Genomic DNA, 144,179 nt, shown 5'->3' on the forward strand with positions numbered 1-144,179 from the left:
AGGGTCCGCTATGATTATGCAACTGTGGGAAACCACAAACGGCTTGTGGCAGAGTCAGGCGTGGGGTGGGGGAGGATGAGTAGGAGATCAACTGTAGATACGTGTGTTCAAGGTGTAAATGCTTACATAGCACGCACTCAAGGGATAGAGAGAGAGAAAGAGAGAGAGAGAGAGAGAATCAGTTCAATGTATATGAAGATTTTAAAAATAATTACACGGATTTTTTTTCCTAACCATGAAGACATTAACTTATTTTCCTTTTATTTTTCCTTTATTTATCTGATTGTTTTGCAATTCTCTAGAGAGACACGCAATCTTCACCACGCTTATGCTTTTATTTCACCATTACGCATGTAATTCCTTGTAAATATTCCAACTCACCAATTGGTTCAAACGCAAACATGGTTCCTACTTAATGATAAAAACTGCTTGAAATCTAAGCACATGGGGGTGAATGTCTATGCATTAAAAATAAATAAACAAAATAAAACAGTAATCCTCGAAAGATGATAGCAATAAAAGATTTATCCTGTTACTTTTAAGCGAAGGTAACAGGATAAATTCGGACAGCTAGCGAGTGTAGCCAAACATCAAGTCTCATTACTGTTAAATCTTTCATATGGAAGTTGCCAACACATATTAAGCTGATCAACACCTTTGTCTTATCGTCTTTTCGAAAACTAACAGCTTCAGTGCTTTGAAGAGGACATTTTTTCTTCAATTTACGTGCTTTTTATTGTCCTTTCTAATAAAAAGAGTTGATGCGACACCTCCAGGGAGTTCAGAGACTCATCAAGGGAGAGTATGCCAACAGCATCGAACGATTGAACCCTTCCAACTACTAACTGCGCTTAAACTTGCTTAACTTTTTGCGTGCGCCTTTAGTAGCAGAGGCTCTATCAATCGACCCACCTTATATTCTATAAAAAAGTATTTTGATTATATTAGAAGAATAAAATCGAATAATTTTCAGATAATCACATAACTAATGCATGTAAAAGAGAGGCATACGTTCTTTAAAGTTTATATTTAGAAGATAATAGTAATAGAGCTGAAGGTCAAATATATATGACCTACAGCAAATGAAGAAATGAATTTATCTATTATTGTGGTATTAAGTGTGATATTACAAAAGATTTCTTTGATTGTTTGGGATGAATTCACATCTGTTGAAGCGGTCGACAGAACAATGTGGATTATCAGAAAATACGATCGAAAAATGGATGGAATAACTTTTATTTGCCGGAGATTTGCCATAGCGACAATTTCTTAATGCCTGCCTTAATAAATTGTCACTATGAGATGATATAGAGAAGTTTTCTCTCAAAAGCAATATGCGTATTCATCGACATGGCGACTCTTATGTGCTTTCCTTCTCCTCAAAATTGTTAAAAATTGGAAGTACAGCAAAGAGACCGGAAAATTATATTAACACACATATATATTGGGAACATTGTCTGAAATGCAGAGAAACTGTTGCGCAGTGTCTACTCTCTATTGAGAGAAAATTTGGTTTAGGGAGAGCTATCCAAGCACTTCAATAATAATAATTGTTATTACGTGGTCTCCAGGGAGTTCAAAGACTCATCGAGGGAGGGCATCTACTCTACAACTCTGTGTCCACCACTCACTCATTCCGCCAAGTACACCAACGCCGTCTACCGCCGACTACCACCACTTTCACAAACATCCATGCCCACAGTGGAATTCGAACTCGCAGCCTTTTGGCTGGAGAGCGGATATGCTGACCACTCGGCCAACCAGGTCGGCAATAATGAAGGAGTTTGTTCTGAATAAGGTTAATGGATCTGTTATTGTTTACATTCAGTAGATACTTCTGTGGATGTAGATGATGCAGTTCATTTTTCCATGGAATTCTTAAATTCGTTTAATCTACCTGGATTACCTGGTCATGGAATTAAATTTAAAATAGGTGTTCCTATTATGTTACGCAGACATCTACACTCCCCCAATCTTTGCAAAGGAACTAGGCGTCAAGTAAAATCGTTGAAACCGATTATAATAGAAGCTGTATTCACAGGTCCTGAGATCGGAGAAATTGTCTTCATTCCTCAGATACCCCTTATTCCTTCAGACTATCCATTAGTATTCAAACGGTTACAATTCTAAATTTACATATCTGAAAGCACCAAATACTCGAGTAAATACCCTGAAGTGAACCCCTGGCAGTATAAGTTCACCTCGGCGAAGCGGAAGGTCTCAGCTAGTTATGTCAAAAAGGGGGAGAGGATAAATCACTGAGGTAGTGAAAACGAACTATTAGGAAAGACAGACAGAATCATTTATCAACCCTTTTTGAATACCATGATTAGTTGTCGTTGTGTAGTGCAACGAACGCATTTAGCTAAACACATAAAATGCATATTTTCATTATATTGTTGTAATAAACAGTTTCAAAGGAAGGTGCCACAGGTTTGACAATCATTATAATAATTGATTTTGAAGGAATATTTTACAATAAAACCCTATTTTACAGAAAGAGATGCATCTTTTTAGCTTACCGTCTTATTTGTTATACTACTAATGCAGTAACATTTTGGTTCCTGATATAAAGGGCGGGGTGGCCAAGACGGGAACGGAATAGCAATAAGAATGGGATATTGATAAGAACATAAAGAATAAATTTTCAAGAACGTGTCGAAACACATTCTTCGGACAGGAATTTTCCTTGACCTAAACTTCAATTACGCACTCTGAATCAATAATCAAGACAAAATAAATGCAAGCATGGATTAAAATGGAAAACACCAACTTAAATGTAAAAGGTGACTTGTTATTTGAGGAAGTACATGTTTGCTGGAGGACGAGGAAATTATTTTAAGGAATAAATTTAAGAAAACAGAAGTTACTAGAAAGTCCGATATGAAAATCTGATCCCCCCCCCCTTCATTTCTTGCCTAAATGAATCAATAATGAATTTGATTTTCGACCATCTCTTAAATTAGATGGTATGCAAATAAATAGATGATGCAATCGATGTGTGTGTGTGTGTGTGTGTGTGTGTGCTCTCCTTCATCCCTGATGAAGGGATGCTCCCCTTAGAAAATTACTATGGCCTTCATTCATTCACAAAACGAAGTTTAATATTTTTCTAGCTTCAAACAATAACCTCACAAAAAAGTACTTAGTAGAGATTGCAACTATCGAAAAGAACCGTTTTTAGCACCCCCTCACACGGTGGTTATTTATTAAAAGAGGGGATTTCAAATTCAAATTAGTTTTCTGGTCGTATCAATCATTAAGATGATTGATTAACACAAGAAATGTTTAGCAGGTGCTGAATTAAAATTAATGTTATTTAAAAAATTGATTAAACCTTTTTTTGTACAAAATAATTATAACTAAAAGTAAATAGGAAGTTTGATTCTCGAGAAAAGCGAATAGTACAAAGCTGAAATGAGAATTCCTAAAATTGTACAATAATTGGAATTGGAATTCACAGAAGTAGTTTGATAGTCTGAACTGGAATTACTAGAACTAGTTGGAATTTCTAAACAAGTTATGTGTAGAGTTTAAATTCGTAATAATAGCTAAGTGGAAAAATTGGGATTTGCCACAGTGTAATCGGTTTTTTTTTGATGGGAAAGAATAATGGGGGAAAGTGAAGAACTGAAAATGTATATAGAAACATGAAAATAGCAAGGATATAATGCAATAGAACGTTATATCGTGTAATAATTCTATCCACTCAGCCAACTAGACCTGCCTGGTTGACAAAGTACATAGCATACCCGTTATCCAACCAACACATTGTGTGTTCGAATGCTGTCTTGGACTCTGTGCTCCATAAAGTGGCACAACTCCTTCCTTATTCCAATATGTTATACTTTTTATCATATTGGTACTGCGATGTGCAGTCTTTGCAACACTTGCAATATGCCCTCTAAACTTCAGTCTGCTATGAAAGTACAACACCATCAATTTAGTATACACAGCCTTATATTTTTGCAATCTAAAATGCGACACCTTGCACTTATTAATATTAAAACTACACCCCCACTTCTTTGTTCAAGTCAAAAGTCTATTCGAATCTTTGTGAAGGAAATTAACATCATCAGTGCTACTTATATTTCTCCCCAACTTTATACCACAAACAAACAACTGAAGATGCCAATCTCCGATCCTTCTAACCAATATGCTATCTATCTATTCCCATCCTCTGCAGCCTGAACACCAAACTATCATGTGGTAATCTATCAAGCACTATACAAAGTCCAAGAATATCACTGTGTACGAATCTCCCTCATCTAACACACCGGTACCTTATCAAAAAATGCAAATAAATTGCTACAACAAGACCCGTCCTTTACGAGTTCATGCTCACCATCATAAAGAATCCCTTGTCCATCAACCCAATCTTGTATTCTATTCTTAACCAATCTCTCCAACACGTCGACTATAACTGCAGTTATACAGACTGGCCTATAATTGCAAACTTCTGTCCTAACGCCATAGATTTATTACTGATTCTAGCGTTTTCGAAAACGGAAAACCATTTTTAACAGATCAATTTTGATAGGATTCAACACAGTGTATATATATACACTCTCTGTACAAAAAGAAAGCGAACTTTTCGAAAATAGAAGAAACTAGTGGCGCCACCAGTTTTATCTTTTTTGTTGTCGAGAGCGGCAATCTTCGTTAGTGTTGTGTCAACTGTTTATGACATCTGTTTCATTAGAAGCCGAGTTATAGTGCCAAGATTGACAGTGTGTTCCGACGAACGGTCGGTCGTCACGATATTCATGCCGTACGCGACGAATTCTCGCTATTTATCGCTTCAAAACTTCGAGATAAAACTCACCATTGACCGTTTGCCCAGGCGGAATTAATTCTTTGTGGATAATGCCCTTGGAATCGTAGAAACAAATTAGCATTGTCTTTACTTTTGGCTTCTCAAAGCAACTTTTTTTCGGATGCCCCTCTTCTGGAGGTTTCCACTCAGTACTCTGGCTTTGTTTTGGGCTCATACTCAAAACACCACGTTTCGTCACCAGTAACGATCGTTTCAAGGAAGTTTGAGTTCTTACGAGCGGTTTTAAGGAGGTCCTTGCAGTGTTTAATTCGATACATTTTTTGGTCGTCGGTCAACTTATGGGGAACAAATCGTGAATTCAATTTACGAAGGCCCAAACTCGGTGAAAATGTTGTGCACAGTTGATATTGAAATCCCCAATTTATCTTCAATCAATCTCACTGACGATTTCGGGTTTTCGTTGATGAAATCACATCACGCAGTTTTTGGATGTTAACTTCGCTGAGTCCAGTTTTTGGACTGCCTGGCTTTTCGTCATCCTCAAGCGTCTCACGACCACTTTGAAATCAGTTAAACCACTCGCAAACTCGAGAACGGCTAAGCATTCATCACCCTATGCTTTTTGAAGCATTTCATGCGTTTCGGTAAAACTTTAACCAAGTTTAACACAAAGGTCAATCGCAGCTCTCTGTTTGAAACTCATTATATATATATAAAATAGAAATTAGCCAGCCGTTTACAATTTTGCAGCAAGAGCAGGCTAAATGCTTGCCTACAGAATGTTGTGTCTACTGCAGTCTATCTAAAGTGAAACGGTGAACGGTTTTTATGCAAAGAAACGAATTTTCGTACAAAACGGAAAACAGTTAACTAGTTATCCAGTCATATGGTACGTATTTCAGTAGGCTACTGACAGTAGCGCAGTGCGGACTATTATTTCGTCTCTGTGTCGTGTTGTGTAATAATTTCTTGTGGGTATAAAATAGAAATGGAATCAAAAATTAAAAAAAAGTTATCCGGCGCACAAAATCGTAAGCGTCATGATGCGAAAGAAGCAGATATTAAGAAACAAACTGGGGCTCTTAATAAATTTGTTAAAATATTAAAATATTCTGATGCAGATTGTAACGAACTCGATACATCAGAAATCAGAGTTGAAGAACCGTGCACATCATCCGGTTTTCATGAAAATACTATAGCGACTATTGAACAAGATAGCAAGACGCATGATCCTATCTGTTTTTTGAGAAGATTTAGTTGTAGTTGATCGCGAAACTAACATATCGTTAGTCTCTGTAAATTTAGAAGATCCAGGTGAATGGGGAAATATTGATGAAAAATTACGAGTTGTTTTAATTGAAATGGGGCCTGTTCAAAAGAAAAATATAATATATCCCAGAGATACATATGGTCGTAAATTTGGCGACACGTATTATAATAGATAAATGGAAAACGGGGAGATCGTGCCAAGAACATGGCTCATTTATTCCGAAACTTTAAATTCTGTTTTTTGCTTTTGTTGCAAACGTTTCGCACCTACTGAATCAAGTAGTCTTGTAGAAGGTTATAACGATTGGAGAAATGTAAGTACAACTTTACATAGACATGAGACTAGTTTAACTCACAGGAAAAATTTCTTAAAATGGAAGGAACTTGATAAAAATTAAAAAAAAAAAACTACTATAGATTTCAGACTCAAAGCATGTATGAAATGGAAAAAAAAACATTGGTCGAGTGTTTTAGAACGCTTGATTGAAATTATAAAATTCCACGGTAGCCAAAATTTAGCTTTTAGCGGATCATTTGATAAATTATACGAAAGGAATAACGGCAATTTTTTAAAATTCGTTGAACTGTTTGCGAAGTTTGATCCCGTTATGGAAAATCATGTTGAAAGGGCCCTACAACGAAACAATAGAGTACACTGTTTCAGTAAAGACAATCAAAATGAAATATTGGAAACTTTAAGTAACGCAATCAGGGATACAATTTTATTATCAATTCGAAAATCTAAATATTATTCCATAATTTTAGACTGCACACCTGATGCAAGTAAAACAGAACAAATGACCATTATTATTATTATTCGCTTTGTTTCCTGTGACAATGGAATTGTTAAGATCAGGGAAAACGTTTTTGGGTTTGCAGATATATCAGATTCCACAGGACGTGGTTTATGTGCAACAATAATGGAACAACTGGAAAAATGGAACATTACCATTGGAAACATGCGAGATCAAGAATATGACAATGGGGAAAAATATTGAAAGGAAAATATTGAAAAAAATATGAAAGAAAAAAAATATTGTCTCCAAAACTGGCTTTTGAACAAAAATCCTTGAGCTTTTTACGTGCCATGTGCTGCTCATACTCTAAATTTAACCATTAACGATGCAGCCAAAGTGAATGCAGATACAATTAGTTTCTTTGTAATTATTCAAGAAATATACAATTTCTTTTCATTCTCTTACAAACGTTGGGCAATCCTTTTAAAGATCGTAAAAAAAATTAACATTGAAACAGCCATCAAAAACGCCATGGGAAAGTAAAATTAATGCAATCCGCCCTCTACGATATCAGTTAGGAGAAATTTATGATGCACTTTTTGAAATTTTAAATAATGAAAATTTTAATAAAGAAACTCAGCATGAAGCACAAACATTATGTGCTAAAATAAAGAACTACAAATTCGTTTGCTCTCTTATAGCTTGGCATGATTTACTTAACTCTGTGAATAAAATAAACCCTGTGAGTAAAATGCTTCAAGACAAAAATATGAACATTACACTTGAAAAAGGGATTTTTATCCCCTTAATTTTAATTAAGGTCACCAGAAAAATAGCCGTTTGGCTTTTCATCTTAGTAACATTACTCTTGCTTTAGAATCTATCGAAAACTTAAAAATATTCTTACAAGAGTATCAGTCAGATACTCCTGTAAGAATTGTAAAAATTTTAAAGGATTTCTAAAAACGGCAAAAGAACTGAGAGAAGAGGTGGATGGAGAACAAGAATTTAAAACTGGTGCGGAAGTTCGACTAAAGAAAACACGACAATTTGACTACAAGCATCATGACGAAACGCCACAATCGCCAGAAGATGAATTTAGAGTGAATGTGTTTTATACACTTCTAGACGTTGCAATGTGTTCGTTAATAGAACGTTTTGAACAACTAAAAATATATTACGATAATTTCAATTTCTTGTATAGATTACTACAAATTAATAACGAAGATTTACGAAAAAATTGTGACGATTTAGAGATTCTCTTGAAGAACGGCGACAATAAAGACGTAAATACAATAGAACTGTATGACGAGTTATGTGCTTTCCGGGATATTTTTCGGAAGGATAATTTAAATATTCAAAACCCTTTCAATATTTTTAATTTTATTGTGTCCAATAATTTACCTTTCCCTAACTTTTCAATTGCTTTAAAAATACTATTAATCTTACCTGTTAGTGTGGCGAGCGGCGAATGTTCCTTTTCCAAGTTGAAATTGATTAAAACCTACTTAAGAACAAGTATGTCACAAAAAAAAAAGCTTGCTATTTTGGCGTTAATAGCTATTGAAAATGATATATGTGCGGAATTAGACGTTAAGACCATTATTTCTAATTTTGTGAATATGAAATAAAAAAACCTAAAATTTTAATTTAAAAAATTCCAAGTTTATTTATGTAATTTAATTTATTTTCTGTTATTATAAGTATGTTAATATAAGTGTTCAAAAAATACTCTTTACAGAATACTGTAAAGATGTTATTTTTGAATACTTATATTAAATGTTCAAATTATTTCTGAATTCTTTTCTTATTTTCTCATCTATCTTGAGTTTCTTTTATTTTCCTTAAAGATAGTTCCACTTATAAAAATTATAAAAAATGTTTACAAGTTACTAAGAATTTAGTAACTTGTAAAATGCAAGAATTTTTTAAACTTTAGTTCAAATAAATTTTAATTTTAATTAAAATTCATTTTAATTTTGTTAGCGATTCGGGTCGGTGAGAAGGCTATAATCTTGTATCATTATATTCAACGATTAAAGTGAAGTGGCTTATCAAAATATGTTTTAACTTTTGAGAATTTTTTGAATATTCGGGTTTTTAACGATTATCCTGCCTAGTCAACACCCCTGTTCGTTACATTTAGCGAACCAACGTGTGGCTGTTCTGTCAAAATTTATTTAAGAAATTTCAAATAATTAAAATTTTTATTATCGTAAAAGAACCACACACGCCCGGATCGTTACAGGGGCGCATAGATAGAAATTGCATGCGGGCGGCAAATATTCTAACGCCGGCACTGTATACATTATCTGTACAAAAATTGTACAGATCAGATAATACAATTAAAAAATAAATTTTCTGTAATAGCAACTCTACTGTGTTAGGCACATAATTCTCTGTTGGGACTAATTTGAAAAGTGTAACATTCAATAAAGGACATATCCATAAAACTATACTTAATACATGTGTTAGTCCAATATTTTATATAGTCAGTATGCTAGTTTCCAGTTTTCATGAACATGCCCACCTGAAACCTTTGATCAAGGTTGGAAACAAGTTATTATTCTTGTCATAAGGTGAAGCATGTACCTTGCCAAGGTTAACCATCTAAAGTACTTTTTAAACTTGCAGATTTATCATTTATTCAGAGAAATCCTTCAATTTAGAGAGCCTTTGGAATAACAACATTCAAATGTAACGATTCACCCTAAGGGAATCAACAACTTGTACCTTATACTATCACCACCACACACACACACAAAAAAAAGATAAAAAAAGTAAGAAACAGGAAATACTTTACATTAGACGAAGTGTTATTTTTCTGTCACTCAAATAATGAGGGAAACATCATTAATTATGTCCAGTACCTCTACCTACTGGACACGAAGTTGTTGGCCATGAGGCTGTTAGAAAGTTGATAATGAAACAGAATTTCAAACTACATACGGCTCTCGCTAAGGGTGAGCTAGACTTTATGACTCAGCGAATGAAAATAATCTCATATCCTTTTGAATTGAATCTTCCTAAATCAATGTTTTCTAAATGATAATTTACACATTTCAGAGATATAAGGCACCTCTAAATTTTTAATGGAAATGAGTCAAACTATGGTTGTCAATGAAATTGTAGAGTGATGAGAAGTTTCTGGTGTTGAATTAACCTTCGACAGAAGTTGCTCAACATCACTTGTAAAATCTATGAACTCTTTCCAAGAGTGTATAATCACTTACTATTATGGTAGTGCATTAATGAGATCAGATAAGTACTTTATAATCTTACGTGTTTTGGATGATCTAATGGTGAGAGTATGTTGATTTAACATTATTTCTGTTAAGGACAATAAACACATGTCTTAGGAATGAAGTCATTAACCTAAATATGAGGTCCGGTTATTTTGAGAAAAAATGATTATGCTTATCTTCTCCTGACCCCTCTTCGAGACCTATCATGTTTTATTAGTATCCAAATTCAACGTACTAATAAATCGGTTAGCATGATCAGTGTTTTAATAAAGACTTTACTGACACTACTTTGTTGTATCCTGTGAGGTTTTTGTTCAAATAGTTTGACAAATTGATCCGTTGATGTGAAGAAAAATGTTAAGCATGTAATGATAAGGTTTTATAATTACACATTATCTGATCTTTCGACTAAATTTGAGTACAATCGTTCTGATATTGCTTAAGTGATCTGAACACCAACTCAATCCGACTAAAATAAAGAGTAATTGTGTGAGAATCCTCTTTTCTGCATAACACCTACCCTCAGCCTCATTGTTCGACTGCTATCAAATTTGTAGAAGTTTCCTATGATGTCGGAAATATTCTGATGATTTCCTTGCCCTTGACCAAAACAGAGGAAACGGAAATGTAGATGTGGAAAAAGTAGAAAATAAAATATTGCAAACACCTATCAAGGTCTCACTGTTTCACTTGTTAATCTATTTCATATAGCAATAAATTATATCTAATAAAAAAAACCTTATATCTAAAAAAAATGAATTTTGAAAAGCAAAAACTTATCATGAAGAACCCACTAGACTATACGAGACCAAATGGGGAGCTCTTCTTAGTGAAGGCTTCCGTTTCTCATTGCTAAATACTTCCCCATTATCAGACTATTTACTGACGACAATCGTATAAGTAAAATAACTGTCATATACTTTACTTATAATTCTATAAAAACTGATACAGTATCACCGGCTGTAGTCTGGTATATTTTATTTTTCCTCTTGAATTTCTCTGATTTTTTAGCAAAAATATTTGCACATTTTTAACATGCGATCCACGATATATAGGGTGATCAAAATTAAAGTAGCCCTGTTTGAGGCTTTGTGTAGCATCATCCAGTAATCCAAATGCTGCGACATTTTGTAGGAATACATTGTACGCCATGCGGAAGAGACATCTGAGGGGGATAAAAAGGAGTACCAAAATTCACCACAAGTGGGGGTTGTAAACACATCAAATGCATGGAATTTGAATATCGCGCAACTCGGCAAGTGCCAGGACGGTTTAAAAAGAAGGCCACGATATTTTCTCATTCATTCTGGTTGTTTATACCGTCCTCCATGATGGCACTGACCTTGTACCAACCTGCTTTGCTGATGAAGCTGTACTACCTAAACAATTGCAATGCTGTTGCTGCACTCAGCGAATTTCGTTGCCTGAACAAATGTCGATTAGGTCCACTATCTTCACGTGCTCTGCGATGAATGGTTAGTCGTTTAGGGCAAAAAAAAAACAAAAATAAATAAAACGGGATACTTTGGAGTTAGATCTCGCGACTGACATTCGCTTTAGCATTCCTTGTTCGAGTGGATTTGGACGCTACTAGGCCGTGATGATTTTGTGAGGGGATCAATTTCACTTTCACCTGACTGTAGCTGTGAATACCCACGATTGTCAGTTATGAGTTACACAAAACGCATGCAATCCAACAAATTCCTTTATACTTCTTCAAAGTTACTGTCTGGTGCAGGTTTACAACTTCCTTTATCATTGGACCATTCTCCTTTTGAGGGCATTCGCCAGTCTGATCCTGTCACTTGCTCAGAGGCATCGCGATATGATATACTTGTGCCACCGCGGCAGCAGCGATAGTGGATGGATGGATTCAGTCATTTTCATGCAAGTTGAGGCCCCCCCTAGACGCATCAATCGCTCCGTGCATGAAGTTTTTCGAGAATATTTCACGGAAACCAGAATGATCAGCCGTGAGTTTCCCACAACATGACCTCCTCATTTATCTGATCTGATCCTCTGTGACTTCTGGCTCTGGGGATTTCTCAATGACAGGGTTCATGGAGATCATCCTGATTGTCAGAACTGAATGACAGCGTAACGCAGCAATCAGTCCCGATTGCTGCGTTCTGCTGTTGAACACGCTGTGCAAAGGATGCTTTTTGTGGCATACCAGGGAGGCAGAATATTGAATAGTACAGCCAATAAAAGCATAATCGCAGTGAATAAAAATTTGTAATTTATGCTTGTGTCGCTTTTCTCCTTCTTACACACACACGCACGCACGCACGCAGAAAAATGACTACAAGTTCTTTATATTTGTATGAAACTATGACACTAAAAAGTTTGTGATTTTTGTCATGAAGAGCAATGCTATTATGATTTAAATTTAACGAATATTTATCATTAAATAATAATATTATATATAATATAATAATATAATATAATAATATAATAAAGGCTGAAACTAGTTGTATCATTTTCATTAAAACTTCATATTTTATCTCGGTTTAATGCATTAAATATTTATTCTTTAAAATATACCATTACAACCGAATAGAAAGCTCAGGAATACACACACACACACACACACGTATATATATATCAATAAAGGTTCGAAACCGGTCTGGGTAGTGGCCCCTTGCCTTTAATACAAAGCATCATACATCTCCTCCAGGAGATGTGCTTTGCATTAAGGGTAAATATTAAGATTAGTGATCAGAGCTTATTCTATTTTTACCATGAGTTGCATTGGTCTTGCACTACGTGCAGGATCAGCTAGACTTGCAACATTGCAGGCGCAAACTTGACTTGTTTGTCTGTTTGCTTACTTGGGAAATAAAGTAAAACCAGGTGTAAAATAGCTTGGTATTTTTAACATTTATTATACCCAAGGTAAAATACTTTCTACATTTATATTTGCTCCAGAGATTTTTATTTAATAAGGTTAAAACACCTTATGGTAACTTGTTCTGGTAAAATATTTATGAGCTCTGTATTACTAAAATCTTGGTATGGATTAATACCCTTGGAGGATAACGGATGGTAATGCTGTAGCCAATGAATTCTGTTACCCTCCTGCCATGATCAGAGCCTTAATAGCTCAATAACCTTATCCCTACACGACGGATAACACTACTGATAACCCTACACTGCAGATAACGGGGAAGATGAAAAGCATTCTTGCTTCGCCCCCCACCCATAATATATTGCAGTATATATATACATCTCTTAGTGAGATGTGCTTTACCCAACTTTACTATGAGTTGCACCACCTCTAGACTTGAACTACGTTCAGGCGCAAACTAATCTGTTTGATTAGGAGTAAAATAAGTAAGTTTATAAAATTACTTAGTAAACCTAATATACAATATATATTTATTATATAATAAATGTTAAAGATACCAAGCTATTTTAAACCTGGTTTTACTCCATTTCCCAAGTAAGCAAACAGACAAGTAAGTCAACTGGTATATCTAGTATCACCAAACATGATGGATGATTCCTCTTGAACTGAATGTTTATTTTTCAATATACCAGGTCCAACCGAAGAGGAAATATTGCTTTGTTCTTGTCCTATTTCCTCTTCGGTTGGACCTGTTTTTACCATGAGTTGCCTTGGTCTTGCACTACGTGCAGGATCAGCTAGACTTGCAACATTTGCAGGCGCAAACTTGACTTACTTGTCTTGAACTGAATGTTTATTTTTCAATATACCAGGTCCAACCGAAGAGGAAATAGGACAAGAACAAAGCAATATTTCCTCTTCGGTTGGACCTGGTATATTGAAAAATAAACATTCAGTTCAAGACAAGTAAGTCAAGTTTGCGCCTGCAAACTTGACTTACTTGTCAAGTCAAGTCAAGTCAAGTTTGCAGGCGCAAACTTGACTTACTTGTCAAGTTTCAAATGTTGCAAGTCTAGCTGATCCTGCACGTAGTGCAAGACCAAGGCAACTCATGGTAAAAATAGAATAAGCTCTGATCACTAATCTTAATATTTACCCGTAATGCAAAGCACATCTCCTGGAGGAGATGTATGATGCTTTGTATTAAAGGCAATGGGCCACTTAAATATACCTTTATTGAGGTGTATTTAAGTAAAGACCTCTCTAAAAATTAGGACGATCCCTAGACCACTCCATAGTGGCCGAAAGACCGTCCAACTCAGCGTTGTTCCACTCAGTGACAGGCTCACCCCATCACCGAGAAGAACTTCTCAGCGTTGGCTCTACCAGATGGCAGACTCACCCCACCACCAGCCAGAGCCATAATCTCGGCGGTGGCCCTACTCAGAGACAGGCAAAAACCGATCCCCAAGCAGAGCCTCTCAAAGCCAGCCCCAATCATTTCCGACCGCTATCGAGGTCTCATCACTGGGAGCCATGCTAGAAATACCAAGATTTTAGATTCCTTATATATTCCTTATAAGGACTGGCTTAAAGGGGCGAAGCAAGAATGCTTTTCATCTTCCCCGTTATCTGCAGTGTAGGGTTATCAGTAGTGTTATCCGTTGTTTCAACGGATAACATAACCGGTTTCAACCTTTTTGAGGTCTCCTCGGTGAGTATCTATACTTGCACCACATTTAGACTTGAACTACGTTTAGGCGCAAACTTATCTGTTTGCTTACTTGAGATTAGGAGTAAAATAACTAAGTTTATAAAATTACTTAGTAACCCTAACATACATTATTAAAAGTAAAAAAACTAATTTTTATCTTTATTTTCTCCAGAGATTTTTATTAAAAATAAAAACACCTTGTTATAACTTGTATAGATAAAGTTGATAATGCTCTGTATTACTAAAACCTTGGTATGGGGTATTTTTTTTTTTTTTTTTTTTTAGAGTGACGTGAAAAAAAAGTCCTTTTTAGGACTTCCAGGGTAACAAATGGCAATGCTATAGCCAGTGAAGTTTTAACTGAGGCTCGGCTATTGCCGTTCCCCAGCCATGACTAGAGCTTTTTAGCTCAACAACACTCCATCCACACAGATTATCTTCATTCAGATGACGGGATAAAGAGTCAAGGACTCAGTCCATCGCCCAGTTCTTTTAAGAACTTTAAGAACCTTGGTATGGTATTTGAGGTTTTACTATACTATATTTATTTAGGGTCTAACTACTCACTGAGGAGTCCTCAAAAAAAAGGTTGAAATCGGTCTGGGTAGTGACCCCACCCATAACATAACATAACATAATGTATATGCAGTATACATCTCTTAGTGAGATGTGCTTTACATTATGGAAAATACTAAGAATAGTGATCAGAGCTTTACCCACCTTTAATATGAGTTGCACCACCTTTAGACTTGAACTACGTTCAGGCGCAAACTTATTATCTGTTTGCTTACTTGGGATTAGGAGTAAAATAACTAAGTTTATAAAATTACTTAGTAACCCTAATATAATATATATATAGGAAAGATTGGTGGTGCAGCTCAGTCCGAGAAGAGAAATCTGATCATGTATGGATATCTCAGTATTACTAAAGGTAAGGGGTGTATTCAGGATCGTTTTCAGCCCATTGCCAGTGAGTTATTTGTTTAGATGATTGAGTTATATCATCCAACGTTGATCCTTGCAATACCTTTTTAAATTATTTATCAGTTCTTAGTTGGTAGATAATTTATAGTTCTTTATATATATATATATATTAATATATAACTTTCTATTTATATTTCTTACATTTCAGTTGTTTTAATTTCTATTTTATTTTTATTTGTAGAAATGAATATGAATGAGAAATTTAGAAAATTAGAAATTGAAACGTGGTTCGTTAGTGATGTATAATAAAGTCAATAGGAAAGTAACCCCAACATTAAAAAAAATATATTACGATTAGAACAGATAAAAACAAGAAAATGAGTCCAATAGAATGAAGGAAAAATCTTTTTCTTCAGATACAGTTAAAAGAAAGTAAACAGGTCAATGAAACTTATATTGAGCGTGCATAAATAGTTTGTTTTTATTATTGTTATTATCATAATTTCCTTTCCATGAAAAGTCTACATTGTCTTCTCCTGTTGAGACATGTCGAGAAAATTCATGTTGAGACACGCCAACATACAGACAGTTTGGCAGTAGTTGCTCAAGGCAATAGAAACGAAGTCAATTTTCGAAACCCGCTTTTCTTTCTTTAAAAGTAATAGGAGAAAAATATGTGCGTTTCAAAATTAATTTAATTTCAAAAAACTACAAAAAATTGCTTTAACCTCAACGGAACACTTTAAACAGGTTCTTTTTAAAATAAGAAATAAATAGTTTAATTTTAAGGGACTTTCAAAAGATGACTCTTCGATGGATTTTCCAACTATTCCTTATTTAATTCATCTGCTTGTCGACAGCTATTCGACAGATTATCGACAGCTATCGACACAGGGATGACCAGTTTCACGGAAAAGATCGAAATCTTGTAATAAACTGTTCGAAATTCCAAGATTGAAACAACCGAAATATTATTTCTGTTCACCAGCACAGATGACAGCGAGGAAAGTCCACGCTCAGTCTGTTTACCCAAGCTGTAACATCACTTCCTCTGATACAGTCAGTAAAGCGTACCTTCCTCTCCTCGGAGACAGAGTTACGTAAGGCGTGCATGTTGACGTCCTTCAAACTGACAAGGCCATTTCTTAAGAACCTATGCCTCAAAGCTATTTTTTTTCTTTGTTTTTCATTTAGGACGTAACTGTCCTATTAACGTTGTAGACAGTGAGTGAGGAGGGCACTTTTTAGTTGCAGCGCGACTTGATCAGCGTCTCACAACTCCTCTTGCTGCTGGAAAGAGGAGACTGGCGGAGGTACTAATACGACAGATCATCTCCGAGTATCACTTTTGTTTTCAGTCTGTGCTGCAACACTCATCAGAGATTACAACTTATTGCCAGAGTGTTTTATAGAACTGTAAGTACTCGGTCATTTATTTATTTTGATATTGAATCAGATTTAACAGTAATGATACTGCGGGTCATAATACACCATAACAACAACCCTGTAAATTCTTGTGATTAATTACTCTACGATCGCTAATGGTTTATGTTATTTTCAATGAATCAAAGAAGGAAATCTATGCTGTCTTTTATCATTAAAAGAAAGTTTGTAAACTGAAAAATCTTCATTAGATGCAGCTACGCATGACAGAGATGCTATACACTGTTGATCATATACATCTATATGAAATGAGCTGTTTTAATGTGTTTATTACATTTTCGTTATGCAATAATGATTAATAAATATACAGTGCGTAAACATCGATTCTCAGAACTGTACATCAAGAGCTAGTTTGATTTAATTGTCATGGTAACTGTACGTTTTGTGTGACACAAAAGGATACGAAATATACAATTTCTGTTTCTTTTTATTTTGTATTTAATTCATATAAAATAAGAATACAACTAATTCTAAGCGATAACATTCAATATCAGAAAAATATAAAGTAAAATCAGATTTCAATAGTAGAAGCGTATAAAATTTATTTTCTGCGAAAAACCAAATTCATATGTAACAACATTGAATATATTAACAACCTGAAGCCGCTCCACAGTAGCAATCACGTATGTCGTCTGTGGCGTAGCCAGAAGATGATTTAGCCATACTTATGTTTCTCTTGCATTAGTGTTCACTCGTTTATTTTGTACTACTTAGAGTGTGTACGGGAAAAACTCCTACGCGAGTGGAGGGAGCGATGACTGATTGGATATCGCCTTCAAACAGACGGGTAGTTGTTGCAGTTTCCGGCGTCTGTAAACTGAGTCACCGTAACATTTAGGACGCGAAGAATCTTTCAAAGTATTTTTAAATTTAAAATGAGTTAGTCGGGCTAATTTCTTCTCAGGTTTTTCATCTCACAAAATGGCATTTAGAGACTTAGTTTCATTATACATACTTGCTGTATGAAGAGAAAGCATATGGTATATCAGAATGACTTTCTGCAACCAATCGACATGGGGGAAAAATAAAACAAAAACAAATTCAGCTGGTATCAAGAGTATCAACCTGAAATCTAACAAACTCTCTTTTGTATACGAAAAGCAACTAAAATAAAACACACTAAAAGATTAATCGCTAAATAAAAACTAAAACAAAATTAAAAACATAAAAAAATTAAAACATCTAAAGTAAACTTAATTAGTGCTGTTGGGAGCGAACCCACGTTTATACTTAACACAAAAATCATATGCATTTAGTATTATGTGAAATATCAAGATGTCTGCGAACAGAATTGCTGCTTATGTTATATCTTTACTACTTCTTGGAGAAGGTAACTTAATTTTAGGGGTTGAGTTTTGAAGAAATGTATGAAGTGATACTGTTCCTACATGAATTATATATATTAAAATTTTTTCCGGTGTCAGAGTAAACTGCTTAAAACAGTAAGAATGTTAGTCTGTTAATTGTAAATACTGTCAATTAGATAAAGATCTCAAAGTAATTTTGTAAAAACTTTCTTCTTAAGGTGCCGTCTTCTATCGAAAGTAAGCGACCCTCTTGGCGAACAAACTACGTTCTTGCGTTGATCTGATCAGTTCTATGCTGCTCTTTCCTGTCTACGTCTTGATGTTGTCCAATCAAGATATTCGTTTTCTTACTCTAGCTCCTTTGCCATCAATTCTTCCTACCAAAGTGGTTTGTAGATGCTGATATTTGCCGTTTCTCATGATGTTTTTCGTTTCTTGATTGTTCGTATGAGATCTTTGGCTTTGCCAATAGATTTTAAGACATCATCATCGGTTACTTTTTCTGTCCATGATATCTTTAACATTCAACTATATAGCCACATCTCAAAGGCTTCGATTTTCTTGATGGTTGCTGCCTTCAATGTCCATGTTTCAACTCTATAGAACAAAATGGACCAGACGTAACACTTCAGCATTCGGCATTGCAAAATAATGTTCTCATTCTCATGAAAGACTGTCGCGCAACTTCAACTCTTGTATTTATATCTATTTCGGGATCTCACCTTTCATTAAGCCAGCAACCAAGATATTTATATTTTGACACTTGACCGATAGTTTTCCCATTGTGTGTCAGTTTCATTGATGATGCTGAAGAGGTTGGATGTTTGCTGATGACCATGTATTTCGTCTTGTCGATGCTTATATTTATTCCCATTCTTTAGCTTTCTATGTATATTCTGTCAATTAGTTTTTGGAGATCCATGATATTATCTGTAATTAGCACAGTGTCATCTGCATATCGTAGGTTGTGAACAATCTTTCCATTTATTGTGATTCCTGATTCCTTCTGGACATTTTTCCAAAGCCGTTTTAAAGATTACCTCTGAGTATATGTTGAACAAGAGTGGTGAGAGCACACATCCTTGTCTCACTCTTCTTTTGATGTTAATATCACTGGTGGTAATGTTATCTAATTGAATGGTAGCTGATTGGTTCCAATACAGATTTCTTATTATTCTTATGTCTTTTTCGTCTAACCCTATTCGTTGAAGGACTTCTATTAAGTTAGTGTGTTTGGCCTTGTAGAAAGCTTTTTCAAAATCTATGAAACACATAAAGACAGCTTTCTGTTTTACTATGCATTTTTGTATGAATATTTGGGCAAGAAAAGGGAATCTCTAGTACCAAAACCATTCCGATATCCAAACTGTCTTTCACTCCGAGTTTCTTCACTTTTTCTATAGATAGATTCTGAATTATTTTCAAAAATATTTTTAATGTTTGGCTCATTAGACTAATAAGTTGGAAGTCGCCACAAGATTTCACTTTGGGTTTCTTTGGGACAGTAATAAATGTAGATTTGAGCCAATGTCGAAGAAATTTGCCACTTTCATATATTTTATTGAACAGTTTTTCAAGAAGTCTGGGTTCAATCTGGTTGTATTAATTTTAAAAATTCTGTTTGCATACCATCTGGTCCACTGGCTTTTCCTATTTTACTTGATCTTATAGAATTCTTTATTTCACATTTCAGAATTGCTGGGCCTAGAATGTTATCTTTTATATTTATAGGCTTCTGTCTAGTATCATTGAAGAGTTCTGTTACATGCTTTACCCAAATCTGTACTTTATTCTCTTCTTCTAGAACTATTTTTCCTCTTTCGTCTCTTAGAGACACTACTTGCTTTTATCTGAATTTTCTGGAAATTTCGTTGATTTTCTTATACAGATTGAAATAGTCATGTTTCTTCTAAACAGATCAATCTCGGTATATAAATTTTTCATCCAATTTTCCTTTGCTTCTTTTATTTTCTTCTTGATGATGGTATGTGTTTCTGTATATTTGGCTAGGCCTTTGTTTTTTGTAAGAATCGATCTTTAAAAATTCTCACCTAATCAAACTATAGTATGCATCTTCCAAGAATCAAATGAACGAATGCTTAAAAGCTAATATCGAAAAACAAATGCGACAAATATCCATTAAAAAAAAAAACTTTTTCTCTTTTCAGGATGCGTTTCACCATTATAACTTCGATTCTCATTTACGAGAATTTTCGGCAGTTTTCTCGAGTTAGTCGATCTTTCCCAGGAAAGTTGGGTGTTTTGCATCATAAACTCACACTATTTCAGACAGTAATATATAGTGCATCCCGCGGATAGATACTTTTGAAAATCATTAACAGCCTTGGATCAACTGTAACTGCTAAGCATGGTGGTGGCCTGCCTTTTGCTCAAGTTTTCCAAAACTTTAGTTGGGGATGAACGACCTCCTACTCCCTTTGGGGAGAGGAAAGAAAAGGCTTTAATGGATGTATCCATTTCATTTATTTTTATAATTACCTAATACTAAATATTACTGAATACCAAATTTCACCAACTTACAGATCTGTTATATACGTGCGGAAGGACACATCAAGAGATTCTGATGGGTGTGGTGCAGTTGCAAATGTTACAACGAACCCTCCCTCGTATTGTATATGGTTTAATTAAAATTCTTAACTAAAACTTATTCATTAAATTTTGAAAGTATAAATATTTTAAGGCCCCTTCCCCTTTAAGAGCTTTAAATTGAGAAACAAGAAAATTGCCAAGAAAATTATTTAGTTCCGAGGTACTTATTCATTTTAGTATTTCCTTCCTGTCTTATTTAATATATTACTATTTCCACAGTTTCTGTGGATTTTATTTTGTTTTAAGGATTCATCATCATCATCGTCATCAATAATAACTTGATACTTTATAAAAATATTTTTGAATTATTCAATGAGTTCACTGTTCAATTGACGGTAATTTGAATAACACAAATTATTCAGTTTGTATTATTCAATTTAGTTATTTAAAAAGCCACTAATCTGTAGGCCAAGCAACAATATACAACTGTCCCTGTCAATTGTCAACCCATCCTTCTGGTATCATGACCTGTTTTCACAAATGAAGCTCAGGCGTCGATGAGAGAATTCCGATGTAAAAAGATATCCAAGTTGGAAGTAAATACTAACTAGGTCCACTAGATGGTCGATGACCTTCATTTGTCTGTGAAACAACGGTCTGCTCATTGGAGACCTGAAGTAGTGAACACCATGTTTTGTCTTCAGAGCAGGGAATCCTTCTCTCTTTCTTTTTTTTTCTTCCTCTATCTATTTCTTTCTTCTCTCTATTCTCCGTGAAGAATATTCTTGAAAGGGATGTCAAAGAGGATTAGCGACCTAAAACTGTCATGCTATGCACAGACTGTTCTAACTCGTCAACAATGAGCCAGCAATATTACAGATTTGCTAGTCCATAATCCACATACGTTCCATTTGTTTCCGAAAGAAACATGTAGCCAGCAATGATAGTGTCACAGCCAACATCAGTAGTGACGTACACCTCAATTAGCGACATCTAGACTAGATTATTTTCTAGTTGATGGAATCCCAAATGGCAACTATAACAGCCATAGCCCACTTTCACTCCAAATTACAAGCTGCATGATTCCTATCGCCAAACCCTCGCCTTTATGAGCTCCGACATTTATCAGAGAATGCCTCTGCTTGTTCTTAACCTACTCTAATTTTAAATTTCTTTGCCCTGTTCAAAAATATTCATCTGTTGTTTTTATTATCCATTCCATTCCGAAAATCACTCTAACCTCCTCACCTTCCTATCCATGAAGCACGAATTCTTTGTAATAAAACTATCCAAATAGTGAAGTCATCTTCCTAAGTTACCTTAATGTTCACAACTCCAACTGGCGCCCCTTTTCTTGCACCACTAACCAAACTAGACGGGACGAAAATATATTTGCGATAAGCAACGACCAAACGCAAATAATCTGCCAACCGGAATATACCTGACAACCTTTTCACTCTCCAGTACCCTTGATCTTTCCTTAACCTGTTCTCTTTGCAGATTTTGGAGGTCATCTCTTCTAGTTAACTCAGATCACAATTTTGTTTTCTCTCTCTCATGGAAATCCTTCCCTTCAGCCACTCCCAAACTGGTTTCCTTTGGCAACATCAAGTAGGATGACCTCCAGAACGTCTACTCTTCCTTTCCGTGGTCAGACCACTTCATCTACTGCTCTGATCAACACGTGCTCTGAACGAGATTACAATCCTTAACAGCAAGGTCTTCGTTTATCAGTCTCCCTCCCTAATTTCCAAGCCATAGTTCGAATCCAAAAATGGTTTCGTAAGGGTCAAAAGTATGGGAAACCTGACTTAGAGATAGAATAAAATCTCGAATTTCGATTAGGGATCGTAATAAAAACATAGAATACCTTGGTAACTAATCAGGAGGACCAAGAACTACTTCTTTAGTAGCACTCGGTCGTGCAATAACCAGTCAACAAACTAACCTTGCCTGATGGTATGAAGTGAATCAAACTTCTTTAATTATAATTATAATCTGTTTCATTGATTTCAATGAACTAACCACATTTGAGTCCCGATTGGTTTATTCTCGACCTCATCTCTTCTATCCTGGGACAGTATTGAGACTCTGATGGATACGTTATTTTTCTTGTAATATGCAATGGTTCTCATCATCTTTTGGACTTAACCCTGAAATTCTGAAGATTCATGATTTGAAGATTTTCAACAGTTGACAACCAAAGAAAGTTTCCATGGCGATCGTGACGTCACGTTGAATTTAGCCAACTTGCGAATTACTAACAAAGCCTCTTACAACTAAATGAAAATCGTTATCCAACTGTTGTTTCTTTTTAGTGAAAGGATATACTTTTGGTTACAATGAATAGCATACGGACAATGGAATGTTAAGGAGGATCATACATTTTGTCTGCTATTCACTTCTGACTGGTAAACAAAGACGCAACACAGCAAACCGGCCATTGCTGTTTAGGATTGAAGCGATCAAATTATGTTACTATCCTGAAAATTATCAAATTCAGGTGTTTGATATGTTTTCAGTCAGCAAGGTAGTTCCTTTGCAAAACCACTGAATGTGAAAAAGCCTTCTTTTTTTTTTAGGAGAGATCGTATTACAATAATTTTTATAAAATGTGAGCAGTAAATGGTTCTCCTCCCTTTAGCAAGCAACCAACCACATGACATTAAATCTTGATAAAATGTGACCACTATACGTTTTAAATGTATTTTGAAAGGCTAAATCGCTTCATTCAATAAGTTGAATCTCCCCCATCCCCAAATGTATAATAATAATTAATCTTAAAACAATTGCAGAAATTGTGTGTGTGTGTGTGTGGGTGGGTGGGTGGGTGTGTGGGTGTGTGGGGTGTGGGGGTGGGTGGGTGGGTGTGTTAATTTAACAACTAATTTGGTAAAAGAAATAAATGTATTGAGACTGCGGTAGTAAATATTTAACTATACTGTAAAGCCCACTTGACTAGTCTTATTACTAGATCCATTACTAAAATTTGATCAACAGATTCCAAGTTGAGTATCATTGTTGCTCTATATTTATTTATTTCTATCTATATTTTATCTATATTTATTACGCTATATTTATTCTTTCTATTTCTGTTTTTCGATTTATTCAATATTTTGCATAAATTTTTTTTATTTGATGTAGAGTTAATTCTACACCTCTAGAAGTTTGTAATATACATTTATAACAATTATTTTTTTAAAAACTAATAAGTTGCCTATAAAAAATGAGTCCTAACTCTTTTGGTGTTAATGAATAACCGACGGAGTTGATTCTGTTAGCTTAACCATCTCTTTGGTCGTACCATTGTTTTGAACAAAGGCCAAAGGTACTAAGGTTATGAACTAGGGTATTATGTCCATAAATTGCGTGGCCAGAGTTTACAGGAGGAAAATCCAGCTATCTCCTATGAGAACGGAGTACACCCCCCTTCGGGGTGGAAATTCGAACTCTCTCTCTCTCTGTCCAGCTAAGATTTACAGATAAATAACTTCAATAAAGCAATTAAAAGCTTCAACAAATATTGGATTTCAAGCCAGATACACTACTTATAGATAACTGGGACAGCACCGAACTTTAACTGGGTCAGTATTATCAGCAGTACTTCAATGACGTTTACTTTAACTGGTTTTTAAGAATTTGAAGGTTATCACTGGTTCCATTAGCATTTCCTGTCTGACGTACTCGCACAGGTTACTGTTTACTTCATATATATCCCAAAGAAGACAGACGGCTATAGTTTTAAAACGATATAATAGAATATCCCTTATGCGGAATAGGAAATCTCCTCTGAGAAGAACTCGTTATGGTTTATGCATATTTTTCTTTTGGTTCTGGAGATTTGCCAACATGGTTTTTACATTGTTTTTACTTCAGCCTGGAAATTTGCCAGAATTTAACGGATGTCTGTGCTTTCAACAAATTAACGACGAGTCGGTGGTGGAATATACCAGTTATAACAAGGCAATTGTATTCATCCCCAAATTCGTCTTACATTTACACAATTGACTATTTTTCTTTTTATGCCATTATAATGTCGTTAATGCTTAAACTCACTTGGAAAATCCAAGAAAAAAAGTCTAGCGTGAAAATAACTATTTCAGATTAACGTGATGTTATTTTTTTTTAAAAATCTTGTTGAAAGTTTACATTACACTAAAATAATCATAAAAAACATTCAACTGTTTTGTAGGTCATAAAATTAATAGCAAGTATTTATAAGTCTTAAAGCAGATTATCTTCAAGGCATTTGTGTAATTCTGTCTGCGATTAAACCAACAATAGAGTGCATTTTGGATATTAAATCAAAATCTCTAGAGGTGTTTCTTTAGGCATTCATCATAGAAAATTGTCTTTAGAGATGTCTCTTAAAATTTAATTATAGAAAATTATCAAATGCAATATTTTTGATAGAAATCATACGATGTTTACAGAAAATCAAGATGAAAAAAAAAACCAGTTTGTAATGGATATAAAAGAACATCAAGAAACTCCTCGTTAGCGACAGACTTAGATCGTAAAGATTGTATGTTGTCTAGGACGTGAAGAACATTATAATGAACATTATATGACACCAACTAACATTATAATTAGTTAGTTGGTGTCATATAGAGGTGGTCGGATTTTTCTGCTAAAAAAACTAGGATTTCTCGAGAATCTTATTGCATCACTCTTGAATAAAAAAGCTATGGATTTTAACAAATACGAACATATTTCGTCAGAAGGGTAGAACAAGAATAAAATACAGCCTGCTTGGCCTCAGTACAATATCATTACGTTTAATCTTTCGGGAATTTTAGATTTATGTCATTAGTTTTGAGAGTATAGAAAGAATGATAAAAATCAAGGATCACAGAAGAAGTTAAGTTCAGAATATGTAACATTCTTAACCAATCAGTTTATCAATTAATTTGCAAGGCATTGGTAAATCTGCCGTTGAACTCTTGCTTCACAGCTTCTAAAAATATAAAGCGCAAGAAAGAAAGGGAAAAAGTAAACGAATGAAATAGCAAAATGTGCAATACAAAGAAATTATGAAAACGATGATCTTAAGCTAAATGAAGCCATTCCCCAAGCTAAGTGCCTACAGTAGGGCTGTTCTCAAATATTATATTATTGATACTGACTAACTGATAATTGCTGTCTAGATTGTGAGTGTTGATATTAGCAATCCCTTAAAAAGTTTATAGAATCAGTAGAGTTGGATTACATTCAGTTCGTTAATTTGAATCTTATCTGCTAAAATTTGATTATTAAAGTAAGTACAGATTGTACTTGAGGTATCAAATTACCAAGAGGACAAACATGATCATTGACACAAGAGAGAAGATAACCAAGAAATCTTTAAGTAAAATACTCCACAAGTATACTTGGAGGCCAAGTCTTACCTTGTTCGGAGAACAATGTTAACAAAATGGGAAACTTTCGTCCTAAACGAGTGTGGCAGTTATTACATTAAGTTACTATGCAGTTAAAACAATAACCGATACAAAGTAATTGAAATTCTTAGTTTTAATCAGAATGGATCATTCGTACTTGATCTGATAACCTTTACTACAACACAGGGATCGTATGACATACTAGAAGGGAAAACTCAGCATGGATACCATAAACAAACTCAGCAGTGCAGTTAGAGAACTGAGTAACTAGCCCTATGGAGTCAAACACTATATTTATTCTAAACATGTAGCCATCAACGTGGTCACAAAGCCTCACATGTTTTGATGAAATCGCTAATTCAGGCTTCAGCAAGCAAGGTATCGTTTCCCTAGGTCATAAAGGTCATCTAACAACTAGTTGGCATTCTCAGAAACTAGAAAGATATCCATTTGTCAGCAGGAATGCTCGTACCATTCCCCTTTTGTTGAAACAAGTCATATCTGTCAATTTGGCATTGCGTTATTCATTTATATTTGAAACGTTTGAATAGAAAGTCATCAAAAGGGCATTTATTAAACTAAAAAATTGATTAGACATGCGGATGATGTTTGCATAGCTTGGTTTGTGAACTCTCAACAACATTGTCATACATACACTATGCAGTCGAAGTCAAACTAGAGAGATATCTTCCATCTTTCTTCTTCATCTTTTCCATCCTACAATAGGCTGTGTCCTCTAGTTAAGTGGTTTAGAGTCATTTCACATACATGGATTATTTCTGCAGATGTGTGTTTATGAGACTACTTCACTGTTTTGAGAGCAGACAATTCAGAGCCACAGAAGAAGAACTCCTCACCTCTGTATTCGACTTATCATCAGATCTCTCAGGACAGATATTATGCATTTCTAGAGATTTCTAAAGAAAGAGCTGGATTTTGAACATGTGGAAATCGCTGTTGTAGAGAATGAGTACAATCTCAGATGGGTAGACAAGATATTAGGATAAATAAATAAATAACATAACAGATACAAATACATAGACAAGAACAACAAATATGAAAGTATAGTCACTCCACTATGCATAATACCTGCGAGTTCATATCCGAACTTTCAAGACAGACATTATACTCTCAGGAATCTTTTTAAGTCTTTTTTTTTTTTTTTTTTGTTCAATAGAGGAAATGTATCTAGCATGAAGATACATCCACAAAAGATTAAATTACACTCTGAGATCTTTCGTATCTAATATGTACAATTTGTCAAGATGGAATTCGCTCAGTGGTTGGATTTTCTTCACAACAAGATAGCAGCATATTTTCATTTGCTTAGTAAAAGATGAAAATCCAAGGAAGGTAGCCGAGTTTATATGCACTTCCATCCAACGCAATAAAAATCTCAAAGTGGTGGGTTTGCAAACAAGTATGGTCATTTTTAATTAAATGCCTCAACCAAAATGTATATTGACATGAAGGCATAAGGTTCACTTGATCAACAACAACAACAACAACAATAATAATAATATTTCTTTCTTTTATTCTTTTCTCTCAAACTGTGCTGAGTTTCTCTTTTTTTCCGTATTAAATGTATGGCATTCTTTATGTCTGCCTTCTTAACTAGGAAATCATTTTTCAATACAATTTTAACTTAATAACTCAAATGCTGTTCACGTAATTAATTCTGCATACTCGTTTTTAAATGTCAAAGCATCAGGTTCTTAATTACGCTCGTGCTTTTGTTACCCTTTTTGTGTGGAGTGTTTTTAGGGTCATTGCAATGGCAAATGTTGAGCCACTTTCCAAGATAAAATTTACAACTCATCAACGAATGTTGCAAAATGATGTAAATGGCACCAGCGAATGGCGTGATTTCAATGACTGTTTGTGTTTAAGTGAAGGCCACGAACCTGTTGAAGATCATGTCGGGATTGGACGTCCTTTTCATCATAAAACAATTAAATAAACATGAATAACTCTTCATATAATTAAATCATATGAATCATAATTTCACACAATTTCAAAGTTCTATTCTTCATAATTTTTTTCTTTCCCAAAAATAATTACGATGTACAATTTATGTGAGTTATATAGATTGCAATCATTTAGTACAATAGTCACAAGAAACTCAATACGATTTGATTTTTTTTCTCTATGATTGCAGAAATCTATATAGGGACTTTTCATCTGAAGGTGAGATGTCAATGTTTTTCATTCCACACAAGAAGCCCACTGGAAGAACAACACACACCAGTTAACAGATTTATATACAAATACAAACACACTCACAAAGTCTTATTGCTGTATTCATTCGCTACTCTTTTCTTTAAATCGAAAGCCAAGTCCAGTTCATCAGTACGACTTTTATTATCTTTGATCCTGGGCACTTGGGTTTTAACTATAGTTTCGTGAATCAATCGCCTATGTTGTGATTCTTTCCTGTGGTGGAACTAGTATTTGATTTTGATTCAGATGTCCTCCATTATAATTTCAATCTATTTTTTTTTTATTATTATAAAGACTGCATATCATACACAGAGCTCTAACTACGCAGAAATGAATTTCGACTTCTAAATGCTCTAATTTAGCTCTGCTGACACATTCCTGAATGCTAACAATGGCAAGTTCTTTCCTAATATCCCCATTTTTAATGTGATACTACCATTGATACCATCTGTTTATTTCCTCAGAAATCTCATATCAGAGATCTCGAGTTATTTTCAGCTGCCTGAATAAAAGTCGACTTTGATTAATTTCATAGGATATTTCAGGACAGCTCTGTATCAGCCATAATCATTCAGTCACCGAGTAAGAATGAAGATTCCTTCATATACTGTAATAGAAGCACTAACACGTGTTACGTTAAACATCATGCAACCTCGTGCACCTTCATGTGCTGAAGAGTGTCGACCTTGAACTGACTCAATGCAGTTGAACGGTACACACACACACACACACACACACACACACACACACACACACACACACACACACACACACACACACCACTCTCTAACAAAAGATGTTTGCTTAAGTAAACCGTGGGTAATGGGACAACGTGGATGTCACTTTTGTATTCATCTCATTCACTCATGTCAAAACTGTGTACTTTTGCCTAAAGGCAATTTCAGTAAAGTACAGTGATGTAAAGAGAACGGGAACTAATTTTGAAGGACACTGCAGAGGTTACATTTTTGCAATTGAAAAAACAAACAACAAAAAAAAAACAATTTACTTTAAAATCCTACAATGCTGTTAATGTGTCTTCGACGAATTGACGTCAGCATACCGAAATGTCTGAAGAGTTAATCAACATCGACCGTTGTACGTGCTGCGACAAATAACTGTCTACAGCCTGTTTAAATTAAGAATTTAACATTTTTTTCGCCAGTGAGATAATCAAACTAAAACGATCATTATGATTTAAAATTACTGAGTTTGAAACAACTTTTATGGTGTGAAAATTGATGAGTTTAGTGATGGGAGAAAAACATTTCATTAAACTGGGTTCGATGAAATATTTTGTTCGTTTTCTTCTTTTTCATTCAAGATATGTGCTGTAAGCCTTTTGGCATCTAAAGGGCTATACTTTCATTCTCTTTGGTTCTTATATCTCTCTACCCCCCCTCCCCCCAAGTTTATATTTCATTGCTTCCTTTGATAGTCTTCCATTTATCATTCGCTGTACATCATCTTCTCTCCAATTCTTTTACCGTTCTTTTATTTCAGATATTTTAATTCATTTATTATTTCATCATTTCCTATTCCATCCTTTCTTGAGTGTCTTTAACTATAGACGCATAAGGATGGATCTACTTTATTTGATACTGTATCTAATTCATTCATCGTTTCTTGTAGTTCTCTTTTGTTGCTTGCCATTACTATAATATCATCAGCATATCGTAAATGATTTAGACTTTTTTAACCATTGATATTAATTCCTTTGACACTTCAATCTAATCCACGGGCATATTATAATATTGCTTTGAATAATTTGGATGAAATACTATCTACTTAACGTATTCAATATTCCTTTATTTACTGGTTTCTGTGTTCATACATAAGGATACTAGATGTTACATTTCAATATATTTTGTTTATTACTATATTTCATTGCTCTTAGATTTGCTGCTATTTATCTGAGTCGAAGACATTTTTATATTCTATAAAACCTAAATACCATGCAAGTTGTATTGCATTTTTCTCTTGATTGATTCAATATCAGTAGATTGTCGACTGTGCTAAATCCCTTTCTGAATCCAGCTGTATTCATTGGGCTGAACTCCCTCCATTAAGTTCGAGATTCTGTTTGTTATTATTTATATATACTTGTGACAGACTTACATGTCAGTAACTTTCTATTTTTTTTTTTACTTTCTTTGATAGTAGGATGATAACATTGGTCCAGTTGTTTGGCATATCTTTCGCTTTTAAGGTATTGATTAAACAGATTTGTTTAGTTCTTGTGTTAAAATTTTTCCTGCTACTGTTGTTTCATCATTTCAATAGTGATTCCTTCTTCTGGCATTTTATTATTTTTCATATATTTCATTTCATGTTCAATTTCTAGAACGTATTTCTAGAATGTTTTCTTCTTCTACTTCCATCTATTCAATCTTTTGGCTTCCACAGTGTTTATGATGTTATATAGTTCTGAAAAATACTGTCTGGTCCTTTTGGTATGTTACTTTTTAAATCTTTTTTTATTTAATAATAATAGTATTAATATTATTACACTTTTTCCTTATCCGGAGAGACTTTCGTAATACTTTCATATTTTTGTTGTTATCTATTATTTCCTCGATCATTTCACATTTCTTTTCTTGTTATCGTGTTTAATATTTTTTATTAATTGAGTTATGTAATTTCTATAAATAAATTCTACTGCAATTTTTTCCTTCTCTAATTAGATTTTTTATTTCCTATAATATAATAGATTTTTTTCTCCAAGAAGTCTATTTTTAATCGTTTTTACCTTTTGCAATCTTACGTACGTTTTCTATCATAATTATATTAAGCTTTTCCTGTATCTTATCACCTTGATAGATTTCTGTTTTCATTCATATTATCTACTTCATTGCATAATTTTTTTCCAGTTTCCTCTTGGTATAAATTTATGTTGGCTAATATGTATCACTATGATCATTACATATTTCGTTTTATTATGTTTCATCCTGTAATTTTTTTTCTTCTGTTGTTAACCACTCCGTGATCACTTCTTATTCCTATTTGTTTGATGGCTAAACTTTAGTTAAATATTCTTACATAAGATGATGACAAAAATGAAATAAATAATAATAATCACTTTCATTCTCTATTTGTCCATTTTGATTAATCCACAGTATTTGAAGTTCATCTTTAATTTTAGAGATTACAAACACTATTGTGTAAGCTGTATCGGACACTGTTGTCATAAAATTCTTCTTCTTCTATGTACGAGTATTCTCTCATAACTTGGTCAAAGATTTTTCATAATCTATAAATACCAAGTAGGTCTCTAAAGAAATTCCAATCTTTTTTTTCTTTGATTTTTTTAGTGTTAATACATTATCGATGCCACTTAGACTGTTCCTAAATCCAGCATGTTCCTCTAAATTAAAAAAAAAAAAAAACTATCAGTAACAGTAGCAAGTCTTTTATTTAAAATCTTATTATACGATTTTATGCAGCATTCAAGACGCTAATAATGCGAAAATTACCTTCTAATTAAAAAACAATTAATTTTCTTTATTGAATAAGATAATACAATGTATTAGCCGCTAATAGAGAAAATTATTCAATAGAGAAAACTGATTATTTTTTTAATTAGCATGTAATTTTCGCATGAACTTTTATCTCCTTTCTTAAAATCTGATATTATTTTAGCCTTTTCTGTTCTTGTGGTGTAATGCAGATAATCTGACACATATTTAACATATTCAGAAATCTTACTTTAAAACGCCATATATAAATAACTCTGATGTTCCATCTGTTCTTCCTTCTGCTTTTAATGTTTTTTGAAAACCCTAAAATTGCTGATACATCTTTCTTACGAATGCTTTACCAATTTACAACATATGTTTTGACGAAACTGTAAATTGTTTTGAATATTACTAATACGCCTCTTCGAACAGCTTTCCTTATAATATTTTTTATAATACTTTTACTTTTGTAAACATCTAGTGGATCTGGTATTCGATTTTGCGAGTGTAGCTTGTATTTCGTGTTTCTGCTATTGTTGCTATTTCATTTTCAAATTTTTAGTTCTTTTCCCCCCTCTTATAAACAGAAGAACATTTTGGGTTGTTTGTTTTATTGATTAGCTTATAGTTTATTTATTCTTCGTTCATGTCAGATGAGACAGGAATTCGATATGAGGCAAAGCTTTCTAATACTGTCTTCTTGGAGTATATAAGTTTCGTACAAACTACAAGACAGAGAGAGAGAGAGAGAGAGATCATCTTATCTAGAGATTTAGATGTTTGCAAAACTTAGGCTGGTAAAAATAAATGTTCCTTTTCAGGAAATAATAAGGCACGATTGTACTCTACTGCAATAACAAAATCATCAGCATCCCACTGAATATTCTAGATCAGAGTTTAGAACTGTAGAAGTTGATATTGTGGTGATTTACTAGTGTCCAAGCTTTATCAAATGCGAAAGAGTAGTTCAGTGTGCTGTTATCACCATATTCAAATGTCCTGCCATTTTATAACGGCTCTCGAATGCCACCTGTTATTCTTTGAGGAAAAAAACTAAGCATGATTTCAAATTGTTGCCCATTTCCTCGGAAATGGTGTATCATTTGTGTTATGTGCTCTTATCTTATTTTCTGAATCACCACACCCTCGTATAATGAATATCTTTTTCAATGCACATATTCGAAACGTTTTTGGAGGCCACAGAGTACTACACATACCATCTGTTGCATTCACCTTGCTCTCTTTCGAGAAGGCTTCCGTTTTGAAAAGAAGCAGGTATCCCCGGTGGGAAAATCTGTGAGGCATATTATTCTATAAATCAGACCATATCTGAGGACGTCTGTTGTCAATTGGAGCATTAAATTATTGGTAATGTTTTAGCTACCATAATTCGAAAATAGCGTTACTCAGAGAGTGCTATACGTTATAAAGTTTATTACAGCGTCCTATAAATTAGGACGACTATACTAAAACTGACAAAGTATAAAATAATACAGAGTAGACTGATGGCATATTTCAAGGTAGTTTCGAAGTATAATCATTAAAAAAATGAAACACACACACACACACACACACACACACACACACACACACACACACACACACACACACACACACACACACACACACACACACACCACTTTTGCTGAAACAGCCTCTATAGGAGGCTGTTTCTAAATTTGTCTTCGATTTCCTAATCTAATATGTAAAGTATCTATTTTCCACTTCAAGAGGAAAAGGTCCGATATTTTTACATCTTCTGGCGAGGTCAAACTTTCTTCACTTTTTTTTTTTTTACAGAACGCATATCCTGAAGATCGTGCATGTGTGTGCGTGCGTGGTAATTAATGAAGAAATGGGTTCTATCGCTGTTGAAGTTATTGCCTCTCTAATAAACCCAACATCCAGTGCAATTTATTTAACCCCAATTCAGCGAACCAGTTATCGAAACGCAGTCCGAAAATCTTTGCATAGAGGAAAATTCTTGGCCTTACTTTAGGTCACGGTAAAGCTCCAGTAACCTACTAACTTAATACAGAAACCATTATATTTTAAGTACTCAGTAATTAGGATTTGTAGAAGGAAAAATGCTTTTAAGTGGAATGACATTATTGTCTTTGAAGTAAAAGTGATCAGTATTATCACGACATTTTTTCCTGTTCATTTTTCATTTCTGACGCAGGTAAAAATGTAACCATTTTTAAAGTATTATCATCACAAGTTCTCCTAATATGCGAATAATTAGACTTTCTTTGAGAGTTGGCATGTCTTAAACAGTCGACTTGTTAATTCGCATTGCGAATTAATCAAGAAGAGTTAACAATTTGACTCTGTTGAACCAAGTGAACGTCTCAGAGTCAACCCTTTCCTAAATCTCAGAGTTAACTTGTTAACACGTATCCAACAATCAGTTTGTTAACACATCTCAACATATTCACGTGCACAAGTTAACAAGTTCAAACAGAGGTAACAGAGTTTATCTGAAAAGTGGGATTTTTAACCCTCAAAACAGGGAAACACCATAAGAACTCACGCAATTAACATATAAAGTTAATTGCGTGAATAAAGTTGCCTCATCCAATTAGTTGGTTCAGTTGTAATTCATAATTATAATACCTAAGAATATGTATTCTTGATATTAGTCATATAATTTAAGATGGTCCAAAGGAGATTGTTAGTGTCGTTTAGATTTGGTGTAATTTATTACCCAATTGTTTATGGAAGTTAGTTATCGCCTTTACTTTATTCGAGGGGAAAATCTAAGTTATTTGTGACGCCTTGAAGGACTGAAGAATCGTATTATTCAAGTTGTGCAAGACTTCAAGAAGAGAAGTCTCATCTTTTTTTAGAGATTGGAATATTTTGAAAGTTGGGAATCTTGGCAAATTTCTTCAATATCTAGTGATCGCAACGAGAATTTACAGTGTAATAAGGAAATGTGTATAAAGCAATCATTTTATGCCTCTATAAGAGTAGTTTCAGTGATGCGTTTAGTGCAAAAGCTAAGATCAGAAAACGGAAAGAATAATCCACTCAGGGATTATTAACTGCCTGGCTGAGTAGAGAGAATTTCCATTATCCCAATTAAAGACCTATGGTAAGAATTTGGCCTGCAACGTACGTTTAGATGTTTTGAAAGTGGCAAAGGTTGTAGATGAAGTTTATCGCCTTGTGTGAGACACTAGCTCCACACACGAAAGGTCACAAGACCTATAGCACACTAGAGTCATCTGTAGACAAGAGGAAACTCTTCATGTTTTGCTTGAACAGCTGAGGGTGGTTGTAATCTTTGGGGAAGGCAAAGTGGGGGAGACTGTTTCAAAGGACAGAAGTAGATGGAATAAAAGAGGAAGTAGTGAAGTTGGTTCGGTGAGTTTCAAGATGGATTGTAGAAGAGTGTTGGTTAGCAGTGGCTCTTGTTTTAATCATTTTGGAGGAAAGTGTAGAAATAATAGTGGCCAATTCAGCAGATCATTCTTCATGAATTTATCTGTAGAAGAGGCACAAGACAGAAACTGAACGTCTTTGAGAGGGGGGGTGAAGTGATTGAAGTGGGTATGTGAAAGAGATCATTAATTAGACGGATTTCCCTCTTCTGGATAGAATCGAGCAATCTTAGAGAGGATTTTGGTGCACCACCCCAAATATGGGAGCAATATTCCATGGCAGGCCAGAGTTGGGCTTCGTATACAGTTAGCAGCTGTGAAGATGTGAAGTAGTGTCTAGTGCGTAAAAGTATACCAAGTTGTTTGTCGGCTGCAGAAGCTACAGTTGAAATGTGGTTGTGCCAGGAGAGATCGGAGGTGCAGGTCAGTCGAAGAAGAGAAATCTGATCGTGTTTGGATCTCAGCATTACTGAAGGTAAGGGATGCGAGCTCTTCTTGCGAGAGATCACACAGAATTGATTTTTGGAGGCGTTGAAGTTTACAAGGTTGTACCAGCTCCACTGAGATATAGCAAGGAGTCTGAGTTCGGTCCATCGTCTTGATAGATCTTGAGGATTCTAATACATACTTGAGTACTAACAGGTTTTTCGAATGAAAAGGAGAAATGGAGTGTATTGGATTGGAAGACTGTGAGAACAGGTCGTTTACATACAAGAGACGACAGGGTTCTGTACCCAGAACTCTGGGGTACTCTTACTTTGGTGGAGAAATCTGAAGAGAGGAAGTCGTCCACCATGACACATATTGAGCGATCCGTGAGAAAGTTGGTGATTCGGTTGCAGAGTTGGGAAGGCAAGAATGGCAGTTTGGTGAGTAGGCTCCTGTGCCAAACCCTATCAAATGCCTTGAAATATCGACAGCAACCACGTGAGTTTCTTTAAATTTCTCCATGGCTTGAGTTCATAGGTGGATGGTGAAAGAAAGGTCAGCTGTAGATGGCGAGCGGTGAAATCCATACCGCTGCTCACTGATTAGTTGGTGTGTCTCTCTAGAAGGTTCAAGAGTTGGTTGTTGGTGACTTTCTTCATAATTTTAGAGAGAACAGAAGTTCTCTGTAGTTCGTTGGTTGACGTTACCACCTTTCTTTGGGATGGGATAGATGCTAGTTGAAGAGGATAGATTGAAGAGGCGATACAGGATAGGTGTTAGTTCTGGGGCACAATATTTAACACAATAGGTAGGATACCATCAGGACCAGATGTCTTGATTGTGTTCAGGTTGTTCGGGTTTTTTGGATTTCTCTTTCGATTGTTCGAATTTCTTTTTGTCGGAAAACTTTTGGAGACATGAAGGGAGTTGTTCTTTGTGGAGTGGACCGAACTTTGGTCAGGTCATCAATGCAGGAGATAGCATGAGCTAAGATAGGTGCAAATGGAGCAAAGATAAAAATTTCCATATACCTGGAAAATTTTACTGAATTCTGCAGCAAATCATAGCCTGGACGGTGCTTCCATACGGGGATTCCCTGCAGGTAGAATTTGTAGATTAGTAGAATCAATATTACTGCTATCAAACGTGAAAGGTTCAGTTTAGTGTACAAGTAGTGACATGGTCTGAAGAATATCTGTTTAAAAGCAGCTCTCGAAGGAAGAAGTTGCCGTAAAATCTAATATTACATGATAAAGAAATGAGGAAAACGTACGTGGTGGTGAATAGTGTTTCTACAGGATTAAAAATATATTTATCTGTTTTATTTTGTTGCCATAGCAAAGTCATTTTCAACAAAACGAAGTACGTAGAAAACAGACATTAAAATCAGACTAACTTTCTTTGATTTAAAGTAATTATATGAAACCATTCTGTACGCTTGAATTGTACAATTAATGTGCACTACAGCTGCATCATGGAATTTGCCATTGTTCAATGGTGAAGACTAGTTTAACAACTTCAAGACAGCATGTACATTATATTTTCTTTGCGTCAGAGGAAGATAAAACGTGTTTGTTTAGAAAATGCAAAAGCGAATAAGCTTGCCTTTGTGATTCTCTCTAGGATGAAGGTTATACGAACGAGACATAAAAAGTGATAACCTATTTGAATGACACACACTTTATATAAAGTAAATCGCTTTTTTTTTTTTTTTTAAATTTTATTTTACATTTAGTAATCTCTTTACATTACTATTCTATTTAGATTTCGTAATCACTTTCTTGTGTGGGTAGATGCAAATAAAAAATAAATAAATAAATCAGCAGGACATACGCAGTTACACGTGCTGGACATACCACCCTTGTCTTAAGGAAGTGTAAACTTGAAACCCAGCCAGGATAGCCCTGCGGGTTATCAGGGAGTGTTAAATTCATCCTTAGCGTTTATCGTTTGTGTGGCCTTGGCGTTAAGAGCTCAAAGAGGTCATGCGAAAGTGTGCAGTCTAAGACAAAAATATATATGCTCTACTTCCTCTTAATCCCATTAAAACATCGTCAATAAATTCTTTATCAATTAGAATCATTCAAGGAATTCTTCTTAAGTATCCTGCTGATTCATTCAACTTTCCTGGTAGTGTGAATTATTTGTCTGTTCATTAACATATGTGTAATAAAATAATTTTATTATTGCTCAGAACAGGAACTCAGTGGATAACGTTGTTTTATATTCAAGTAAATCGATGCTAATAAATAGCGATATTTCATTGTTGAAAACCTCTTACTTTTAACAATTCGTCCCAAATTGAAATAAATCGAATTTAAATCGTTTAATTATACCTGCTTGTAAAATTAAACTTAGCATTATTTATTTTTATTGTTATAAATTAGCATTCCAGGATAACTGATTAATTTCGTCTGCTACAAACTTAATATTTATTTACAGATGAATTGCAAGTTTTTAATACTGATAATATGTTTATATTATGAACTTTTTTTTTAATATTATTTACTTTTCTGCATTTAATGTAATAAAAATCAGGTTATACATAAAGTTGAGATTAGACCTATAATGGAATATCTAAAGAAATATAACTTCAAAATTAAGTTAAAACTTTAAATAAATAATAAACAATCAAAAATTAAAAATTCTGAACACACGATAAAAACAAAATAGTAATGAGCCATAAGGATATGCAGACAATTTAGCCATTGTACTGGTATTTCATTTACGGTCAGAAGAGCTGTTACAGTCAAGGTAACAGCTCTTCAACTGATATGCAAGCAAATTACAGATTTTTATGTTGTTGTTGTATAAATATATGCTACAAAATAAATAAGTGCATACATGATCTATAAAGAAATTCCGTTGGTTGCCTAAGAGCTTCGACCTTCAAAGCTTGAGGGAGAAATAACCCGTAAGGCTCAACTCAGTATAGCTGCCAAAAATAGACCTTAGGGGAGGATTGAGTATTAGGTATTAGTCACGTGTTTGTGCTGGTATGTAGAGGGGAAACACACACACACACACACACACACACACACACACACACACACACACACACACACACACACACACACACACACACACACACACACACACACACACACACACACACACACACACACACACACACACACACAAATAAATCATAAAATTCATTTATCCTAAAGAGTTATGACGAAATGTGCCTTTGCACTAGATGCTAAGAAATTGCGAAATTATACTGGGGAATTCACGAGGATGGATGATGAAATCATGTTACTCGTGAGAGACTTAGTGAGTAGATTTTTCTTCCATTATATCATGGGGAACTTAAACGGAACACAATTCATGTCACATTTCATATTACCGAGGAGTAATTGCATCCCCCCCCCCAAACCGTCCATTACTATTATTGCAATTTTGAATTCCCGTAGCTATTACTTTACACTTCTGTTTTGTCAATTTAAAAATTTCTATTATTTTATCAATAATTTTATCATACTATTTTACAAACACAGGAAATTTTAGTCTATTTTAGAACTAGAACTTTGATGGGGAGTAAAACTTAATACTGTACATATTAATTCAAAGTACCTACTAGCATTTAGTTATAGGCATAGATAATTTATCTATTAACTTTATTTTTATCCTTCGTAACACTTTTTGTTTAGTGCTTGAAATATATTTAAAAGTATAAATACATTATTGTTGTTTTATTCTTTCAAGATGGCTGACCAAATATTGGATGCCAGTTGGAAAACAGTATGCACCGTGTTATGAGGATAGAGGCGAATACACTGTGCAATATAATAATAATAATTATTGAATTACATGTAATTAAATTTAAATTTAAATTAATACGTGTAATTATATACTTGTAATGTCCTTCATTTTTATACGTATAAAGTCCTAGTGGCCTATTACGATTTGAAACCGCGAACGCCTCGAGGATAAGATGGTTAGCCCTATCCCTCTAGGTTTCATCTTTGTCTAGATGCGCGTGTTCACGGGGCCTGTTTGCCTGTTCTAAGGGACGAAAAACCCGAGTTCCTCGAAAGAAACCAGATGAAGGTTCCTGACGGGAAGCGAATCCAGGTCTTTCCGACCAAAGGGCTTCGTCTATGCCGACTAAGCTACGGAGGATCTACTTGTAGGGTACCTGTATATAAATGTATTTACATTTCATCCACTTCTGTTCTGGAACAACGTACCCCGTATTGTTTTTCCGAAGGAGTACAATCACTAACTCTTTAAGAAACATATTAATAGATTAAGTGATTCTCCTCAATCACCTGCCTACCCATGGCACTGTCTTGCTGTTATGGGCCTTGTCATCTTTCATCTGTGGTACATATGATGGAACCTCCGTAGCTGAGTCGGTATAGACGAAGCCCCCTCTTCTTCGGAAAGACCCAGGTTCAATTCCCGTCAGTGACGTGAGGAACCTTTATCTGGTCTCTTTCGACGAAAGGTGAACTAACCGGTCTCATACGGAGGTGGATTTTTCTTTCACCCGGAAACTCGGGTTTTTCGTACCCCAGATCAGCCACACAATGCTATAATCATAAAATACTTATCAAAAAAGGCAAGGGGAAATCACCTTGCATCATATTTCCCTAGTAATTAGCTGCAATCCTTTCAAAGAGAGAAGGTCACAGGATTAGGATTAGGATATATAATGATACCACAAGGCCCATAACAGCACATCAAATGCTAAGCATAGGCATGTGATTAAGAAAATGAACTCATCTCTTAATATGTTTCTTAAAGAGCTGGGGATTCTACTCCTGAAAGACGGTATGAGGGACATTGTTTCAGAACAAAGGTGGATGAAGTGAAGGGAGATGATGAGAAGTTTGTTCGGTATGTTTTCAGTTGGGCAACTTATGGGAACCAGGCAGTGGCTGCTCTAGTTCTTATATGAGCAGAAAAAAGTAGAGCATTTGTGGCCTCCACTTCAACAGAAGAGGCTCATGAAAGTACCTATAGAAAAGACATAATGCAGAAACAGAGCACTTATGGAAAAGTGACGGAAGGCAGTCTGTAGAGAGGGTACTCATGAATAGGATCGCGCGTTTCTGTATGTCACTAAGAATTGTTTGAGAGGTTTGAGGTGAACCACCATAAATGTGGAAGGTCTTGATGCGTCAATCATTTGAGTATTACATGGTTTCTCAAACGAAAACAGCAATGGAGACTACTGTCGTCATCATACTATGAAGTCCGAGAGAGAGAGAGAGAGAGAGAGAGAGAGAGAGAGAGAGAGAGAGAGAGAGAGAGAGAGAGAGAGAGAGAGAGAGAGAACGTAATTGATGTAAAGGAGGAAGATTGTTGACGAGAATACAGGATCTCGGCATTAATACAAAAATCTTGAAAGAGGAGACTGTTTAGAGAATCAGAGAGGACCCTGGCGATCAATCACAAAGGAGAGGAGGGAGACCATAATATAATAGCTTGAGCAGAATGGCTCGATGCCAGTCCGATCAGATGCATTTGAAATATCCAGAACAGCGATTATATGAAAATTTGTTTCCTAATCTTTCATGGCTTGTATCTAAAGGTGGATAGGGTTAGCAAGGAGGTCTGCTGTAGAACGAGAATGGCAATATCCATTTGGCGATTTCTAATTAATTTATTGATCTCCAGCTAGTGAAGAAGCTGGTTGTTGATAATTTTCGCCATACTTTTGAAAGTGCTGAGGTTAAGGCAATTGGAGACGATAGTTTGAATGTAAACTTTAATCTCCCTTGACGTTGGATAAAGACATCCTTCCATTCTATTGGATAGATGACAGATGACAATGGCAGCTTATATAGGCTATGCAGGATGAGTGGTAATTCTGGAGCGCAAATTTTGAAGGCTCAGTGTTTTTCATGTCTAAAACAGTAATATTGGTCAGAGAACACACACACACACACACACACACACACACACACACACACACACACACACACACACACACACACACACACACACACACACACACACACACACACACACACACACACACACACACACACACACACACACACACAATAATAATAACTTGGAATGTATTGATGCGTCACTGAACTGGAAGCCTGAACGAATATATTGTGTTTCATTAAGATTGTATGGTAATTTGGGTGAGTGTTTCTTGTTCATAGTATGTCCTTAGAGCTCTTTTCAGTCTATTGTAGTTTGTAAGGTTTCTGTATTCAAAAGGTAATTTGTTTATCATGTCTGGGATGTAGAAGTTTCGCGTGGCCTTTCCGTAATGATTATTGTATTTATATGTGATATAATTAGTAGTCTGAGGTCTTGTTATACGGTATGTATTTCTGACTGTCCTGTAGTTCGCATCGAAATAATGTTTTAGCAAAGCTGCATAGTGACATAAATGTTTTGCTGGTAGTATTTTGTGTTCTGACATTGCAATGTTTATAAGGTCGTGATTTTCTCTTTGTTCCCAAAAGATCAGGTTTATCATTTTGTACTGTAACGAGATTAATCCATTTAGTTTGTAGGGTGCACAGAAAGCATGCATTGTTATAGCGTATCTTAGTATATTTTGGCATAGTGCTTTGCATATTAGTGTTTTTAGGTGTGTGGGAACTATGCCTTTTAACCTGTAGAGTTTGCTACTTATTGTTCGGAATTTGTTGTGTAGATGGTTTATGTGGCTATTCCAGTTCATATCTGCATCGAAGTAAATTCCAAGGTATCGTATTGTTTCAACCTGAATGATCGTAGCGGTTTTGCTGTTCTGTGTCTTTTGTACGTTGGATGGTTATACATTTGTTATCAACTGGTCGAGTCAATGGATTTCTGAATAGCATTAATTTTGTCTTATGCGAGTTTAGGTGCATGGAGGTTTTGGTGAGTCAATCTATGAGCAGATTTATGTCATGTTGCATATTTGTTTGGCTATGCTTGCGTTATTATGGATGGATATTATAGCTGAATCGTCTGCGTATTGAAATATCTTGCCTTTGAGAGGTAGCTGATTAATATCGTGCGTGTAAATGTTGAATAGAGTTGGGGAGAGTACAGCTCCATGGTAGCTCTCTATTTTGAAGGTAGTTTGTAAACAAATAATAATAATAATAATAATAATAATAATAATAATAATAATAATAATAATAATAATAATAATAATAAATACATATAATTCGACCAACAAAACAATTGCTGAAGTTATAGAAGAGTTAAAGAAAAGAATTATAGCGACTGCACAGAAAATTTAAATATACAAGAATCAACCAATATGTACAAAATATTCAATTCTGACTGAACTACTCACTTTCAATCTCTGCAAGGAAAATATAAATGCGAACAAGCATTCGCCAAAAAGAACTAATACGCGAATTTTGGAAATCAATCTTTAACTATCCTTTATTGAACACAATAAAGATGCCTCGTGATTAAAGTCATAGAATCAGAAATGAAAGAAAAATAAATGCAAAATGTTACTAAAATTTTTAGTAAAATATTTTACTAAAGAAATGGTCAGTGCACAAGCTAGAAGATGTGCTCAAAATATACAATTTCAACAGAACCAACGTCAGTTCTTTCAGTCGGTCCAGAGAAATACAAATGAAAACAATAAATCACCAGTAAAAGAAGAAACACTCAAATTTTGGAAGTCAATCTGGGATAATCCTATTGATCACAATAAAGATGCCTCATAGATTAAGGAAATAGAATAAGAAATGAAACAAAAACAAATGCAAAATAAAATTATCACTAAGGAAATGATCAGTGCACAAGCTAGAAAATTAAAAGACTGGAGTGAACCCGGCAAAGACGAACTACATGGATTTTGGTTAAACATCAAATCAGTCTACATGATCGAATGGCAGAATAATTTAATTATTTGTTTCATTCAGGCTCAGTGAAGACTGGATGATGTCTGAGCGCACTTTTCTCTTCATAAAAGATAAGGATGAGGATGCAGACCCAAGTAACTATCTTCTCAATAACATGCTTGCCAACTATATTTAAACTCTACAGTGTAATCATAGCAAACTATATATCGCTAAATGGAGGGAGGGGGGACTGAAAATTTTGATAAACACCCATAAAAAAGGATATGAAAACAACTGATATAACCAGTTGAAAGATCTTAAAACCCTTTAACCTCCATATTTCATCCAGTTATAATAATTTGTTCTTTTTCTTTTAGGATATAAAAGAAGACATAAAATTAATTAGTTTTATTTTAGGTGTTTATCAGAACTTTCTAATCTACCCCACGTACTTATCAGATAATCAGATTTATCCGCTTGAACAAAAAGGCAATTTTCAAAAATCTAGATGAACAAAAGACCAGATCCTTATTAATAAAATGATTCTCAGAAATTCAAAAAGACGAAAAACTAACTTAAACATGGCATGGATAGCCTACAAGAGAGCATTTGACTACCTCTCCCAATCTTAGATCCTAAAATCACTAGAAATTTCTGAAATTAACAAAAAAAACATATGTTCGTTTCTGGCTACTGTTATGAAATCATGGAAAACAACTTTAATAGTAAATAATGAATGATTCGGAGATATCAGCATAAGACCTGGAATTTTCCAAGATGATTCTCTATCACCATCACTCTTCAACATTTCTTTGATCCTTTGTCTATGATTTTGAAGAAAACACAACTTTGCAATAAAATTTCTAAAAAGAATATTAAAATTTTCCATCTGTTATATATGGATGACTTGAAGCTATGTGGAAAATCGGCACAGCAGATAGACTAATTACTAAACATGGTTTGTTTCGTATTTTCAGTCAGGATATCAAAATGGAATTTGGTTTGGATAAATGTGCAATTTTATCCGTTAAACGAAGAACAATTAATGACTCTAGTCAATTTAATTTTGATCAAGAAACATATAAAAGCAATTTCAGCTAACGAACACTAAAAATACCCATGGATATTTTTAGTGTTCGTTAGCTACACCAAAAGAGCCAGAAATATTCTGAAAACCAAACTTAATGGATTAAACAAAATTAGAGCAATGAACTCTTGGGCTACACCAGTGATCCGATACACAGCTGGCATAATGAATTGGATAAAAGAAGATCTAAATAAATTGGAGAGTAAAACTCGAAAATTAATTACTATGCATCATGCATTACATCCACGAAGTGATGTTGACTAATTGTACCTACCAAGGAGAACAGGTGGACGGGGTCTGCTGCAAGTGAGACAGACTGTGGAAGAAGAAGAAATTAGTTTAAAAGTATCATCGACATTAGCACTGAAGAAATGCTTCAAACTATTTCAAAGAAGGTCTTCTAAAAGCAACAGGAAACAAATGCGATTACAAAAAGGAACAGCAAAATAAAGGATAAGTGCGCTGGAAAAAAAATTTCACATTGCAATATCGTAATATGTAAAATAAATATGAAGTTTGGAAATTATAAAGTTAATTTTATTGATATTTTGTTTGCGTTCCTTTCTTTTTGTGTGTGTGTGTGTGTGTGTGTGTGTGTGTGTGTGTGTCACAATATTTATTGAGAATCTTTGTTGCATTTTATAAACAACTTCAGTTTACTCACATTATTTTGTAGTTCATAATTACCAGAAAGTTTGAGAGAGAGATTACCTAACAGCCTTCCTAACAACAACAAAAACATTCTTCGAAGCAGTTCACGTTCATAATACAGTAAACAAAGAATAAACAAGTTTATATGTTGATATTGTGTTCAAGTAAAATATTTTCATCACCGTTAACTGAGACTGAATATGTATTTTATCTGTATGTTGTTATAATTAAGTTGTATTTTTATGTTGACACTTAAAATTCGTACTAAAAGTTTTTTATTTTTGAGTAATGTATTTTTGTAGAAATGCTTATAAAGTTTTGATTATACATATTTCAGGAAGACTACAGTAAAATGGCCACACAAATCCCTCACTTAATTGGAGTAATCGAAGAAAGCATATTTGGTATACCAGGTTAGTACACAAAGGTGAAAAACCTTTATTAATTACATAAGAAATACTCGTATTGAATTCACGGGTACTTCAGTGATATGTGTAAATAAATAATTATATTATATTTTAAATCACAGTGAATATAGAACCAATGTCAGTGTCCTCTTTCCTGAAACACCACTTGTCCTAAGGGAAGGATAGGTTTGAAGGAAAATTTGTTTATACTTGATTGTTTTTCTTTTCATTTTTTGCATCAATATAAATTAAAACGGAGTAATAGTGATTTATTATTTTAAATATGTATTAAAAAACAATTTGAACAACTTGTTTATTGTTGTTTTGTTGTCTGTTATTCTTTCTTTCTTTCTTTTTTTTTAAAAAATATCATTGCGGATAATTTAGAAATAAATTTACTATTCCTTAACAGCTTGAAATAAGAATAAATAAACCAGGCATAGTTTAACTGGGTTTAGGTCTACTTAGTTGGAAATCCTATAAATTTTACGTAATTTTACGTTTGTTCTAGATCTATAGAAATCTGCAAAAGTAGAAAGACATCGTTTAAGTTAATTCTTGGGAGGAGGAGGGGGGGGGGGGTATCTGCTCTTGTTTGGAAATGCAGGATATGAAAATATCAAAAGAAAATAGATAGAGAAGAAAGACTTGATTTTAAAGAACAAAGAAGGATGTTTTGACCATCCCTAATAATAAAATAAATATTCCTGGTGTTTCATTTTAATTGTAGATTGGAATACGAGCAAATTTGTTTCCTAGCTGAAATAACTTTGCCAATCCACCCAATAAGCCTACTCTGATATCCTATGTCAATTGCCCAGTTATAATGCAACCTACTCAGAATGTGTCTCGGGAAAGACTAAATACCTGTGGGCTGTTCTATTTGGATACCTTTTAACTTCACATTGCTAGCTAAATGGTAGTAGCCAATTGTAATGTCAGTTTATTTTAAATCAAGCAGGTGGTAACTTTGTTCTAGAGAAGAAAAAGAGAATAAACAACTTTTACTACATCAGCGTGAGTATACTTCGATATACCTAAGTAAATAATAATTGGAAGAAGAATCTTTTATGATGAAAAATAAATCGTAGAAACAGGATTTGATAATTAAAAAAAAAAAAAAAAACTTTTTTTTTTGGAGGTGAAAGTGGATTTTCTTTTTATTCTTATTTTTAAAACCTACACACAAAGGATATCATACGACTGTATTTTCATTTTATTAATTACTTTTTAAGAAAACTTGATTTCAGCACTTCTGTCTAGATGGCTCTGGAGTTGTTTAATTTAACTATACAGGATTTTCATTATTTGATATTTTAAACACAATTATTTATCACAATAAACAAGTAGCAATAATAAATATCACAAATGACTGACCAGAGTGCTAAGTTATTTAATTAGAGTAAAAATATTTGATGTGAATCAGTGTCATTCAGTTAACTAAATGGAACTGGGCTATTTTTAATTTTGAACAGCTTTCTCGTTCTCTCTCTCTCTCTCTCTCTCTCTCTCTCTCTCTCTCTCTCTCTCTCTCTCTTTATCTCTTATTACATTTTGTAGAAAAATAAATACTTTTCTAAAGTTACGTTTTCATTGCAGATGACAAGATCATAAAATGGCCCCTAATGGAAAACACGAGTCTCGTTCTCCTCATTGCTTTATCGTACTTCATTGTTGCCAAAGTGTTAGGTCCACAGATGATGAAAAATCGAGAACCTTTTGACCTGAAAAAGATAATGATTCCCTATAATTTCATCATGGCTATATTGAGTTGCTGGTTGTTTATAATGGTAAGAACTGTAAACAACTTATTTATTTATTTTTTTTGGTTAATGTTTTTCAACTTCTTTTCTCTAACACAAAAATGGTATTCTTCAATCATTTTCTTCCAAAAACGAATCATTGTCGCATAGTAGATACCATTCCGACCATGTCCATCGAGAAACATTTTTAAACAATATATAAAAAATACTATTGAGTAGAAGATTATATGAGATATAAAATTACCAAAGACCTTTCTACTTCTCTGCTCAAGGATATGGAATTCACACTTCTTTTATTGATAAATCTGAAGCAGAAAGTCGCAGCTCTGTAGTGGATAAACAATAAATGAAACCAGCAAAATAAATTGAGGGGAAGAGCGATGCTCTCAAATAGGAAGGAGGGAATCTAACGTATCAAATTTGGCAGACCCTGCCCTGTTGATTACTTCTGTCAAATGAATGTGAATATTGAAAAATAATATTCAGAATAATGACTCGATGAAATTTTGTATTTTCAACACTTGTATTTATCTTACTAGCACGCTATAGAATGACAAAAAAAAATAATTCTTCGTTTGTAAGATGGTATTCAAACAAGAACAAGGAGTTCATACATTACTTTCTGAAATGGGACATTTTCGACTAACTCCAAAGGGATTAAAGATCAAACAGATCGATCGAACACTTTAATAAAAGAAATTGCTGGCTTGTACCATGAATTAAGTTTCTTAAAATATTAGTACACGTAAATTAGGAAAATTAATGCTTCTTTATAGATCATTTTTCCGAACTATAATCAGAAGCCTTTAAAAATATTCTTTTATTTCAATGGTGTTATTGGCCAGCGATCTAGGGAAGGATAAAGAGGTGATATATTACCTACAGCATACAAAGGATGACCCTCAGTTTGCCTGCACCTGTCGAAATCTCGCTTTCCTTCCTTCAGAAAAAGCCGACAGCAATCTTCAAAACCGGTAGAATGAAAACGCTATCACGAGTTTTCATTTTACCGAGTACTTGACACCGATTTTCTTAAACGTGTACCTCCAATGTAGAAAAATCAAAGTGGAGGTTTTGCGGTTTTATGGGTCAAAGACTCAAAAGAAAAACAATAATAAATAATAATGATAAAAAATAAAATAAACAAGTTTATACGCAGTTCGTCGTACGTAAAAAATGTAAGCTGATCATCACAGGAAAAAGAATATTATGAACAGAAAAAAAAATGTAGAGAATATATGGAAATACGAGAATATACAGTATTTCTCATGTTTCCTGAACAATATTTCGATAGGCGATAACAGTTCTGAAACGGCTTCAAATACGTTTTGTCAGATAAACTAATCCTTGTCTATACACATTATCAAGATGCTCCCAACATTTTATGGGTAAGATGTCATGAAAATAATACGGATAACGTTAAAAAAAGAAATAACCCGAATGTGACAGCTGCATGTATTTCAGATGCTTGGTATCATATTAATCCAATGAAGGAAACACAGTAGGAATCATCTGACGAAATTACCAGGACAACAAATCTTCGAACCTGCTAGCAGATTAGAACTCAGAAATAGTGCTGATCTGGTGGAGGAACTTCCTGAAAAATGCGTTCTCCGACTTCAAGGACACATCATTAAGCGCAAACATTCACGGACTATATCATAATAAGACAATGTCGATAATTATCTATTTAATTCTCTACATGATTACCTAATTCAAAAATAATAATAATATAAAAAAAAAACAGAATATTTATTTATATCTTTTACAGGACAGTGAAACACACTATGGTTTTTGTGCACAAATATAATCTATCATTGCCATATCAGGTACATTATGACGTCACATCCGCCTTTACCGATAACAAGATAAACTTTTACTATATAGAGAAACATTAAACTTGTACTACAGCAAACTTCACAATAAAATAACATGATTATTTATCACAAACATAAAGACACTACAAAACATCCGTTTAAGAAAATATACCATGTGGAACAACAGGCCTGTTCTCCAAACAATAGGGTAATAAAAATTAAATTGAAAAGAATAATGAAGTACTTATAAGCAATTAAGAAACACAAAAAAGAAAACGAACTACTAGTGGCCATAATTTTTATCGCTTTCGTAGTAAAAGCACAAATTAAAGACACAAAAGTACTTCTTCCACGAAGATAGCATCAGACAAAGATGCTTCTGGGTGACAAATCGTTTACATATGAAGGCAGTTTAGAACACACTGTATTCAAACAATTGATGATTTTAATTTTAGCTAACAAAGTTGTTAACCTCTTAACAACACTTGAGAGATTACTCAATAAAACCATATACAATACGGATGTTTTTCTTGCAATTACGGCATTAACTTTTATATTTAATTTTATTTAGTTTTTGACAAGACACCGTGAATCATTTGTGAGGAAGACAAGGTGAAGGGATAAAATGATTTTATAAAATGCAAATAAACTAAGTGTTTTGTTGTTAAATTAATTATTGTCTTTTTCAGTTTAGCCTCAGCCTTTGGTATGAACGAAAACATGTATTGTGCGCAGGTGTCGGAGTACGTTGTCCTTTCAATGATTATCTGGTAAGAAATATTATAATCATAATTATAAATAAATTATTATAATAACTATTTATATATAACTTAAACTAATATCGATATTAATGCTTAACAATGTTTAAAAATAAATATAATTAAAATACTGCTTAAAGTGAAAAGCATATATATATATATATATATATATATGCTATTACTAAATTTTGTTGAACAATAGTAAGTTTCCTATCATAATTTACTACTTCAACTAAGGAATATAACATAACAACAGGCTCTTAGCATTTCAATCAAAGCGAAATTTCATAAAACACTACTTTAATGTTTATTCTGTAGTCCTTATAAGGACTGGCTTAAAGGGGCGAAGCAAGAATGCTTTTCATCTTCCCCGTTATCTGTAGAGAACAGTATAAGGAGTTATTGAGCTATTAAAGCTCTGATCATGGCAGGAGGGTAACAGCAATAGTCGAGCCTCAGTTAGAACTTCATTGGCTACAGCATTGCCATTCATTATCCTCCAAGGGTATTAATCAACGCATCAATTTCATAAACCTAACTCGTATCCCGTTTATTCGGTCCTTATAAGGACTGGCTTAAAGGGGCGAAGCAAGAATGCTTTTCATCTTCCCCGTTATCTGTAAAGGACAGTGTAGGGATAAGGTGTTATTGAGCTATTAAAGCTCTGATCATGGCAGGAGGGTAACAGCAATAGCCGAGCCTCAGTTAGAACTTCATTGGCTACAGCATTGCCATCCATTACCCTCCAAGGTGCGGTTTATTCAGTGATGAGGATTAGATACCTAATGTATATGTATGCAAAAAAATAAATGGTGTCTAGAGCTTACTAAGCTCGTATTTTTTTACAAAAGAATAAAAAGTTCCAAATTTCTTCGTAAATTCACAAGTTTTATATTTAACAACGTATGTTTATACCAAAATAGCTTAATATTTTATAAACATATGAAGATCAGAAAAAATTAGTAATCAAATCACTTGCTATCAGTTTAAAGAGATCGAGGTAATAACCGGTAACTAGCACAAGGTCATGTGTTCAAGTATGTCGTTTTTCTTCTCTGCATTTTTACTTTTACTAACAACAATTTTCACGTTTTCCCTGTATAATTTCTCCGAATGCTTGTAATATCCGTGACATAGCCGAAACCCTGTGGCAACCGAATTACACTGGAAAGTGCATCGAGGACGATTCTTAGTACGATGAAGGTGAGTGACTGGAATCAAGTCTCGATTGAGAAAACAAGAGTGCAACTAATGTGATATGGAAAGTAGGGTAGGGTAGGGTAGGTATACTAAGAGAAAGTTCGATTGCAAACAATAAGTGAAATATCTTATTCAAAATAAAATTAAAAATTCATCTTAAACGATGATTTTTGGTGTTTAATGTTTGTTTGCTCTAAGGCAGGGCTTCTCAACCTTTTACAGTGGCGTACCACTGTATTTAATTCAGGATATTAGATGTACCAGTAAGTAAATTTATTCTGGAAAAGCGTAATTTGTTGGTCCCATGGGCAAAATAAACATTTCTCTACAATAGTGATTTATTTAGTTATTTATTATTTTATTTTGATATTTATTGGAGAAACAGATACTCTTTGAATCTATTCAATGGATTGTTCTGTAAAATAGGCAATTTTTAAAAATTAAAATAATTATGAGTGGATGCATGAACACATTTTGACAAACACATATTCCTGATAATAGTACTCCAGTTCTCAAATAAACTTACAATCAGTAAAAGCTATAAATGTAACATATTTTTAATTACAGAACTCGCATTTTTGTTTCAGTGTGAAGGTTTTGCTTGTTTAGCTAAACACAGATTCTTAATGCTGGTTTCAATCGACTTAATTTGAGTCTTAAATCGGGTTCAACATTCAATTTATTCCTGTACTTGTTTTTGATATAAATGAGAGAAGAAACCCACACTCACAAAGGTAAATAGTTGCAAACACAACAGAAATTTTACAGCTTTTTCTGAGATCATTGGATATTCATTTCTTCTTGCAACCAGAAGTCTGTTAAATCCATCCTCTTGATCGTTTGCCGGAGACTTCCGTCACAAGAGAGCTCGATCAGTTCATCTTTCTCCAATGGAAAATGGCTCTCTAATCCAAAATTCTGAAGCCAGGTTTTCAGGGAAGTATTCCTTGAAATCTGTGATTAGACTTCCAAGCTGTTTCTTTATATTCACTGCCAGTTCATTATGAAGAAGAATTTCATTCTCGGTTAAGAAAGCATCCAACAACGAACGGAACACGTGTTTCCAGTATCGATTTCTTTAATGATGAAGCCAAGTTTTTTCCTAAGAGCCACAGTTTTATCCTGTACCAAGAATAAGGAAATACGTGCACCCTGCAAGCTCGTGTTCAGCTGGTTGAGGTGGCAAAATAAATCTGCCAGGTAAGCCAACGGGGCAAGCCACAGTTCATCAGTGAAATAATTCAAGTCTGAGTCTGAGGATTTGTAAGAGAGAAAAATATGCACTTCTGAACGAAGTTCAAACAGGCGGCTCAATACATTTCCCCTCGACAGCCACCTAACCTCGTGTGAAGTAAAAGAGAATCATGTTCAGAACCTATTTCGTGCACAAATTGGAAAATAGTCGTGAATTCATAGCTCTGGACTTAATGAAGTTAACAATTCTCACACTTTCATTCAAAACTGTCTTCAGAGCAACAGGGATATTTCTTGCGGCTAAAGCCTCGCGATGAATGCTACAATGTACACATTTTGCTTATGGAGCTGCTTCTTTAATTTTTGCAACAACGCCACTGTGTTTTCCAACCATTGCACGTGCTCCATCAGAACAAACACCAATACATTTATTCCATTGTATATCATTCTTTTTCATAAATTGGTCTAATTTTGAAAATATTTCATTTGAGGTTGTTCGAGCAGGCAGTGGTTCACAAAACAAGAACTCTTCCTTCACTGTTCTCCCATCTATAAATCTTATATACGTAAGAAGATGGGCCATGCAGGTAATGTTAGTAATTTGATCCAATTGTATGGAAAAATATCGATTAGCCTGAACTTTTTCTATTAACTGCTCCTTAACATTTGAAAACAAATCTGAAATTCTTCGTGATACGGTGTCATTAGATAATGGAATCATTTCAAGTTGTTTCGCTGCCTTTCCCCCCCCCCCCCCTAAAAAATTATTCTAACCATATCTGTAGCTGCTGGTAATATTAATGACTCTCCGATCGTGTGAGGTTTTCCTGCCTTAGCTATTCTTAAACTGACTTCTTAAGATGCCTCCAGAGCCTTCGTGTTAAATCCTGAAAATGAGGATATTTGTTTCTTCCTTGCTGACAAATCGGACAGTTTTCTCTTGAAATTAATATTCCAAACGTTTGTATTTTAAATCGCCATGCTTGATCTCAAAATGACGTTTAAGAAGGGAAGGCTTCATCGAATGTTTTGAGAGCGTTTCATAACAAATCACACACTGAGAAACAAGTGAGGTTTCTTCTCCAATATCTGTGAAGCCATATGATAAATAACTAAGATTATATTTACGTTGTGCTGTACGTGGCTTTTTGTTGCATTCTTGTACAATGATGTCCTCCGTCGGTTGGTTAGGATTCGAAGTAGTGGCTTCTGGCAGAGAAGAATTGTTTTCTTCGCTTACACTCCTTTCTCCCTTCGATCTATTTGAGGACCCGCTCGTTAACCACTTACTCATGTTCCGGTTTCTATCCTCTCGCAAAAACTACATATAAATATGACAATTTCACAAATAAAATCTCAAATCTAACATCATTACTTGTAACTCGAATATTGTCCGATCAATATTCGAGTTACTTTCTATCATTCTCATTTGATTATTACTTATTAAATTCAAATTGAACTTCCGTATTATTTTTGTATATTATTATACAAAAGTTTTAATGATAATGTAAAATCTAATTGTTTTCATTTAGTCGCATGAAAGATTTTAAATAGAAATGTTAAATATTTGTGCATACATTTTTAATTCTCAACTTATGTTGCGAGTAAAAAAATGTTAATTTACTCTTTTATTTTATACTTTGTTTTCGTACCACCTGGCAGTGGCTCACGTACCACCAGTGGTAGGCGTAGGTTGAGAATCCTTGCTCTAAGGCAGTGCTTCCCAAACTTCTGGATGTCAGGGCCCCCTTTTTCAAAAATTAAAATATTTCACAGCCCCCCTCGAAAAAAAATCGTAATAGAGATTTATTATTATAATATTTATTGTATTTATATTCAATACAAAACATACACAGCGAATATTGCAAAAATCAAATACATATATTACATTTTTTGTCTCTTACCGTTTGGTTCTGAAGACGATGCGGGCTGTTCTGGTAAAATATGAAATACTGTCCTTTCTTTTGAGTCTGTTTCTGCTTCTTCTGATTGTTCGCGGGATTTTTTTTTTTATTTTTTATCAACCACTTATCCATCTCAGGGTTAAATTTTTTAACGTAGAATAGATCAAATAATATCACCACTTACCAATACTGCCACACCACAGACTGATAACATGAAATTAGTGAATTTTACCTGAATAAGGGAATCCCCGGACCAGGAACATTTTTCACTTTTGTGACTTTTCTCCTTTTACGGTAATTAAGCCTAACGAAACAGACAGCAAAGGCAGTCTGTTTATTAAAACGTGCATATGATTGGTGCGGTATTAACAAAAGATCGCGCAACCGAAAGATAAAAGCATAGCTGACAATTGAGTTGAAATGCTAACTCTCTTCAACCGAATTCCATATGTGAAACTGCCATAACATTCATTATATATATATTACTTAGTTTTAACACTTTTACGAAACTTAACACGTTCGGTTGAATTTTATTGCTGCCTTGGGAAATCGAACTCACACGCATCTAATTAATAACAATAGTTTTTAGTTAGATACTGTGTTTGCCCATGCAACATATGGTTTTGTTTCAGTCTATACAGCATAGTTTCTGTATGAGGGGACATGTGATTCATTAATTAGTGCGTTTTTATCCCAGTTGTCTCTAATTGCACTATCAATATATGATCTGCACAATAATAATGGGATACGCAGAATCCGAAAGGACAATAACTTTTGAAATTTCAATAGTTTTCAGCAAAACGTACTTGTAGGGGGTGTGCTTACATGCAGGGATGCGAACCTTATTAAACATATTAATTATTTATTTTACAATTAACACTATGTCTTTAGAGTAAATTCCAGAATGTAAATAGACATCAGAATTCGTTAAACATGTGGATAGAGAACTTTTCGGTTGATGTTTTAATGAAGGGGGTTTACAATGATGATTAAACCTTGCATAATTACAGTTCATGGAGTTGCTTTGTGTGTTTTTAATATTACTTCATGTATGGCCACTTGAGTGGTGTTCGAAATGGAAAAAATGTCTGATTAGAAATTGATTTCTAAGGACTGGACTTTTAATCAGTTAAAGAAGCAAAGAGTAAAAAATAAGTTAACAAATAAAAGAAAAGGTTTGACTTAAATACGAATCTGATGTAATGCAAAAGCATTTTTAGGATTGAAATGGGGATCAAGAAGTTTATTAACAAGAGCATAAAGAATACGATATGGATGCTGACGTACTCGGTTCCATCATAGTCTTTACATTAAAGCAACCGAAGCTATGTGATGTATTATGTCTGTAGCCTTATCCTTTCTTTGGCCAGTTTACATGAAAAATCGCAGACCGCAGAAAGAAAGTACTTCCTCAATCATATAAGACGGACTAATTTACATCTACAGTACTTAAAAAGCTCTTATAAATGTGTCCCTCTCATACTTTGATGGATTCGAATCCAGGTTTTTATAAAAAAAAAGGACATTGTTACTACCAAACAACATCCTTTTAAGTGGATGGAGATAACTGTTGAACGGAGAGAAATATTACTCTACATATGACGTTTACATCCGGGAACTCGTATGAAAATAGCAACACTCTTGTGGAGTTTAAAGATAGCGTCTCGGCGCCAGGTCGAACTTCCTGCGTTTTTTAAGCAAACAAAGATAACATTTCCTCCTCAACTCTAATTTCAAAAAGGCAAGCAAAATAAATTTTCGAATTGGTCGTTTATTTTATCTCTTCTGATTTCATGTTGCATATAACGACATTTTGTTATCTGTTTGCATGTATTGGAAAGACGCTGTTTGCAACAATTGCCTGGTATACAACAGTTATTTAAAATGTCACGATAAATGCATTTTAATACATAACAGGCACTCTGCGATATACAAGGCATATTGGATCCCATTCCATTTAGTCATTACCCGCTGGTGAGTCTGGAAAGATGTTCTTGTTAGTTCGAAAATTCAGGTGATCATCATACCAGTTAAGGTTTTATCAACAATAAAAAGGAAAAAAGAACTGTACGCTTATTCTATTGAATACATTTATTAAATACAATTATAAATTATAAAAATTATTTATAAATATATATATACCATATTATTATTTATATACTTCGCTTTATATATAATATATTATTTTGGTGCTGTTACTAGTATAACAGCACCAAAATAATATATTATATATAAAGCGAAGTATATAAATAATAATATGGTATTTATATATATTTATAAATAAATTTTATAATTTATAATTATATTTAATAAATGTATTCAAAAGAATAAGCGTACAGTTCTTTTTTCCTTTTTATTGTTGATAAATTATAAAAATTATTTATAAATATATATATAAATACCATATTATTATTTATATACTTCGCTTTATATATAATATATTATTTTGGTGCTGTTATTTTAAATGAAATAATTAAAGTAGTTTAGTTATGTAAAATAAAATTGAGTTGATCATATATTTTTATTTTGTCAAAAATAATTTTCAGACTTTTTATTGATTTTTCTTAATTTATAAATAACTTTTAAGTTGAATATATATTTTATATAGAATCTTAAATTAAATAAATGATACCATCCATTCTCATAATAAAACTAACTAAACGAATTGCAGGCTATTTCCTAACGTCATTAATGGGTATTTAATAGGTAATCAGTAGTTTATTTTGAATGATACAATGACCCATATTTGTCATTCGCTAAAACATTATTTCGTCACTCCGTCTAGTGCACAAGATAGATACAGGCGTTTATTACTAGTTTATAAAATAAATGAGAGGTTTATAATAATGTCATAACTGTTTCATGATAATAAGGAAATAATATCCATTTAAAGAATGAGGTATTATTTAAAGATAAATAATACCTCACCTAAATGATCTGTCTGAAGATATTCAGAGGTAGCGAAGCTAATAGATATTTGTCATTTTGATGAAGCTCTTATAGAAATAACTTCCGTTTAGAGCGTTTTGAAAATGTCTCATTAGAGTAAGAAGGAAGTTGTCATACACCCATAATGTCATGCGTCCCTGCGGTATGAAGATGACGTAACAATTGAATAGCCATTTCCAGGAAAGTGTATGGCACTCTGTTATAGGAGAGATTAGAATATCCTATAAAGGAGTTTCCCATACTTTCTTTGACATCTATTCGACAGAAAATTTCTTTTCAATAATTTAATAATAATTTTTAAAGATGAATATTTATTTTTAGAGAGAGAAAATGGTAATATGTGTGTAAAATTTAGGAGGGGGGGGGGCTTTTATTGCACGTAGAGAACGGTATTCTGTAGATTGAGGAATCTAGAAGTTATAAAATGTCAAAAGTTATTTATTTATTTCATTTGAATATATATTATTATAACTATTTCTTTAATCTCAAAATAACTGATTTTTAGCATTAAATTATTTATTGTTATATATTTCTCTTATTTTTATATATAAAATTTAATCACTAATTTCTGAACATTTGTTTACAGATCACGAGTTAAAATTATTTAATGTGATAAAGTTCATTTAATTTATTATTATTTTAGTATTTTAGTATAACATTAAACTTTTTTAGTATTTTTTAGTATTTTAGTATTTTAGTATTTTTAGTATTTTTAGTATTTTAGTATAACATTAAATATTTTGATTAAAATCAATTTTAAAATTATTTTTTAAAATCATTGTATTTTAATTTCTTACACCTTAAACTTTATTGAATATAAAAATTAGTTCAAAAACTTTACCAAAAACGAATAAGTTGACTTCATTTTTTGAATGTTCATCCTGCATCATCCTGAATTTGCTTATGATTTTACAGGGAGAATTAATAGCCTGGACCTGCATGATTTCGAAACTAATAGAATTTGCTGATACGGTATGCATTCTTATTTTTAAATCATTATGGTAATTATTTTTATACCAGTTATTATTATAATTATTTAAATTTATAAGTTTACCCCCATAAAACAGCGGCATAATATTAAATATTAAACAAAATTATTTTTCAGCATTAAATTATTTACAGTTATATATATTTCTTTTATTTTTATTTATTATATGAAAATAAAAGAAATATAATAATCATTCAATATAACAACACGTGTGTGCATATAACTTTTCATTCCGATTAAGCAACTAAACAAACTATTTTTACAAGTAAACAAGCTATTTTTACTTAATACTCATTTCTTTAACCCCTAGGGCTTCTTTGTTCTAAGGAAAAAGTTCACTCATATCACAAACCTCCATGTGATTCATCATATCCTGACATTTCTAATCACGTGGGCCACCGTCAAGTATGTTCCAGGTAGGTTTACGTATAGTTTTTTTCTTCTTTTCTCTTATTTTTACGACTAATGACTTAACAGAGATGGTGCCATAGTAGTGGTTGTCGAAATTCTATTTTATAAACCAGCCCATGTTTTATTTAAAGTATTAATGAAGCGTCAATAGGAAAGCTGCTTAAAAAAGGCTCTTTGTGAGGTCTTTAGAACAGGATTTTGGATTAAATCATGTAGTGTAAAATTTCATAATTGTTTGTGTTATTTTTCTATTTATTCTTCCAGGAATTGTACTGGAATCTTTAAAATATATCGATAATTCCTACAGATGGCGCCACTTCATTTGAGATATATGATCAACTTTTATAATAAAAGAAAAATCTTTGTTGTCTACTTAATTCGAAAAGCCGAGTTCTTTTTGTTACTGTTGTTAACAGAAAATATTTTATTATTAATATGATGAAATACTTTTACCGATATTGAAGCGATAATTACTGCCGATACTCCCACCTTGTTTAAAGACTACTGATTAACCGTTTAAAAATTAAAAGTAAATCATTGTTTGATGTTTATTTAATGAGAGAACTGAATCAGTTTTGATAGTTATTAATAGAAAAATATTTTAAGATTTTACGAATGTCAAATAGTATAAAATTAGTTATTATTATTATTATTTTTTGCTTTTATTTTATATAAAATGCATTTAAAGCACAAATGACATTTGCTGATAATTACTGAAGATGGCGCCACTTTATTGGAAGTGGCGCCATCTTTAGAAAAATCATTGTCGGTTATTTAATTAGGACAGAAGCCTTTTTTACAATTAGGAATAGTGAGAGACTTTGCATAAATGCAAAATTATTTTAAGAACTATTTTCCATACGAGGGATAATTGAAGTGCATCGTTTCTATTTGAGAATTAGTTCCTCACAAGTTCCAAATTTAATTTTTTTAATTTTAATTTATTATTTTTTTAAATTTCTTGTTCAAGATATTTTTACTAGAACCTTAATATAATTAGACCATGACGCTCTGAATCATATACGCATATTGCTGTAAGAATATTAGTCTGTTAGCTTTCCTCTGAATAGCTTCCTCTTTAGATGAAATCTCCCTACAGGTCAAATATTTTATTTCTTTTTCAACACTGATGATTTCTACATAGCTGAATCAAAGTGGAATCCTGGGTTGTACAGGAAGGAGAAGAAAGCAAAATGCAGACACTGTTGAAAGTCATATCGTTCAACCGATTTGGATAATTTATTTTTCGTTTGTTTTTTATGCTTTATCTAAAAAGTGATATGCGAAAAATATGCATTGGAAAACTGAAAAAAAAAAACCCATCTTGGATGTTTTTATCCTTTTCTTTGTATTTTATGTTTACTGTTGGATGTGAGTATTACAGCAAAGGAATATTATTATCGCAGTTTAATGTACAATTTGGCGTGATTTTAAACAACAGATGGTGGATCCAATTTAAACGATGTCACCACCAAGTTATAGTTTATTAGTAGTGATGAAGACAGTTTGTTATTTGGATATTTGAAGACGCTTTTGATAACGTTTCATAAGTTTTGAATATATGGGAATTTTAAGACTGTTTTTGATATTTTATTTAAGGAGGGGCAGATGCGATTCAAAATCACATTTGCCCCTCCTTATTTATTCGGTCTTCATCCTGTGGTCACATATTCTTTATTGAGTTATAGAAACCATACAAGTTCTTCTACATCACAGAAATATTATATTGGATACATTTATCAACTGAAAGAATATAACTTTCAGAAGTATATAACCAATGTAAGTAGCGTACATTCAGTGTAAATAGTACGATAATGAAAAAATTAAATTCAATTTTTTTTGTATTCTTTCAGCTGGAAGCAGTGTCATCGCTCCCATTTTGAATAACTTTGTACATACCCTGATGTACCTTTACTACGCACTGGCTGCTTTAGGACCACATATGCAAAAGCACCTCTGGTGGAAGAAACATCTCACCAAAATTCAAATGGTAGGATCACTTGATATGCTATATATACACTGGTTGTTGAATAAACTTAATCTGTAATGTCTTTGGTTTGCACACCTAATGTCATGGATATTACTACAAGGTTTCTCAGGCTTAAGAGTTAAACAAAATCGCTCTATAACACACCGTAGTGTTTGGTTCGATTTAAAGTAGAAAAAATTAATGTTTATTCATTCTTTCAAGCTATAAAAATACCGTTCATAGAATTCTTCTATATGTAATTGTCAGAACAGATTGAGAAAACAAGATTTAGATGCTTTTTCAAATTTCTCCACTCAGATATTTGCAATGGGTGAAGATAATAGGGCAAACATTCTGCATATTCTGCTGTTTATAAATATTCTCTCGCTATTTAAAAGTAAGATGAATGAAGACAAAGTATTATGCTCTATCTGGCGGACATGATTTATATATGGGGAAAGGCTCATCCTACTTGTACATTTGTAAATAATGATGTTACATCCAGATGAGCTAAAATGATAGATTAATTGACATGTAAGTGTAAGGTGTTTTCTACTACCTAAGGAAAAATTTTAATTAAGAAATTACTATAGCAGATGTGAATCGCCTGGAATAATATACTTGAGTCTGTGGTCCAACACTATGCTTGGACTTAATGGAATGCAATGTGCAATATCATGGACAGATTCGGTATTACTTCTTTTCAAGAACATAGCTTCTAAATTGCTATTCTGCAGACCGAATGCTGGTAATATATTGGACCGAACCTAATGGTTACGCTTTAAGCGTTTCGCATTATTATTATTATTATATGGCATTTCCATGTCCAGAGACTCATCATGACAGAACCAAACTAACTATTATACACATAAATCACATCATACCTGTCCTTAAACTCTTTCACTGTCAGGGAATTCAAAACTAATTTTGACAATCCATTCCGCTCGTTCACACTCTCCATGCTAAAAATCTGGTCTGCACACCCCTACTAACCACACTCTTAGATACTGAAAAATTTCCTTTGCATAAATTTTATAAATTCCCTTTAATATCTTAAAAGTTTCTATCATGTCCCCTCTTTTCCGCTATAAACTAAACTTTACTCACAAACCTTCAATCTAACCTCATAGGGAGCATTCCAAATGGCCAACTTAGTCACTCGTCTACCTTAATTATAGATATATCTTCTGATGCTCGTATTATGAGATCCAACACTCTCATACTGTTTGTTTCCTCTGTAACATGTTGTTTTATGTAATTATCCTTTACCAAGTGTATAAATTACTCTTCCATCTTGCCACGTCCCCTTTCCTCCTTCCAACCAATGTCCATAGTTAAAGATTCCCATAATAATTGTTTGGTTTGCACTCATTGTGCTAATCTGTCGATGGTCTATAGCAGCACCCGACAACATATTTTATCCTATTGACCTCTATCTCACAGCATCAAATGAACTATATCCCTCAAATCTAAATTCCTCTTTAACTTATAATTTTGTTGGTTGTTATTCTGCAGCTATTATCAACAATACTCATCTTTTGCCCTGTTCCCTCTATCCTCCGTGAAAATACAATACCTTTTACATTCTATCCCTTCAACTGTATCATTTTTACTTCAAGATACATGCTTGAGGGCATTCTCCCTAATATCTCTAGTTTCCCTGAATTTGCATGTCCAAACTCTCACTAAACAACACTTTCTTCCATCAAATTCACTCCATACATCAATGAATTCTCCTGCACGGACTCAGCAATCATAGCATTTCTTCCCAACTCTTTCCTATCATACAGAGCAACAGACTCACAATTTTTACTTTCTTACTCTTCATTTTTAATTTTTGCCCCAACTCATATCTGCTATCATCGCATATTTCTCCCCTTTTCAAGTCATATGTTCATACTGTAACAATCATCTCTTTCACTTCCTCATTAAATATATCAACTAATCTCCATATAATATCGTATCCTCATTTGCAGTTTCTCACACTTTCATGCTTTCCGGATTCACATTTACTTTCATTCACCTACCTGCTCTACCACACGACAATTATTTCTCCAGTCACTCAAGTCCCCGTTTTTCTCCTGTGAAGGACGCAACGTAAATGTGCCGTTTCCCTCTTTACCGTCATTCATCAGCCAGTTCTTTCACGCTACTTCCGCATTCGCCAGCCCACTTTCGCTATCTTTCCTTACAATCGTTAACGTTCGTCCATTCATTTTCCTGTTTTCTACACGACTCGCACTTCTTGGACATGAACGTCCCCACAATTGACTAGCCTCCAAATTTAGCACACAATCAATTTAGGACAAATACTCTTTCGATTCACACTTTCGTACAACCTGTTCACTCATGGCAACGCATACATTACACTACATCGTCCAATATTTCCCATGTTAAATTCGGACGCGATTTTCCTTTAGCATCGGTGCCATGTATTAAAACACTTTCTAAAACAATATCTCGTATTAAATTTCATACACTCAACTTTACAGTCTAAAATTAGTAAGATATAACCAAAAAATAATTACTGAAATTACTAATATCCACTGAAATAAAAGACTTATCTATAGAACACTTGCAACACACAGAGTTTGCTCTGCGCTACTCTAGCGTCAAGTTATGCGTTCCAAGCACACCGCTATTCTGCTTAAGATGTGGGAAGACGTCAGCTTAGGTGCTCGATTTAAGAAGAATTAGGCGATATTTTTGAATGTATATTTTTTATGCGAAGTACATTCACAAAAGGTTTAAACCTGTAGTGCAGTATGACTTAGTAAAGAACACATTGCTGTATATATTCAGTTTGTATATATACAGCAATTTTGTACGTAACTTTTTACGTACAAAATTTTACGTACAATATTTTGTACGTAACTTTTTACGTACAAAATTCCGTTTGTACATTGTAAATAATACGATGATTTTTTTTTCGCTCAAGAAAGCCTCCAAATCTTTTTTGGATGAAAAAAAAATTATGTATAAGAAATTGTAGTTTTCCTAAAATATCGTTTAGCAGGAGAAGGTTAAGGAAGGATGGTTCAAGCAGGATTTAAGAAGGATAGAACTACAATTCAACAGATTTTGAACAATGAGGTTAATAGCAGAGAAAGCTAGGAAAAAATTAAAAACATATATACTTGATTTGCTGATTTTCAGAAAGCATTTGACAGTATTGACCAGAAAGTGACATTAGCAGTTCTGGAATCCTATAAAATTGATTTAAAAAAAAATTAATAGTTATCTTAAAATATGTTTATCAGAATGCAGTTGCTTGTTTTAAACCATTTCCCCAAATCATCACCTATTTAAGGTGATTTTGGGAAATGGTTTAAAACAAGGAGGTACTAGACAGGGAGATCCAATATCACAAAGCATTTTCATCACATTTAGAAAGAGCAATGGATAAACTGAAGGAAGATGCAAAAGGAATATCTGTACACGGAATGAGAATTAACAATCTGAGATTTGCAGATGACATTGTTATTATCGAAGAAGACGAAAGAGAACCACAAAAACATTGAAACTGTTAAATGAGGAAGGGAAGAGATTAGGACTTGTTATGAAGTTGGAAAAAACAAAGACAATGGTATTTGGTGAGAAGAACATGAAACAAAAGATAAAAGTGGATGGAACTGATATAGAAAGTGTAGAACAATTCACATATTTAGGAAGTAAAATGACGTATGATTTGAACTGTAAAAAAGAAATAAAGACCAGGATTGCAAAGGGAAGAACAAATCTGAAGGTCATGGATAACATCTGGAAAAGTAAAGTGATCAGCTCGCAAACAAAACTGAGAGTACTGGAAACATGCATCTTTAACGGTGTATTGTATGCATCTGAAACGTGGGTAATAAATAAGGAATTAAGAAAAAGAATTTTGGCATTTCAAAGAACTTGTTACAGAAAGATTCTAAGAATAGGATGGGTACAGAAAATCACAAATGAAGAGCCCTGTCGGAAGATACAACCAAAAGAGAATCTAATGCAGAAGATTATAAAACGGAAGCTGCAATTATTTGGACACATCTATAGAATGAGTGAGGAACGGAAGATAAAGACATTTATGTTTGGTATTTTGGATGGTTTCAACAGAAGAGGTAGACCATACAGAGAATGGATAGACGATATAAAAGACTAGTGTGGAATGGGTGTACAGAAACTGCGACACTGTGCACTGGATAAAGAAAGGTGGAAGAAGATAATGAAGGAAGCATCGGGCACCAACGGGCAGTGAGCCCATGGTTCGTGATGATTATGATCAGGAGAAGGTTTCTAATTATAGTCCCAATTGTCGTAACTACTCTGTCGGAAAAAAGTCGTATTACTGGTGTCTTCAACAAATGCATTTTTATATGATACCATTAAGTCAGATCCTAAAGAAATGCTAAAGAAAGGAACCATAGTACTACATTTGCTATCGCAACCCGCAGATCTAAAGAATAATTGTTTTGCAAGCATAGGCTTGCGATTGATATTCCCTTTCATGTTTTATGCATAATGAAGGAATTTTTTTTAATCTCTGTATATTTGTGATGACCCCTAGTTCTTGCTTTGACGTTTAATATTAAATTGATAGACCTGAGTGTATATATTGACGAACGCAAGGTTGCCCAATAAAGAAAATAAATTAAAAAAAAAACCTGAGGTTCTCTGATCAAAATTTAGACAACTCATAATTTCTCTTACATAATCTCTCTCAAATACATTTCTTGGAAAGAACGAACACCATATTCTGAGGAACAAACAGACATTGCACTCACCTTAATAGGATGGAGACCTCTGCTTTGAATACAACAATGCAACAATCCTAAGGGATATTCTACAAGCGCACGATTGCGATCAATTGGAATTTTGGACCATTGTTCCTGTAGGCAGATGTAATGAGGTCCTGGACTGTAGTGACTCCCTTGACCTTCCCCGACACTCCATTTCATTCCAAAGATGTTTATTATGGTTACCATCACATCGCCACCTCCGAAAGTTATAGTTGGGGTTATGCTCTCTAGTAAGAGATGGATCACCGAGCATCCACCACACCCACACCCGTCTATCTGTTCAGCAAATGGTGTAGCGTGATTTGTCGTTCGATAACTCAGCTTCCCAAGCTTCAACGTCCCACTGTACATTCTCTTTGCACTACTGAAGATGACACTACATGTTGGTTCAGGTAACGTGGGATTTGCATTTTGCTGGCCTACCATGGAAACTCATGTTATGAGCCTCTGTTGTGAATGTTTTTGTGCAGATTCGTGTTCCAGTCGATCAATAGTGGTTTTTAAATATCCTCCAAGACATCGTATGGTCACACTCAGTGGGTGCATCGCGGGTCGTTCACTGCAGGTAGCACTTGCAGTTGATTCCCTGCACTTCCATCTCAAAATTGTATCACTCATAGTTGACGATGGCCCAATTTGTCAACAGTTTGCCTAAGATAGTCCTGAAGAATGGCATTCTATCACAATGCTTCTTTCAAACTCCGTCAGTACCCCTCTTGCAACCATATCACCCAGTTACAGTGAGCTGAGAGCATCACATTCCTCCAATTTATACTGGCTACAAACATGCGACTCGTTACATGGCACGATGAACCTTGCCCATGAGGGTGTCCATTGACTTCTTTCCAAGCAGTAGACATGCTTCATAGTTTGCAATAAATATGAAATATGATAAAATACCAGCGAGTAATCATAGAAAGAATTATTACAATAACACAAGAGCGCAGATCTTTGAATTAATCAATTTATGTTATTGAATCCTGATTATGATTGCATATACATTTATGTTTCATAAAAGATTTTATAATTAGCATTTTATACTATTTTTATTGTGTATAATATTTGACGGAGTAGCAACGTATTTTTATGTTTCGTTTCAGGTACAGCTGAGTGGTATATCTCTTTTTTACCTGCAGATTTTGCTGTTCCAAGAATGTGACTATCCTGCCGTTATCTGCATCATCCACGTATTTTCCAGTGGTCTCTTTTTAATACTCTTCATCAACTTTTACATCCAAGCTTACATCCGTAAATCTAAATCGTTTAAAGAAATCTATTCGACGTGTATTGGAAAGTTGGAGAATGAAAAACACGACAGCAAACAATTTTTACGGAAAAAGTCATTTTCAGAATCCACGAGTGTTCTCGGGAATGGTACAGCATTGCACAAGAGGGTGTTACTTAGTAATTAATAATGTACTGTTTGTAACCATAGGGATTAAATTGAGTATTTCAATCCATGCAGTCTTCATTCCTTTTGGAGTAAAAAAGGATGATTGGACTGTACTCACTGACCACAAGTATTACACGCGAGAAGTATTTTAGCCGTTTAACCTTTGTATGCTAAAGGAAATCATTCATTTAAGGTACTTGCATATGCTCAGACCTCAATTCAGAAGGAAAAGTAAATTTACTACCATGAAAAAAGTGCTAATGTATGCGGTGTAGGCTTAAATCGAATGATGGTGGTGGGTGACATCAAGAACTTCGAGTGACTTTACCACGAAGACAGCGTGGAACTGCTTTAACAGGTGAAGTCAAGAGAATGAGTACCTTTACAATAATCGCATGCGTGTGCAAGCCGAAGATAAACTCTCCAGTATACCCTTAATTTACTATCTGGAAGGTGTACAGTACACACTGAAGTGACTACTGAGATGTAATGTCTTTTTTTCAAGCGGTTCAAAGTTCATGGGAGAATTACCATTACACCTATTTTTAAAATCCTTTCAACTCTTTAAGGTTTTCCAGAGAGATGTTTAAGACTTATTTTACAAGCAATGAATATCAACCACGTAATATGTCATCATTATTTTGAATACTCTGATGTTTCTTCATTTATACTTTTATATTAACTATGTAATCATTTTAATGTCATTCATATTTAATACATTTAAAATATTATATTAATATTTTCATGTATTATCAAGTTTTCCTTCCAAACCATAATAAAATCTACATATTAAAGGTACATTTTCTTTAATATTTATGGGATGTTATCTCTACTGTTTGTGACTGAAAAAAATTGTATAGAATAGAACATATGTTTTAAAATAAATGTTATTCATTTGGATAAGTCATAAAACTTGTTTGGAGGATGCAGAAGAGACCAGTATGTTTGGCAGCCTATCCGAATCCGAATAATATCCTATTCACATGTTAAATGTATTTATATTTATTTCTGTAATTGGCCATTGTATTTGAAGTTTATTTGAATGTAGTTGTATAATTTCTGTTTCTTTTCTTTTCTCATTCAAGTTATTACCGAGTTACGACAGCGCTGACTTAAGAAGAAGGGCTGTGATAGCAAATAAATCAATGCGAAAACTGTGTAGGAGAAGAATTTTTGGATGTGTGAGGAGTGAGTTTGATGAAAAAAAAACATTTGTATACGAGGGATGGCCTGCACTTGAATGGATCTGCCATCATGAATCTGGAGAAATTAATTATTGGATACAGACCTAATGTAAAGAGTCAGGCGAAACTAGATCATCGTGGAAGAAACGGTTTGCACACACACAATGTGTATTCAACTGTGGTATGCAAACGTGACAATGATATGAATGGCGTTGTGCATGATTACAAAACCGGTGAAGAGGTGTAAATGTACACTGAGTTGCAGAATTTTGAGCGTATCAGTGGACGGAAATAGAAAGTCGCTCGACCTTGGTAAGCAGATTATAGTTATAAGTAAATGAAATAGCCAGGAGGTAGTTTGTTATGCCTATATACAAATGGTAAAGTATCAGAAACAGAGAGATAGAGTTTGTTGCCTTGGTGAATATATTTTTGAATATGCTATTGTCCTAAGATTATTGGCATTAGTGAAACCCTAGCCATCAAAGTCTGATGGAGTAACCGGGGTCGAATATATAAGGTATGGTATTTTAGGATCAAAAATGTTAGAACAGGAAGGGAATACTGTTAATGATAGTGGTAGTATTCCTACTAATGATACTAGTAGGAATACTACCTAGTAATTCCCAGTTAAAGTAGACTTCTATGTAGTTATTATGTATTGTTACTATTATTTCAGACATGAAATAATAGTAATAATGTCCAATGTAGCATTGAGTTCGAGGCTATCTGGTGTGAAGAAAAAGTTAACAGGACGAAATATATGGGGGGGGGGGGGGTTGATGGCTCAATTGTTGGCGAAGATAAACTGCATCACCAAATTACCAGGATGGAATTACGCGAGTAATATTATGGATGCCTTCATAATGTTACTTCAACAGTTCGTTAAATTCTCCAGACATTGGGTAGAATAGAAATCTCATGACAAGAATGAAGGAGAAATTAACGAACTACTGCGAGACAACTTTCTCAAGCAGCATATGAAAGAAGGAAACGAGGTCAAAGAGTATTAGATTTGATCATAGCTTTAGAAGGTATCTCTGGTAATAAAGTGACTGTTTTGCCACCAGTTGGTGACACTAATCATACCACACCGTCTGGAAATTGGTTGCTGTAGAGATGCTCCAGATAGGATGGGTTACATGCTGCACTACAAAGATGAAAATGACAAACTTAGGATATAACTGTCTTTACTCCTATGGTGTCAGTTAGCGCATGATATCATTCATCGGAAGCCCTGAAAAGATGTAATACACGGGAAACTTTGAAAATATTCTTAAGTGAGGCAATATCTGAGTGTGTCCCTAGAATGCAAGAAGCAAGCAGCGTGGAAGTAAAATATATATGCACTCTTAAGCAAGAGATCCACAAGAAGAAGATGATGATGATGTCGAAGGAAGGCTGTGAGAGGTGTTTTGCAAAGTGAAATACAAGAAAACTTACGATTATCATAAGGAAATCTAAATGGGAGTTTAAAAAGAAATTGGTTGGGCAGGCTAAATGCAACCTAAAACAATTTTATCATTATTCGCCGAGTAAACGAAAGAATAAATATGCAAGGAAACTCTTTGCTGAATGAAATGGTAACGCGTGCAGAAGCAGACGCAATCATTCAGTTAATAAGAGTTCTTACCAATAAGTTGGTAAGAACTCCAATACAGCAATATATTAGCAAATAAACTATACTTTGCAAGTAACATCATGGCTATACTAAAGGAAGGTCAAGTCTAAGCACTCTGCTGTTATTATATGATAATGTTATGATTATTGAGTTACATAAAGGTAGTGGATACTCCATGATATGATACTGTTAGACTTTGCTAAGGCATTCGATAGGATACATATAAAAAATTTATCCATAAACTGCAGAATTAGGAATTAAAATATTAACAATATTTGATCTGGATTAGTGTATGGCTGACGGACAAGTATCAGACAGCACAGTGATATATGGGAGGGTATATGAATCCAGATTTAAGGTGACCAGTGGTGTACTCCAGGGATCATTATTTGGACCATTGTTATTTGGGAAGGATCTGACAGAAGATGTTCAATTGTTCGCTGATGATGAAAAGATAGACAGGGCAACCAGGGATATCGCTGATATCCAGCACTTACAAAATGATTTCAATAAGCTGAAAGGATGGGCAAAAGATCATGTTTATCAATTCAATGTTAGTAAGCGTAAAGTTGTTTACTTTGGCGTGAGGAGATTTCCAATGGTATATTATATTGGCGGGTTTATGCTACAAGAAACTAAGGAGGCTGTGTATCTTGGAATTATGGTGGATAAGTCGGAAGTCTAAAAGTCACATTGCGAATACAACTCAGATAAATCTTTAAACGAACATTGACAAGTAAGGATTAGGAAGTCATTTTGTCTCTTTTGCAAGGCCTAGATTTGACCGAACCTAGACTACGGTGCGCAAATCTGATATCCTGGGTTCCAAAGGGATAAAGAAGCTGTGGAAAAAAGAAGACATTGGGATTATGGAATCTAGATTGCGAGGACAGATTGAGAGTATGTTGGCTGCAGACACTAGTAAACAGGAGAAAGAGGGATATGATGTGATAGACTTATATACATCTCGGAAAGGATGTCATAGGTCAGTGGCATTAAACTATGCGTCACGGCCTCCTAGGAGGGGAAGCGTAATTATTTTTGGGAAGGAACGAAGTATAAACTGTAAGAAGTAATAGTCGGTATGATCGTTTATTTTGATGCACAATTCCCACATATAGTAGATTCGATATTCCATTCGCTTATTTTAATGGAATATCGTATTAAAAGCGCAACTTTCACGTTTAATATTTCTTTAACATAATTACATTGTGAGTTACTGTTTTGGTTATGACCACAATGTAATCACATCATCAAAATTGATATAATTTAAAATCTAAGATTTTTTTTCTTTCAAATTCTCCAATACGTAATTCTTCTGCACGTCTGAGCTGCATAACATACTTTTACTTAGTTCGGTCACTGCTTTGTGGATGCATTCTCTTTCTCTTTCCGTCATTAGATTTTAAAGACTGCATACTGTTTTGTTATGGTAGCAAAATTGTTGAGAAAATCTTGAAAAGAACTGGTCCATTATATTTTATCCTAAGGAATAAGGCCCAACCACCTGAGTTAGAAATTTAAAAGTTTAGCACTTTAAAAATAAATATATCCTTGTGCCATTTTGCTTGTTTCGTTTTAAGTGTGATTGTGCAGAGAGAGAGAGAGAGAGAGAGAGAGAGAGAGAGAAGTAAACTAGTGGAACAATTTGTCAATTCATTCAATCCCTGGAGGTCTCTGACAGTAATCCGAATAATAGAGTTTTTCCACACTCTTCTTACGTATTCAAGTTAAAAGGTATCGTGTTGTTCTTTACGTGTCTTTTTATTGTCCATGTGTTTCTTTCATATAATATAAACAGGTTTAGCTAAAACATTTAATATTTTTAATCTTGCAATTTTTGTGTATTAAAGCCAAATTAAAAATATCATTAATCATGCGAATAATAATGGAAAATGTATTCATTTTATGTTTTAGATCTGACTCATCAAATGTAATTTATTTTACAATCAAGAATATTAAAATTATTAACCTGTTCTACTGAGTTATTATTTTAAAATATTTGACTTCTTATTGACTAGAGAGTTTTGTGTTTTATACAGTTACACCAATTTTAATGTTTTACTATTGTTTTAATATATATATATGTCAAACACGCAATGTTCATTCTGTCCCCCCTATTTCAAGTTGAAACGGTTCGATAAGCAACCATGCCATTAGAAAAATACTTTAGGAACATTCATTAAGCTTCTCGAAGCTAGCGAATAATTCTGCTGCTGCTGCTGCTTGCTTTGTATCCATCTAGCTTTAACTAATTACCGGCTAAATGTTTAGTAATAGCCACACTAAATTACTAAAATAAAAAGCCAAAAGGCTTCAATCCAGCCTTCAGTATCAAAAATGGACTAATAAAAGGTGAATATATGTACGCTTGGGCAGCGCCCATGTCTTTTAAGTAGTCCATACTAAGACAACTCAGGGATACAGAGGAATACATTCCGGCATGATCTCTGGTCAACTTACGCAACTTTCATAGTTTATACATTCGGCTTTGAAATAATGATGGATCTAATATCCACTTTGCTAATATAAGCCAAACTAAATGTTTATGAGGGGTGGCACTTAGTTGCTCTCAAACCTTTAGTGTGGGTCTTCTAGATGGATGCGTTTGCTGTTTATTCCTTGGAAGAGTACTTTAGATTCTTTTTAACTTATTTCAATAGTCAAAAAACCCGAAAATACACTACCCATTCGAAAAATAACCAAATTAATGCTGCTGTTTCCTGACCCAGTGGTCAGTCTCACATCTTTCAAACGAGTGAGCTTCTCTGATAAAAGTTCTTCACAACTCAACCTAAATTCAAACCCAGGCCTATTCAATGGGCATCGTAAAACGGACGTCGCTACGGAGGCAAATTCATATAAATCCCACCTGTTATTTTTAAGAACACTTCGCTTATCAGCCATTTGAATTCTTACATCCTATGTCACAGATCTTCAAAATGTAATCCTTTCTTTTTTGATAGTTCTAATTCACAATAACCGTCTTCGACTCTTCTGTTGCATTTGGTTGTATTTGTAGTTCACCCAGTTCTGACAATGGCTCATCTCTTTTACTGTTTATCTCTGCACTTTAATTTTCTACAGCTCAAACAGTGAGATTATGTTCTTCATAGACATCAACGTTTACAACTCAAGCTGGCTTAGATATCTAATTAAATATCTAATTTCTCTAATTAATCAATTAAAGATATAAAGATAAAAAATAAAGATCAATTAAATATTTAATTAAAGGTATAAAGCAGATATGATCTCTATTAGTAATTCGGACCATAACCACTCTATGCTTTCTTTTCTAATTCCCATCCTTCCTTTAGCCACTTTCTTTCAATGTGTTGTAGAGGCCTGGGTACCGTAATAATTCCAAGTGAGATGATATTAATGATTTTTAACGCTTCACTTAATTTCCTGATTACTGCTTCTACTCGGTGGATGAAAAATTCGCTTCTTATGAGCAAATGAAATATTTCTTTTCAGAAAGGATTTCCCCATTTTCACATACCCCCCCCCCCAAAAAAAAAAAAAAAAAAAAACTGGTTATATCTGATCTTTTATCTCATAAATTATAATATTTATTCAACAAATATGCCAAGAAAATCGCGAGAAAATAATTTGTCACATTCGTTTGGATCACAAAAACAAAGCTTACTTCACACTGTAGCTCGCAAATATCTTAAAACAAGAAATCAACAACTCGACCTTGAAAGAGCCAAGTAAAAAAAAAAAAAAAAAAAAACACATTTTTTTCCTGTTTGTATCCGCAATCTAGCTTTCTTATAAGTACTCGACGTAACCTCTGCCTTTCATTGGTATTCGGAATGCTAACAAACCTCCTGCGATGAGTCTACAGACACCATGAAAGTGTCAATAATAGTAATACAAATATAATAGAAACTTGCATAAAAATAAATTCATTGCTGAATATATAACGCCATATGCCGGGATGACAAACATCCTACAATGCTACGTCCGGTTTTTATTCCTGTACATTTTTTTCCCTGTATAATATTTTCTTCCTATGTATGTTTCATATATCTGTCCATATAAAACACCAGTACTGCCCTGAAATTTGAGTAAAAAGCCAATGATATTATAAAAAAAGGGATACTCCTAAACAAAAATAGGCTAAATAGCCATAAGAATAAAAATAGAAACTCGCCTTGTATTTCAAGACAGGTTTTGTAGCGCATGAGAAGGTTCTCTGTCATCTTGGAGAACAAGAGTTGGGACATCTGTAAGAGCCTCTAGATTAAAGCAATAATGATTGCTTGGGAGATTCTTGCGGAAACGATAAACAAACTGCTCACAAACATGTCATAGGTTTGGGATATTTGTTCTGCGAACGAAAATAATGCTCACCAATAAACGTCTTTTTTTCCCATTGCTACACCTCAGTGTAATGGTGTAGATTCTACACGTGTTCTTCCATTAATGTGCATGAATTCGAACGGCATATCTCATAGCGCATGTACTGAAGGCGGTGTCGAAGTTAAGTACTGTTTTTGTTTTGGTTTTTTTGTGCCATGCCTTAGTAATAAAACATAAAGGTGACAAAAATATATATTGAATATAGTTTGCGAGTAATAAAGATAATCCATAAAAATCCTCTGAAATACTTGGTAAAATAAAAAATAAAATATTAAAAAGACAAGCATTAAAAATCTGGAACACAGATGAGAAAATGCAATAAAGAAAAACAAATGGCATACAAATCACTCCTTCAAAAACATGCAAAGGAAACAAAAGAAATATAGTTAAAACCATAGTCTGGAAAACCAAGATTCTTGGGAACAGATTTATTAAAAAAATGAAGAAGGCAAGACGGCCTACAAAATATTAAGGAAATTAAACACTAAAGAAAAAGATACAGCACACAGAGAAACATAATACAAGAGAATCAATGGATAGAATATTATAAGAATTTATCGTATGACCCAGATTTAATTTAACAGCAGAAAATAATACTGAAGAAATCAGCACTGATACAGAACCAATAAAAGTAGAACTAAAGGAAGTAATAGAAGTATAAAAAAATAGAAAATTAATCGGATTATATGACATCAATACAGAGCTTTAGAAATATGGCAGAGAATATTACATCACAGATTCTTAAAATTAATAAAAACTACAGGAGTAAATGTGAGGTTTCATCAGATTGATTAAAAACTAAGATTATATCAATATTTAAGAAAGAAGACAGAGATGATTGTGAAAATTACAGAGGAATAAGTTTATGAAATACAGGTTCCAAAATTTTACAGTAAATTCCTTATTCAATTCGAAAACGATTCTTTATTTTGGGATATTTACGAACATTATACGAAGACTGCTTGTGTATATATGGTTACAAAAGAAAGCATGGAAAGTTTAAGGAGGCATGGTGTCATATCCAGGCTAACTCCTTATGAGGTGTATGAGGCTGTGCTTTTTATGGTGTCCTATCTTAAGACTCTTTTACGTGACCAGCTATTTTGATGTAATGTAATCAAGAAACAGTGAGTAACGAACGTTTTCTTTATTGAACTCATTGGAAAATGTTAAGAGTGTAAACTAAATATCTTGTGAAATACTTCTAGGTAATTACATGTACAAATTTTTCTCTGTGAATATACTTGTAAATAATATTTCAGCAAAATAAAATATGCATTTGTAAACTTAAATGAACAAAGATGTGTGTGGTTGTTTCGTTTTCCACAGTGAAATGTTTACTCAGTTATTCTGTTTAGAAGTTGATACATAAATCCATAACTTTATACCTTAATGCAATTCTGTTTAATTATTGTAAAAAAAAAGTTAACATTTCTTTAGGAAAAAGGAATGAACTTTTAAGATCAAGAAATGACACTATAGGAAGACCATAGGTGTAAAAATCGGTGACAAAGAAATCTTTAAGCAGAATCATTAACACAGATCATATTACGTCATAATACAAGAAAACGTAAATGTAAAAAAATATGACTACCGTGAAATTAATGCCGGGAAGTGGGGAAAACTGATATCCTGTAAATAATTATTTTAGAAAAATGTCAAATGCTACCGTTGACATCGTTTGAGTTATATATGTAAAAGGATAATTGGAAACATCTGTTCATTACAGAAGGACCGTGCATATCAAAAGATACGATATGAGTCATGATTAGCTTTTAACCATTAACCATTAACTTTTATACTCACATAAACATAACACTATAGTCTAAAGTTTTAAATGTTTGGACTTTGTGACAGAGAAATAAACAAAGTATACTACAGAGCTAATATTCATTTGAAACAACAATAAATAACTATTTATTTGTACTGGCAAAAGAAGTTTCTAATAATAAAATGCTAATGCAGAGTCCAAACCCTTGTTTGTCTCATTTCCTTTAGTTAAACTTACTAATGCTAAAGAAAATATGACATTTTGGAAAAAGAAAATTAAAATTTCAGCTACAGAAGTAGCGTTGAAGCACAAGGAATAAAAGGTAAAATTAATAGTAAGAAGGGGCAACAAGTTCGTCCCCACAGTTTCATAAGCAAAAGCAGTTTCTGTATATCAATGAAAGAGACATAAAAAGTAGATTTTGAAAAGCATATTTTGAATTTTTATGAGAAATGTATCTCTTATTAAGAAATGTGGGAAAGCAGGCTCAAAGCTACAGAGAAGTTTTCATGAATACGATGAAGTCAGGAGTTTGAGCTTCAGTGGCCAGATGTTGATGCATCCTCAGAATTTGTTAATTCCATATCTCTACTTCAGGTGCCATTAAAACGAATAAATATTTATTTGAAGGTAAACATTTTATTTTTCTTTACAATTTTTTTTTCTTATGGTCGACATTGATGTCGTATATTGTTTTCAAGAAATATGGTAACCCTACTTTCAGACACTTGTTAAGTTTAGTCTTAATTTCTGTTTAGTTATGAATGCGAAAAAAAATGTACGAGTGCAAATGACCAAGTCGTAATGCGATCTGTCACACTACAGTGTGAAATTAACAGAAGATGATAGCAGTGACTTTACTTTACTTCCAATCCTCATTTCTTTTAGCGTTTAGTCAACACTTACTAACGCAAAAGATAAATATGGCAGTTCTAAAGAAAAAAGCGTCTATTTTTGAAGTCACAGTGAATTCACACTTTTTTTGTTAAGTTATTCTGGTTAGAATTTGCAATAAAGTTAACATTTAATTAGAAAAAAAGTAATGAAATTTTTTAAGATATTAATTCCTATGGACACATAAATGAATAAACTCAGCCCAGATGACGTTACTAAGTAGAGAACATCCACTACCGTGGGAAAACATCACCATGAACCACAGTGCAAATGTTGCAATTTTAAGGAAATGGACAGAAACCTATAAGGAACAAGAATCAAATACATTTTCAGTTTATTTGCTGCAATTCGTTCTTTCAGGCTGCAAATCGTCTTGTGTGTGTGTGTGTTGTGCTATACTGTACTGTTTTGTGTATCTATCCCGCAAATTAAAAAAAAATGAGCGAACTGAAAACCCTTTGGAATTTTTCTTTCTTCGGGATAATAACAGGAGAGACAAATCATGAGAAATATTTCTAGGTAAAGATTTTAATTTTTTCATTATTAATATACTTGTAAATAATATTTTAATCAAATAAATGTACATTTGTAAACTTAAATGAACAAATTAATGTGTCGTTGATGTGTATTCCATATTTAAGAATATTTATTCTGCTTAGAATTTGTAATAAAGTTAACATTTAATTAGAAAAGTAATAAAGATTTTAAGATCTTAAACATTAATTAATTAATTAATTAATTAATGTTTAAGATGAAACATGAAAGAAACATGAAAGAAACAAAAAATGTATGTGCGTGTGTGTTTGAAGGAGATACCACTGATATCCAGTAGTTAATTATTTTAGAAAATGCGAACATGAAAGAATAGAAATAAAATGTGTGTGTGTGTGTGTGTGATGTGTATTTGAGCTGCATATTTAAGTTACACCACATATATTTTTGAAGTCTATAATAAATTTAGTTTAATTATTTATCCAAGTGTAAGAAAACATAGTTTGCACCTGAAGTATCTTCAGGACTGAGGCAACCCATGTTAAAGGTGGACCAAGCTCTCATCACTTTTTTCTTAGTATCTCTCATAATGCAAACCACATCTCCTTGCGGACATGTATAATGCTATGCATTAAGGAAAGGGACAATACCCAGACCGGTTTCGATCTTTATTGAGGTCTCGTCAGTGGATGCCAGACCCAGAGGTGGTGATACTAAGGTGGAAGTAATGGAGAAGTCATATTTACCTATACGAGTTGCCAAAAGGTGTCTCACCTTATTATTAGATTACTTCGAATTTAGAGAAAGATGTTGGAAGTGGGAAGAAAAAAAAATCCAACATGTAAGCTAGTCGTGTAATATTAAGATTGATCTATAGGAAGCTTTTATTGCCTAATAAATGTCAACAGGAAAATATTCAAAATATTTCGACTAAGAGGGTGACACATTTTCAAACAGGCAGCATGACCTGAATGTTTTATGCAGAAGAGGTCAGTAAACAAATCAATATCTCAATAAACATTATTATCATTATTCATCATACTTTCCTGTTTTCCAATGATGACAGAGGAAATTCTTTAACCCACTTGCCTTCGAGAAACGAACAAACTTCTTGTTCGCCTATTTCATTTCGTTTATCTTTATTCTTTGGAACAGCCTACTAGACGCTGACTTCCTCAAGGGATGTATCCTCTAGCTCTTAAAAGAAAAAGAGAAAAAAATCAACAACTCTACTTTTTTTTAATTAAATTCTTGTCGATACACTGCAGAGCACAAATGCTCCAGCATCTGTACTCTGCTGTGTATCACACAAGAGCCGAAATATATGTTCAGTTAAATTGATACATAATCTCTCTGGTTACTGAACCAAAACAACAAGACATCCCTTATCTAGATCATCTTCAGATATGCATAATAAAAGCTCCGAGGATGTCATCAGAATCATTACTAGAAAAATTATTATTATTATTATTATCTATGACACATGATGGTGGTACTCGAATTTGTGCAGTTTCAAGTGAATCTGACCTGACCAGTCTCCCATCAAAGTGTTTTAATCTCTCGATTCTTAGTAGAAGCAAGTGTTACTTGCAACTGTTATACCATGGTGATTTCAACATGGGGTGAACGTATTCAGTTGGTAAAGGTACCAATAAGGTTTTTGAGCGTTTGAACAAGTGGACAGACTTGATTTTCACAAACTCCGAACCCACCATCTTACACAAATCTAATAAGCATAAAGAAACACTGCTTTATATTGGTAACACTGCTCAATAACACTTTGCCAAATATCGATGTACTAATCCTGACCGAACAAACAAAACAGAATACAACATTATATCGTTCATGAAGTCAGAGTACAAAGTGAGAGGTACATTCCATAATGCGGGAACACACACTTTGGAAATTACAACTAATAACAGAAATAGATTCAGTGACATGTTAAACACGTTCTGTATGGTAGAATAAGCGTATCGTCTATGAAAACAACGTCGTCTACTTCCCACAGATACCAAATTTACTGAAGACTTCTTACAAATTGTAAAGCATTAAAATTCAGGTAATAAGGATCGTTATGTAGTTGATAAGAACATGTCAGTACTTCCAACACGGCTGAAGACCTAAAAAAAATAGATAGTGCTTTTAAAATAAAATTGTGATTACAGAGGAAAACATTAGAGAACTTGACGAGAGAAAGAAAGTCAGAAGAGTGTTTATTAAGAAATAAAAGTAAATGGAATATTGTGCTGCCATCTAGTGCCAAATAATGTTTTAACAGTCCGCCTGTAAAGTGATAAATGACGCCAGATGGTAGCACAAATATTGCCGTATCAAGTTTTTTAACTTGGGTATATTATGTATATTCAAGATACCAAGTAATTTTATATAAACTTGGTTTTTAATCCTATTTCCCAAGAAAAAAATACTAAGGAAAGTGATCAGAGCTTTACCACGAGTTACCTTGACTGGCACTACGTGCAGGCGCAAACTTGACTTTCTTGTCTGTTTGCTTACGTGCGAAATAGGATTAAAAACCAAGTTTATATCAAATTACTTGGTATCTTGAATACAAATATTGCACTGAACAATCTTTATTAGCTTGTGCTGCCATCTGATGTAAATCTTATTAAGTTGATTCTCAAGATCTAATACGTGTTTGCAAACAGTTGAAATTATTTTAATTCCAGTGATGTTCATTTGATATAAAACGATGTTTAATTAATATAGAAATATCAATTAAATATCATTTGTCATTTACAGATCTGTGAATTTTTTAACCTCGTTACTATTGTTTAAGAATAAGTATGTAAGTTGACAAAACTGTAAACAATGGAGATGGTAAAAAAAAAAGCGATTCAGTCCAGAATTCAGTTTAATGACGACGAAGAGAAGTAAAATCAGATAACCTTCCTAAATTTAATAATATAAATTTAGGAAGGTTATCTGATTTTATCTGTCTCCAAACGTTTCGCCGTGAGGGCCACATTGGGTACTTCAGCACTGTTCAGCGGACCTTAGTAAAAAACAAACAAACTCTAGAACTAGATCTATGAGTTTTATTGAAAGCAGATAAAAATTGATTACAGAGTATGCGAGATTAAATTATCGTCTATCAATGACAACGAACACTATCAGCAAATTCTCATTTTTTTTATCACAAATTATAATAAAACCATTAATGTGAACGATATAACTGTGTTTGTGTTTTTAAAATCTTATTAAACTCAGGTTCAAATTTTGAAGTGCTAATTACAAGTAGCGATTTGAAATGTTCATCGGATAAATTTGCCCCGTATTTTGACTTGATATATTTCATTCGGGGAAAAGTTTGTTCGCAAAGATACGTTGTGCCAAAAATAGAGATAAATGTACAACAAAGTTCTTCAAATTTGCTTGTAAAATTTTGTAAAATTCAAAATTTTTTTTCTTCGTTAGTCCATTTTAACCGACCTTTTACAGTCAGAAAGACCGTAACTTGGATTACAGTTACTTTTTGCTATTCGGGAATATATTTTGAACACAATTTTAATTAACGCTTTTCAAATATATCAACGCTCCGTGTTTTTTTTTTTTTTTTAGCTGATTCTTATTGAAAAATTAGTCCAATGGGCGGGCCGGATAAAATCATATGGTGGGCCGCATCTGACCCACTGGCCGTAGTTTTGAGACCCCTGCTCTAGTGTATGGTATAAATACGGTCAGTTAAGTATCTTAATGGGTTGAATGATGCCCAATCCAAGACCAAAGGATTCTAAGCAACTGAATACTTCGGGATGTTCGATGCGGTTAAAAGCTTTTTCTTGGTTAAGCGTTACAAGACCCATACTTTCACTCTCGTTGTTAGCCATGCATATTAGATCTCTTATAAGTTGTAAGTTTTCATGGATGGATCGCACTGGGATAGAGTAGCTATGGTGCCGATCTATTATTTCGTTCAGAGTGGTCTTCAGTCTGTTGGCAAGCCTTTTAATATTATCTTACAATCAGTGTTTATAATGGAGATCGATGGCCAGTCTCCTAATTTTGTAAGGCGCCTTTCTTTGGGAAAATCTTAATAACAGATGTTACCATATTTTGTGGAAAGCCGTTTATAGTAGGTTCGACATATATTCTGTGGGAAAGGGGTTCAAGTTGTTCTCAGGACTGGTAAATTCAGTAGTCAGCCAGTCTACACCAATGATATTTATCCTTTTGGTAACGGCGTGCATGCAATTGTCGAATCATGTAACATAATGGGAGGTTCAATGCTATGCTGCATTGCGGTTGGGAGTGTTTTCACATCAGAGAAGATTATACCAGTGGCATCCATGGATATTGCGTATGCTTGGTATACGTTTCTTGTGTAGAGGCTTAAGTGCTGTGAGGACATTATGTTGGAGGTTTAATGGATTTTTTACAACACTCAAAAAGAATTAAAATAGAATTTAATACTTCCTATATTTCGTCCTAGTCACTAGGACATCTACGGGGATTACAAAGACAATTAATGTAACATGCACACAAAAACTTACAATACTAAGCCCAACCACGTGGGTGACAATAAAGTCCTATCTAGGTGGAGCGCCCTCTAAGGGCAGTAGTAGGTGGCCTGGAATGTAAGGTGGGACCTCTGGTGATGACTGTTTCCCAAATCTTCGGAAGTTTAATGCAACCGTATTTGTTAAGATTTGGTTGGTTTCTGAGAGCTGCTGCTGCTTCTAAGAAAAGTCTCTCTTTCTTGAATTTGCTGTGGTGGAGCATGGTGGTTTTCTTCCATGAAACAGTCATCACCAGAGGTCCCACCTTACATTCCAGGCCACCCACTACTGCCCTTAGAGGGCGCTCCACCTAGATAGGACTTTATTGTCACCCACGTGGTTGGGCTTAGTATTGTAAGTTTTTGTGTGCATGTTACATTAATTGTCTTTGTAATCCCCGTAGATGTCCTAGTGACTAGGACGAAATATAGGAAGTATTAAATTCTATTTTAATTCTTTTTGAGTGTTGTAAAAAATCCATTAAACCTCCAACATAAGGTATACGTTTGTGGACTATTGTAATGCATATAAAAGGATTTTATCCTGATATTCTATAACGTTTCCACTATCGGTTGGTATAGCGGAAATTCTGGTAATCTTGAAAAAAAAATACGTCTGTCAAAACTAAGGACAAACATATTTAGAAAGATTACAATCGCAAATTCAGACGAATCAGCTTTTTGGCAAACGTTTGTATAAACTATGATTTTAATAGAAAGCGGCTACAAATTCAAAATTTCGAATCGCGCGCAAAGCGGTAATTTCTTAGCACTCGACAGATTAAAAACCAGTAGGCTGCAATAAGCGAACTTTCTTTGAAGAAAGTCCTTTTCGTGAAAGAATAAAGTTGCAAACTTGGATGTCTTGTACTCTCAAAGACTAGATGATTCTTCAAAGCTTGAAGAAGGCCACAGAATTACTAATATTTTCAGGGAGTTTGTAATCGCTCATAGCATTCTATCCAGGCTCTGGGCAACGTTTCAAACCAATGGAAATGTGTTCCAGACGTTTGAGGTCAACCTCTCTCTCTCTCTTTCTCCTCCCCTAAGGAGCCTTAAAGTGGAACTTTAAGGCTCCTTAAGGATATTGACAGAAGAAAGTTAAAATATTTTGGACACAGAAAGGATGGAAGGAAGACTTCTCAGAACAGTAATAGAAGGTAAAGTTCCTGGAAAACGAGGAAGGGGTAGACCATCAGTGAGATGTATGGATGGTGTGTGTGTGTGGAGTGACTGATCTTCAGAGAGCTGAGGCCGCCAGAAAAGCATACAACAGGACTACATGGCGAGGCCTGGTGTGGCACATCGCTGAGCCTCAGAGTGATCATACGGCATCTGTAGATGCCCAGTGAACTATAAATAGATAGATTCAAGTAGCAATAAGGTGAGACAGCAGTGATTACAGGAAATGAAGAACACAGATAAAAATTTGATTTGTTTTATATTTTCATTTATTTGTTTGTCCATAGGGCAAACAATTCTATGTTTATGGTTTGTTTATCTATGTTTATTTATCTATATTTATGGTTTGCTTGTCTGCTATGTTCGACATTGCGTAAGACTGAATTCATCATTCTGATCATAATTCAAATTATCCTTGTTTCATTCTAGAGATGTCGTTTCCGTTGTTTTTCTCACTGGGAATCCTTGAAGTCCTTGAAGAAATAATTGAGAATAATTAGTAATAAAAACCAGTCATGTATGTAGCAGATTGACATTATTGATATCATTATGTGTTTTACGTTATTATAAATATTATTCACTCCTTCGAATTACTAGGTTCTTGACGTAAGAAAGTATTCATGAAACTTACAGTAATGAAAAATTTAATCCGAACAAGTCGAATATTCGTCAAGATTTTCTGGTTCTTGTTTCCATTCTGGTTCGGTTTTAGTTCACTATTTTGGTTGAGTGCTGCGTGTTTTAACTGTCTCTACAATGATTATACATTGAAGAGACAATATTAATACAATATTGTTGTACATTTTAAATAGTAAAAACAAGTTGATATTCGTATTGGTTTATTAATTTTTTGTGGCTATGCCCCCCACCCCCCCCCCCCCCCACCCCCCCCCCCCCCCACCCCCCCCCCCCCCCACCCCCCCCCCCCCCCACCCCCCCCCCCCCCCACCCCCCCCCCCCCCCACCCCCCCCCCCCCCCACCCCCCCCCCCCCCCACCCCCCCCCCCCCCCACCCCCCCCCCCCCCCACCCCCCCCCCCCCCCACCCCCCCCCCCCCCCACCCCCCCCCCCCCCCACCCCCCCCCCCCCCCACCCCCCCCCCCCCCCACCCCCCCCCCCCCCCACCCCCCCCCCCCCCCACCCCCCCCCCCCCCCACCCCCCCCCCCCCCCACCCCCCCCCCCCCCCACCCCCCCCCCCCCCCACCCCCCCCCCCCCCCACCCCCCCCCCCCCCCACCCCCCCCCCCCCCCACCCCCCCCCCCCCCCACCCCCCCCCCCCCCCACCCCCCCCCCCCCCCACCCCCCCCCCCCCCCACCCCCCCCCCCCCCCACCCCCCCCCCCCCCCACCCCCCCCCCCCCAAACCAATACGCAACATGACATAAATCTGATTATTGACTGGCTCACGAAAAACTCCATACACCTAAACTCAGAAAAGACAAAATTAACGATGTTCAGAAATCCACTGACTCGACCAGTCGATAACAAATATATAACCATCCAACATCCACTTTCCAACATAAAAAACACACCGAACAGCAAAACCACTACAATCACTCAGGTTGAAACAATACGATACCTTGGAATTTACTTCGATGCAGATATGAACTGGAATAGCCACATAAACAATCTACACAACAAACTCCGAACAATAAGTGGAAAACTCCACAGGTTAAAAGACATAGTTTCCATATGCCTAATAACACTAATATACAAGCACTATGCCAAAATATACTAAGATAAGCTATAACAAAGTATGCTTTCTGTGCACCTTGCAAATTAAATAGATTAATGTCGCTACACTACAAAATGATAAACCTGATCTTTTGGGAACAAAGAGAAAATAACGACCTTATATACATTGCAATGTCAGAACACAAAATACTGACAGCAAAACATTTATGTCACTATGCAGCTTTGCTCAAACATTATTTCGATGCCAACTACAGGACAGTCAGAAATACATACCGTATAATAAGACCTCAGACTGTTAATTATATCATATAAATACAATAATCACTACAAAAGGCCACGCAAAACGTTTTCATCCCAGACATGATAAACAAATTACCTTTTGAATAAAGAAACCTTACAAACTACAATAGCCTGAAAAGAGCTCTAAGGACATACTACCAACAAGAAACACACACCCAAAATACCATACAAACTTAATGAAACACAATATATTCGTTCAGGCTATCAGTTCAGCGCGCGCACGAATTTATCAATCATAAATTTCGTAGCTTCCAAACACAGCAAAAAATAAATAAATAAATAAATAATAACCAACTGGTGTCATCCTTAGATAAGCATACATATAAGCTTCGAGGATGAAAGCAGAGAAATTAGTTCTCATCCAAGATGTATCATATGTAACCAAGTGCATGTAATGTATGTATTATATCTAAACAAATGTATGTAATGTAAGTATCATATGTAAACAAATGTAAGTAATGTATCATATGTAATCAAATGTATGTAATAACTGTAACAAAAGTATGAAATATATAGAGTGATTATATCCATTGATATTGTATATATAGAGCGTAAAATTGCAAAGAAACATCGGTAATAATCATCATTATGAATATTATAATAATGTATGTTGTAAACAGTTATTGTTATTATTATTATTTTAAAAAAAAAAACTTTATGTACCAGAAAGAAAAAAAATTATTATTATTATTATTATGTATATTCTGTATTCAAAAATTCTGTATAATCTTTATTGTCAATATTAGAAGAACATGTGGTGTAAATACATAATATAGAGCAAAAAAGTATTATTAAATTTTAATTGAAATCCAATGTAGAAAATGCAGCATTTAGTGCCGAATTCTGTAAAATTATAATTGCAACGTCACTCAAGATGTTTATTGTATGTGTAAATATTTTAGCAATCAATAAAAATATTATCGTAAAAAAAATTATTATTAAGAGAGACCTCTAGGGAGTTCTAGACTCATCGAGTGAGGCCACATACTATAAACACCAGCTATCATACTTATTCTTCAATTCATTCACACTGCTTGCACTCACAACATGCCATGGCAATTCATTCCAATCACGCACCACCCTCTGAGGAAAAATCTGATCCTTACCCTTCTTGGCAGCCTTCATTCTCAGCTTCCAAGGATGCCCTCTCATCCTTTCCCAACCCTCCATAAATTGAAACATTCCATCAATTGAAGTCCTGTATGACTGTTTCAGAAGTTTGTAAGTCTCAATCAGATCACCCTTCTTTCTGCAGTTTGCTAGTGTCTGCAGTCTATAAATTCTCAATCTGTCTTCATAATCAGTATTCCATTCCACAATCCTGATATCATTTTAACACTCTCCTTTGTACTCTCTCTCTCTCCAATATATCAGAATCACAGCGGAAACAAGGAGACCACACCTGCGCATAATAGTTCAAGTGAGGTCTTACCAAGACTGCATAAGGAGCAAAATAACATCCTTATATTTACATGTGAACGTTCGTTTCAGCATTGCGGTTATCTTTTGGCTTGTATTTGCAATCTTTGCCACATGACTCCTACACTTCAACTTCATACCTATTAACACTCCAATGCTCAATTCGCTACAACATATCATTATTATTAGTATTATTATTATTATTATTATTAGTAGTAGTAGTAGTAGTATAGAACAAAGGACGTAGTAGTAGTAGTAGTAGTAGTAGTAGTAGTAGTAGTAGTAGTAGTAGTAGTAGTAGTAGTAGTAGTAGTATAGAACAAAGGACGTCGCCATCTTTGCAGCTGTCCAAAGGAAGAAAGGTGAGTCATGAAGTGCAACAAGTACCTGCAGGAATTACCGTCCGACGGAAGTCATATAACCTGCAGGAAATGCTATAGGAATCTTAACTTTACATGTTCCGGACTTTCAGAAACAACTTGGCAACGTAAATCCAATACCAAACGAGAAGAATGGAAGTGCCTAAACTGTACAGAGAACAAAGAAACGCCCCCACCCACGGCACAACTGATTACACCGGAGGCAGAATCGGACGATGAACTGAACAGACAACAAAATACCAGTGAGTCTTACAATTTGAATTCCGTAAATTTATTGCTAGAAAAAGGTTTAGAAAATATAAACGCCATCTTGGTAAATCTTGTCCAAGAACTATTTGATAAACAGAATAAAGATATAACAAAAAAACTACCGATTATGAAGAGTTTGTTAAATTTAATAATTCAAAAGTCGAAGAAGTCTTACAAACGGTAAAAGACATTAAAACCAGAATTAACGCATTAACTGACAGGCAGCACAAATTGATAAAAGACACATCGGAACTCCGTCAAGAATTTAATTCCCTGAAACTAAAATACGAAATTTTAAACCAACAACAACATAAAGAAGCCCTTGTCATAATGGTCTTCCAGAAACCGAATCCACAGAAAATCTCACAGACGTAGCTTTAAAGTTAGGCCATGCAATTGACATTCCCCCTAGAGCATAATAATGATATTCAGACCATAAATCGGTTTCCCAGGAAGAACAGAAAGCAAGGCTCGCAACGACCTACACCAGTCATAGTTTGTCTGACAAGCAAGGCTACAAGAGACAATCTCACAAAAGCCAGCAGACTGAAAATAAATAGATTAATTAATAGACAAATTAAAAAATAGACAAATTAAATAGATTAATTTCACTACAATACAAAATGACAAAACTGATCTTTTGGGAACAAAGAGAAAATCACGACCTTTTGTTTTTGTTTTTTATTTCGCTGCCAACTACAGGACAGTCAGAAATACTTACCCTATAACAAGACCTCAGACTACTAATTATATCACATATAAATACAATAATCCCTACGGAAAGGCCACGCGAAACTTCTACATCCCAGACATGATAAACAAATGACCTTTTGAATACAGAAACCTTAAAACTACAATAGCCTGAAAAGAGCTCTAAGGACATACTGTGAACAAGAAACACGCACCCAAAATACCATACAAATTTAATGAAACACAATATATTCGTTCAGGCTTCCAGTTCAGCGATGCATCAATGCATTCCAAGTTATTGTGCGTGTGTGCGTGCGTATGTGTATGTGAGAGTGCGCGCGCGCGAATTTCTCAATCACAGATTTCGCAGTTTCCCAACACAGCAAAAAAAAAAAAAAACATTCATAATAACTAACTGGTGTCATCCTCAGATAAGCTTACATTATAAGCTTCGGATGAAAGTAAAGAAATTAATTCTCATCCAAGTGTCATAATGCAACCAAATGTATGTAATGTACGTATCACATGAAAACCAATGTATGTATTATATGTAAACCAATGTACGTAATGTAAGTAACACATGTAAACAAATGTAAGTAATGTATCATATGTAATCAAATGTATGTAATGTATATAATAACTGTAACAAATGTATGCAATGTAATAAAATAAAATAAAATATTCTTTTAAATGTAAAAAAAAAAAAAATTAATTAACAACAGAGCAAAAAAAATGTGTGTAATGTATATAATAACTGTAACGAATGTATGCAATGCAATAAAATAAAATAAAATAAAAAATAAAATAAAAAATTATTCGCTCAAAGGTTTCTAACTTGAAAGTGCTACTATTTAATTGTACTAGTCACGCTGAAGACAGGGACGTTCAAATTACCAAAATCAGATAAGTAAGATTCAAATTTTCAGTGTTGGAAGTTCATAGAGTGTACTGCAGTCACCAGTCAACGAAGAACAAAGGACGTCGCCATCTTAAAAGTCGCACTATAGTCGCTAACGGGAAGAAAGGCTAAAGGTCACCGAGACAGCGAAGTTCAAGCAAAATGAGCAGCAACAAATGCAATAAACCGGATGGGCCGCAGTGTTCCGGATGTAACAAAAAACATTTCCACTGTTCAGGGATCTCAGAAAGCACGTGGAAAGCAAAAGGAGCTGTGAAACGGACCGAATGGCGAGGTCAACGGTGCCGTGAGAAAACGAAGAACAAAGACCAGACACCAAAGAAAAGTAACGACGCACACCAAGGTAGGCCGCTTCCGGATCCTAAAATTATAGATAACTTTGATTCATTTAAACTCATGGTGAAAGACTTATTAAATGCACACATGGAACAAATTAACAAAAAATTCGAGGAGTATGAACATTACATACAGTTCAATAACGAGACCTCTGAAGAAATGTCAGGAACCGTGCGAGAAATAAAGACGAAATTAACGGTAGCGATAAAAATGCAAGAAACACTCCAACGCGAAAATCAAGAATTGCGGAAAAAAGTAAACACACTCAAGTGTCAAATGGAACACAAGCTACAAAAAGAAAGAAAAAAAGAACTTCTAATTGAGGGAATAACGAAAGAAAATACAGAAGACTTAAGTAACATAATGCATCTGATCGGCAGCAAAATTGGAATTCAAATCGCAACCACTGATATCACCTCTATTAACCGACGCCCACAAAAAAACAAAGAGAGACCGCCGCCAATCATCGCTCGTTTTACCAACAGAAGTCTGAGAGCGACTCCATTCTTACAGCAAGCAAGAAAACAAGGCCGACAAAAACGATCCTAACTGATAAGAAACTCCCATCACCAATCTCTGCAAAGCACAAGACCTAAACGAAATCACAACATACTTCCACCAAAACGCAATTGTAATCAACGCACCAAAACACAGATGTTGGTAATACACAACCAGAGAATCATACGCCCCGCATCACTATCGATACATTGTCACACATACCGCTGCATTAACAACAAAAATACCTGCCAATGTTCAGAAATCAAACCTGTAACACACGCAAAATACCTCGGTCTGTATATAGATTCCCACCATAAATGGACAAAACATATAGAATACCTACACACCAAACTCCGGATCATCGCAGCAAAACACTTCCTAGTAAAAGACATTATTCCACCCAACATAAAAAAACTCCTCTATCACGGTATCTGCGAATCCCTACTCAAATACGGAATAACACTCTATACAAATATATCAAGCAGCCACCTAACAAAATTAGAAACACTACACAGGAAAATCATGTCAACTGTGATCTGGACACCTTACACGCAACAACCAATATCCGACAAGCACATGGCGATATACAGAATTCTGAGCATTAAAAACCTGAAACACTACATGATATTAAAAAGGAATTACTTCAGGTTTTTAATGCTCAGAATTCTGTATATTGTAGATGTGATCTCACAACAGAGACACATATCGTATAACACGACCTACAACAACTCTCTACATCCCCACACCCTTCAACAACTCATACGGTTCATTTGTGAGATCACATCAGATACCCACGCAACTCAACAACTTACCAAGAAAGTTAAAACACGTAGATAACTAAAGAACATTAAAAAACGAATTCTGGAAAATATACCAACAAAGTTAAAAAAACATTTAACACTAATATACACATCACAAATCACTAGCATCCAATGCCTAAATTCCATACATAAACAGTAGCAACAACACAAATAGTGAAGGCTAAATCGCACTCTCTTCATAAAAGCTAACTCAAGCTTCGAAGTAGGTGGGATTAACTTGCCTCACTTATCTACAAGTAATCCTGATAAACAAATGCAGAAATTTGTATGTATAATCATTCTTTCTCTAACTTTAAAAAAAATAAAAAATAAAAAAATAACGGGAAGAAAGTGTAAAGGTTACCGAGACAGCGAAGGTCAAGCACAATGAGCTGTAACAAGTGCAGTAAGCAATTAATCGATGAAGGGAATGGGCCGCATTGTTATGCATGTGGCAAAAGACAACACTTCCACTGTTCAGGGATCTCAGAAAGCACGTGGAAAGCAAAAAAGGAGCCACGAAAAGGACCGAATGGCGCTGTCTGCAATGCCATGAGAAAATAAAGAACAAAGACCAGACACCAAAGAAAAGTAACGACGCATATCAAGGTAAGCCGCTTCCGGATCCTATAATTACAGATAACTTTGATTCATTTAAACTCATGGTTAAAGACTTGCTAAATACACACATGGAACAAATGAACAAAAAATTTGAGTGGTATTAACGTTACATACAGTTCAATAACGAGACCTCTCAAGAAATGTTAGGAACCGTGCGAGAAATAAAGACAAAATTAACAGTAGCGATAGAAACACAAGACACACTCAAGGCGAAAACGAAGAACTGCTGAAAGAGGTAAACACACTAAAGTGTCAAAAAGAAAGAAAAAAAGAACTTCCGATTGAGGGAATAACAAAAGAAAATACAAAAGACTTAAGCAACATAACGTAACTGATCGGCAGCAAAATTGACATTCAAATCGCAACCACTGATATCACCTCTATTGACCGAGGCTAACAAAAAAGCAGAGAGAGTCCGCCACCAATCATCGCTCGTTTTACCCTCAGAAGTCTGAGAGACTCCACTTTTGCTGAAATCAAGAAAACAAGGTCGTTGTTATTGTCGGCCTTACTGACAAGAAAGCCCCAACACCAATCTATATAACGGAACACTGGACTCCATACTTCAAATATCTTTTATATCAATCAAGGAAGACAAAAGCAGAGAAAAACTACAAGTTCCTGTGGATAAGGTTCACAGATATTTATGAGAAAGAATGAAAACACTCGAGTTTACATAATTACAAGTGAATCCGACCTACACAGCCTACCAATATAAAACACTAACTCTTGACATCCTTAAGAATGTTAGATTAGAAATCATTTAAAACTATATAATGGAGAACTCAAAAATAGGCGAACATATCCTGTCATACAATATAAACTTCAAGGTCTTTGAAGTAAAAGAAGTATAAAAAAACACTGGCTTACATTGATATCACAGCTCAACTACACCATGATAAACATAGATGCGCTTATACTGACCGAATATGCAATAAACGATACAGAAATTTACGCGTACAAGATAAATAATTGCGAAACCTACAAATTATGGTAGACCAAACAAAAGAAGAGGAGGTGGCGTGGTGGCATTTATCAAAGAAAATTCAATGTGACTGAAAAACAAACTCACTTCGAACATGCGGAAACACTAATTTTGGAAATTACAAATAACCACAATAGTATCAAATACACAATAAACGCAATATACAGACCCCCAGATAATAATCCACTCAGCTTTCTTTAAGAGTTAGAAGCATGGCTAAGCGGCATCGAACCCCATATAACGCACAGGCTCATCCTAATAGAAGACATTAACATAATTTCTCTTGACCACGCTTCTTCAACCACAAACACATATCTTGTTAAACTAAGTCAGAACAACATAAACCCAACCATTATCTCCCCAACAAGAGTAGAAATACTCAATAACTCACTAATACAATCATGCATTGATCATATCAACATACGGGTTCCCATTCATACATATACATCATCAGTAATTAACATCAAAATTGCCGATAACTACTTTGTCTCAACTTCGTTTTATAACGTTAAGTACCCCCCTTCCCACCGCCACAAAAATCGATAAAACTCGATCATACTAAAGAGCATTGTCGATAACCATGTAAAAAATACAGACTGGAATAGCCTCCATAAAATAAATGATACTATAATATTATACGAGAATTTTCAACTAAAGTTCACAGAAATACACAAGCAACAAAGCCTGCACAAACGGAGCGACAAACAGACAATAATCTATGGATAAATGGCGATATACTAAATAGTATTACTGTAAAAGAAAATCTATGGAAAAAACTCAAAACGTCACCCAGTAATACACATTTACAAACCTTATACAAAAACACAAGAAATCAACTAACAACAAAACTTTGTAGGGAAAAAAGACACTACTACTTCCAGAAATGACAACATGAAGCAAACATGGGGTACACTCAACGAATTAGTAACTCGAAAAAAGAAAACTTCAGCACAAGATTTTATTGCAAAACGTTTCGGTCAGGACACAAACCAAGAAAAACTGGCAAACTCATTCAACCATGCCTTCACAAACAATATCACACAACTCGAAAAAGACAAACTACCAGCGATCAACAAAAAACTACCGACACAGAAGTGGACAATAAACAATGTTTTTTCCACCCATAGCAAAATAGAAACTGAAAGAAGAACTCTTACAACTAAAACCAAAGACCAACCCAGGAATAAACAAAATAAGACTCACAGACTTATAACACACTTTGAACAAAAAAAGCAAATACTTTTGAAACTTGGGAACATAATATTCGAAACAGGCATTATTCCACAACAACTAAAAACTGCAATAATTACGCCAATATACAAACAAGGTAAAAAACCGATACTAATAACTACAGACCAATCGCTACCCTACCAGTCATCTCAAAATTTCTAGAAAAAATAACATACACCAGGCTACATAACTATTTAGAGAAGTACAACATCATCTCACAAAACCAATAGGGCTTTCAGAAAACAAAAAGCACCATCACTTTATTAGAAGACATCGCCGACACAATAAACAAAGCTCTCGACAAAATCAAGTACGCCGTCCTTATATTGCTTGTCTTAACCAAAGCATTTGATACACTTGAACATGACATACTACTCCACAAACTATACTCAATAGGTATAAGAAGAACACTGCACACATGGTTCAGGAACTACCTTTCAAACATAACAGAAGTAACAAAAATAGGTATATGTCACAGTCGGAGTATACAAGTAAAATACGGTGTACCTCAAGGTGCCATATTATCACCCACTCTATTCAGCATATACATTAACGATGTTCATAACCTGGCCATAAGAAGTCAAATATTTCAATACGCAGATGACACTGTTCTACTAGCAATCCACACATACATTAACACAGCTCTCTGCAAAGCACAACAAGACCTAAACGAAATCACAACATACTTCCACCAAAACGCAATTCTAATCAACGGCACCAAAACACAGATGTTGATAATACACAACCCGAGAATCATACTCCCCACATCACTATCGATACGTTGTCACACATCCCGCTGCATTAACAGCAAAAATTCCTGCCATTGTTCAGAAATCAAACCTGTAACACACGCAAAATACCTCGGTCTCTATATAGATTCCCACTTTAAATGGACAAAACATATAGAATACCTACACACCAAACTCGGATCATTGCAGCAAAACTCTTCCAAGTTAAAGACATTATTCCATCCAACATAAAAAAAAAAACTTCTATATCAGGGTATCTGCGAATCTCTGCTCAGGTACGGAATAACAGTCTATGCAAATACATCAAACAGCCACCTAACAAAATAAGAAACACTACACAGGAAAATCGTGTCAACAGTGATCTGGACACCTTACACGCAACAACCAATTTCCGACAAGCACATGGCGATACACAGAATTCAGAGCATTAAAAACCTGAAACACTACATGACATTAACAAGGAATTACTTCAACATCATCGAAACAACAGAGACACATATCGTTTAACACGACCTACAACAAATCTCTACATCCCCACACCCCTCAACAACTCAACGGTTCTTCTGTGAGATTACATCAGATACTTACGCAACTCAACCACCTACCAAGAAAGTTAAAACACGTAGATAACTACAGAACATAAAACTCTGGAAAATATACCAACAAAGTTAAGAAACCATTAACACTAATATACACATCACAAATCACTAGCATCCAATGCCTGAATCCGATACATAAACAGTAGCAACAACACAAATAGTGAAGGCTAAATCGTGCTCTCTTCATAAAAGCTAACCCAAGCTTCGAAGTTGGTGGGATTAACTTGCCTCACTCATCTGCAAGTAATCCTTATAAGCAAATGCAGAAATTTGTATGTATAATCACTCTTTCTCAAACTTTAAAAAACTAAATAAAAATAAAATAAAATAAAATAATAATAAATTATACAAAAAATTCTGTTTAATCTTCATTGTTAATATTAGAAGAATATGTGTCGTAAATACATAATATAAAGGCAAAAAAGTATTATTAAAAATTTTAATTGAAATCCACTGTATGAATTGCAGCACTTAGTGATGAACTCTGTAAAATTATAAGGTGCAATGTCACACAAGATGTTTATTGTATGTATAAATATTTTAGCAATCAATAAAATATTATTATTTCATTGATTGCTAAATATTAATAGATTATTACATTAATACATTATTAATACATAGGCTCTTGGTTTTTCTATATTCAAAAGGTAATTTAATAATATTTTTTTTATGATATGATAATATTTTTATTGATCTGCTAAAATATTTACACATACAATAAACATCTTGAGTGACATTGCAACTTATAATTTTACAGAATTCAGCACAAAGCGCTACTTTTTTACATTGGATTTCAATTAAAATTTTAAAAAATACTTTTTTGCCTCTATATTATGTATTTACAACACATCTTCTTCTAATATTAACAATGAAGATTATACAGAATTTTTGAATATAGAATATACATAATAATAATAATAATAATAATAATAATAATAATAATAATAATAATTTTTTTTTCGATGTACAAAATACAGAGTACATTTTATAAATATGAATATACATTTTTTTGAACTAGTTAAATATGGATTGGCACCAATGTGCACACAATTCACGATACAATGCAGTAATGCAACATACACACACAATTCAATAATAATAATAATAATTTTTTTTATGTCTCAGATGAATTGCATACATAGTTGCTGTAGTAATTATATGTATATAATATTTATAACGCATTACAAGTGTGTATAACAGACACTTGCAAGTTAGTAATTTTCTTCCTCGAAGCTTAGCAGAGCTTATCTGAGGAAGATAATAGATGACAGAGGGTGGTGGTTTCATGGTTGTGTTCCTGTAGTGGTCACAAGCCAGGTGTTGATTTTACTGTTTGTTGGTACGTGCTTGAAAGACTTCGACTGCTATTACAGTTTAACTTTTTTTTTTCTGCAAATAGGGTTGGATTTAGACATGGTGTGTTTGTTTCTTTGTGTTATTGTAGTGATAGTTTTTTGAGAGGAAGGGTTGTCGTAGGTTTGTGTGTGTGTGTATGTGTGGTGGGGGAGAGAGAAACAGGAATTGCTCTAATTTTCATTCTCGCTATAATATTTATATAGTGCCTGTTTCAGCTCTCTGTATCTTTCTAGGTTTCTGTTGTCGAACGGCAGTTTGTTTATCATGTTAGGTATGGAGAAGTTTCGGGTGGCTTTGCTGTGTTGATTGTTGTACTTATATGTTATGTAGTTTGTTGACTGTGGTCTAGTTATTTGATATGTTGTTCTGGTTACTCTATATGTTGGGCTGTAGTAGTGTTTTAACATGACTGTGACGATATTTAAGTGTTTCACCTTAAATATTTTGTGTTTTGTCCATGTTTCCTGCATAAGAGAGGTTGTTCCCAGAATATCAGTTTTATCATTTTATCTTGCAACCATTGTAGCCTGTTAAGTCTGTAGTCTGCGCAGAATGCGTATGATGTGATTGCATATCTTAAAATGTTTTCACATAATGCTTTATAGATTAGTATTTTTATGTTGGTTGGGGCAATGTCTTTTAATCTGTATAGTTTGCTTGCTATTATCCTAAGCTTGGTATGTAGGTAGTTTGAATGGCTATTCCAACTTTGAAATGCATCGAAGTGAAGTCCAAGGTAGCGTGTTGTTTTCACCTGTGTGATGGTTGTGATTTTAGGTTCTGCACTTTGTATATAGGAGGATGAATGTTTGATAGTGAGATATTTAGTTTCTATGGACAGGGTTTGGGGGTTTTTGAATATCATTAGCTTTGTTTTTCCAGGGTTTATATATATGCCGTTTTCGGCTAACCAGTTAGTGATTTGATTGATGTCGTGTTGCATATTTTTGTAAGCGATTTTTGCAGTGTTGTGAATGGATACCATGGCATTGTCGTCTGCATACTGGAAGATTTTACTTTTTAGGGGGAGTTGGCTTATGTCGTGTGTGTATATGTTAAATAGAATGGGAGATATGACAGCTCCTTGTAGTACTGCACAGGTTACATGTACCTCTTTGCTGTGTGCTGATCCTATACGTGTGATGTGCTTTCTGTTGTTCGTGTATGCTTTAAACTACTGGAGTAGACGACCTCCAATTCCGATATGGGTCAGTTTCGTTAACAAGGTTTTATGTGTCAGTGTGTCAAATGCTGTTGTTAGGTCAATGAAGACCACTAATGTTATTCTGTTTTTAACCAATGCAGCGTTTATTAGATCTGTGAAATCTTCCAGGAGTGTTGCTGTTCCTTTATTTTTTTGAAAGCAATATTGTGTTTTAGGTATGATTTGAAATTTTTCAACGTATGTGGAGAGTTTCTAATGTACAATGCGCTCCATGATTTGGTTGATTACAGGCAGCGTGGCGATAGGTCTGTAATTACTTATTATGTTTCTTTTTCCCTGTTTGTGTATGGGTGTGATTAATGCAGTCTTCAGTGTTTCAGGTATGTGTCCGGTATTGAAGATTTTATTTAACAGTTTTTGTATAACTGGAAGTAGGTCGGTTGAGTGTTTCTTGATGTCTTTTGGTCTGATTCCGTCTATCCCCGGTCCTTTGTTAGGATTAATTTGATGAATTGCCAGTGACAGTTCTTCTTTTGTTACTGTGGGGAACCACATCGACTGGGTTGCTCGTGGACCTAGTGGAGAATGTTCGTACGTGTGAGGAAAGGTTCTTTCTTGTAGCTTTTGGACAGAGTTCACGAAGTGCTGATTAAAGTTGTTTGTCAACTGTTTGAGGGATTTGGGGTAGCAGGCAAAGCTGTGTTTTATTATTTCTGTGGCGGTGGTTCGGTGTATATTGTCCAGCATTTCATTAATCAGGTGCCAGGTTTCCTTTATGTCATTCTGTGCTGTTGTTAATTTGATGCTGTAATAGTTTCTTTTTGCCGTTCAAATCTGTGTTGCTAGGAGATTCCGTTTTCTTTTGTATTCAGCTTTTAAAGCGATATTGTTCGGTGACTTCTTAAGTTGTTTCCATAGGGCATCTTTTCTTTGTATGTCTATTAGTATGTTGTCTGTTATCCATGGATTTTGTTTCGTTTGGGGGCGTATTTTTGTTATTGTTAGTGCTTTGTTGTATATTTTGTGAAATGGAAGTTTAAGATTATTATATACAGCTTCAGCAGAGTCTAAAGATGCTAACTGCATCCAGTCTGTTTTTCTGATTTCATCGTTCACTATTGCTTCGTTTACAATGCTATGATTCTGTTTTGTAGTCTCAGTGATTTTTATGGGTTCTGGTTCAGTGTGTAACTGCAAAGCTGTGAAATAATGGTCTGCTAGTTTGCATGTTATGACGGCTGCTGTGTGGCTGTTTGGAGGGGCCCTTATATTTATATGATCAATGCAGGTTGAAGTTGTTGTGTTTCCGACTATCTCTTCTCGTGTATACGACTGTATGGATGGGGTTATGTTATATGCCGATAATAGGTCGAGGTATTGTTCTGTGTTGTTATTTATGTTCCTAATGTTTATATTAATGTCTCCTATTATTATCAAGTATTTTGAGGTGCCTACTTTCGTGTCTGAAAGCCATCTGTTTAGTTCTTCTAGGAATTTTGTGGTGCTTAGGTTGGGTGGTCTGTATATTGCGTTTAATATCAGGGAGTTTTCTTGTTTGATGTTTTTAATTTCGATGTATATGTTTTCTGCCTATTCTAATTTATAGTTTATTTCTGTTGCTTCTAGTTTATGTTTGGTAAATATTATTATACCACCGCGTCGTTTTGTTTGTCTGCAGTGTTTGTGTTGTTGGAAGTGTGGCATTTGGTAGGAGGATGCCTCTTCGTTTGTCGTAGATACTTCAGTCAGTATTAAAATGTCTATTTCGTCTATATCTTCCTTCAGATAAGCTTGCAGGGTCAGCCAATATTTTTGATTGCTTCTGATGTTGATGTGGAGAATAGATAGACCTTTTTTGGGGATTGTCAGTTGTTTCCATTCTGATATTGATTTCAGAATGTGGCAATTATCTTGTTCCGGAGTGATTACGTCTGCTTGATGGTGTGCATTCATGTTGGTTGGGGTGCTGGTCCTTCTTTACGAGTTGTCAATATTCCTTTCAATGTGACAGCCTGTTGAGGTCATCTACGGATTTTATTTCGATTGGTTTTGAGTCTTGTGTCTTTCTGAGGAATATTTTGCTGTCTCTTATCCATATAAACTGGTAATTGTTTTCTGTTTTTACTTTCCTTGCTTGGTAGAATATTTTCTGATAGTGTGGAGTAAGGTATTCAGACAAGTATATTGGGGTGTTGTCGTGGTCTCCTTTCAGATCCTTTACTACTGGATTTTTAATCCTGCTAGCTTTTATAAGTGTAATTTTTGTTAGGCTGTTGGTGAGTCGCACTACGACGGGAGAAGGACAGGTATTATTTTCTCTTTTCCTTTTTTGTGGTAACCGATGCACTGACTGGATGTCTCTTGGTTCAATGAGGGAGCCGATTTTTTGGCTTAGTTGTATTACAGTGTCTCTTAGAGGTTCCGTAGCTATGTCTGTGAGACCATTTATGAGGAGGTCATTTTTGGGCTGCTGTTGGTTTGAGAGCTCGTACTGTCGCTTTAGAGAGTTTAGTTCTTGCCGTAGGTCCGTTGTCTCTTTAATTAAATTATGCTGTCTTTCAGTTAGCTCTTTGACGCAGTTTTTAATTTTTCTAACGGTCTGTAACATATCTTCTATCGAGTTATTATTAAATTTAATAAATGCCTTAAATTTAATAATAAATTTAATAAATAATAATAATAATAATAATAATAATAATAATAATAATAATAATAATAATAATAATTTATTTATTTATTTTTTTATGTCTCAGATAAAGTGCATGAAGAGATGCTGTAATAATATTCTTCCTCGAAACTTAGCAGAGCTTATCAGAGGAAGATAATAGATTATAGGTGGTGGTGGTTTCATGGTTATGTTCCTATACTGGTCACAATCCAGGTGTTGATTTTACTCTTTGTTGGTACGTGCTTGGAAGACTTCGACTGCTATTAAAGTTTAAATCTTTTTTTTTTGTGCAAATAGGGTTGGATTTAGAAATGGTGTTTATGTTTCTCTGTGTTCTTGTAGTGATAGTTTTTTGAGAGGAAGGGTTGTCGTAGGTTTGTGTGTGTGTGTATGTGTGGTGGGGGAGAGAGAAACAGGAATTGCTCTAATTTTCATTCTCGCTATAATATTTATATAGCGCCTGTTTCAGCTCTCTGTATGATCCTAGGTTTCTGTTGTCGAACGGCAGTTTGTTTATCATGTCAGGTACGTAGAAGTTTCGGGAGGGGGTTTTGCCGTAGTGATTGTTGTATTTATATGTTATGTAGTTTGTTGACTGTGGTCTTGTTATTTGATATGTTGTTTTGGTTACTCTATATGTTGGGCTGCAGTAATGTTTTAACATGACTGTTTAGTGGCATAAGTGTTTCACCTTAAATATTTTGTGTTTTGTCCATGTTTCCTGCATAAGAGAGGTTGTTCCCAGAATATCAGTTTTATCATTTTATCTTGCAACCATTGTAGCCTGTTAAGTCTGTAGTCTGCGTAGAATGCGTATGATGTGATTGCATATCTTAAAATGTTTTCACATAATGCTTTATTGATTAGTATTTTTATGTGGGTTGGGGCAACGTCTTTTAATCTGGTTAGTTTGCTTGCTATTATCCTAAGCTTGGTAAGTAGGTAGTTTGTATGGCTATTCCAACTTTGATCAGCATCGAAGTGAAGTCCGAGATAGCGTGTTGTTTTCACCTGTGTAATGGTTGTGATTTTAGGTTCTGCGGTTTGTGTTTAGGAAGATGATTTTCGGATAGTGAGATATTTAGTTTCTATGGGCAGTATTTGGGAGTTTTCGAATACCATTAGCTTTGCTTTTTCTGGGTTTATATATATATGCCGTTTTCGGTTAACCAGTTAGTGATTTGGTTGATGTCGTGTTGCATATTTGTGTAAGCGATATTTTCATTGTTGCGAATCGATACTATGGCCGTGTCGTCTGAGTACTGGAAGATTTTACTTTTTAGGAGGAGTTGGCTTATGTCGTGTGTGTGTATATGTTAAATAGAAAGGGAGATAGGACAGCTCCTTGCGGTACTCCACCGGTTACATGTACATCTTTGAGTACGCTGATCCTATACGTGTGGTGGGCTTTCTGTTTTTCGTGTATGCTTTAAACCACTGGAGTAGACGACCACCAATTCCTATATGGGTTAGTTTCGTTAACAGGGTTTTGTGTGTTAGTGTGTCAAATGCTGTTGTTAGGTCGATGAATACCACTAATGTTATTCTGTTTTTATTTAATGCAGCGTTTAAGATCTGTAAAATCTTCCAGGAGTTTTGCTGATCCTTTATTTTTTTGAAAGCCATATTTTGTTTAGGGTATGATTTGAAAATTTTCAGCGTATGTGGAGAGTTTCTGATGCACGATGACTCCATGATTTGGTTGATTAAACATAGCGTTACCGATGGGACTGTAATTATTTATAATGTTTCTTTTTCCCTGTTTGTGTATGGGTATGATTAATTCAGTCTTTAGTGTTTCAGGTATGTGTCCCGTTTCGAAGATTTTATTGAACAGTTTTTGTACAACTGAAAGAACGTTGGTTGAGTGTTTCTTGATGTCTTTTGGTCTGATTCCGTCTTTCCCCGGTCCTTTGTTAGGGTTAATTTGTTGAATTGCCAGTATTAGTTCTTCTTTTGTTACTGTGGGGAACAGCATCGGCTTAGGTGCTTTTGGACCTAGTGGAGAATGTTCGTTTGTGTGAGGAAGGGTTGTTTCTTGTAGCTTTTAGACAGAGTTCATGAAGTGCTGATTAAAGTTGTTTGCCAATTGTTTGAGGTATTTTATTGTTTTTGAGGCAGTAGTTCTGTGTATATTGTCCAGCATTTCATTAATCAGGTGCCAGGTTTCCTTTATGTCATTCTGAGCTGTTGTTAATTTGTTGCTGTAATAGTTTCTTTTTGCCGTTCTAATCTGTGTTGTTAGGAGATTCCATTTTCTTTTATATTCAGCTTTTAAAGCGATATTGTTCAGCGACTTCTTAAGTTGTTTCCATACGGCATCTTTTCTTGGTATGTCTGTTAGTATGTTGTCTGTTATCCATGGATTTTGTTTCGTTTGGGGGCGTATTTTTATTTTTGTTAATGCTTTGTTATATATTTTGTTTAATGCAAGTTTAAGATTATTGTATACAGCCAGCTTCAACAGAGTCTAAAGATGCTATCTGCATCCAGTCTGTTTTACTGATTCCATCGTTTACTATCGTTTCGTTTAGAATGCTATAATACTGTTTTGTAGTTTCAGTGATTTTTATGGGTTCTGGTTCAGTGTATAACTGTAATGCTGTGAAATAATGGTCTGCCAGTTTGCATGTTATGACGGATGCAGTGCGGCTGTTTAGAGGGGCCTTAATATGATCAATGTAGGATGAAGTTGTTGTGTTTCTGACTATCTCTTCTCGTGTATACGACTGTATTGATGGGGGTTATGCTATATGCCGATAATAGGTGTAAGTATTGTTCTGTGTTGTTATTTATGTTCCTAATGTTTATATTAATGTCTCCTATTATTATCAAGTATTCTGAGCTGCCCACTTCCGTGGCTGAAAGCCATCTGTTTAGTTCTTCTAGGAATTTTGTGGTGCTTAAGTTGGGTGGTCTGTATATTGCGTTTAATATCAGGGAGTTTTCTTGTTTGATGTTTTTAATTTCGATGTATATGTTTTCTGCGTATTCTAATTTATAGTTTATTTCTGTTGCTTCTAGTTTATGTTTGGTAAATATTATTATTCCACCGCCTCGTTTTGTTTGTCTGCAGTGTTTGTGTTGTTGGAAGTGTGGCATTTGGTAGTTGGATGCCTCTTCGTTTGTCGCAGATACTTCAGTCAGTATTAAAATGTCTATTTCGTCTATATATTCCTTCAGATAAGCTTGCAGGGTCAGCCAATATTTTTGAATGCTTCTGATGTTGATGTGGAGAATAGATAGTCCTTTTTTGGGGATTGTCACTTGTTTCCATTCTGTTATTGATTTCAGAATGTGGCAATTATCGTGTTCCGGGGTGATTACGTCTGCTTGATGGTCTGCTTCCATGTTGGTTAGTGTGCTGTTCCTTCTTTACGAGTTGTCAATATTCCTTTCAATGTGGCAACCTGTTGAGGTCATCTACGGATTTTATTTCGATCGGTTTTGCGTCTTGTGTCTTTCTGGGGAATATTTTGTGCTTGGAGTGAGAGAGAGAGAGAGAGAGAGAGAGAGAGAGTGTGTGTGTGTGTGTGTGTGTGTGTGTGTGTGTGTGTGTGTGTGTGTGTGTGTGTGTGTGTGTGTGTGTGTGTGTGTGTGTGTGTGTGTGTGTGTGTGTGCGTGCGCGTGCGTGCGTGCGTGCGTGCGTGCACGAAATGTAACATTATCTGTGATTTCGAGACTCTGTTGTATAATTTGTATGTAAATAGGAATGTGTTGAATGGTGATATTCAAAACTCCACATAACGTACTGTTAGGCGAAAAGTAGAAAATTCTCATGCAGTTCTACATTAGCCCTCAGTAAGAAAGTAGGGGTGAAATGACCATAATAATCTATGTTGATCCTGGAAAGAACAACTTCTCTCTTTATCTGTCTGTCTGTCTATCGTTCAAGTTCTTATGCAAATTGCACTCTAAAAGATAACCTCCTTGATCTCATGTAATTTTTGTAGTCTTTTTCTGGCGTGCTAACTAACATTAATCAGTTTTGTAACGACACGCTTCGTGATTACTAATGTTCTTAGTTCTTCATACTCAAGCACATACCGTACTCACATCGTAATAAAACACACAGAATAAGTAATGAATTTCAACAGAACTTTCATGATCCAGATTTGTCACCTTGAATAGGAATGGCTTATATTTGGGAGATTTTCCAGCCTACAGGATAGATAGTGGTGTAATAAGGGAGTCTAAAATTGGAATCATAGAAATAAGTCAACTGTTCAAACATTCAGAACAATCAGAGAAATGCCATCCGGACCAGAAGACTATTTTGGCATCCAATTTTGACATCAGTCCTGTGATCTCTTTATGGGAAATCATCAAACATGAAATTGGTTGTTCAATGTTTGGAATGGTTGGATTTGGGCCATTACCAAGGTTAACTGTGTACAATGATATGAGGAAAAGCAGGAGGACAGAAGACTATTTACTGTTGTGGGTGAAGATGCAATACATCAATTCATATACCTACGGTGAGAGTGATGTAGGAAAAATATTACATAAGATAGTTTTAGCATGAGGGAAACTGACATAATTCCCATTTGGATAGGATGCAAATTTCCTGTTGTAGATAATTCGAAATTCTTTTTGAATGTGCTTAGTATTTCTTGCAAATGTTAGGTGCTGTGGTATAAGCAACAGAAGAAAATGTTGAAGATTTGGATAAAACCAGTTACTGTTTGGCTTTACATATTGTTCATGAAAAACAGAAAGCCATTCAATCTGAAAAAAAGTCATGATAATCTACAACACCATCATGACCATCATTAGCGCATTTATTTCGTACCAAGTATGTATATAAGTTTATCCAGAGAAATCAGTTTTCAAAAGTTTGTTTTCAACCAAAAGGGAGCTGAAGTATCTTCCTCAGCCATACCCAAGTTAGCCCTTCTGGGACATGGACAGCAACTCCCCCCCCCCTTAGTTTAGCTTGGATATTTTATTCCGCATGCAGGCAAACCCGCCCCTTGAACATACAGGATACAGCCATAGGACATAGCACGGTAAGGAAGGCAACGGGAGACCACCTTGCTCATATTCACTTCCCTAATATGGTAGCATACTAAGTGGGTAGCATAGGTAGCATACTATCCACCACTCAGGGGGTCCAATCGGCTTCGACCTAGAGGTCTCGTGAATATGACCCTTACCCAGAGGTGGTGATACCAAGGTTGAAGTAAGGCAGAACTTTTAATTTTTACCTATACAGTTGCCATAAAGTGTGTATATATATATATATATATATATATATATATATATATATATATATATATATATATATATATATATATATATATATATTCTGCTTGAGTGACCATACCACCTGAGATTAGCTCTGGTAATGGATTCCTGGATGCCATATGTATAAAGACAAGCTGAAGTTTGAAACATTCTAATGTCACGTTTTTTGTCTTACCGGCTTAGCAGCGCGAAACTCCGGGGGGGGGGCTCTGTAGGCCGCAGGTGGAGGATCCCCTCTATATATTAAAAAGACACTTAAATGATAATTAGGTTTAATGTCTGAATGGAAATAAAGACTTGTGAAACGTTCGTAATCGCATCATTTAGATTCTTCGCAATGACAGAATCATCGCGTTTTGCTTTGAAAACCATTTATCTAACCATGATGGTTTCCCCCCCCCCGTTTCATGTTTTTACTTTGGTGAGTGAAATCTTATCAGATAAAAAACTTGTAGTTGCAGGTTTAAGGTCTGCATTACAATATAAGGAATCATTTCTAACTAAAGTCGTTGATGAAACCAGTTTAGACCTTAGTGAAAAGCTGATAGCAGCTTGTCACTAAGCTGCTATCAGCTTAGTGACAAGCTGCACTAGAAGAAGAACATTAAATTCTTCATGTTGTTCTTCTAGTGCAGTAAGTGTCTCGTAAGTTGTTTGAAGATTTGTATCGAGTTCATTAGTAATTATTTACTAAGTTTTAGACTCGGAAGCCACATACCATTTTTCAAAACTTATTTCTGGCCATGTGCAACCGGTAAGTGGAGCAAATATTTAACACTTGACAATATCAAAGTAGAGAAATACAAAATATTTAATATAAATATATAATATAAAATATTTAATATAAAAATGTTTTATTTTTTATATTAAAATATATAAAATATTCTTGATATTATGCAAAATTCAATACAATGCTGTTTATATGGCTAAAGTTTTAAGGGTATGCAAGTTATGTTTTATTGTGTGGTATGGCTAAAGTATTGTTTTTTTTTTCCTTTGAATCATTTAAACGGGTAGTTCTGTCTTCATATATATTTGTTCAATGTCTTGATAATATATGATTTAGAATATTTGGAATTCAGGAGTTCATAATGTAGACAATCGAACGTACATAGAAGATATTTAATCAAAGACTTCACGAGCACAGTTAATTCAAGCACACTCATGAAACAAAACATTATGATAACTCAGATTAGAGCTATTTGAGGACAAGGAAGACTGAATGTTTGGACGGTGATTGGGATATCCTGTAATAGGAATTTTCTCATGAAAATCAGTTGTTTCTCTCATCCCTATCGAACAGACCTTGATCGCTACTTCTAATCAGGGAATTGTTTCGTGCTAAGTATTGCCCTACGTGGTGACAATATGACTCTAGGGTTGGATTCTTACTGCATGACAACGTCCCGTGTCATCACACAAGAATAGGAAGATTGGAAGATCATATCAAAGTATTCTAAATGCTACTCTTGTCGCCTAATTCTTCGATTTGAAAAACTCTTTAAAAATGCGTCGAAACATTCGAGAAAAGGTTCAGGAGAAATGCACTTGGGAAATTATTTTAGTAATTGGAGCCATTAGAATCCTGAAAACGCAGATAGAGTTAATCATATTCGACCAGAAATGTTGAATATGTCAACATAAAATTGTTACAGTGACTCTGTTGCGTGACTTAGGAGGAATGTATTGTCGAACGAAAAGGAAAACTAAAACTTACCACCTGGTGGCGAAGATATCACATTCATTGAGAGAAATTGCTGCGTAAAAATAAATTAAACGTTTGGCGATATTGATAGATTGTCAATTAAATTTTGTTTTATAATTGCGGTGATGGGCGGGAGGTGTTTGGGTTAGTTAAAATTGTGGATTATTTAATTTCTTTGTCCGACTTGGAGAATGAACAAAATGACAATGAGACGTAGATCGGAGCGAAAGACGAATATCACTGGTGTAGATATTTCGAAAATAGTGAGGTGCCATGAGTGCAGTATGCATGTTTGGAAAGATGTTGAGGTTATTTATGTGAAAGCATTAATAGGGGAGGGAGAGAGAGTGTGTGTGTGTGTGTACGAAGTGTAAGATAATCTGTGTTTTGGAGATTCTGTTGTTTAATTTGTATGTAAATAGGAATGTCTTGAATGGTGATATTCAATATTCCACATAACGTACTGTTAGGCGAAAAGTACAAAATTCTCATGTACTTCTTAATTAGCCCTCAGTAAGAAAGAATGGGTGAAATGACCATAATAATCTATGTTGATCCTGGAAAGAACAACTTCTCTCTGTCTGTTTTGAGGTTCTTATGTAAACTGGACTCTAAAGCTAACCTCCTTGATCTCATGTAATTTTTGTAGTCTTTTTCTGGCGTGCTAACTAACATTAATCAGTTTTTTGACGGCACAACTCGTGATTACTAATTTTCTTCGTTCTTCATACTCAAGGACATACCGTACTCACATTGTCATAAAAAACACATAATAAGAAATGAATTTCGACAGAATTTTCATGCTCAAAATTCGAATTGCTGCGTTCTCTTTTATACGACACTTTTACAAGTTCTGTTTTGAGAAACTTGTAAAGGACTCATTCATTATGTGTGGAGAGATGGAAAAAGAAATCTAAACACTTTTCAATCCCTCACAAATGCACTAATGACTTTCCTAATAATCTTCGTATTGCGTCAATTAATTCCGTCTACTGTTTTCAATTTTTATTTCTTCTGTTCGGCGTAATTAACATCCAACATTCTAAAAATGAAGTCGAATCGGATCCATATGAGATCAGATAATTGACATCGGAAAGCCTTCATAATAATGCATGTCATTTCTATCATTTTTCTTATTTCAAAATAAAATATGTGCAGAGAAGGGAATGGGTTGACATTGTATATAACCGTCAGGTGATAAATATGTAATTGTTCTCTGTTCAGCAGGAAGAATCGAATTTTAAGAACTTTATTTTATGTTTTGGAACTTGTGAAGAATTGAGAACAGTTTTTTAAAACTTTGTGGAAGTCTGAATTGCAAAGTCAAACTTTTCGTTTTCTTTTCATTCCTACCTTTTACTGTCAACGATGGGGACCATGTAATTACTAAGGAATACAATTCACAATTTTCAGGTAAAGAAAACTGTGGAATTTATAGTGACTACCCATATGAGATGAGAAATCATAATGTTTGATTTCGGAGGCACTCAAAAACATTTTAATAGGTTTCAGAATGGTATTGGAATAGGATCAGATGGACTCGTTTTTTTTCAATGAAAAAAACGAGTCTATCCTTTTCGGGGAAGAAAACCCGTTTTTTTCCCCGAAAAGGGAATAAAAAAATATAAGAGTGCAAATCATAAACAGTCTTTGTGGTTTAATAACTAAAGGTCACTGATATAGTGAAAGGTGAAAGTTACAGAAAGAACAAGGCCTTGATGATAGTGCATTAATAGAATGGATGAGCACAAAGCTGAATATGAAGAAGATCCATGATCATATTTGATTTGAAAATTATGGATTGTATTCCTTGAGAAACATACGGTTCCTAAGTTGAAGACATTGGAAACAATGCAAAAGAAGAGAAATTTGTCCTGAGTTTGGAGTTGAACTGTGAAGGGAAGTGTTGAGTAGTGTTGCATGTATTTCATCAGTTTAACAGGGAGTAGTTAAAGCCAATTGAGATGAAGAATGGTCATGGGAGTATTTGTAGAAACTGCACTGTATAAGAGTAACCGGGATGAAATGATGAGCTACTCTTTACCGTACTGACGTGAGCAACTTTCTGAACTCTTCGTTGTGCCATGAAGAGTTATTGGATTGTAGAGAAATTGGACTGTAGTTTGATGATCCAGATTTGTCACCTTGAATAGGAATGGATTATATTTGGGAGAATTTCCAGCCTGCAGGATAGATAGTGGTGTAATAAGGGAGCCTAAAATAGGAATCATAGAAATAAGTCAACTGTTCAAATCTTCAGAACAATCAGAGAAATACCATCCGGACCAGAACAGTTTTTTGGCATCCAATTTTGACATTAGTCTTGTGATCTCTCTATGGGAAAACATCAAACATGACATTGATTGTTCAATGTTTGGACTGGTTGGATTTGGTCCTTTACCAAGGTTAACTATGTGCAATGATGTGAGGAAAAGCAAGAGGACAGAAGACTAGTTTACTGTGTGTGTGGGAGTAGATGCAATACATCAGTTCATATAACTAGGCTGAGAGTGATGTAGGAAAAATATTACACAAGATTTCTTTAGCATGAGGGAAGCTGGCATGATTCTCATTTGGATAGGATCCATAGTAATTTAATAAAAAAGATCATCGACTTTTTTCACTACTTGCATATGAAAATTACATGCTTTCGGAATTACTTGAACCTTGGTATCACTTCTGGATCTGACTCACACTGATGATATTTAATAATGTGCATCTTTGGGTTTGCTTACTTCCTGGGAAGTAGAGAGATTCTGCTCGGTGGCGGTTTTTTGCCTGTCTTGGAGTACTTCAAGAGTGATGAGTTTAGTAGTGATCCTTTAGGATCACATCAATCAGACAGATTTAGAGTGATCGTGTCGATTATTCAGATTTTTTGGAGACGTATCCCTGTATTTTAACACATCTCAATAAAGGTCGAAACCGGTCTGGGTATTGGACTTCCCATAATGCATTGCATTATGTACACTCAAAAGGATGTGTGCTTTGCATTATGGTATACCAAGGCAATTGAGGTGAAGCCATTATAAGATACTTCATGCGTAAGTCAAGTATCTCCTAATAACTCACTTGCGAAGTACTTCACGAGAAAACTTTGTTTGCTTGCACTTGGATAAAGGATTAAACCAAGAATTTAATTTTTTTGCATTTTTAATTTATAACCAAGTGAAAAAACATTCCACATTCACTAATTTCATCACGGATTATTATTCTGTTCAAATTTTATCACCAACGTCGGAATCCGTACTTTCTTTAACGAATATAAATGAAAGTTTATCAATATTTACCAATGATTTAATCCGAGTAATGGAGACATGCTATGAAACACCAACGTTCCAACATAAATTTTAACGTTTCACAGCGCTAGATGCTAAATATAAATATTTTGAGTGAAATATCTAGTACGTCTGATCAGCAACTTGCAATACCTGTCATCAACTGTGCGTTTGAATTGTATTTTCTCTTTCTTTTCAGATAAAACCATAATGGCGTGGCCACTTGTGGAAAACCCAAAGACAATCCTTCAAATCGCAGCTGGTTATGTGATTTTTGCAAAGAAATTGGGCATATTGTTCATGAAAAACAGAAAGCCATTCAATCTGAAAAACGTCATGGTAATGTACAACATCATCATGACCATCATTAGAGCATTTATTTCGTACAAAGTATGTATATAATTCAATACAGAGAAATCAGTTTTGAAAAGTTTGTTTTCAACCAGGTACTAATTAATGTCGCATAATTATTCACAGAGGCTAAATCATGCTCCGTTGGAATGAATTATGAAATAAAATTAAACTAAAAATTTTAAATATATTTTTTCATTTTTTTACGTATTTAAGTTAAATTATTAACAGAACTCATAAAATTTCAATTAGTTTAAGATTAGAACGCATCCATGTAATTGCACGGATCCAAATTGTCCAGTTTGTAATATGAAATTCTATGTAATATGTGTAAAATACATATTATTTCATATTTTACATAGTATATCATACTATTACATAATATTATATTTTAATACGAAACTAATGAAATAATGGAGAAGAAGCAAAGATTAATTGTTAATTTATCCATATCGAAAATTTCAGTGTTTTGATTTAATATATGTGACAACAATACGGATCGCTGTTATGCACAGCTTACAAAAATTAGTATTGCTGCATTGGTTTCTTTCCAGTTGCTAAAATTATCAATCAAGAAGCACTTTAATTAACAGTTATTTAATTACATAGCAATTATTTAACAATTTATCAAATGTTTACCAGATTAAAAATTTTAATTAACAATTTAACAATGTTTAATAAGAAAAAGTTAAAACTTTTAATTAACAATTTAACATCTTTAATTAACAATTTAACACTTTTAATTAACAATTTAATAATATATAATAACAACTTAACAACTTTATTTAATAGCTTAACAATTTAACAACTTTATTTAATAGCTTAACAATTTAACAATTTTAATTAACATTTTAAATCTTTAACATTTGTAGCAAAACATATGTGGTGAAATCTTGGGGATATTAACCTGTCATTGAAATTCTGGAAATCACAATTTGGGTGTATGCTGAAAGTCGGTGAAGAGAACGTCATATCTCAAGTAACCAAACGAACTGTGTAGAACTTTCAGTTGGTTGCCTGCAAGTAGCTCTGGATTTAATTCCGAGGCAATTATCAACAACCAATTATACAAGAGGAGTACAAAGACAATTCGAGAGGAAGATTAGTATCCACACCATTCTGAGGAAAGACCGATTCTCTGCAGCATTGGGCACCACAAGAGGAAGATTCTGTCATTCATCCAGTGATTTGGAACAAATCAGTAAACATTTTTAGGTGCTGCGATGAACTGGAGAGAAGAACTGCGGAAGATTCAACAGAAAGTGTCCTCAGACTCGTCCATTTTAATACTAACCTTATCTGTAACGTATCTTATTGTTACTCTTCAGCTATCGAACTTTGGCGTACACGAGATCACGCCTGCGTGAACGTGCCCAAGAATATTATGGCCTCCAGAACAGTTAATTTATAGCTGTTGTTTCTCTTGTTTTTCTGTTTCTCTCTTGAAGTTTTCTAAGAAAACGAAACTAGTTGTGCGATCAAATAATAAACAGTAAGTTTTCTATTTTGGTATCAAGTCATTAAATTTATTTAATCACATATATACATTCTTTTCATTACGCATCCCCCAAAAGGGTGAACTTAAGCTTTTATAAAATTTGATATCCCATGTCAAAGGATATCCAACTTGAATCCCGTCTTTTCGATCTGCTCTGGCTCCAGATTTCCTTACCTCATTTTATAGCCTTCAGCTACTGCCTTTAACACTTTCCTAACTTCGACAATCACGCTACCCTTTTTGATTACCTATCACTAAAAATGGATTTATTATAAACTAATTACACAAATTGTGAGATCGTCCTCTTTGAGGACTCTAACGTCCATAATACAAACTCGTCACCCTACTCCAACTTTACAAATTAAGTTGGAAGGGAAGCTGAATCATTTATCATTAGTGATGTTCTAACACAAATAGTCAATCTGACTACCAGAATACCAGACAATTCTCTTCATACTACCAACATTTTTGCTGACCTTTTCTTAACTAGCTCTCCCTCCTAATACACCATGGATGTCTTCTCTCCTACTGGTACATTTGACCACAATATTATTCAAGTCTCATTCTCTACAGTTCTTCCTCATGTCCTATAGAACTATAATTGTGCCAACTGGTATGACCTTCCGAATTTTATGTCGCTTTTCCATGGTTAAATTACTGCTGTCTCTCTCCCATCTAAATACCTGCAATGAACTAATAATCCTCACTGAAACGAAAGCATTCCTCACTCAACTACAAACCTCCAACATATTTTCAAGCTGGTTCTCAAAAAAAAAAGAAAAAAGTGCCTTTGAAGTTCATAATAAAAATTCAGCTTATGTTCAATGGCTTAAAGTACAAACTCCACCTTCTTCTTTTTCAGCTTACGCAACTGCCAGAAACATGTATAAAAAGTTGTCAATGATTCTAGAGCAGACTTCATGACAATGAAATGCAATAAACCTGCCTACTGCTCAACTGGCAGTCAAACCTTGTGGTCCCTTGCTAAGGTTTCTGGGCCTAATTTATTGCCACTTCGCTTGCATTTGATGGCGCCTTGGTAACCTCACCCAAGTAAAAGGTGGTTAACTTGATAGTTTTTTCCTCTAGCTCCTGCCTGGACGGCCAAAGAGACACACCTCCCATACAACCAGAAGCTGCCCACATTATGTCTACTCTGAACTTTCACCAAAAGGAAATTAGGAAAACCTTAATTAATCCTGATACTTCGAATCCTGGGTCAAATGATATTTCTTCTGTTGTGCTCCAGAACTGACATCAATCCTGTATCGTCTATATAAACTATGATATTCTATTGGCATCTAGGAATAGGAAGACAGAAATTGGCCATCTATCTATCTACCCATTGTTCTCAACTCAGTACTTTCAAAAGTGATGGAGTAGATTATCAACAATTAGCTTCATCATTATCTGAAGACTTAGCAGTCAATTAGTGATTCCCAAAATGATTTCCGCCATTATTCTAGAGCCAACCGTCTAGTTAATCTCACTCACCTTTGGGGACAGACCATAGAAAGGTTTGGAGAAAGTTATGTTGTCTATGCCGATATTTCTTATTTCGTGTTTAGCACCGAGGCCTCCTGAAGAAATTACGATCATTATAGCCTTCCTTAATCACTCTGTGATTGGATTGTCAGCTTCCTCAATGGTCGTTCATTGTGTATAATGGTGGATGGCCTCTTTTAATCGATTTTTTATTGATGATGGATTTTCCAAGGATTCTGTGCTGTCATCCACGCTCTTCTGCTTTTCATCAATGATTCGTCCTTTCTCTGACTTCAATTAAATCCTACTCGCAACTTCACCGATGACAGTACTGTTCTTTCCTGTTCCTCATTGGATAAACTCCATGGTATTCTAATGTTAAAGTGATGTAACGACCAGTGACTTAAACACTACCTACTGAACATCTTGAAATGGGGTGGAGATAACTTAGTAAATTTCAAAAAAAAATAAAAAGTAAAAAATAAAAACTCTCAAGCATGCCTTATGACTAACAAAAAAAAATCGTACTTCATCCCGTCTTACTTTTAATAATGTTCCACGTTCCTTTCAAGATTCTTATGTGTTGACTGTCATAGCCGGTTAATCTTGGCAAAAACATATTATTTGCTCCTTAGTCTCTGAAAAGATTGGTATTATTTTCCTTTTTAAACATTACCACTCTTCTCTCAACTCCTCTGAGACTTTGATCCGACCAACCTTCGAGTACTGTTCCCACATTTGGTGTGCAGCACTCAAGACCTCTGTAAGAATTCTTGATGATATTCAGAAGAGGGTATATATACCGCTCAATCGACAAACCGTTTCTTCACAAACTCTTTGTCACTTTATTAGACGTTCTGCTTCAGCGTTGTGCCTTTTCTATAGGTATTTTCATGAGCATTGCTCATCTGAATTGGCTAGTTCCATTCCTCCAAGAGCGGCCACGAGCTAACACCCATTCTAACTTCAACGCCCGAACTAACTTCTCATTAGCATCCTTGATTCCATCCACCTCTATTCTTTGGAGCAATCTTCCCAATATTGTTTTTCCCACTGATTACAACATCCCACTCTTGAAGAAACATATCGACAGGCTACTTTTCTTCCCTCCTTAATCACCTGCTCACGCATGGAGTTGTAGTTTTGGTCTCTCTCTCTAAAACAGTGGTGTTCAAATACTTATTTCAACATTGCATGTGCTGAGTTGCTTGAAAAGAAAGAAGAGCAAAGCTACTCCTCTTCCTCTTTAAGCCATTCAGCGTACGTTTTGATATCAGATCCACACCACTGGCACTCTATTATCTTGATCATAGAGTGGCTTTAGTATTATTATTTAGTTCGTCAGTAATGTATCTCTCTGACCTGACCACGTCTATTATATCAGAAGCCAATGATCAGTTGTTTCCGTTGGACTGGGTCCTATTCCTTCTATGCGCAATAAAATAGATATGTCTCAGAGAAGTGCTTGCAACAGATTTAAAGATTTGTTCATAAATAGCTCTATTTTACTAATATTTTATTGATCAAACCAATTAGTTCATTTAATTATAATTGTTTTATGAATGACTAATTTTTATTTAAATTTATAGTTATTATGTGAGATTTATGTGAAGCGAAGTCAGATCTTTTGTGCAGCAGCTCATGAAAACATTCTTCAGGAATTGAATGGGTAAGTAACATAAAATGTTAAGCAATAAATAAAATAAAAAATATTAAAAAAATAAAATTCACTAATGCCTGTTATTCTTCACATGTAGTAGGCGAGGCCGTTTTGTTCCTATCCAACATTTGTAGTGGTCCAGTAAATTTTCTCTTTATATGAAAATTTAGATAAGTGGATTGCGTGTAAAAAAGAGGAAACAATTACTCAAAGCCTTGGAAGTTTGAAATGAGTTCATTGGATTAGATTGAGGGTATCAAAACTACAGTCCACAATACCCTTAGAATCGTAAGCAATTAAAGGACGTAGTATTGTCTTCCCTAATAAAATCGATTCGATAATTTTTATTGCTATTAATATAGGCAAGACACTAAACAAAAAAGAAACAGTGGAGACGGTTAGTCCTAATGAATTGGAATTTTGCCACGAAAGTATTACCTATTCTGCTATTGGTAGCATTCATGGTTATTCCGATAATATGACCTGTTAATAAATTGGCGAAGCTAATATTATGTTTGCTTGTAAGTACCACTTAAATAATTAATGCAAATATGATATTAGTATACAATAACTTCAATAGTTATTGTATACTAATAACTAAGGTCTTCAATAACTAAGCGTAAATTTTAATGCTGCTGTATCTTAAGGTTATGCGGATGTAAGATTACCTTATGACGAGTTGTTTAACTCTGAAAATTGATTAAATGAAGAGAATTACTTGGACATAAAAGGTACATATGCTTACTTGTCTAGCCTCATTCGTAATGTAGTAGAGGCTAAGTGTTTTTGGAATGAACTCGACGCACAGCAGGGATAAACACTTCTAGTAAAATTTCGCATGAAAATAGCCTAACCTTAACGGATCTAATTTTATCGAATGTAATGGGTTCAGGATTCTAATAAGCGTGATCCTTTTGCTTTTAATAACAGAGATATAAAAGTGGTGATTATTTACTACACGATGATGAGAATAGATGCCCGCATTGTAAGTAAGAATGTAAAAATGGAAGATACAAGATTAGGTACAGAAACTACGTGATGGTGAAAGTCATTCATATTATGCTGAGGCTGGGAATATTTGTGGATGCGGAAGTATGTTTTTTTTTTTTTTTTGTATGGTGCTTTGTTCTATTTGAGTCCTGGAGATTTTTTTTTTTTTTTTGGTTTTGTAGTTTTTGAGATGTTTATAGAGATTTCTTTATAGAGTTAATTTGATGTTTTGTGATTTTATCAGATTTTGGTCATGTTCTGTGACTTATTTTTCAAAGTATTGTTGGAATTCTTTTTTTCTGAGCCACAGGCCCATTACTCTCTTTTTGACGGCAATGTAAATGTAAATATCCTCTTTGGTGCGTTAAGGTTTAAGCTTGGAGCATTAAACAGCACTAAATGGGATTAAACTATTATTTAATTCTTCCAATGTTTCGTATCAGTCACTAAAACATCGTCATCACCGAGACACACAAAGGCAACACAAAATTAAGTGAACCACGTGAACAAAAGACTACAGTCTTAACTAGGTGGGGCACCCTGAGTCGCCACCTGTTGGAAGCATAGGATATAAAAGTAGGATGTCTCTAAATATTTATGTTTCCCATATTTTCGGAAGTTTAATACAACCATATATATTTAAATTTGACTGATTTCTGAGCGCAGCTGATGATTCCAAAAGAGGCTTTCCCTTCTAAATGTACTGCAATGGAGTATGGTGGTCTTTATCCAACCGATTCTATGAGCCTTATCTGAAGCATGGTCCGCAAGGCCCAACTGACCAAGTCATGACTGCAGATGTTTTTTTTGTGTTCTTCCACATGGATGTTAGTTAATATTCCTGCGTATCCATAGTAAGGCAACTTGCAACTAACTAAAGGTGAGTTAGCCGGGCTCATACGGAAGATAGGGTTTTTCCAACCCAGAAACGCGGGTTTTTCGTCCCCCAGAACAGGCAAACCGGCCCAGTGAACACACATCGATTACTCTCATGAATACATCCCAGCCATATGCCGGTCCCGAGCCCGGATAAAAATGGAGGGTTGGGGAAAGAAAATGTGAACTACCCTGTAAAAATCTCTCCAGGAATAAAACTTTGTAGGCAATGTCTACAAAGCCACATACGGTCGGAAACGACTGAAAGGGAATATCAGATCAGATCAGATCCTCCAGGCACTATCATCATCATCATCATCCTCTACGGAACTTCAGAAAAATTGCCATAGTCTTAAAAAGTACAATCTCTGCACGGCTTTCAAGCTCCACTGAAAGCTTGTTACCATCATACGTTCTACTAAAGACCCTCTCAGCTGACCCTCTCTGTGTGCAATACCTCATATAATGCGGTTAATGCTTGCCGAAAATACTATGTATTGACTGAAACAGCACTGAGTGCAGCATTAATATCAATGGTTCAGTGTAATGAGTACGAGGCATCATTTCATGTAATTGAAAGAATTTAACATAACTAAATTCTCTTTATGCTGATCTTTATCCACACGTAGTTTTAGCAATAATTCACTGTCCTCAAGAAACGTATAATGCTAAGATTTTATTCTGTTTGTTAACCATTACGTGATTGAGGTTCTTCACCTCCTTGACATTTTCTTTTCTCACTCGATTTCTGCCTTTTCTTAATTAAATGGGTAAAAGGTAATATGAAAAAGAACGTGCGGTAATGCGTTTACTGAAGGATTACTTTCAAGCTGGTTGGAAGACTTCCGAACACATTACTACCAGTACTATTTATTTCCTAACTAGGAAAGTATACTTTTATGACAAGTATTTATTTGAAATGTCTTATTTCTGTTTGTGAAAACCTACCATATCGCATGAATATACAATTGTTTTTTCTTGGCTGGGATACGCTACATATATAGTGTACATCACCAGCTGATTAGTAATCCGTATGGTGAAAAATATAAGTAGATGGGCAAATTATTTAGAACTGAGACAGAAGCACAAACACAGGAGCAAAACATGCCACTGCAACAACTATTTTATTGTGCTTGTCCATAGAGACTCCTCACTAGAGGTACTGAATATTTTATACAGGTTATGTAATAAGAGATATGACTTGGGTATGTGCTTGATGCAAAAAGGGAATCCACGATCGGAGTTAAGGCAGCTAGCTGGACTCCAAGTGGGTGTGTTAGTTTTAATAACGTTTGGGATCAGTTAATAATTGGAAACTGGCTACAAGTGTTCCGCTAGTGAAAGATGTCACATGACACAGTTCTGAGTATATATACTCGTAATTGGCTATTTTGATCCTAACAACTGACGACTGCTATGCGCATTGACTTCTAAACCAATAGAATGTAATTTATTTTCAAAGAAAATAAACCCAAATATTATATATATACACTGTTTTTTGCACAGAGAATCCCAAGTTTGAAAAACATTACCGGCAATATTAAAACCTGTACTAGACTAAGTTGTAAATATGGTAATTTACGTCAAGTCAAGACCTTTAAAAGCACGCCTTTAAAAAAAAACTTTGCATATCTATGGAAGCCAAGTACTAATCTTTGCTTTTGCACACTGAAATAAGATCCAGGGGTAAAGTGATATTCCGAATTTTAGAACTCAAGAATGAATTATTGGACTTTTTTCAAAATGAAGAAACAGATGCGTTTGTAAAATGTCTTCAAAATGATATTTGGTGTGCTAAAATGGCATATTTAGCCGATATTTTCTACTTCTTCTTCTTCTTCCTTTTTTTAAGTATTAGGCCTAGTGGCCTGTTTCAGAACTGTCCTTAGCCCTTCCAAACCATACCCGTCACGAGGATAACGTGGTTAGCCCTGTGATGTGAATAATGATGATGATGTTCGTCATATCGAAGAAGCAGTACAAGGAAAAAATTGAATGACAATGTGATTGTTGTTTATCGGAAAGACTATGAGATTAATATATTGCATTGTAATTGAGAAAAGGAGTTCGAGGCGGTGCGTGGATTAATAAGCATGCAGCTTTTACTGGCAGACGTCACTATTAACAGATATATCGGGCCAAGTTATTACGTAATAATATCAGAGGCAGTATTAGCCATTACAATTACTGAGAACCTGTCTGTGATAGTGAACAATTGAACGTGAAAATAAATTTAAGAGAGTGAGAAGCATGAAAGAGAAAATCAAAGGAAAATTTTCAAGTACAATTAAAATTTCAATAAAATTAAATACAATACAATTAAAATTAAAATTTCAAGTAAAATTTCTTGAAATGTTTTTGTGTGAGTTTTTTTACAGGGAAGAACATGCACCATCTGAATTCCCCCTAATTTTATCCGGGTTCGGGACCGGCATAGCTGACGAATCAGGCCTATGACTGGGTCTCAGGTATTCCTGACTGTAATCCGTGTGTGTTCACGGGGAACGTTTGCTTGTTTAGGGGGCGAAAAACCCGTTGGGTGAAAAAAAAATCTATCGATCCGTATGAGACTGGTTAACTCACCTTTCGTCGAAAGAGACCAGATAAAGGTTCCTGACGTCAATGATGGGAATCGAACCCGAATAATAAGAGAATTGAAAAGTTATTGACAGTGGTATTGCCATTAATGTATGAAAGCTTTAAGAGAGCATAGCATACCAGCGCTTATCTTAATTGGTCCAATGCAATTAATTAATAAGATAATGAATACACACTTCACCCACCCAAGCAAAACAGATGAAACTCAGAAAATAAAAAAAGCCACTCTTGACAAATGACAACGTTCAATTGGTGATTGACACATAACCAGTCACAGTCATTGATATCCGGGTGCTCTTATCTCAGCACCCGCTCTGCCTTGCCTCTTGTAATTTAAAACCACTGGAACTTCCGGACTATTAACGCGAATGTGATGAAATGTTAATCCATCGAAAAGTGTCCTCTTCATGAAGCATTAGTGTATTGTGTTTAACGCGAATCTTTGGGAGTCTTTAAAAGGAATAAATGCAAACGTATAATATCGATGGTATTGGTTGAAAAGAGGATACAGAAATCGTTTGGCTAGACAGGCCCACAATTTAAAATAACTCTTCGTTTCTTTAAATGACGATTTATCAATTGTGTAGAGGGATCGTCTCACGGCAGTGATGAGAATCCTATGATTAGTTATAGTTTGTTAAATTTATCTGACGGGAAATTAAGACGATATTTCATTGACTTTTAGAATTCGGTTCAGGGAATTATGTTCTTAAATATACATAAAAGCACACCTTTTAAAATCTTACATTCGATAATCGGAATGTAATGAGCATGTTGGAAGTTTGGAAATTTATTTGGGAGAAATGTTTGCCTTGACTCCTAAAATCAGAAATGATTTAAGATCAACAACTCTCAACAAGATAAATCATCACGACTGCACACGTGCATTAATGGTTCAAATTACTAGGAAAAAGTTTGTTTTCCGTATTCAGGTCGCCTTTCACCTTGTTATTGACTTTCTGTAATGGAAGGTCCAAGATGAGAGCTGAGAGAGTTCCACAATAAACAAATAAATAAATCAAGCTAAAGTCTACATCACAGGTTCTTAAATATTTTCCCCTAATTATTTTTAACAAGAGGAAATTATTAGCGATCCCTCGCACTAATGTTTTTGTAATTAATTATATAAATAAATTATTTTTTTTAATAACTTATGCTATTAGCAGTACACGTTTCTCGTGGCAAGTGAAAGTGACTTTAGCTATTAGTGAAAGTAAATGCTAATGGTTAAAATCTGTACTTGACCATGTACTCTGTTTCAATTGTCATTATGAAGGAAAGTGATTATGATTTCGAGTCATGCACTTCCTCAGGCAATCAAAGCAGGAAAAACCACGTTTATATCGCGTGGATGATCTTTCTTATGTAGTGAACAACGCAGAACAGTGTGCGCAATGAATATAATATTTTTTGAATTTGGTTCTATGAGTAGTAGGTTGTGAAAAGGGAAACTCTTGTATATATACATTTGATTTAAGGGACTGTATATTGGGAAATATATAAAGGGAAAGATTGTTCTACAATACCGCAGTAGCAGGAATGAAAGAGGAGGAAAAGAAACTTGCTTCTGTAGGATACAAGGTGTACTGTGAAGGGAAGTTGGGTTGCAGCAGCATGTGTTACTACCTAGTACTGGGCAGGGGAATTATTGATGGTATTTCAGATGAACGTTTTCCATGGAAATATTTATGGAATACACAGATTGCAGAAAACAAACGTCTGCGAAAGTGGGAGGAGTGAGTTGGTTTTATTTATTTTATATGATGATACAATGGACGTGAGTTCTGTTTACTGGAAGGTACGAAACATCTCATTCCCCACTATTTTATTTGGGTTCAGGACCGGTATAGCTGACGAATCAATCCTACGGCTGAGAGGGACCGTTTCTTAAGTATTCCTGACTGTAATCCGTGTGTATTTACGGGGGTGGTCTGCCTGTTCTGGGGGACTAAAAAGCTGAGTTTCGGGGTGAAAATAAAAAAAACCCTACGTACTTATGAGATCTACTTACTCACCTTTCGTCGAAAGAGACCAGATAATGATTCCTCACGTCACAGACGGGCATCGAACCCAGGTCTTTCCAACCAACTGGCTTTGTCTATACTGACTGAGATACGGAGGATCACGTGAGTTAGTGAGAGATGGGTTATTAATTAATCTAATTGCCCTCCTGTGTGTTGAGTTAAGTATTTGGAGGGATCTCTTAGTGGTCCCACGCCAAATATGAGAACAGTATTCAATAGCTGGGTGGATCGGTGATTTGTATACGTTCAAAAGTTCAGAGGTGAAGTCTTGAGCAAAAGGGGGATCCTAATTTTTTTTTTTCTTTAGGAGTTGAGAATGCAGTGGTTGAAATATGTTTATGAAGAGAAATCTTACATGATGAGAAATCTCATCTTCTCTGGAAATTTGAGTGCAGTCATAAGTAATACTAGGAGCAAATTGTTCTTTTTTGTGATCAATAAGCCTGAATTGCGTTTTGTTAGCACTGCAATCGACGAGATTGTCTGAGCCCCATTGGAGAATGGCATGGAGATCAGAAGTGAGGACAGTGATGGTGATGTTCTGTGAAATTCATTTACAAATTTGTATTTGTAAACAAATGAAAGGGAGGAAGAGGCCATTACAAATTTGTATTTGTAAACGAATACAAATGATTTGTGTAAGGTTAAGTTTATCAAAGGAAAGGGAGGAAGGAGGCCAACTGAAATAAGAGTAGAAGGAAGAAGGTTGATTAGAGAAGAGAAACTTTTGTAACCCAGGTATTAGTTGAATGGTGAGAGAACCATCACACACGCATCCAGAGAGAAAGCTAGCAATCCAATTACAGAAGTTCTGAGACAGTTCAAATGATAGGCGTTTGCTTAGTAAGCCTTTGTGCCAGACACGGACAAAAGCTTTGAAGATATCAAAGGCACTCACTTGAGATTTGCCAAACTTCTCCATGGCATTTGTCCAGAGATGGCTGATATATGTGAGTAGATTTCCGGTTGATCGGCAGCAATGGAATCCATATTGGCGGTCGTTTATTACTTGAGTACTTTCGAGGTAGTGTAGGAGTTGGGAATTGAGGTTTTCCGTCATCACTTTAGATACGAATGAGGTGAGTGAGATGGGGCAGTAGTTAGATGGCAGCTTTTTTACTACTGCTCTTCCTGGGAAGGGATTAAATATAGGCCAATGTAAAGGCCGTGGGGTAGGTACTAGTGGAGTAAGAGAGTATATAAAGGCGATATAGGATAGGAGTCAATTCTGGTTCACAAACTTTCAGAACAATTGGCGGAATGCCATCAGGGCCAGAAGACTTTCTTGTTTATAATTTGGAGAATATTTTTCTAATCTCTTTCTGGAGAAAGTATTTAAGGACATTGTGTATTGGGCATCTGGATTGGTTGAGGTGATATTTACATTTACTTTTCATTTTACTATTTAGTTTAGTTTAATGACATTTACCATGGTCAGTTATACATGTATTGGTGACAAAGTGTGTTGGAGCCAGGAGAATGGCTTTTTTTTGGTTAATATGAAATAGAGCCATCTGGGTATGATAATGATGGGAATAATGTTAGGCAAAGTTACGACCAAGGTTTGATAGGAGACCAAAAGGTTCAGCTGCAGTTTGGAGAGTCTGCAAATTTTCTGATTTTTGCTCCTTCAAACTCTGTTTTGAAAAACTGTTGAGAGTTTTCTTGAGCTATTTTGGGCTTCAGTATAAGCACTAAAGGAGGTGGAGTTCTTCTTGATCTATCATATTAGTTTATGTGATTAATCTTTTTTATTTGTACTGCTTTGGCTCAGGTTTTGGAGACCAGGTCTTAGTTAGGCGAAGCATTTCAGAGTAGTTCGTGGGAATGTATGTTTCCATGCCAGTAAGGATTACTTCGGTGATACGTTCGGTACATATGTTTCATTTCCAAGGCCGAAATAATAATCCAACTATGGCAATTGAGCATAGAAGTCACGGAGGCTGTCCCACTTAGCACTGTTATAATGCAAGCTACTCTTGTATGTATGGAAGTAGCTGTTAAGCGTTTTGCATGGCGAAGGAGACAAACAATGGATTGTGGTCGAAATTACTGAGGGGGGCCCACTACATTCACTGTGTATTTGGAAGGGTCACTAGTGAAGAAGAGATCTAAGGTGTTTGGGGGGTGGTTAGGGTTATCTGCTATTCTGGTTGGAATGTGAACAATTTCTGTAAGGTCGTTAGTGGTGGTACATGTTTCAGCCTCTCTGGTTGCTGCATAGAATTGGAGGAGGGAAGACAGTTAATGTTGTGGAGGACAGAAAAATCTCCCTGGAGGATGATTGTGCTGTTAGGGCAGTGGGACGGAAGAAATCAATGTTTAAGGAGCCTCTGTACTGAGTCGGTACTGGCATGAGGAAACTTAATCTGTTCTCTTTCGATGGAAAGTGAGTTAACCGGTCTCATACAGGAGGATTTTTTCACAAGGAAAATAGAGCTTTTCGTCCCCCTAGAACAGACAAACCGTCCCCGTGAATACACACACACATTCCTGGCTGTAATCCATGCTTAAGACCCAACCATAGGTCTTATTCGTCAGCTATGCCAGTCCCCAGCCCGGATAAAATTAGGATGGGGGATTGAGATGGTGCTGTATTTTCCCCATAAAAGAGACTAACGGCTGTTGTACCATTATAGGAAATAATTAAAAAAATGTTTCAGGAGAAGAAATTAAAGAGCTTATAGTGGTTGGTAGCATTAGGAGAGCGATAATGACAGCAATATATATATATATATAAGTAAACGAAATAACCGAGCAGTTAAGAGTGTTTACTTCATAAATGCAAATATTGTAGTTATTTTCATTTCAGGATCATTCTGAATATCAAATCACTTTTCAAGGACGCAACTGTAAACGCAATGAGTTCACAGCTGTTCTTGAAAAGTGATTTATATTGATTTATGACTTTTGTATTATTCTTTTTCCAGTTAATAAAAAACAAGTATCTTAGTGTAATGAAAAGTCATGTTGTTTCTCGGCTCTTTCAATGTCACAGTATGGATAAAAAAAAAGTGGTTGAAGGACACGCGTAATCTACAGAACCGATTTATATTTGTAAAAAAATGCTCTGCGTGTTACTCATTTTTAACTAACATTTTGCGCATCCCGTTGGTAACTTCTATAGAAATGGAATCATAATAAATTTCTGAGTTATGAAGACACGTTGAGCTTTTCATGTGCCCTGTGTGTGAGAGGATAGCTTATCGCCTTATGTGAGAGGATAGCTTATCAATCAATCGTCTAAAAACTAAGACATGCTATTATATAACAAAAAATGATCTCGAATGATTTTACAGTACAAAGTGTCCTGACTATTTTTCCAATTCTATCAAAAAACATGTAAAAGTTACTTTCCCATTCACAAGACTTTTAATATTCTCTGTTTCGTAGTTTATCAAATCAATTGTAGACAAAATTAACAGCCTGATACAAATATGCCACTTCAGCCAAAAAATACATAGAAAGGCCCAAGAATCTAAGGGCAAGAAATCCTGACAACAGAACTAGAAACAATTGATAAGAAGTTTAATTAGACAACAGATTCAGATTATAAAGATTGCAAGAGAAACAGCGTTGATTCTACGCAAGGCTAGCTACACATGAATACAATATCAACCACGACAATCAACCACAAAGATACACTGGTACTGAACATTATACCTTGGCAGTGATTCTTATGACACTCTAAATCACACTTCATTTCTGATCAGATGAGCTTTGGGCAATGGATGTGATGAATAGAAAAGCTTTATTTGCGAGTAAATTATTCCCTCTGTAAAGATAGACAGCTGGTGCTTACCCTGGAACGTTTTGTGTTGACGAACGTGCTCCATTTTCTGGATAAGACACAGCAGCCATAGTCCTATCCATTTTCTGAATAAGACAATGCCTCCACATGGCTGCCAGTTTTGTGGAACATACAAACATGCTTATTTCTCTCAACACGAATGCACCTAGTCGTTATGCAAATAATACTGCTACGTGGATTTCATGAAAATGGTAGATATATATTGACCAAACTGCATGCATATCTGATTTCCACTCAACAGAGCTACAGGGATCAAATGAGAACATGGGACTAAGGGTGGGTTGAAATGAAAAATTCATAAGGACTAGATTTGTGGGTCGAATACCGACATGTGGATTAGTAATCATGATCACGAAAATATGCTCCACAACACATGACTCGTATTATAACAAACTTCTCATAGTATGTCTAAAATTTCAGTTTAAAAATTTGAGTTTCTTATTCGGCTAAGAAACAATATAGGATGTAATATCCCTTAACTTAATAAGTTCACGTCGCCGAATTGAAGCCTTTGGCTCTTCATATAATTAGTAATTTATTAGGACACCTTCTTGACAATTCTTATAGTAGAGTATGTAAGTTCTGCTACAAACTTGGTATTAACTGCCATTTTCTCAGCGGTGGCCCCACTCAGAGACAGGCAAAACCCACCTCCAAGAGGAGCCTTTCAAAGACAGATCCGCCCCGTACTGGTTTCAACCTTCATTGAGGTCTCATCAGTGAGTAGGTAGACCTAGTTAATACCTTTATCCTTATAAGGACTGGCTTAAAGGGGCGAAGCAAGAATGCTTTTAATCTTTCCCGTTATCTGTAGAGGACAGTGTAGGGATAAGATTATTGCGCTATTAAAGCTCTGATCATGCAGGAGGGTAACAGCAATAACCGAACCTCAGTTAGAGCTTCATTGGCTACAGCATTGCCATCCATAGAGAGAGGATTGATTCATTCAATCCAATACCCTTGGAGGGTAATGGATGGCAATGCTGTAGCCAATGAAGCTCTAACTGAGGTTCGGCTATTGCTGTTACCCCCCTGCATGATCAGAGCTTTAATAGCTCATAATACCTTATCCTTACACTGTCTTCTACAGATAACGGGGAGGATGAAAAGCATTCTTGCTTCGCCCCTTTAAGCCAGTCCTTATAAGGATAAGGTATTAACTAGGTCTACCTACTCACTGATGAGACCTCAATAAAGGTTGAAACCGGTGCGGGGCAGATCTGTCTTTGAGAGGCTCCTCTTGGAGGTGGGTTTTTGCCTGTCTCTGAGTGGGGCCACCACTGAGATAATGGCTCTGCTTGGTGGTGGGTGTGAGCCTGCCACTGGGTAGAGCCATTGCTGAGAAGTTCTTCTCGGTGATAGGGTGAGCCTGTCACTGAGTGGAACAACGCTGAATTGGGCGATCTTTCTGGATCGTCTTATTTTTAGAGCCTGCTTCACCTATACAAAAGGTTGAAACCGGTCTGGGTAGTGACCTTCTCTCATAATGTAGAACAGTAATACAGCTCCTAGGAGAGCTGGGGTTCACATTATGGGTAAATACCAAGAATAGTGATCGGAGCTTGCTCCACCCTTACTATGAGTTGCCTCAGTGCTGCACTACCAAATGGGTTATGTGTTGCACTATCCAGGTATTTGCTTACGCTTGGACTCGCCGAACTTTATACAGTTCCTATATTCGGCATGATACTCTTTGAGTTTCTTATTCGGCTAAGAAACAATATGGGATGTAATATCCCTTAACTTAAATAAATTGACTTCGCCGAATTGAAGCCTTTAGCTCTTCATATAATTAGTTTCTTTTCAGTTATTTAAAAAGTTTTTTTTTTCACTTTAAATAGAATGTTGTACCAATATTTATTGCAACATAATGGATTTATGATGTTTACTTTTCTTACAGGGGAATTTTATTGCATGGTTGTACTTCATTTCGAAATTCATAGAATTTTTCGATACGGTGAATATATTTATTTGTTATTTATATATGCATGATTAACCGTATAAATTTAATACGACTTAAAATTAGAAATATTAAACTTAATTATGAACTAAATTTATATTGTTATATTTAAAGAAATATAAACTTAATTATGAATTAAATTTATATTTTTAAATGTAATTATGAATTCAGTTAAAGCTAATAAATTACATTCAGAACGTAATTGCACCAAATGTTTGGTGGAATATAACTGTATTTACATTAGGCGAAACAACCAAGATGAAGGCCAAAGTTCTCTACTAGCTGCAAAGTAAATGTTTTAAATGAAGATGAGGAGAATTCGTATTCTTCTATGTTTATAACCATAAAATATTGTTAATCAGATTTTCTTACAATGTGTTGTGTAACATCCATTGATATAATTTCTCACTTATTATTAGAATGCCTTCGTCGAGAAAAAAAGAATCTTTTGAAATATTTTGAACATTTCTAAAACATGATAGGTATCAGTAGGTTATATGAGAGAGAGAGCGATAGATCATAATCATGCCCCAGGGATCTGTGTACTGGAGCCATTGCCGTTTGATTTGTATGTAAATAACATTGGGTAATGGCTTAAATAGTGATATACAGTTCTTCTCATGTGATGCAAACTTAGGGAGAGTTATGTTAAGTAGAGCAATTTTTGTTGCTTTGCAACAGGACCTAAATAAACTGTATGCATAGGCGAGTGTGTGTGTGTGTGTGTGTGTGTGTGTGTGTGTGTGTGTGTGTGTGTGTGTGTGTGTGTGTGTGTGTGTGTGTGTGTGTGTGTGTGTGTGTGTGTGTGTGTGCGCGTGTGTATATGGATTACTGTGATGTCAGTTTAATGTAGGAAAGTAAAAGGTTTTAAAATTTAGGAAGCAAAGATGAGATGCAGAGTATACGATTGGTTGGGATATTTTAGAGGAGGTGGAGAAGAAAGGTTTAGGTGTGACTGTGGATATGGACTTGAAATTTCGTGGACATTTTGCACAATTTCTGAGGACAACACAGTGGATGTTGGGAATGATGTGGAGAACACTGACGTTGAAGTAAAGATGTTATGGTTCCATTGTAAGGTTATCAAAGAGCATATGGATTACTGTGAGCAGATTTGGTTGTCTGCTTTCCAAAAGGATGATGAGATGTTGGAGAGGATTCATAAATAATTGACTAAGTTGGTATCTGGTCTTTGGAATGTGGAATATGAAGAAAGATTTAGAGAATGCTAATTGCAGTGATTAGTGGATAGCAGGCAGAGGGGGGAGATATGATTGAGACGTTTAAGTTGGTTAAGGGTAATTACCAGATTAATGTGGAGAAGAAAGGGAGAACTAGAGGTCATCCCTGGAAGCTGTATAAGTTAGGTATGAGCAAAGGGATGAGGAATAGATTTTTTGCATGCAGAATGATGGGTGATTGGAATGCATTGCCTGAGAGTGTGGCGAGAGTGCAGGGAGAGTGAATGCATTTAAATCAAGGTATGATGAACTGTGCATGTCAGAGTGGGACGTCTTCCTGTGATGAGGCTTGTGACTGTATGGAAGTCTGTTAATAATAATAATAATAATAATAATAATAATAATAATAATAATAATAATAATAATAATAATAATAATAATAATAATAAAACCGGATGATGAATTGTTTCCATTATTATCTTGTTGCTCGATTTACATCGAACTCTATTAAAATTATTGCTCATTCGCCTTAAACAGCAGAATTCGTTCTTCTTTTCAAAACCTTTGAAACTGTTTCTAAAATATTACATAGATATCTTTAAAGATCAAATGCTATATAAACATAATATTCTGCTTTGAAATCAGTTTCTCAAAACAACGCAAAACGAAGCTGTCCTGGTTGGCAGAGTAGCATATCTGTTCTTCTCCTTTGAACATGGTATGTGTTTGGCTCCCACTCTAGATGTTTGTGAAGGCATTTAGTATGGATTATTTTCATCTTTTTGTGAGAGATCATTTCCTTGCTTATTGGATGGAACTGGTCTTAAAAGTACCGTCTGTGTAATGTTACTGTATCTATCTCAGTCGTCAACCCTACGAACTAAATAAATTAACAACTTTTGGCTAACGAGATTCACTAAACTAAACCGCCTTATCTCAACATCTATATTTGTTCTCCTTCAACTATTTGATTCAAGAGTGGAAATTTTCCATTGCTCCAATATTTTAAGATCAATTTGGTAGGAATTTAAATCATCAAAACCGTTGGCTGCTCTTAATATTTTAACTGAATTATTTATGAATATATTACACAAGTCTCCTCACATCCAAACTTGTAATACTGAAATAGCATTAGATCCTAAACATTTAAATATTAACCCAAGTATCAACTTGTCTGAATTGATTTTAGCCTTCATTAATCAAGAACGCTCACGTGAATGCGTAAACCCACACAGAACGATCGGAATAATTAGAAAGCATATTTAAAAAATAACTCAGTCTCTTTTCTACAACTGCAAAACAGTTCATATCTTTGTTAGTTCTTCCTGTTTCGTCTCTTAGTTTGTTTATTTACACCTGAAGAAATCCTGTGCAATTGGTGATGAAACGTAGTTTTACTAAGTAAATAAATGTTATCAACTTCTTATTCCGGTGTTCTGCCTTATAAACGGTAATCAAATATATATATAAAATTTGAGATGTTACTATAACATTTATCAAAAATAAGAAAAAAAAGAGTAATTTACATGTAATTTCAATATTGTATTGGAAACTTGTTTGGTATAAAAGCCTTTTTTCATTGTCATTCTAGACATTCTTCATTCTCAGGAAGAAATTCAGTCACGTGACCATATTGCACGTTGTTCATCACGCAGTTACCTTCGTACTTAGTTGGATTTCCCTGAAATATGCCCCAGGTAATTATTCTCTGGTTTCGGTTCAGAGAATTTGATTTCCAATCAAAACTAACATATGATAAGGTTTTTTTTTTTTTTTTTTTATTTTTTTTGTTCAGTACAGATTGCAAATACCGGCCAATGAATTACAAACCTTTATGTAGATGTAAGCAAAGGTATATGCAAAATACTTGGTGATGTACATTATCATATGTTCTAGGCAACTGTTAAAGAATGTGTGGATGGTCAGTAAGCGTCAATATTGTTGATCGCAATTGGAAAACAAAGGATCTTTCGAGTTTTGATAAAGGGCTTATTGTGGGTCCCCGTTTGGTTGTAAACACGATTTCGAAAACAGCAGGCCGGAGTCATTTCTCAGAAGCAGAGAGATCGCGGTTGTTTAATCAGTAGAAAAATAACCCACTCGGGTTGTCTAAGAGGCGTAAATGTGGTCCTAAGACAGTCTGTTAACAACGAGATCTTGTTGTCTGAGAAGGCCTTTTACGGACAGAACTTCTTGTGTGCACTAATTGCCGAATCATCTAATGAAGGCTGTTCGCGCATGCCTATATGTAAAATAAAAGCATGCGACTACCAAAGTCGCATGCTTTTATTTTAGTCAGTACACATACTGGCTACTGACACTAGTCAGTAGCCAGTATGTGTACTGATGACATTTTATTAAGGACAGGAGGAACGTTACAAAAAATTTTCATGCTAAAGTTAGTATCCAGTATCATAGGGAAGTTGAGTGGGTTATGATGCCCGAAACTGATTTCGGGCATCATAACCCACTCAACCCACCATCAAACCCGGACTTTTGATTCCGCAGAACGGATAAACTGGTTTGTCCGTTCTGCGGTTTGTCCGTTCTGATTCATTGATAGCGATTAATTCAATACGGATTGTTGCAATTATACCTTCTCTGTGAAAAGTTTCATAATGCTGACATCGAATGGAAATGATATGGAAACAGTTTGCTGAAACTGTTTCCATAGTCCTGTTTATTCAAAACATTTCATACACGTGAGAGAAGAAACTTATTGATGTACTCACGATATGACACTTGAGTGTACTATATGCATCAAGAACCTCACTAATAAATAATATATAAAAATAATAAATGGCAAAGTAAATAATAAATGCTTTATAACCACTTAAATGGAGATAATTTCGTATGTATCTTCATCAAAGTAAGTAACAAAGCTAATTCCATATCAATCTTTTTTTTTTAAACAGCTGTTTCTGATTTTTTCAATTTTAAATTTTATAATTTAATGAATTCAATTCTTTAGTTTGATTGCTTACTCTCTAGTCAATATTTCACTCTGTAATTAGTCGAGTTGCTCTAGAGACATATATGTTATTCACTTTTTTTTATATGAAAATGTCTTTCCTTTAATTAAAAAAATAATTATAGAATGAAAACCATACATCACATGATCACATCCACCGGCATCGATGTTGCAGTTGAAATCAAAGCCATAAGTTGTAAGTAGAAAATTGGACGAGTTATCCACTATGACAACTTAATTGTCACGAATAAGATCACTTTCAACTACTCCATTCAAGTGCCTAGTATCCCCTAAAACAGTAATTTCTTTTGAGAAAAAAAAAGACGAGTTGACATACTGTTTTTATAATAGATATATCCAATGCTGCAAAACCGAAATATCTTTGCAACAAATTCGTCGTGACTACTGACGCAGCTACATGGACGTCATGATTCATTCCATGAAATTTTCTAAACCTGTATACTTCTGTGTTACTTATAATTATATGAATCTGGTAATAATTCTGATGTGGTTTTGGGCACGGAACTTCATTTTATTTTTGGATAACTGCCGCCATTATTATTCCCTTGAAAATTTTTCAGTTTAGTCAAGAGCTATTTTTCTCTATTTGATAAAAAATAAAATGTATCCTCATTAGATTCACAGGAACACAATGACAGTACTACATGAGAAACTTGCATCATTACTAAATTACCTTGCAACGGTTTTTCTTCCAGATAATCTGTTATCTGTAAAGAAGCCAATATTATCACATCTTATAATTCTCTTTTTTAAGGCAATTATTACTTTTTCAATACATGTAATAACAAAACAACAATACATGGTTTTCTAAAATTTCAACTAGCTTAGTTTTTATTGTTTATTTATGATTTTGTGTCATTTATTTGTGTATTTTGAGAGGTAAAAAAGATTCACGTTTTTTTTAATAAAAAATATCGATATTTCTGAGTAGTTGGTTAATACATAATAGAGTGGACTTTTCTTTTAATGTAATCATTTCCATGTAACTACTTTACTTTACTTGTGTTTCGGAATGTAGAATTAGACATTTCAGCTAGTTTTAGTTTTCTAAATGGAGACCTCTGAATAAATAATTTCACTTCTTTTTCAAACTCAGAATCTAAACTTTACGATAGACATGAACGACTCTTTTCATTGAATAGCATTCGTTTAATGTATCTCGGTGTGGTTTGGAATTTGAAAAGTAAAAACGATAGTTTTCACTTTTCGAATTTCACAGCATACAAAAAACAAGAACAAGAAATTTGTCAGGAACAAGACTCTGATCTCAGAATCAGGAACATCTACACACACACTAACTGAATGGCATTGACTTTGCATGTACTAGACAAAGGAGTACCTTCACCTTGAAGCGGGATGAATAAGAGTCAACTGATCTGAAGAGTCAAGTTCCTGCTTACCCCCCCCCCCCCCCACCCCCCCCCCCCCCCACCCCCCCCCCCCCCCACCCCCCCCCCCCCCCACCCCCCCCCCCCCCCACCCCCCCCCCCCCCCACCCCCCCCCCCCCCCACCCCCCCCCCCCCCCACCCCCCCCCCCCCCCACCCCCCCCCCCCCCCACCCCCCCCCCCCCCCACCCCCCCCCCCCCCCACCCCCCCCCCCCCCCACCCCCCCCCCCCCCCACCCCCCCCCCCCCCCACCCCCCCCCCCCCCCACCCCCCCCCCCCCCCACCCCCCCCCCCCCCCACCCCCCCCCCCCCCCACCCCCCCCCCCCCCCACCCCCCCCCCCCCCCACCCCCCCCCCCCCCCACCCCCCCCCCCCCCCACCCCCCCCCCCCCCCACCCCCCCCCCCCCCCACCCCCCCCCCCCCCCACCCCCCCCCCCCCCCACCCCCCCCCCCCCCCACCCCCCCCCCCCCCCACCCCCCCCCCCCCCCACCCCCCCCCCCCCCCACCATAACTTTGTCAAGAATTAGTCCTAGTTCTTCCATGTCATTACAGTATCATCAGCATACCTCAGATTACTGATCAATCTGCCTCCTATCCTAATTCCTGTCCTGACCTCATCCAATGCTTCACGCATGATGTCCTCCCCATATATATGTATTGGTTTATTTGCACAATGGTTTTTTTTTTGCAAAAATCGAGAACACTTTTTATAGACGGAAAGCTTCAATGACATAATCATGTGCATTCGTAATTGACGACGTGTATACATAAAACATCCAAAAAACTATCTTTTGGATTCAAACCTATGGCCATATAGGGAAGAGTACAAATTGGCGAAAAAGTGCTCCCGGATCCCCTTAAAGTAGGCAGACATCATCTTGAATAAAAAAACATGTTGTTGGACAGTTCGAATAAGAAATCCAAAGATGTATATATACATACATACCTTGATAATTGAGATGACAATGTAAAATTAGAAATTGGATAATATGGAAATTAGTTGTGTTTAAAACCATCTAGAGTTGAGAGAAGTTTGCGAATCCACAGAATAAAAAGTCAGCACTCTGATGATTTCACATGGATTAATGCGTGACCTTTTTCATAACTTAGTTTCCTCGTCTTCAGAAATTGCCTTTCAAGCAACTACATATAAAGAAGATGTCATTTCTGTACTGTTTTGTTCAACCTTGTCCTTGTTTTGATTTAACTGTGGTATAGCGAAGTGACGAGTAGACTTTCTAATTGTGTTTACATTATCGTGTTTTATTTTAGTGCATGTTGAAAGAAATTCAGTGCATGCATATTCTGAGAATTCGTTTAAGATTATTACCTCCTAATTACCTCTATTACCTCCTAATTCTTAAGTAGTCGTCTTAAACTGTTCATAATAATTACTGTTATTATTTGTAATACCGAATAAGGTATTTCATTTTGAATTGCAGAAGTTATTCCTTTTGTTTCTGTAAATGCTTACTTGACATAATATTGTATATTTCCTACTCTTAATAAATGTATAGAAAAACAGAATGTATTAAAATTCTTTCTTTCAATGTTAAATGGAACTTTTCAGGAAGTAAGAGGAAGATCTGGTAACTATATTGAAAACACGATTCACAAGATACGAGCCACGTAGCAAGTGCATACTAGCTCGTGTCTCGGTCACAACACTGTTATCAGAACAAAGCTCCATAAAAAGTGAAATTATATGTTCCATTCTTCAAACTCGAACTACTTAATTTACATAAAATATGTTTATCTAATGCCCTTAAGCATTACAATCATAATTACTACACTAGTCTTTATATTTTGCTTGACTTAGCACGTAACAGTCGAAATTAATCAAGAAAAAAAATAATTGGTTTTGGAATATATGCTATAAGGACGTATTCAAACTTCCTTACTTATTTAGATAGTATGTTTCCATTGGATAGTATGTTTTTTTTTATTGGATAACTACTTCGCCTTCTACAGTAGATAACTATTGCAGAAGGCGAAGTAGTTATCTAATAAAAATAAACTGGCTGTACAAAAGTATGTTCGTATTCCGAAAGAATTTAACTGTAGGACTGTCAAGATTGCAGTTTGCGATCAATTAGTAAACAACATTCAGATTGATGTTGTTAAATAATCGCAAACTGCAATCTTGACAGTTTGCTCAGACTAAATGATTTCGCAATAATACCACGTCTGGTATTACTGCGACGACGGTCTTCGATGGTGGTCCGTTTGTCTCACTTACGGATGAGGTGTTTTTAAACAAAGACGCTTATAATGACACCAAAGTGCTTACAGAAAATCGCAGTAGAAAGAGGCTACTGTGGCGTCAGTTGCAGCACTCGGGTTTGACTCTAAAGGAATGACAAAATAAATAAATAAAAACAACACTAAGATACGACATAAACGTCTACATTATCACCACAAACAATTATTTCACAAACATTCATCCTAAAACTGGAAGCTGTAACAACACAATTAGTTTTCTTTGTTTTCTTCTTTGTATTCTAAGAATACATTTAACACGATTCCCTTATTCAGGCTCAGACGAGCAAGAGATTAAAACGCCACCATGCAGAACAGAATCTCATTATCTTAATGACATCTCATATTACTTTAATGTTTTCCTATATAAATACCCGGGGCAGAGCTGACTACTACCGGGTGCGTCACCAGGTGGCGGATCGAGGAACAGCCTTCAGATATGGAGGTTAGCTGCGATATAAGCAGAGCAATCTGGTGAATAAGCAGTCTTGGACAAACAGCGACTGAGCTATCAGGGCGTGGGGGAGCAGAAGTGGCAACTCTGTCTCACTTAAAACCTCACAAAGCCCAACGACAACTCGGTGACATGGCGAGTAGTGCCGCCATTAAATAAGTACCTGCTGGGGTCACCGCCCCTGACATTGGGAAGCAGCATTGTCAGTACTGACACAAGGTTGAAGCCAAATGATGACGGAAAAGCTTGTGATCAGAGATTTGCAAATGCAATATGATTATATTGTGTACGTCTGTAATACTGCGGAGCAGAAAGCAAACGGAGAAACTACTGCTCTACCTTATCTCCAGAACAACCACCATGGCGAGCAAACCCTTACAATTGGCCCCAAGTTCCCGGCGTCCCTTAAATGGGACAGGGGTGCGAAGAATATCCGGGCTCAAAATGGTGTCCACTTTTAAAATTGCAACTTGGAATGTCAGAACTCTGTATGAAGCTGGCAAATTAAGAAATGCCACAAGAGAAATGAAGAGGCTGGGCATCCGGATTTTGGAAATTTGCGAGACAAGATGGCAAGGATCTGGAAAGTGTCAACAAGATAATATGACAATGTATTACTCTGGGAATGATGAGAACAAACACCGACATGGTGTAGCTGTAATAGTAGATGAAGAAATCAATAAATCAGTAATAAATTGGATTCCATTTTCTGAAAGGATAATGCTGTTACAACTTAAGGGAAACCCCGCTAACATAAATATCATCCAAGCTTATGCACCCACAGCTGACAAAAGTGAAGAAGATGTTGAAGAGTTTTATGAACACCTAAAAGAGATTAAAAACCTAACAAAGAAACATGATATAAACATAATGATGGGTGACTTCAATGCAAAAGTGGGAAGAGGGGGTGATGGAGAAATTGTTGGCGAACATGGCTTAGGCACCAGAAATGACAGAGGAGATCGCATAATCCAATTCTGTCAGGAAGAAGATCTAACGATAGCAAATACCTGGTTGAAACTTTCACGAAGAAGACTGTACACTTGGAAATCGCCTCAAGATAACCAACATAATATTGTCAGAAATCAAATTGATTATATACTGATAAATAAAAGATTCCACAGTAGTATAAAGAGTGCAAAGACTTATCCTGGAGCAGATATCTCATCAGTCCACAATCCCATAATTGCAGAAGTACGTCTTAGATTAATATCAGCTATAAAATCACAAAAGAAGAAAAAGAAAATTGATGTAGAAAAACTGAAAGACCCGAACATAAATAAAAGTGCCAAGACACAGCTTAACCTGTGATTACAACAGATTAACATAGAAGAAAATAAAAGTGTGTGGAATCTCTTTGGAATAGCTTAAAGAATGCCATCGTAACAACAAGTATTGAAGAAGTAGGTTATGTGAATAATATAAAACAACAGGAATGGATGACAAATGAGATTCTTTCTCTTATTGATACAAGAAGAATGTATAAAAACAAAGACCTAGCCAGGTATACAGAAACACATAACATCATCAAGAAAAAAATAAAAGAAGCCAAGGAAAATTGGATGAAAAATTTATGTACTGAAATTGAACTGCTTCAGAAACAACATGATAATTTCAATCTGTATAAGAAAATCAACGAAATTTCCGGAAAACTGAGGAAAAAGCAAATAGTGTCTCTAAGAGACGAAAATGGAAAAATAGTTCTAGAAGAAGAGAATAAAGCACAGATTTGGATAAAATATGTAACAAAACTTTTCAATGATACTAGACAGAAGCCTATAAATATAAAAGATAACATTCAAGGACCAGCAATCATGAAATGGGAAATAGAGAATGCTATACAAACAAGTAAAACAGGAAAAGCCAGTGGACCAGATGGTGTGCAAACAGAATTTTTAAAATTAATCGAACCAGATAACATCAAACTTCTTGAAAAACTATTTAATAAAATATATGAAACTGATGAATTTCCATCAGATTGGCTCAAATCTACATTTATCACTATCCCAAAGAAACCCAAAGCGAATTCCTGTGGTCACTTCAGACTTATTAGTCTAATGAGCCAAACATTAAAAATATTTTTGAAAGTAATTCAGAATCACATTTATAGAAAAAGTGAAGAAACTCTAAGAGAAACACAATTCGGCTTTCGGAATGGTTTTGGTACTAGAGAGGCCCTTTTCTGTACCCAAATATTGATACAAAAATGCATAGAAAAACAGAAATCTCTCTTTATGTGTTTCATAGATTTTGAAAAAGCATTCGACAATGTCAGACACACCAACTTAATAGAAATCCTTCAACAAATAAGGCTAGACGAACAAGACATAAGACTAATAACAAATCTGTATTGGAATCAGTCAGCTACCGTTCAATTAGACAACATTACCACCAGTGATATTAACATCAATAGAGGAGTGAGACAAGGATGTGTGCTCTCACCACTCCTGTTCAACATATATGCAGAGGTAATGTTTAAAAAAGCATTGGAAGAATGTCCAGAGGGAATCACAATAAATGGAAAGATTGTTAACAACCTACGATATGCAGATGACAATGTGCTAATTGCAGATAACATTTTGGATCTCCAAAAACTCGTTGACAGAGTATACATAGAAAGCCAAAGAATAGGAATAAATATAAACATCAACAAGACAAAATATGATCATCAGCAAACATCCAGCCTCATCAATGAAACTGACACTCAATGGGAAAAATATTGAACAAGTGTCAAGATATAAATATCTTGACTGCTGGCTTAATGAACGGTGGGATCCAGAAATAGATATAAAGACAAGGATTGAAGTTGCACGGCAGCCCTTCATGAAAATGAGAACACTATTCTGCAATAAAGACCTAAACATGGAAGTCAGATGCCGAATGCTGAAATGTTACGTGTGGTCTATTCTGCTCTATGGAGTTGAAACATGGACATTGAAGGCGACAACCATTAAGAAAATCGAAGCCTTTGAGATGTGGATATACAGAAGAATGCTAAAGATATCATGGACAGAAAAAATTACCAATGAAGATGTCTTAAAATCCATTGGCAAAGCTAAACATCTTGTACAAATAATCAAGAAACGAAAAACATCATATCTTGGACACATCATGAGAAACAGCAAATACCAACTTCTACAAACTATTTTGGTAGGAAGAATTGATGGCAAAGGAACTAGAGGAAGAAAAAGAATATCATGGTTTGACAACATCAAGACGTGGACAGGAAAGAGCAGTGCACAACTGCTCAGATTAGCACAAGAGCGCAGTTTGTTCGCCAAGATGGTCGCTGACCTTCGATAGAAGCTAGCACAATAAGGAGAATATAAATACTTGTCCTTGAACACATCTTATCTTCTGTATTTTCCTTAATAAGATTATAAGAAATTTCCTTGCTGGTTACACATAGTTTACTCTGTTTTGTTACCATCGCAGGGGCGCGCCGTCCATATGTGCAATGTGTGCGTTTATATTTTAATGTGTTTACATTAAAATATAAACACATACACATAATCAATAATGACAATAAAAATAACGGATCATTATCTAATAGCCATTACTTTCCAAAGCACTACAACCAACTGATCCACAAACACTAGCAATGGAACTCTTACATAGCAAACTAGACACGACCATTATAGTAAAATGTATCATTGATCACCTCTTAAAACACAGAATGATTCAGTTTACTTAGGTTGGATGATCCACCAACTTCCTGAAAACCTTATTTTACGTTCATAAAAATATACAAAAAATGTCAACAAAATGTTTTAAAACACCACAACCGGCCAGGAAGTGTACATATATACGTCCAGATAAATCTGGATACGATTCTGTAACACCTATTGCATAACATGGATAAGAAGTGCAGTTTTCTCTCACTATTTCATCCATCTCGTCCGATGGAGAGTTTAAAAAAGAAAACAAACATATGTAAACCTCTGGATAAACAATGAGATACTAAACAGCATTTATTTAAAGAACAATATATGGAAAAGGTTTTAAAAATAACATAAGGTCGCCAAATTTCAAATATTTTATATAAACTTGAATGTTTATAAACAAATATAAACATTGAAGAAACAAGTAACAGCCAAAATACGTTCCAAAATCAAAAAAAATTCCTTCTTCCAGAAATTTTCTATAGACTGGCAACATGAAAATTACATTATACAGCTGACGGTCGTGTCCTCGAGGGCACGACCCGTCAGCTGTATAATGTACTGTATAATGGTATGGCATTATACAGTACATTATACAGTACAAAAAGAACGTGCAGGATGTATTTTGCACGAAGAATTGCAAATGAAAACACTTTGCGCAAGACGGGTGCCGTTAATTTTTCAGTGTTAATCTTATATATATATGCAATTACAAATGTGCAAAAATTTCTTGTTGGTCCCTAGAGTAGGGATTTCCGGACCAGATAAAAATTAAAAAAAAATAATAATAACAAAAAGATAAAAATCAGTAAAAACGAAAAAAAATCCTTAACCCATTAACGGTGCGAATGTACTGTAGGTTCACATATCAATGTTTTGTGAATGGGATCCACATTAAAAAAAATTCATAAACGAAAGCTGATTTCTTTTTCTTTTAATTCGATGAATAAATGGATGTATCAAGGCTTAGAGCGTTTTTTGTCATTTTTTCTATATTTGTAACAAGGCAAACTAAATCAGGAATTTCTATCTTCAGATAATTAAAAAGTTTCAGATCTGACTACTAGATGGCATTACTGCATGTTATTATGTTGAGTTTAAGAAGAGCAGAGCCCTCTGCTGATTGGGAAACCTAGATAGTGTTTAGTTTACTGATGGCAGTGGTACAGTTAATGCTACAGTAAATACCTGCAGGTGTAGTAGGGTAAAATCTGATGGGAAATTCGCCATTTATTTCAAGGTTGTAACTTGCATATTAAGAAGAAACACCTTGTAAGGTGTGTACTGCAAGTGTCCTTTTCTGTTTCAGCTTCATCAAAATATGACAAGCTTTAAAACACTTTAAAAGTGCAGTGCATCAGTTTCTGTTTCAAATCGAGTTCTTCAAAATATTAAAACTTTCTTTTGGAGAAAAACTACCAGCGCAACTGTAAACATCGATTGGATTTCAATGTTTTTGAAGAGACATAACATTGCTGTCGATACAGACCTTTTCGGACTGTCTTCGAGAAGCGATAGGTTAACATTTTAGTGCAGATCAAGCCTACGTGAAAAAAATAGTCCCATAATCACTGAGAATCTTACTGATATATTACGGATATCAAAAAGAACTTTTTATAGGCCTCATTCTAAGCTAGCTGAGGTTTAGTGACCGTAAAAATGTTTTTATCCTCGAAGAAAACCTTGGTTTTTAATTCCCCAACTTCAAAATATCGACTACAGTATTGATGCCGTTTCACGAAATACACTAGATAATATGAATAAAATCAGATAATGGAATTGTGACTGACATATTCTTATTTTGATTTCTTTTAAACTCGCCGACTAGAGTTCTCGTTAATGTTCAGCTGACGAAGTTGAACGTCTCCAGCTTCCAACGAAAATCGGTTGGAAGCTGGAAACGGCTTCAACCGATTTTCCATAAGTTAGGTAGGAGTACTGATTTAGTTCCTCTGAAGCATAAAATGTCTTAGAATAATCATATATTTATTATGTATTTATGGCACATATATGTCAATGGAGAGGTATCACATAACCTCATGTATGCAGATAAGACTAAATAGGTGAGGAAGTGTGACAACTAGCGGTATGTTTTATCAGCAACTTGTATCAAAGAGAATGCTTAATGAACTAAACGATATGCTGAGAAACGTTGTTGAAAAAAAAACAAAAACACTCTGCTCATTTTGGTTTTTATTTAACACAAATCGAATGTGCATGGTTATAGGATAAACGACTTGTTCCCAAACAGTGCTCCGCTGGATATTATAAATTTTCGAGGAAAACATAACGATACTCGACATCTATTTGACACCACTGAAACTACTAGTTTGAGGTACTTCACAGTTTCAACATTAGAGCGCGCTACATTCCTTTCAATGAATTTAAGAAAAGGAAGAAATCGATTCAGAAAAGGAAATGTCAAGGAGGTGAAGAAACTAAATCACGTAATAGTTAACAAACAGAATAAAATCTTAGCATTATACGTTTCTTGAGGACAGTGAATTATTGCTAAAACTGCGTGTGGAAAAAAAGGAATGAATGAATCATCAATGCTAGCCATTGTTAAAAAGGATCAGCATAAAAAGAATTTAGCATGTTAAATTCTTTCAATTACATGAAATGATGCCTCGTACTCATTACACTGAACCATTGATATTAATGCTCCACTCAGTGCTGTTTCAGTCAATACATAGTATTTTCGGCAAGCATTAACCGCACTATATGAGGTATTGCACACAGAGAGGGTCAGCTGAGAGGGTCTTTAGTAGAACGTATGATGGTAACAAGCTTCCGGTGGTGCTTGAAAGCCGTGCAGAGGTTGTATTTTTTAAGACTATGGCAATTTTACTGAAGTTCCGTAGAGGATGATGATGATGATGATGATCGTGCCTGGAGTATCTGATCTGATCTGATATTCCCTTTCAGTCGTTTCCGACCGTATGTGACTTAGTAGACATTGCCCACAAAGTTTTATTCCTGGTGAGAGTTTTACAGGGTAGTTCATAATTGCTTTCCCCAACCCTCCATTTTTATCTGGGCTCGGAACCGGCATATGGCTGGGACGTATTCATGACTGTAATCTATGTGTGTTCACGGGGCCGGTTTGCCTGTTCTGGGGGACGAAAAACCCGAGTTTCTGGGTGGGAAAAACCCTATCTTCCGTATGACCCCAGCTAACTCACCTTTAGTTAGTTGCAAGTTGCCTTACTATAGATACGCAGAAATATTAACTAACATGCATGTGGAAGAACACAAAAAATACATCTGCAGGCATGACTTGGTCAGTTGGGCCTTGCGGAACATGCTTCAGATAAGGCTCATAGAATCAGTTGGATAAAGACCACCATACTCCATAGCAGTACATTTAGTGCTGTTTAATGCTCCAAGCTTAAACCTTAACGCACCAAAGAGGATATTTAAATTTACATTGCCGTCGAAAAGAGAGTAATATGCCTGTGGCTCAGGAAAAAAAATTCCAACAATACTTAGAGAAATAAGTCACAGAACATGACCAAAATCTCATAAAATCACAAAACATCAGATTAACAAAGAAATCTCTATAAACATCTCAAAAACTACAAAACCAAAAAAAAAAAAAATCTCAAGGACTCAAAGAGAACAAATCCCCATACAAAAAAAAAAAAAAAAATCATACTTCCACATCTACAAATATTCCCAGTTTCAGCATAATATTAATGACTTTCACCATCACGTAGTTTCTGTACCTAATCTTGTATCTTCCATTTTTTCATTCTTACTTACAATGCGGTCATCTATTCTCATCATCGTGTAGTAAATAATCACCACTTTTATATCTCTCTTATTAAAAGCAAAAGGATCACGCTTATTAGAATCCTGAACCCATTACATTCGATAAAATTAGATCCGATAAGGTTAGGCTATTTCCATGCGAAATTTTACTAGAAGTGTTTATCCCTGCTGTGCGTCGAGTTCATTCCAAAATCACTTAGCCTCTACTACATTACCAATGAGCCAGATAAGTAAGCATATGTACCTTTTATTTCCAAGTAATTCTCTTCATTTAATCAATTTTCAGAGTTAAACAACTTGTCATAAGGTAATCTTACTTCCACATAACCTTAAGATACAGCAGCATTAAAATTTACGCTTAGTTATTGAAGACCGTATACTAATATCATATTTGCATTAATTATTTAAGTGGTACTTACAAGCAAACATAATATTAGCTTCGCCAATTTATTAACAGATCATATTATCGGAATAACCATGAATGCTACCAATAGCAGAATAGGTCATACTTTCGTGGCAAAATTCCAATTCATCAGGACTAACCGTCTCCACTGTTTCTTTTTTGTTTAGTGTCTTGCCTATATTAATAGCAGTAAAAATTATCGAATCGATTTTAGTAGGGAAGACAATACTACGTCCTTTAATTGCTTACGATTCTAAAGATATTGTGGACTGTAGTTTTGATACCTTCAATCTAATTCAATGAACTCATTTCAAAATTCAAGGGCTTTGAGTATTTTTTTCCTCTTTTTTGCACGCAATCCACTTATCTAAATTTTCATATAAAGAGAAAATTGACTGAACCACTGCAAATGTTGGATAGGACCAAAACGGCCTCGCCTACTACATGCGAGGAATAACAGGCATTAGTGAATTTTATTTTTTTAATATTTCTTATTTTATTTGCTTAAAGTTTTATGTTACTTACCCATTCAATTCCTGAAGAATGTTTTTCATGAGCTGCTGCACAAAAGAACTGACTTCGCTTCACATAAATCTCACATACTAACTATAAATTTAAATTAAAATTAGTCATTCATAAAAAAATTATAATTAAATATACTAATTGGTTTGATCAATAAAATATTAGTAAAATAGAGCTATTTATGAACAAATCGTTAAATCTGTTGCAAGCACTTCCCTGACACATATCTATTTTATTGGGCATAGAAGGAATAGGACCCAGTCCAACGGAAACAACTGATCATTGCCTTCTGATCTAATAGACGTGGTCAGGTCAGAGAGATACATTACTGACGAACTAAATAATAATATTAAAGCCACTCTATGATCAAGATAATAGAGAGCCAATGGTGTGGATCTGATATCAAAACGTACGCTGAATGGCTTAAAGAGGAAGAGGAGTAGCTTTGCTCTTCTTTCTTTTCAAGCAACTCAGCACATGCAATGTTGAAATAAGTATTTGAACACCACTGTTTTAGAGAGAGACCAATACTACAACTCCATGCGTGAGCAGGTGATTAAGGAGGAATAAAAAGTAGCCTGTCGATATGTTTCTTCAAGAGTGGGATGTTGTAATCAGTGGGAAAAACAATATTGGGAAGATTGCTCCAAAG

General features: G+C 35.0%; 1 protein-coding gene across 3 annotated transcripts; it reads left to right on the forward strand.

The window, feature by feature from the left end:
• The first annotated feature begins 16,761 nt into the window (after nucleotides 1-16,761).
• On the forward strand, nucleotides 16,762-71,503 carry LOC150093059 (very long chain fatty acid elongase 1-like). Of its 3 annotated transcripts, none has more exons than XM_090413394.1 (8): nucleotides 16,762-16,930; nucleotides 45,527-45,602; nucleotides 47,196-47,386; nucleotides 49,866-49,946; nucleotides 58,097-58,153; nucleotides 58,480-58,585; nucleotides 60,434-60,570; nucleotides 66,428-71,503. In XM_090413394.1, exons 2-8 carry the CDS (start codon nucleotides 45,542-45,544, stop codon nucleotides 66,737-66,739), a joined length of 945 nt encoding a protein of 314 aa, XP_090269520.1. In that variant the 5' UTR covers nucleotides 16,762-16,930; nucleotides 45,527-45,541; the 3' UTR covers nucleotides 66,740-71,503. The 3 variants fall into 3 exon arrangements, with proteins under 3 accessions (XP_090269520.1, XP_090269519.1, XP_090269521.1); XM_090413393.1 differs by lacking the exon at nucleotides 16,762-16,930 and adding an exon at nucleotides 45,264-45,402; XM_090413395.1 differs by lacking the exon at nucleotides 16,762-16,930 and having other exon boundaries at nucleotides 45,430-45,602.
• Nucleotides 71,504-144,179: the final 72,676 nt, after the last annotated feature.

Source organism: Typopeltis vanoorti, chromosome 24 (assembly GCF_054136105.1).
Source record: "Typopeltis vanoorti isolate ZY-2024b chromosome 24, IOZ_Tvanoo_1.0, whole genome shotgun sequence".
Taxonomy (NCBI): Eukaryota; Metazoa; Arthropoda; class Arachnida; order Uropygi; family Thelyphonidae; genus Typopeltis; species Typopeltis vanoorti.

Coding starts and splice junctions, on each gene's coding strand:
- LOC150093059 (XM_090413394.1), top strand. CDS start 45,542: ATGGCCACACAAATCCCTCACTTAATTGGAGTAATCGAAGAAAGCATA. Junction 45,603..47,195: donor AAGCATATTTGGTATACCAG/GTTAGTACACAA, acceptor TTTTCATTGCAG/ATGACAAGATCATAAAATGG. Junction 49,947..58,096: donor GTCCTTTCAATGATTATCTG/GTAAGAAATATT, acceptor ATGATTTTACAG/GGAGAATTAATAGCCTGGAC.